At 44.3% G+C, this 126,993-nt stretch overlaps 6 protein-coding genes across 9 annotated transcripts; 5 read left to right on the forward strand and 1 right to left on the reverse strand.

Moving 5' to 3' along the window:
- Positions 1-357: 357 nt before the first annotated feature.
- Positions 358-9,546, forward strand: LOC116323244 (mitotic spindle positioning). 2 transcript variants are annotated; one of them, XM_039606852.1, is made up of 5 exons: positions 358-514; positions 2,909-4,874; positions 7,924-8,126; positions 9,000-9,038; positions 9,115-9,544. In XM_039606852.1, exons 1-5 carry the CDS (start codon positions 455-457, stop codon positions 9,202-9,204), a joined length of 2,358 nt encoding a protein of 785 aa, XP_039462786.1. In that variant the 5' UTR covers positions 358-454; the 3' UTR covers positions 9,205-9,544. The 2 variants fall into 2 exon arrangements, with proteins under 2 accessions (XP_039462786.1, XP_031599385.1); XM_031743525.2 differs by lacking the exon at positions 358-514 and adding an exon at positions 893-996 and having other exon boundaries at positions 9,115-9,546.
- A 1,593-nt stretch (positions 9,547-11,139) lies between these two features.
- med16 (mediator complex subunit 16) lies at positions 11,140-20,991 on the forward strand. Of its 3 annotated transcripts, XM_031743524.2 has the most exons (17): positions 11,765-12,132; positions 13,078-13,186; positions 13,258-13,442; positions 13,521-13,628; positions 13,846-14,015; positions 14,135-14,416; positions 14,544-14,693; positions 14,794-14,899; positions 15,060-15,215; positions 15,741-15,955; positions 16,296-16,502; positions 17,531-17,741; positions 17,811-17,944; positions 18,138-18,330; positions 19,434-19,650; positions 20,491-20,574; positions 20,645-20,991. In XM_031743524.2, the coding sequence occupies exons 3-17, from the start codon at positions 13,304-13,306 to the stop codon at positions 20,769-20,771; spliced, it is 2,499 nt and encodes an 832-aa protein (XP_031599384.1). In that variant the 5' UTR covers positions 11,765-12,132; positions 13,078-13,186; positions 13,258-13,303; the 3' UTR covers positions 20,772-20,991. The 3 variants fall into 3 exon arrangements, with proteins under 3 accessions (XP_039462785.1, XP_031599384.1, XP_031599383.1); XM_039606851.1 differs by lacking the exons at positions 11,765-12,132; positions 13,078-13,186 and adding an exon at positions 11,140-11,161; XM_031743523.2 differs by lacking the exon at positions 13,078-13,186.
- Positions 20,992-22,059: 1,068 nt separating this feature from the next.
- Positions 22,060-36,834, forward strand: plppr3b (phospholipid phosphatase related 3b). Its single transcript, XM_031743542.2, has 8 exons — positions 22,060-22,336; positions 28,901-29,009; positions 29,979-30,164; positions 30,684-30,810; positions 30,902-31,097; positions 31,186-31,243; positions 31,590-31,763; positions 32,344-36,834. The coding sequence occupies exons 2-8, from the start codon at positions 28,905-28,907 to the stop codon at positions 33,742-33,744; spliced, it is 2,247 nt and encodes a 748-aa protein (XP_031599402.2). The 5' UTR covers positions 22,060-22,336; positions 28,901-28,904; the 3' UTR covers positions 33,745-36,834.
- Positions 36,835-44,675: 7,841 nt separating this feature from the next.
- On the forward strand, positions 44,676-55,634 carry tmem259 (transmembrane protein 259). The gene is made up of 12 exons (XM_031743516.2): positions 44,676-45,137; positions 47,946-48,283; positions 49,132-49,440; positions 50,591-50,765; positions 50,935-51,045; positions 51,127-51,249; positions 51,385-51,485; positions 51,578-51,635; positions 51,715-51,798; positions 52,909-53,041; positions 53,210-53,309; positions 53,387-55,634. The coding sequence occupies exons 2-12, from the start codon at positions 48,065-48,067 to the stop codon at positions 54,041-54,043; spliced, it is 2,070 nt and encodes a 689-aa protein (XP_031599376.1). The 5' UTR covers positions 44,676-45,137; positions 47,946-48,064; the 3' UTR covers positions 54,044-55,634.
- A 4,075-nt stretch (positions 55,635-59,709) lies between these two features.
- LOC116323259 lies at positions 59,710-83,028 on the forward strand. The gene is made up of 10 exons (XM_031743546.2): positions 59,710-59,840; positions 76,118-76,790; positions 76,905-77,145; positions 77,244-77,317; positions 77,417-77,460; positions 80,156-80,364; positions 80,719-80,954; positions 81,113-81,235; positions 81,450-81,633; positions 82,659-83,028. The coding sequence occupies exons 2-10, from the start codon at positions 76,164-76,166 to the stop codon at positions 82,928-82,930; spliced, it is 2,010 nt and encodes a 669-aa protein (XP_031599406.1). The 5' UTR covers positions 59,710-59,840; positions 76,118-76,163; the 3' UTR covers positions 82,931-83,028.
- Positions 83,029-84,273: 1,245 nt separating this feature from the next.
- On the reverse strand, positions 84,274-103,723 carry grin3bb (glutamate receptor, ionotropic, N-methyl-D-aspartate 3Bb). The gene is made up of 8 exons (XM_039606849.1): positions 102,981-103,723; positions 94,375-95,467; positions 92,829-92,974; positions 90,443-90,558; positions 88,171-88,322; positions 87,408-87,572; positions 87,243-87,310; positions 84,274-86,997 (listed from the first exon to the last, which is right to left on the reverse strand). Exons 1-8 carry the CDS (start codon positions 103,601-103,603, stop codon positions 86,184-86,186), a joined length of 3,177 nt encoding a protein of 1,058 aa, XP_039462783.1. The 5' UTR covers positions 103,604-103,723; the 3' UTR covers positions 84,274-86,183.
- Between the last annotated feature and the right edge of the window lie 23,270 nt (positions 103,724-126,993).

A 126,993-nucleotide genomic window follows, 5' to 3' on the forward strand; every position in this document is an offset into this window, starting at 1 on the left:
AGGCAAAGACCCTCACACATTACCGCAAATATATGAATGATTATTCAGAACAGTCTGAACAAAGAAAAGAATAAAATCAGCCATAATTAGACCGATTAGGCTGGAGATGTAGTCATACGCTTATGGACAAGATAAAAAAAATCATAATTTAAAACCATATAAAATAACCTGGTATCTCAGCAGTTCGTACAGCAACATCTACAGATTTATCACCACAAAAAGAAATGGATGATCTGTTTGACGAATCTGTTTCTTATATTTTTATATTTTTGCAATTAAGAACATAAACAAATCCATAATTTTCTGATCACTTTATTTTGAAAAGGTACAGCTCCTTAGTAACTTCCTACCATTGCTTCAGGGCTGATGGTGATTGGTTCCTGCTGACCAGGAGAGTCTGACTAACATCATCATCCAAAACCAGAACTGGTCAGATCCAGTTCAGACCGGCAGGATGTTCAGGTACACGCCTCCCTGGCAGGTTCTGTGTCACAGTCTGGACCAGGAGACGAAGGTGAGACACGCACTTTCTGTCCCCAGGGTCAGAGGTCATTCTACTTCTTATTGTGTTACAGAAGCTGCAGTTCAGCTGAGGGGGGCAGCAGGGGGTGCTCTAACGAGCAGGAGTTAAGCCTTCAGTTTTATGATCCAGCGTCGATCATAAGCTGAGGCCACTCTCCTGTCCTTCAGCGTCTCTACGTCTTACCATAAAACACTCACAGGGTGCTACTGCTTGTTAGGAGTATCATTAAAGGCCGGCAGAAGAAGAAACAGCTTAGATGCTGAAGTGTTGTGAGGTGTTCTTGTTAGGTTTCCCCACAGGAACATCTGAGAGGATTCAGACAGGAAGCTGTGATCAAAAACACAAACATCACACTGGTCTCTGGGGGCGGGACATTGCTTTAGGGGCGGGGCCTGTGAGTGGGCATTCAGTGACCTTTAGCACATCAGTCAGTCACTCTTCAGGCTGTGCAGCAGGCAGAAAACTGATCAGAGGTAAGAAATCAGCTCAGATCTACCTTTACACGATCAATCGGACCTGTAATCAGTAACATCTGTAATCAATAACATCTGTAATTAATGATATTTATAATCATTGATTAGTGATGAGACTGGGAGAGCCACTTTTCTGAATCCAAGGTGTGAAGAAGAGTTTGTATTGAATACTGCTGCTAAATTATTATTAGTTATTGATCATCACATGACCAGGATTTGGTTACTTCATGAAAGCACCCGAAACGCAAAGTTTTACAGCCCTGCCCCCCGAGGATCAATTTCTGGGTCTCTGGGTGGTCTCCAAACTGTCGGACATGTTATCAGGTGACAGCAGCGGCTCGTCTGCAGGAGGAGCTGCTTATCAGGCGTTCTCAGACAGGAGGGTGCTCTGAGGCCGCTGCTGTCTGGAACACTCCAGGAATCAGTGGAGTGTCATCTGGGGCTCGTGTTTGGCTGGTGGAGTTCTGGACAAACAGGTGAAACAAGACTTAGACCAGGGAATAAAATAACAGGCCCGGGGCCCAGAAGAGGCCGTCTGAAAGGCTGGTCTGTTCCAGTGGCGTGACAGAGTAAAAGTTCGTAGATGCCCATATAACTGCCCACAGGGGTATCAGAGCAGCTGCTGTGTGCTGAAGTGATTTCTGAAGCTCCTTCAGGGGTGCTAAGGTGTGAGGAGGCGGGAGGATAAAGAGTTTCCTGATAGCAGGAAATGCTGTAATGGCAAAGAGGAAGAAGAAATGTTGTCTATGAGCACCTCACAGTGTTTCCAGCCTGCACAGACTGAAGATTATAGATGGCCGTCACTGCAGGTCTGAGTCCAGCTCAAACTCAGACTCAGCTCAAAGAAACAGAGGTCCATTTCTGTGACAGGTGAGGAGCACACCTGACCTGTTGTCCTGCAATCAGGTGTGTGTGTACCTGTAACCCTGGCATGCTCAGCTGATTGGTGGCGCCTCTGAGCCGCAGTTCTCCGTGCTAACTTTTACAACTTTGTCAGCTTTTGAACTTTGAACTGCTGCAGGTTTATGACCCTCTGACCTCCACCTTTATCCGAGCAGCTCTGATTTCTACACGCCAATGAACTTTATCTGTTTTATATCCCATGGTGGATTAATTATTAGAGTTCATGACCAAAGACGAGCTGCCTTCCCGTAAACGGTCACATGACTTCAGTCTGTCTTTTATGAGAGTCGCTGTAAACATTATCACTTACCCATCGTTCCTTGGATTCAGTTAAACTTCATCCATAAAAACTCAGCTGCTGATCCCAGTTCAGGTCAGACCTGCCGCAGTCAAACATGTGCCCCAGGGGCCTGAACCAGCCCCCCAGCTGGATAAATCCAGCAAACTTAGTGACTGTACAGAGAAAACTACAGGAAGTCATTAGTGGATCGGTTCTGCTTCTCCTCATTTCCTGTCTGTGTCTCGTGTTTAGTGACAGTGTTCATATAAAACACATTCCTAATTATGAGGTCAACGAGTCCTTGTCACCCGAAAGCTCAGAATTTGCTCTGAGGTTTATGGATTTGATAAACTTCTTTAAGTGGTCATAGCAGCTCCACCCAACTGCTCCATCAGGTTTGACATTTTCTATATCTCTTCTGTTCAAGAACATGTTCCAGTCTGAGTCCAGAGTTTCCGCTAAGCTAATGGTAACAGGTCTGCTGTGACCTCCTGTCTCAGCTTCCGGCTCCATGTTTGGTTGGATCTGAGTCTTTTCGACCCTTATGTTGACTGAGGAAACCATTGTTGTGATTTGGCACTATATAGATAAAACTGAGTTGAACTGGATGTTTCCAATGCAACCAATCAGCCCTCCATATTGATTCCTTTTACTAGAGAAACTGTCCTGTCCCTATTGCTGTCCTCTGTGGTTGCCACAGTAACCATTCTCTCCTCCCTGTTGTTTCAGAGACTTTCGGCGGGCAACAATCAGGATGTTTTGACTTTTCCAACATCTCAGTCATCGAGTTCTGTTCATCACCATCTGTCAGAACATCTGTCACATGCTGGCTCCGCCACACCACCTGCAGCCATGTACAGCACTCCAAAGAATTGGGTTTTAAAGCCTCTGTCCCCCACGCTCCAACCATCAGACCTACGCACCATTGCTGGACCAGCCTCAGGTCCAAATGACCTGGACGCCGCCTTTAGGAGCATCTCAGTTTCACACAGTCAGCCTTGCGTAATCGTCTCCTCCCAGCAGGACGACGAGTCTCAGGATGTTGTGGTTCAGGCCCGGCAGATTACCGTGTCGCCTGATGGGGGAAACTCCAGTGACGAGTGGCAACCCAGCAGTCCCAGCAGTCCTGGCAGCAGCTCAGGCTCTCATTGTGGGTTTTACTCCTTTGTGGAAGATCCAAGAAGCCCTGAAGCTGAGCAGAATGAAGCCTGGATGGTCTCACCCCAGCGCCAGGCTATGCTGGCCACCCTGAAGCAAGAGAAGGGCTTCAAACTACAGACCTACACAAGCAGCAAGAAGCCAGAGAGTCTATTCTCAGAGAGCAACGGAGACCTGCAGTACAAGGTTGATGCAAACAACGGAATCAGAGTGGTTGGTGAGGAAGAGGAGAAGGAGCTTCGCAAAGAGATCATTCGTACCCAAGCCCCCAAGAAGAGTGCTGGGTTTCAGGACCAGCTGAGCTCCCAGGAGGACCTGAACCTGTCTACAAACAAACTGATAGAAGGTTTCAGTTTAAGCTACAAGCCAGTCAGTTCCAGACCAGAACCCCCTCGTCCCACTGAGCCCGGAACCATCGACAAGGAGCAGATCAACTTCAACACAGTCCGACAACAGTTTCTGAAGTTGGAGCAGGACCGGCTGAAAGCTCCGTCCAGTCCTCTGAAGTCCCCAAGAACACACCTGAGGTCATATTTGTGGCAAGATCTTGATGTAACCACACCAAAGAAGGTGGAGACAAGTAACAATGCAACACAGTTTAAAGCACCTGAAGAAGACGAAGCATATCGGCAGAAGAAGGTGACAGTGTTCCACACTGAGGAACGTTTGAGCAGGCAAAGCAGCGTGTTTGATGACCTGGACTCTGGACTGGAGGAGCTATCAGGGGAGGTGGGTGTTGGCTACGTCAGCGATGATGGGGTGTTCAACGATAACGTACAGCAGCTAAACAGACCCATCAAGTCCACTAGTGCTTGTGAGACCCCAATTGAACGGGAGATTCGGTTAATCCAGGAACGTGAGGAGAACCTGCGCCGCTCTCGAGGCCTGAAGCTTAGTGACAGTTGGGGGCAGATGGTTGAGATCAAAACCAAACGCTTACAGCCACGACCAGCACCGATCAAAATCAAAGAGAAGACTCGAGTGAGCTTCATCGTCCAGGAAGAGGTCAAAAATGAGAACCAGAGTAAGCTTGATCCTTCTCAGGAGATCGAAGAGACTAGAAGTCAGTCAGAGCCAGGAAACAAGGACAGGTGGACAGAGGAGAGCAGCCAGCCTGAGTCTGAAACAGGCGAAGTCTTTCCATCTCCTTGCTGTCCTCATCGACACCCTGAAGAACAAAAACAGATGAGCCCGGTTCCCTCTTCCTTGATTGAGATAGACTCTGGGGTCCAGGACAGAAGACGTCTCGACCAGGATCAAGTGTTTTCCTTTTCCTCTACTTCCTCCCCAGCATTGACACCTCAAAGTGAAACAGCCCTTCAGCCCTGGAGGGAGAGCCTGAAGTCCACTGGCCTGCAGTATAGAGGAAGAGGAGCCCCAGACTTCATTGAGAAGGAAATTGAGGAGGCTCTGAGAAGGGAGCAGGAGCTGAGGGAGTCCAGGGAGGAAGCCAAACAGCAGCTGTTCTCTCCAGCTCCTCTGGTGGAACAAGCGACCCAGATGGCCGTCAGTCAGTTCTACCCGCCGATAAAAACAGGTACGTACTGTTGACCTGATCACAGCAAACTCAAAGTGCCCTATAACTCTCAATGTCAGTTTGTTCTGACAGTCCAATCACGTCTAAACGTTCTTTGATGTTTACAGACCTCATTAGATTTTAGTCCTTCGATATCTCAGGAAAGACTCCATATAAATTTCAGCTTAGGACCAAATATGATTTTTGAGGCTGTTTTCAGGTCAAAGTTCACCACTCCGGCAGGAACAGGGCTTAGCTGTTACTCAGTAATCTTTGAAGGAAAACTATTTTCACCTGTTTGTAACCAACCACATATCTTCTTCCTGTCATTCACTGTCGAAACAACCAATAGTATGTTAGCTAGGTTTAGAAGATGGAAGAGAAGCTTTGGGCCCATATTGCATAGTGAAAGAGTCCATGTTAACTCGACCCACACCAAACCACGACTGCTAAACAGAGCCTGCACTTTGGTTTGTGAGTTTATTGTCCAGTGGTGACACTATCACACCTCTCCGAGGCCCAATGTTCACCAAGTATCAGAAACAGGACTGAACCTACCCAATCACATCAGAGTGACTCATGGGAGAATTTGCTGACTCAGTGTTTCAGAGGTGTTTATGAGTCCGAACAGAGGCACCCCCCAGCAGGCCTGGACTCAAACCCGGTTCCTCCTCAGAGTCCACACCAGCACTCAGTCTGAAGGAAAAACTAATCACACTATGACATCATAAAAACTCTGACACGAGATGGTGGCCATGTTTGGTCAAACTCTAACCTTCACCGGCCTTATTAAACCCATGTAACACTGCTGTTGGTCCGATGGTGTCCGAGTGACACATCAGGTGTGTTTGACGCATCAGGTGCAGCAGTAAAACCTCCCAGGAGGCCCACATTGCACCCTGCTGTCCTTCACGTTCAACTCGAGACACTAAAATGTGCTTGGTTAGGTTTAGGAAAAGGTTTGGGTTGAAATATGCTGTTTCACAGTAACCCTGCTCTGTTGCATTAAATGATTATGTTTCGGGACGATGTGTGCAGCAGTCACAGTGACTGACTGAAGGTTAAACACATCTCATCACTGTTAGTTTAAATTAATCAGCAGGTTTAAAAGTCAAATATGTGGAAATGTCCACAAAGCCAAACAGTAACCCATAACCATATTTGCGCTTGGCTGTTTTTTTTACAAGTGTTGTATTTTGAGGAGAAATTTATTTTGACCAAAGAAAAGCTATATTTTGAGCGAACAAAATTCATTGCTGCGTGTAAATGTATTTCAGTGTTTGCTATTATCCATATAAACACACAGTAACAGCCCCTCTTGCTCAGTTTTTGCATTTGCTCTTGCTCAGATCTCTGCGGACCTGTTCACAGTGTGTCGCTTGCACTCTCAACATCTCTGCTCCCTGTGCGTTCAACTCTTTCTGTACACCGTTATATTTGTGCCACAAAACCAACGAATCACAGACTTGGATGCAAAACCTGATTGGCTGTTTTGGTCCCTCTTTAGTCTCTCTTTGCTCACTCAAATTTAGTTTTTCTTTGCTCAAAATAAATTTCTCCTCAAAATGCAACACTTGTACTTGCAAACTTTTTTTTTTACGTGTGCTCAGAATAGTGGGACAAAAATAACGCCATACTGCTGCTGTGATCAGATTTTCACAAGCAGGGTTTGTTTTTTTTGTTTATAAGCACCCAGTTTGTGATGTTCTGACTAACAACTAACAAGTGACTAACAACAGGTGATGCTGAGGGGGAAACCTTCAAAATAAAAGACCCAGAGATCAGAGCAGAGAGACAGAGTGCTGCTGCAGGTTTAAATGTCTGTGGAATCCACTGAAGGAGTGTGAAAATGATCTGCAGGAAGGAAGGTAAACTTGTTACATAAAAATCAGAGAATGAGTAACTCAACGAAAGAAACGATCAAAGTACAGCGGAGCACCGAGATCCACTTCAGTCAATCAGTAACAGCTGCTCCAAAGCCACACACACACTCGCTCATCAGAGCAGACGACCAATCAGCACATTCTGTTATCTAGAGAATCCATGCTGGGAAAACATTGCAGCAGTGCAATCTTAAGAATCCCTGTCTCACAGCAGACATTATGAGCAGATAAATATGTAGATAAAAGATGGACCCAACCTCTGTGATGTTAATCATTGGTTTATGAACCCCCGGTTTTAACAGTTTCCCTGCATGATCATCATCAGTGTGCATCCTCAGACTGTACAGGTGTATCACACAGACACAGATATCTGCTAACCAGTGCTCAGTAACATCCAGTTATAATCCTCAAATCTCACTGCACACCCAAACTGGAGCTTAGACCTGTTGGACTGTGTGTTGGTATAGTAACCTCTCAGCAGCCATACGATTGATCAGATGATGTCATTAAAAATGCTCCAAAATCTCCAACTGCACAAACACGGTGAAGCTAGTGTTACAGGTATCATGTGGCAGCACCTGTAGACAGCTATATATGTGTCCTGCAAGCAGGAAAGAAATGATTTGACAAGGAGACGTAGTTTGTCGTTATGTCTGCCATTATGAGAAAACAGTGCAGACTGCTAACAACAGGCCAAGCCATGGTCTCACACTGACACCTACTGGTACAAAAATTGAGCGGCAGCTACAAATATCCCGGACTAGTTCCCAGGTCTATAGTTAAAACTAGTTAATTTAGGGCATTTTCAAATGAAAATATCACTTACATTGAAAGTAAAATAGCTTAAATATAAATGAATTCACATAAATGTGATCACATGTTAGTGGGTATCACACTACCAGACAGCTAGTAGCTACAGACACATGGAAGTCTTTGAGGACTTACTCACTGCTCCCTCTGCTGGCCGTTAGAGGAACAACCACAGCTCCACCTTAAAACGATTCCACTGAATATAACTGAAAACCAAAAAGCTCCACCTTAAATGTGTTTCCTGTTTAAAGTTCTGTTTCCATTTAAATAATTAAAAAAAAAAACATGATTGGAGGAAACAGCTGCTGTTCAAACACTGATGACATCACAGCGTGTCACATATGACGTCATTCATGATTTCCTCCACGGTGTTTCAGAGAAACCAGCCAGCGTGTCTTCTTCTCGCCCCTCCCTCCGTCTGCCCTCCATCTCCTTCATCACGGCTCGGCCCTGGACCTCCTCCTCTCCCTCCTCCCCCGCGGTGCTCCGGTCGCCCTCACTGACGGTGCGAGGTCTGACGGAGACTCTGCTGCAGGACTTTGAGGAGTATCGAGCCAAACTGAAGCTGGAGGAGAGTGCAGTAAGTAGTTTTGCTCTTTCTGTTTTTTCAGCCTCTTCCTGCTTCAGGAGATGATGAAGATGATCATTTAGAAGTTGTCAATGAAATGATGCTGCACAAATAAAATGGAAGTGAATAAAATAAAAACCAAGGTCCAACAAAGCTGGGTCTGTGTGAACTATAAAACAACCCAGAATGCAACAATCTGTAAATCTATTAAACTAATATATTATTTACTACAGAAAACACAGAAAATGTTTAACCATGGTAAATGTTTGAATAAAAATATGAGCTCGTGTTGAATCTGATGGCAGCAACACATCTGGACAGGTCCATGTTTCCTCTTCCATAACATCAGTCTGTGAGCTGAGGCGAACAGCTGAAGATCACAGAAATCCAATACTGATTTACAGCCTCATCCCTGCGCTCAGATCCACTGAATATGCTGATGATGTCTTATTGTGTAGTTGATGATATGTTCACAGCAAGGACTGTGATTCTGAAACAGGTTGGTGAACCTCTGAGAAGCTCCGCCTCTCTGAGAGGATCTTTTTCCACCTGATCACGTGACCGACCTGCTGCCAGCTCACCTTTGATCTTTTCTTTTGCACTGCCGGACTTTGACACACTTTTACTGCTCCGTCGCAACTTTTAGGTCGAGTCGCTGCTGCCAAATTCCACATGAGCTCAGATTTGTCAGTAACATGTCTCATTTTGAGTATCTACTGTGTTTTTTGTGCTCTATTGTGGATAAAATATGAGTTTATGGGATTTGCAGATGATTGCATTCTGTTTTTATTTGCAGTTCAACCAGTGTCCTGACTGTTGGAACTGAGGTTTTAAAACTGCACAATAATAACAGAGTCTATTTTTTATTTGTCTGTTTCTTTACAGTACGCAGGAATCCAGCCAGTCGATGAGATCAACAACGAGGTATGGGCTTCTCCTGTAACATTAACCCCTTTACTCCTTGTCTCCTTAACTCCTTGTCGTCTTGGCCTGTTTTCAGGTTGTGGAGTCGACTCGAGTCAATCGACATAAGAACCAGGGAGCTCTGCTCTGGGAGGCCGGACGATTTGCCAACCAGGAGAACCAGTGAGTGTGCCTGACTCCGAAACAGGACTCGACCTCAAGCAGCAGGGCAGGAGATCCTGAAATACAGGACTGAGTTTCTCCTCAAGCTGGGATGCAGTGGTTTCTAAAGACTCTCCAACAGAAATGGCTGTTGCTGATTGGTCCTTGAAGATGACAGCAGTTCCCCTTGTCTAATCAGCAGTCCGTTGGTTAGAGCCTAAAACAGAGACAACGTGTCTGATTCATCTAGAGAAAAAAAAGAGTTCCAGTGTTTATCTGCAGACTTTTAATCTGACACAGCAGCACGGGAAGTTTCTGATTGTTTTCATGATGCATCAAAAATAAAGAATGATTTTTAGTCCTCAGACATTCAGATGGTTCACTGCAAGACACAAACATCTGCCAACAGCTGCAGTATTATAGCAGAATCACAGCGACAGGAAGCTCAGTTTTACCTGCTTTCTGAAAAACACTTGAACAGAGGGTTCTAACTTTCTCCAAAAGATCCAGAAACAGGAAGTGTAGCCAAACAGAGCACGCCAAACCCATCTCTGAAACAAAGGTTCACAATGTGTTTTTAGCAGCATTACCACTAAACCTTCCACACAAAATTAAACAATGATTCTCACTGCTTTAACCACCTAAGACCCGAACTGTTTCATGGCATGCATTTTTAATTTCTCTTTGCTATTTGGGCTGATTGTGACCTGATGAATGTAAAAACAAAGAATTACCAGATTTATTTATTATTTTTTTTACCTGATTTTTGTTTATGAGAAAAATGAGATCCACATATGAGGACATTCGTTTTAAATTTTGATAGAAGTGTGGCAATATAATGTCCCCGTAACTGGATATCAGGCCCCTGTAGAGCAAAAGTTTGTATTTTGGTCTAGACAACCCAAAATGTGATGTCCACATATGTGGTCACCGGGTCCTAGGAGGTTAAACTGACGTTTCATTCTAGTTTATTTGTAATTTACCTGCATTTCTGTTTTTTTGGTTTCGTGTTTTGATTTGATGTAAAGCACCTTTGTAGCACCTGTTGTATCCCGACATGTGCTACACAAATACATTTGCTTACTTAAATACACCGACACAGCACAAAACATAAACACAATAACCAAACACACTGTTTGGTTACACTCACCTCATCGTTATACAAACGACCAACAACATCAGAGGGTACCTGGTGACAGCAGAGAGGAAGAACTCTCTTTAATCGGGAAGAAAACCAGGATCAGGGAGGAGGAGACAGGAAAAGAGGAGGTGATTTTCTCAATAAAGTCTTTCTTTACTTCAGCCCACACAAAAACCAACCATATGGACAGCATCCTGCTCATGATACAACGCAGAAGGTGATCAAAAAACAGAGGATCGAACTCACTCACTCATACAGCAGATCATTGGATCAGACCATAATCTAGCTGTGCATAGGGATGGGTATCCGGTGCCATGTTCTGACATAAACGGTAGTAACCAGACCGAAAAGCGGCGCACATTTCGGTGCTTTTTTTTTCTTGAGATGTCATACACTTTGGATTCTAGCCAATCATTTTACCTTTCCAAGGATAGTAGGCAGGCCCAGGTACGTACGTTCTTTTAGAGCAGAGCTACAGATTAAAAATGCCCAAGGCAAAGCGGTCAAAAGTCTTGATGTACTTCACAGCAAAAGATGCAAACTCATCAGCCTGCAACAAGTGCTTTAAGGTGATACTGTGCAAAGGAGGTAACACCTCGAATCTGATGAAACACCTGGCGACGCATAGCGTTTTTTTAAAAGCCAAGAAATGCACTGTATTTGATAGCTTGCTGCAAGACCTCACACCGAGCACATCTACTGCGGGTGTGGTGCCTGTTATCGGACCCGGAGTTAGCAACATCCCCCAAGAACCCGAAGAGTAGCGTCCTGGCCCCTAGCCCTGCCAGTGTAGCAGAAATGATGACGGATGATGATGGCAACAGCAGCCGTTCTTCTCTGAGTGAGTAGCTTAATGTTGTTCGTGTGTAATTTACGTTGAGTAGGCTAACCACGTTATTAAATTAATGCAGGTAAGGTGAACTAGCAAACACTGTCATAGTTACATGAGGCTGTCTTCTTGTTTGATAGAGTGACACCATATATGCCCTATAGCTGCAGGAAAGGCTAACATTGTTATCTTTTTACCCCCCCCCCCCCCCCAGCTAAACATGAGAGGTTTTAGGACAAAGTTTGTGTTTTCCATTGTTTAAGCACCGGCACCGTTTCAAAAGTACCGGTTTGGCACCGGTATCGGATAAAACCTAAACGATACCCATCCCTAGCTGTGCACCCTGTCAGTGTGAACTCACAGCTAAAGAAAAAGTCACCTGACACCAGATTTAAAATACGTTTCTGGACAGATGAACAAGATGACAATGCATCGAGGTCGGATATTTTTTCAGCTTTAGTTTCCATTATTAAAAACAACTACTAGTAAAGGAAACCACAATAAACTAAAATCGATGCAGGTATCTTTTAATTTTTTTTCCGCCTAGAAGACTTCGCTGAGGGCAGAATGTTCCCGGGGATAGAGGAGGGTGTCCGCGGCGCCCGTCAGATAAACAGCCGGTTCGTCGCACAGAGCCGATATCAAACTGATCACAGAGGTTATATCAGTCATCTCACAGACAAACACGTTTATATGACACGTGGCTTAAACGTCTCGCCTTGACGCTGTTTGAGTAGAGCTTCGGGGTGCCGTCAGTGTTTTATAGTCAGGCAGCTGTAGAGGCAGCCGCGGGGTCCCCACATCCTTTTAACAGAGAGCGGTTTGTTTTTAACAGCAGCAAGCAAAAAGCGCTGAATTCAACTCAAGTCTGCTGTTTCGGTGTTTTAATGACCCTAAGTTAATTTTAAACAGCCTTAAAAACAGGAAAAGGAAAACAGCTAATTTTCATTCTCATCTGCGTGACAGGAGCGGAAAACCGTCAGGTGAGCTAACGCTAGCGGCTAGTGCAGCTGCTCATTCACTGTTGTGACTGAGTACTGTGACCATGGTGTTATTTGGCACGGCCTGGGTGAACAGTTTGATGCTCAGTTTGAAAAGGAAGCAGCTGAACTGCTTTAAGTTTGTAAAGACGTTTCATGCAACAGGCTTCTTCAGTTCTACAAATTAAAGTGGAGGGTCCCAGGTGTTTAATCCCCATTGGAGGTGATCCTGAGGGTCATTTACCCACTATTGATCATGTGAGTCAACATAAGAACCAAGGTATGAAAGAAGGTGGGGCTCTTTACCATCAATGGGGTTTAATGGTGAAACCACTGTGCGATGTTGCCCCAGCCCATCGTGTGACCTGTTGAGGACACCTGAGCCAAGGTATGGATCTGGGTGGAAATAGTCGGTTTTGTAAACCCCGCCCTCTGTTCAAAGATGTTCGTGCACAGTGGACATAGATGCTTCTTCCACTAACCATCAGTCCTCTCTGTCCGAAATGTGAACATTGGCATCCTCAAAAGAGTGACCTTTGACTTTTAGATGCAGATGTACAGCTGAGTCCCTCTTCTGTGTACAGGTTTGAGCTTTCCTTGCAGCACGGCACTGCACAGCATACACTGTTGTTTAGTTTGTGTCTGAGTGTGTGGCTGGGTCTGAAGTACACTGGGATGCTTCTATGATAAACCTGCTACATACGGGATTACAGTGTTGTTCCCCTTTGTCCTTCTTATTCTCCCTAGTTGGTGTCTGACCTTCTTTTCTGTGCATCTTTGCTGATTTGATGAAAGCCCAGTGGGGACAACCACATGTTTTAAGAGCTTTCTTCTTTACATGTGTGTTCCTTTTCTTTCTTTTGTCCTTCTACTTGTGCTTTGCTTTTTCACATATCTGTACCAGTGGCTAAGTGTCCCTTTTGAAAGCTTTACTTTCCACTACTTCAGGTAAAGGTGGCACTGGGGAGCCCGTGGCTCATGCATCTGTCTGACACATGTAGTGGTAAGGCAGAGGTCTGATCACTCATGTTCATCTCTGCTCTATCCACACAAACAGGTCAGTAATTGGTGTTTAAGTGATTAGAGCAGCTGACAAGATTAAATCCCTCTGACTGGTCTGTTTTTTAGGTGACGCATCCACCTGGGCTCTAGATTCTTCTTCTGTGGTGGAATCATGGAACTGGCCTATGTGTGTGAGTGGGAGAAGCGTCCGAAGAGCACGCACTGCCCTTCCATCCCGCTGGTCTGCTCCTGGTCCTGCAGGAACCTCGTGGCCTTCACCACAGACCTGAAGAGCGAGGACGACGACAAGAGTACACAAATACACACGCGCACACACACACACAGGCGAACACACAAACACACGCTGAACTTGATGTTCTGTTTTCCAGATGTGAGTCACATGATCCATATCATCGACACTGAGCACCCCTGGGATGTTTTCTCCATCAACTCTGGACACACTGAGGTCATTTCCTGTCTGGAGTGGGACCAATCAGGTGAGACTTCAGTTAAATGTTTTGGAGATGAGCTCAGCTGATTGATTGACTGTTATTGGTCTGGAATCGGATTGGAATCGGATATAAGCTGTTCAGACTGTGCAAGCAGGAGAATCTGCTTTTCTCTTGCTTTATGTACAGTACATGTTGCAGTGTCACGTTCTGCTGAGAGAGACAGGAAGTGACGTGTGTGTCTGTGTGTTTGCGCGTGCTGCAGGCTCACGGCTGCTGTCTGCAGACGGCGACGGGCAGATCAAATGCTGGTCGATGTCGGATCACCTGGTGAATAGCTGGGAGAGTGTCCTGTCGAGCTCGCTAGATGGAGACCCCATCATCGCTCTCAGCTGGCTGCACAATGGTGTCAAGCTGGCACTGCACGTGGAGATGGTAATAGCTGCCCACACATGTGCACACACCTGCTGGCTCGTTGCAGTGATAGCTCTGTGTCTTAATACTCACTGAGACCAGTTGAGTAAGCCCTGCCTCCTCTTCTCCTCTTGCTTCAGTCTGGCTCCACAAACTTCGGGGAGAAGTTCTCTCGGGTGAAATTTTCACCGTCCCTAACGCTGTTTGGCGGTAAGCCGATGGAGGGCTGGCTGGCGGTGACAGTGAGTGGTTTGGTGACAGTGTCGCTGCTGAAACCGGGTGGCGCTCTGCTGACGGCGAGCGAGAGCCTGTGCCGGCTGAGAGGGCGCGTGGCGTTGGCCGATATTGCCTTCACCGGAGGAGGGAACATTGTGGTGGCTGCCACAGATGGCAGCAGCTCCTCGCCTGTGCAGTTCTACAAGGTAAGGACCAAAGATGCTGGTGTTACCAAGGGGCTATCACCTCTGATGCTAACCTGACATTTGCTGGCGTCACCAAGGGGCTATCACCTCTGATGCTAACCTGACATTTTACCTTTGGTTGTTTCAGGTGGTGGTCAGCGTGGTGAGTGAGAAATGTCGCATTGACACTGAGCTGCTGCCGTCACTTTTCCTGCGTTGCACCACCGACCCGCTGAGGAGGGAGAAGTACCCCGCTGTCACCCACCTCAAGTTCCTGACCCGGGAGAACTCTGAGCAAGTAAGACCAGTGTGCACAGTCAGATCAATAAGACAAGTGTGGCCATTAAACCCGAGACCACCAGGACCTTCAGAACTCAGAGGAAGTGTGTACTTTTCAGGTTCTGCTGTGTGCGTCCAATCAGAACGGCAGCATCGTGGAGTGCTGGTCTCTGAGGAAGGAGGGACTTCCTGTCAATAATATCTTCCAGCACCGTTCGCCAGTGGGTAAGAAGACCCAGCACCAGCAGGAAGTGATGTAACAGCCAGCTAATGGTTGACATAGTAACAAGAGGCTTTAAGAATCAGACTGTGTGTGTGTGAGTTCATGACCACTGACCTTTTGTATTTAATGCCCTGACTTTCTTTATTTGACCTCTTCTGACAGTGGGAGAGAAGCAGCCGACCATCCTAAAATGGCGGATCCTGACGACCACCAGCGACCTGGAGCGTGTGTCGGCTGTCGCTCTGCCCAAGCTGCCAATCTCCATCTCCAACACTGACCTGAAGGTGGCGTCAGACACCAAGTTCTGCCCCGGACTCGGTGAGCCTCAGAGCTGGAAATGGCTGGTTGTTCTTCAGGGAGGTGTACACGCGTGCTGCGAAGAACCTTCCTCAAGCTCAGAGTTTCTGTGGTTGAGGTGATCGTTCTCGTGTTGATTTGAAAAAATGGCAGTAGAAGAAGAAATGTGTAGGAGGAAATCAGAGTACTAAATGGGCCAATTGCAGTCATTGTGGGCGGCGCCACTGTGACGTTACATTTTTGGAGGGACTTGTCAGGTTGGAACACACATCAGGCGTTGCATGGCATCAGTGTCTGCTACGGCATAGTGTTTGCTCACAGCATTGGTGGGAGGAGCCACAGACAGTGACCTCATTGTAATGTCACTGTGTTTAGTTTACCTGGTGAACTTTATTTTGGGGCATTACCAAATCTTAAACTGCAATGCTTGTTCTGGACCATCAGGTCTGACACCCTGCTGACCCCTGAAGTTAAAGGTTGGTCTGGCTTCCTTTAAAGATGGCGGCAGGACTTTGTTGTAACCGTCTCATGTCATTGTGGTTTCAGGTCTGGCTCTGGCATTTCATGATGGCAGCATCCACATCCTGCACCGCCTCTCCCTCCACACCATGGGCGTGTTCTACGGCGCCTCCTCGGCACAGCGCCCTGGAGATGAGTCGGCCATCAAGCGCCAGAGAACCGCCGGCCCCGCCGTCCACTTCAAGGCCCTGCAGTTCTCCTGGACCTCATTGGCTCTGGCTGGAGTTGACAACCATGGCAAGGTGAGGACACACAGCTGGGTTCTGGTTCAGCCCAGATCAATAAAACGCCACACGTTAACAATCAGAGATCAGATTGATCGGTTTGGTTTCTTATCGATCGATTAATTTAGCAGAGAAACGGTTTCCTCGGGAATCCTGACATCTCTGTAACCTACAAGACTTGTGTGTGAAGTAACTCACTCAGGTAGGTGAGAAATGTGAAATAAGAAATTTGAAAGCAAAACAACCAAATAAGGTCTCCAGAGAGTGAGCCGAGGACAAGTCGATTGACATCTGGACAGTTGCTGCTTTGAATTGTTCTGAAATCTAATTCTAATCTGTTTGTTTGTTCTCTCGTCAGCTCCACATGCTGCGTGTATCGCCCTCTATGGGCCAGGTGCTGGAGATGAACACGACGCTGCGTCACCTGCTGTTCCTGCTGGAGTACTGCATGGTGACGGGTTACGACTGGTGGGACGTGCTGCTGCACGTGCAGCCCAGCATGGTGCACAACCTGGTGGAGAAGCTGCACGAAGAGTACATGAGGCAGAACCAGGCGCTGCAGCAGGTCAGCAAAGCATGCTGGGAGAAAACCACAAGGCCAGTTCTTTAAGTGATGACATATTAACCCTGCTTCTGGGTCCAAACTACTCTCTGTTTATTAAGGCTGTTGTGTTTTTAACATGTTTTATTTCTATTTAATCTCAACAAGACCCTAAAAGCAGTCAGTGATCACTGTCGGCCTCTCTCGGTTTTTATTACTGCTATTCATTTTAAAGCTCAGTTTTTAAAACCTTACTATGTAACTACAGTCCAGCCCCTGCAGCAGTATGTTAATGACTAACCTCGTATTGTGGATGGATTATCTTAGTAGTTCTCCTGACTGAAGTTTGGTCTATTTACAGCATCTTTTTTTCTGCCATTCCAATACATTTGCCCCTAACCATTGGGAAGCTGCGGGTTAACTTTTATCAAGTGGAGAAAAAAAAGTTAGCATTCATCCTCCAGCTTCACTCTGCTAATTTGTTTATATTACGCTAACTGTAGCTATGTAGCACATCATTATATACCAGCTAGCCCAACCTCAGTAACCCTACAAACGTCGTTTCTGTCTTGTTCTTCATGTTCTGCTTCATGAATCAGGAAAATTCAGTGACTGAACGGGGCTGAAGCTGTTAGCACTCATCAGCTTTACAGGCAGAATCACAGTAGCAGGTTTTTATCAGACTACAAAAAGTAGTCCCTGTGGTTAGGACCAGGCGGCACATGTGTTTTTAAAAAAAAAAAAAAAAAAAAAAAAAAATTGTCTTAAATTTGGTCTGGACGAGCAGTGAAACGTTTGTAGATGGAGGAACATGAAGAGGAGGCAATTTGCGCTCACACTCTTTAGAAACCCAACCGTGCGTACTCTTCCTCTGCACCTGGACAGGGTGCTGTAAGAATGCTATCAGCGTTATTAAATAAAGTCCCAGTAATTATTTACCATTAATTTGAAAATGCAGGACAGGTGAGATGATCAAAGTCAGCAGAACGCAGGAAGGGGTGTTTCTGATGTTTCTGGCTCGAAGACTTCCCCTCTGCCATTCTCTGCTTCAGGTTCTGGCGACACGCATTGTGGCAGTGAAGGCATCTCTCTGTAAACTCTCCACGGCGACAGCGGCTCGAGCGTGTGACTTCCATGCCAAGCTGCTGCTTATCGCTATCAGCTCCACCCTCAAGTCTCTGCTGAGGCCTCATGTCCTCAACACGCCGGACAAGAGTCCTGGAGACCGACTGACAGAGATCTGCGCCAAAAACACAGACACAGGTGAGACCGCAGGTGGCGTGGGTGACCCGTCATGTGTGGGTGGTGGCTGATGGCTCCATGTCTCCTCAGATATCGATAAGGTGATGATCAACCTGAAGACGGAGGAGTTTGTACTGGATGGTCCTCCTCTGCAGTCTCTGCAGCAGCTCATCCAGTGGGTGGGAGACTTCGTCCTGTACCTGCTCGCCAACCTGCCCAACCAGGTAAGTGAAGTCGGGTGCCGATGCACACACCTTATTCCAGGTTAGGAGGAGTGACTCGGAACCATTCCAATGAAACAAAAGCTGTAAGCAGATGTAGATCACTCAGTTCGTCTCCAGGAAGCAGAACTCACTAGAATTCATCATGTTTGGCTGATGACCTCTGACCCCGCGTTTATGTATGCTGCTCTCATAGGGCTCTATGGTCCGGCCCGGGTTTGGCTTCATGCGGGACGGGGCGTCTCTGGGGATGCTGAGGGAGATGCTGGTGATGATCCGGATCTGGGGTCTGCTGAAGCCCGGCTGTCTGCCCACCTTCACCGCCACGTCGGACACCCAGGACAGCATGCTGCTGCTCTTCAGGCTGCTCACCAAGCTGTGGCTCTGCTGTAAGCAACACACTCTGGGTCAGGACCGGGCCGGTTTATCTGACCTCAGGTCCTCTCACGTTCAGTCAAAGGTTATCAGCTTTAATCTGAGGTTTTGGGTTAGTCTTCCCTCAATCATGGTTGTTTAAAGTGAATCAGCTCAAAGGTGTGCAGGTGATTCCAGGTGTTGTTGAAGGAGCCGTGAGTGAAATGGGAAGTCCTCGACTGCAAACACCATGCAGTTCCATCAGCAGTTTTGAGAGAAGGAAGCGTCCAGCAAAGAGAGGAAAACATCTAATCATCCATGTGTAGCGTAGAGAGAACTGGATGAAAGCCTCCATCAGCCTCAGAGCAGATCAGACTAGAATGGGACGGGCCATCACTCACCACCACGTGCAAATTGTTCTTAATTAATTTACTGTTTGTTTTTGTTGGGGGGGTTTTTCACATGGAAATAAACAGATCTGACCAATCTGATCAATGCGTTTGGCAACAGGTGTTCTGTAGGTAGAACTGACAGTGAGATGGAAACGGTAAATATTCCTGAGCTCAGACTCACAGCTAGCTGCTGCTACAGGTCAGTCGTCACTCTGGAAGGATTCCTCAGATTGCTCCACTGATTCCTGAAATATGAAATCCTCCCTGCTGCTCCTGAGACTTGGATGAACATCTGGACCATACAAGTGATGCACAGAGGAGAAGAAATAAAAACACCTACCTTGTGGGAAATTTAAAAAGGAAAAAAAAACAAAAAAAAAGGGGTCAACACTTCCAACCTGCTCCATAAAGCTGAAAGTAGCTTAGCCTTTTTTGTAAGTTTATAGATTTATGACTGCGTTGATCCAGTATTATTAAACAGTTTAAATCTCCCCAGGATCAATTTCTGTGATTTCAAATCTGAACTCAACAAGATTTTCTCTAAACTTATCATCCCAGTTTGAGGCATGACCAGAACCACAGACGTGTGGCGTGTGCTCTTCGTCACCATCAACTTCACCTGAGCCCTGAAAACAATTGTCCTGCTGAGCTCCGCATGAGAGAAGCATGAACTCAGGTCAAAGAGAGGCTGAAGCAGTTTTCAGCTGTCACCACTACTAAACAGTTTCCCATTTTCTGTCACTCAGCACGGGATGACGGCGCCCCCCAGGACCCCGACGACAGTCTGATTGACGAGTGCTGCCTGCTGCCGAGCCAGCTGCTGGTGCCCAGCATGGACTGGCTGCCCGTCAACGACGGCGTGATGGTGAAGCTCCAGGGCAAGCACCCACTCAGGCTGCAGTTTGGCAAGGCCTCGTCCCTGCCCAGCAACGCCCCGCCCACACCTCTGGAGGTGTTCAACAGGTAATGCACACCTGAGCCTGCAGCTTTCAATAACTGCAGTTTCCCTTCGAACCTACTCGTGTCGGCTCGGTTTTTACGATTTTCCATTAGGTGGTAGTACCTGGTACTAGGTACTAATTCAGTACCCACTGGTCAGGGTTCCAAGCGATCTCAGGTGTCAGCAGCCTGCATGCCACCAATTGGCTAGTCAGTGGGGTCACTCGATGAGTCATGAGAGTGTCTCCTTTATGAAAATCAAAACCGCCGTTGTTAAGAGGAAACTCAGGAGGCAAGAAAGACAGACTCAGACATGTAGATCTACATGGGCAATGTCTCCACAGAGACACGCGCCAAGACATCGGTTCTCTCTTTATTTATAGACAGCTCTTACGTAGCACATTTCAGGGCGCCACCCCTTGTGAGTACAAAACAACTCCTTCCAAGGTGATAAGCATAAAACATATATGTTCAAACTGTCACAACAGGAACTGGTCAAGCTTATCTCAGCAAACTCAGCAAGGGTGAGGTTTCCTGTGGCAGTTTCCTCATGCAAGCTTTTGTCAAAACACAATGTATGCAGGAGTTTTAAATGAAGCTAAACAACTAGGGATTTTTAACTACAATAGAGCAAAATACATATAAAAATCCTTTAACAGCCATTTTTGAAACCCGGCATTGAGGAACACGGCTGCACAAAGAACAACGCCACAGACCGAGCAGCAGATACACCATAGCCTCCACGTCTTCCTCTGTTCATGTCACATGCGAATGATGTCACAGGACTTTCAGCCGAGTTCCTATAACAACCCCACACACATTATATGTGTGTGTGTGTGTGTGTTTCTCTGTGTGTGCTCGCAGGACTCCTGGCTCCCAGAGAATGGATAACCTGCGTTGTGTTCACATGGGCGTCTGTCCTACCGAGGAGAGCAAAGCCTGCACAAGGTGAGTCCATGGGAAGTGATGTCACATATTCCACTTTTATGATGACACCACTAAGCTCCGCCTCTTTCAGGTGCGGCTGCGTGACCATGCTCCGTTCGCCCAACAAGACAAACGCCATGAAGCAATGGGAGCAGCGCTGGATTAAGAACTGTCTGTGTGGCGGTCTGTGGAGGAGGATCCCACCCACGTTCACCTGAAGTGGTGACACTTCACCACCAGTTGTTGTGGAGCTTATTCACATCCCAAACCTATTGACCAATCAGGTTCCTGAAAATGGTCTTTAATATCCAGCTCAGAACCGGCTTCATGAGACCAGGTTCTGTGTGAGGCACAGGGACTGAATCCAGTTCCGATTTATCGTCGGAGTTGCACTTTGTACATAAACAGCATTTTTCTAATAAAGCCAACCAAACTGAACGAGGTGTTTCTGTTTTTGTGTCCAAACACCTGAGAACGCTGGTTCGTCCATGTCACACCACACTGATGGAACAAATGGGTCATCAGGTGTTTCCATGGGAACAGAAGTGATGCTGCAGAAAGTGTCAGGTGGGTTCATCGTGTACATAATGTCTTTAAGGAAGAAATTACTTTACAGACATATGAGATCACGGCTTCTCTCAGCTGATCATAACCACCTGTCAGGTGACGCACTGAGCACCCGCGTCTGCCCATCACTCTGCTTGGTAGAGATGCATCAATCAGAGAGAAAGAGATTCTTTCAGTCATGTTTATCATCCAGCTCATTTCCAGCTGCAGGAAAAATAGGACAATACAGTTTAAAGTCTCTCTCTCACTCAACTCTCTCACACACATACACAGTGAAAGGTAATGCAAACATGTAGTCACCGCTCTGAGGACTCAAAGTTCAGTTTTCACATCATGACAGCAGATCTGAAACAGCACCCCCCTGTGGTGGACCTGCTCATCTGTTTAGGTTGAACCTGGAGCACAGACAACCTCCTTTCCTGAATACAAAACTACATAGAGCGCTTTGAGTACTCCAGGAGAGTAGAAAAGCGCTATATAAGAATCAGTCCATTTACCATTTACATATTTAGTTATGGTTTAATTCTGTGTGTGTGATCACATATAATGATGAAGAGAAGCCTGTCGGTGAACATTCTTACCTCTTTTCCATCCACATGGATGTTTGTAAGAAAATGTTCTCTGTTCAGGTCACAGTGTCTGAATTCAGGATTTAATGTTAATAAACTGGACATAATTCTGAATGAGCTAAAGAACACCAACCTTCAGAAGAACGTTCAGCCAGTAACACCTGCTGCAGGTGAGCTTCAGCCCTCCCAGGGTTCCCTGTCTGTGACTGTCTCAGGTTCCTCTGAAGAACAGCATGTTCCGCCCTCCTGTCCCAGCAGGGGGCGCCACAGCCTGCACTTAGCTGCTTTTTCAGGCGATTGGAAAAAAAAAAAGCAGAATCACGTGTTTTTGTCTCTGTGACGTTTCAGGTGCGTGAAGGGTTAAAAACAACGCCAAAGTTTAACCCTTCAGGGTCCGATCACCTGACAGCAAGACGCACGAGGAACGTTTCACAGCTCGCTCTGCCCCGCCCACCCTGAAATACACACACACACACCGCAGCAGCTTCCTCCAGCACACAGACGTCTCTGCGCTGTTCTGCAGGAAACGGAACCCACCGGAACCGGACTGAGACCGAGCCGCAGCAACCCGGCAGGTGTGTCCGCTGTGCGTCTGCGCGGAGGTTCCGGTTCTGCTGACGGGATCCAGAGCAGGTGGATGCTCAGAGGTGAGACTGTGTGTGTGTATGTGTTTTGCTGCAGAGGTGCAAAATCCGGACTGCTTTGTTCAGTTTCCGGTCCTGCTGCACCTCCACCTGTCTGTCTGTCCGCGCGGCTCCATCAGTGGGTGGAGGACTTCTGTGTACTGATTGGTCAGCTGTTAATTGGCATTAATGTGAAGTGTGTCACGGTGATGATGATGAAGAGCTTCCTCTGTGCAGCTGATTGTCTTCAGACTGATTTTCAGTGGAGTTCTCTGAAATGACTGAATACAGGTGTGAGGAGGAGGGTCCAAGCAGCAGGGGCGGATCTAGAGAAATTTTCTTAGGGTGGCAAGAGGGTGGCAAAGAAATCAAATGGGGTGGCAAAATCAAGGCTTTTTTTTTCACACACATATGCAGGTGGTTACATATGGTTAAAATGATTCAAATGCAGTAAGTATACGTTTTTCATATAAATATAGTCTATAACTTAATTATTGTCTGTAGCCCACATAATTACACACTTTAGTTACATAAAACATGTGAGTTTTGATGTTATGTACTGTATAGCCTGTATAATAAATAAATATGTAGCCCAATAAGTATAAAATCCAGAAAGCTACACAACATGGGGCGGTTCATTTACAAGTCTAACTTAAGTTTCACACTGTTTTTTGTTAGAAAACAATCACATTGTTACATGCTTAAATTACACAAAATGTCAGAAATCTGCACTGTCATGAACAAAAATTTTAACCTAATTTTTCATGATTTGTTGGATTAACCCACTGAGGTCTGAAATACAACCGGCCATTTTTGACTAATTTTGAGTTTACGTTTGTATTTCACCCTCAAATTGTTTCATTTTATTTTTTTCACCTTGCCTTGTTTGGTATCATTCTTTTTAGCTCAACTGAATTTAGTTGTTTTTTTCACTGACATACTGCATTAGTACTACTATTACTATTAATAGTACTATTACTGATCTGAAATCACACAAAGAACTTTAAACCCTAGTAGTATTTTTTACTGTAAAAAAAACAAAAAAATACAGACATGTTGAGTAAATTTTTATAACTTGAAATGCAAATATAAATTGTACATTTTGTAAACATGTACAACTATTTCTCTAAAAATGCAGCCAATACACCTGCCGTTTTTTCATTTTGTACAACCATTTAAAAATATTACTAAAACTAAAATGAGAGAACAATCAGGTGTCGCAATAAGATGCCCCACAAATGATGTGTGCCAGTAAAAAAAAAAAAAAAGTTTGTCCACCAGAAGACAGGAGAACAGGACAGGGACAAACCTGCAGGCCTGACAGCAGGAGGTGTATCACTCCGCTGGCTTTCTACTTAGTGACAGTGTTTACGTTGCAAATGTGCCTTAGTGACATTCATTAGTGCCCTCACTGACACACAAAACAAAATGACTACACAACAGAACAGCTACACAAGACAACACAATACACTAAGTATACACTCCACACTAAACGTCACAAATCTCCCACATCTAAAAACTCTCTCTCTCTCTCCCTCTCTCTCATTCGCTCGCTCTGTCTCGCTGCCGTTACCGTCACTCCCAAAACTTTTCCCTCTTCCTAAACAACAAAATCCCACATGTTGACTTTTTAAAAAAAATTGGTCGACATGGTACATTTTTCCACCGATAGGAAAGAGGTGGCTTTTTTTCCTTTCTTTACTGTTTTCGCGCTGTCCTTAGAAAACGCTTAAAACACACACACACAAAAACGTGACGACAGTATTTAGTAAAAAGCGTGGCTTATATATATATATATATATATTATCATAACTCTGGATTTACTGGCCTGTAATTAAAATTTAAAAACTTTGAAGTCCGAACTTTCAATGTGGGCTGAAATAGAGACTCAACATGGCTGCAGCTTGTTGCTATGTCAGCTTACATCAGTCATGTGATTTGGAGGTGCAGCGTGTCCGTGGACCACAGAGGGTTAATAACACTCACCTTCCTTCCATTTCCAGAGTGTAACATCCAACCACCTGTGTAAAATCTGAAATTCCCATGGTGTTGTTCAAAATGTGCTCTGGCACAATCATAAGCATTGCTTGCTACTGAAAACAAGAAAAAAGCCGGTCCCTGCTATGGGCTGAACCATTTGTTAATGGTGCAGGGGGGGAACACTATCCAATATCTTCAGTTTTAGCATTTATATTCACTGTTGACTGTAACTACGCTCAAACTGTTAATGCTATCTTATTTTAATCAACAACACTGTCATATGCAAAACTGGGGTGGCACTTGGGGTGACAAGGGATGATTTTAGGGTGGCACTTGCCACCCCATTCCACCCTTCTAGATCCGCCCCTGCCGAGCAGCAGGTGTCCAGCTGCTTCCTGTGGTCATGTGATCACGTAAACTCAGGTGTGTCAGAGTTCTGGCACCACGTGCTGAAGCGTTAACATTTCATTTTTTGAATGGTTCCCTGAGTGGGATTTTATCACTCCAACCTCTGAGGTGGAGGTGTAAAGGAGCCGCTAACCCCCGCCCCCATGCTACTAGGGGGCGACAGCAGTCAACTTCAGCTTCTTTTGAAGTTTGACTGCTGTGCTGTTGACTGCCAGCAGGGGGCAGTCAACAGCACAGGGGCAGAAACAGTCGCTTCTTTCATCAGAAGTTTGTATGGATAAGTTTCCTCCTCTCGTCCAGATCGCAGCTCTCCCGCTGGTCTGCGAGGTCACGTCCAAGACCTCACAACGACTTTAAACAGCGAGCAGATGAGAAAGACAGACGGTCAGCGTCTTTAAGCTGACTGGTCATTGTGTTGTTGTGTTTGAATCTTTAGCTCAGGATTGGTGGGTCAAATTCTTTAAAGGTCACGGGAACCACCGGGAACGTGGATGGCATCGGTTTAGAAACCAGTGGGCGACACCGTGATGTTGCCCACTACTTTCTAAAGTCCAGTTTCCACTGTTGCAGAAAAGTGGACATGGCAATGGGGTGGATCTGCTTGTCTAATGACTTGTGATTGAAAACTCGTGAGCCAATCAGTATGCAGCTTCCTACCACAGAAAATCCTCCATTTTGAAACAGTGTGACTGAAATTACCTGGCTCATTTCATTCAGGCGCAAACTTGGTGGGCAGGACGTCGTACGCCTATAGCAGGGGTCGGCAACATGCGGCTCTTTAGTCCTTATAGTGCGGCTCCGCGTGGTTTGGGAAAATAAATGAGAAGTATTTAGCTGAAGTGTATTTTGATTATGTTTGTTCTTTTTTTTTAACTTGTACTTCTAAATTGGAAGATTATTGTGATAAGCCCTAAATAAATATAAAAATAAAATTATATTCTATTATTTTTTTTCAACCCTCAAAATAAGCGCCACACTCGCAGAAGACGGTGTACCCGCAGAAACGCCGTGCATTTATCGAGACTTTCAACCCCAGGTAGGTCAATTATGGATCTTTGGAACCACATTATGTCAGCAGCTGTTCTCCACCGTGAACTATGTTAAAAACAAACACCGCTCACGCCTCACAGATGACAGCTTACAGTCCTGCGTAAAGATGAAAGTGACTTCGTACAGCCACGATTTGCAGACGCTGTGCGCAGAGGTTCGGGAGCAGAAGTCCCATTGTAAACATATCACGGCAGACCCGATGATGTTTCCATGGACATGCTTTTCAGCATCTCTTTATTGACCACTTTTCACACATGGTTGCTGTACACATACAGCCGGCTGTAGCTTTTCAGCTCACAGCCCGACAACACAACAGCATAGATAGCACAGACGTTAAGGCGGCGAGGCGTGATTGCGGGTGCCGCTCAGGTGCGTCCGCCTCCCCTGCAGTGGCGCTGCAGACCACGCCCCGCCACACACATTAACCTGGTAAAATACATATTTAGGCAGAATTTTGCAAATATCTATTTTTCATCTTTTAGGAGCATAGTGCTTTTTTCCAATTATTTTTTAAAAGTCAGGTCAAGGCTCCAACAGCCCAAAGGCGATATAAGGGTGGCGGCTCACAACAGTTTTTGTTTGCTACATGGATCATTTTAGTTCAGCTGGGTGTCTTTGCTTTGTTATATTTCTTTAAGAGTTCAAAATGTGTTAATTACATAAATAAAATGTAATTTTCTCTGCAGCACTTCATGGGTTTTTATAAGCAACACGCCTTAGTTGTTCACACAAAGCATAAAGGTAAAAAACAATATATACAGTGTTATCTTCATTTTAGATGTCAAAAAGTATTTGCGGCTCCCAGTGTTTTCTTTTGTGTGGAAACCGGGTCCCTCTGGCTCTTTGGGTGTTAAAGGTTGCTGACCCCTGGCCTATAGCTTGTCAGCCATATTGAAAGTAATAGAGCAGTGGTTGCTATGGAAACAAAAGAAAATCAGCTGCAAAGAAGCTGCAGAGTGACTGCATTGGTTGCCATGGTTACCTTTAGTTTTTCATGTTTGTTTGCTAACGACTTGCTGTGAAAACTGTGGGAAAAACAGAAAATGGATAGGGCTCACCTTCAAAATAAAAGCTGCACCTTGGCGCTGCTGCTAACATGTGTCAAACGCCAGCCGGGTCATCTCAATCCCTTTGTGATCCTGTGCCATCACATGTACAAAATGATGAACAAGCTAACATCACATGTCTATAAAACCTCAAAAGAAGCTGAAGTTGACAGTTGTTGCCCCCTATTGGCATCAAGACGGAATTCAGGTTTGAGGCTCTTCTTGTTTTAAAACGGTTCAGTGGAAGAAGAGATGGAGTACTGACCATCCACCATGGATACTGATCTAATGAGCTCCTCCAGTTTAGTATTTTTCATCTTATTTTAGCAGAATTCCCGATTACTGCTGTTAGTGCTTCCCAGAGAAGGGAAGGACGGATTTGATTTTTTTTTTTATTGAACTCTAAAATAAAAAAAATCATTAATTTTGAGGGATATCATTTCACAAAAGCCCCTACCAGCTCAAAGTTTTCTGTCTGGTTAGGTACCAAGGGACTGGTCAACAAAGAAACAGTTTATTCTGCCATATGATGAGGAGAAGAAATTAAAACACCTACCTTGTGGGAATAAAAAACGGGTCAACACTTCCAACCTGCTCCATAAAAGTTGAAAGTAGCTTAGCCTTTTTTGTTAGGTTTATAGATTTATGACTGGATTGATCCAGTATTATTACACAGTTTAAATCTCCCCCAGGATCAATTCCTGCAAGTTCAAATCTGGAATTAACAAGATTATTTTCTCTATAAACGTATCATCCCAGTTTGGGGCATGACCAGAACTGGGATGGTCATGTGTTGTGAAGGAGCCCGTCAATGATTACGAGACCTCCACGTGGGTCTGAGATGACAGTGGTCGCAGTAAACTTGATTTTTTTTTTTTTTTTATTATTCTGTCCCACATGTCTTAGAATTAAGATTGGAATGAAATATATTACCCTCCCATCCTTCTTTAAGTCTTGATGTTTATTCAGTTGGTGGGTTTCCTGAAGGAATGCCATCTCACATTTTAAGTATTTAAGGCGACTGAATAGTCTGGCTCTTTTATCAGGCCCATTTAAAACTAGCAGCCCTTTTAGCATCAATACCGTCCACCATGTTTAGCCATGACGAACTGAGTGAGAAAGTTACAAAAGGTGAAAGTATTAATAAGAACGATCATTGTGATAAAGCGTGAAACATCGTTCAGCTCTTCTGTAAACTAAATCTAAACTTGTCCCTGTCTTAGAGGCAAGCTGCAGGGTAAACATTATTTCCAGAAACCTCTGGTAAGACATTCTCTTAATACTTATGTCTGGAGAGGCTCCCATCAATCTGTGACAAGTTAGAAACTATTAACATGAAGATTGAAACTAAAATAAGATGGCTGAGCAATGCAATAGAACAGATGAGCATTTATGTCTATATATATATACACAAATTTGTATATGCTCTTGCACACACACGTCAAAGACAACAAAGGTGGGGATTTTCTGGTATGCGCCTGCATGTAGGATAATGTTGATTAATCCAACAATAAGGGGAGCATCTGTATCTTGAGTACAGCTGATTATCATGAACGATGGGAATGTGTGCGTACTTGTCTTACTCCTTACTGAACCTCTGATCACAAAATCTTCTGAGCTTTGTCAGGTGAGTGAAGGTGGATACATTTTTTTTGTATGTCACGTGCAACCGGGCCAGGTACAGCAGGTGAAACCTGACGTTTCTCTGATACAGGGCTCGTTTTAAACCGCTGAATGCAGCTCTTTTTTTTTTTTGAGCAAGCACAGCTCATACATTTTAAAAGATCCTTATAGTAGTCCCTTGGTATTTAAACTCATGGTTCCTGCCTGAGCGTAGTGGAGCTTCTTTCCATGGGAACCATAAGAAGAAGGAATGTGCGAGATGGTGACCTTTGGCCGGATCTGAAGGTCGAGGTTCAGCAGGCTCTCTCCAGTTAAGACTTAGGGGCCCGCTGGCTGCATCAATACCTCTGACATGTTTTTACTGTCTGTGGAACCGCCCCTCCTGCAGCTCTGTTGTGATTGGACAAGTTCAGCTTCAAATTTTTGTTTTTTAATAATCAGAAAATAATGCTTCTGTGTGTGTGTGCGCATCCGTGTATAGGTTGATGAGGATGATGATGATGATGATGACATCCTCCCCCTCAGAGAAGATGAAGAAGAAACCTCCAAAGGACAGTCTGACTCTGCTGCCATGTTTCTACTTCGTAGAGGTGAGAGCAACAAACAAACAAATGGTCGCATGACACCTACAGTCCGGTCCACCGTGCTGTTTTTCAAATCAAACAGCATGTGAATTTCCGACTTTCCACTTTAATTCAACTTATTTAATAAAAGTTCTGCATGAACTGTTTGGAAATTATTTTCATTTAGAGGATCAAAAAACCCCTGAACAAATTAACATAATTTTCAATATAATTCGAGTATTGGATGAAAATCCTCAGTGACCATCTGAAGAGCCCATGGACCACACCCTGATGCTTCAGATCCGCACAGTCTAGACCACAGATGTCGAACTCCAGGCCTTGAGGGCCAGTGTCCTGCAGGTTTTAGATGTCCTTGATCCAACACAGCTGATTTAAATGGCTAAATTACCTCCTCAACATGTCTTGAAGTTCTCCAGAAGCCTGGTAATGAACCAATCATTTGATTCAGGTGTGTTGACCCAGGGTGATATCAAAAACCTGCAGGACACCGGCCTTCGAGGCCTGGAGTGCGACACCCCTGGTCTGAACGTAGAGGTAGCTTCTGGGTCTGAATCGTGAAGCCAGAGGTCTCTTAAACTTGTATTCTTTTTACTGACCACCAGGGGGCAACAGCTGACCTCAGGTCCTGTAGAGGTGTATGGGGAGACGGTGTCTGCTGGGACCTCTGTAAAAAAACAAAACCAAAAAAACCCACTGACATCATGAGTTTATGGGCTCAGTCATGATTTTCAGATGTGAGTGTATTTGAAACTCGTGTGAAAATATAGTTATCTTTAATTGGCGGTGCGATCACACAGAGTGAACACTCACTAACAGAGGTCAGCTTATCTTACAGAGGCTAGAGTGATGAAAGGATTCTGCCTCCTGTTTACACTAACTGTAAACTCAGAGCTACATTTTGGTAGCACTTCCTGCCGTGTCGACAAGGATCAGATGATCCCACTAACAGATGTTCATCTGTTTGTCTGCATGCAGCTGCCCATTGTGGCTTCTTCTATGGTGTCGCTGTACTTCCTGGAGCTGACCGATGTGGTGAAGCCGGCTCAAGTGGGTTTCCGGTGCCACGACAGAGATTTGAGTATGCCGTATGTGGATGGAGGAGATGAGCTGATCCCACTGCTGATGCTCCTAAGCCTCGCCTTCGCTGGACCTGCTGCTTCGGTACCATAATTTATTAGAATTTATTGATTATGTAGGAATACGTTTTTAGTGATGACGCACTTGCCTAGTCGGATTGGAGGCTAAGAAGATAACTGGAGGTGATGGTTGTATATGTGATTGATGGGTGGGTGGTTTAGTTTTTGAGCGGCTGAATGAAGGGTTGGTCGATGGATGAGTGATTGGTGGATGGTTGGTTGTTTGGTTGGATAGGTGATTGGTGGTTGGTTAATGACTGTTGAGTGGTTGAATAGGTGTTTGTAAGTTGGTAAGTGATTAGTTGCTGGTGGATGGGTGGGTGTGTGGTTGGATGGTTGATGGTGTACCCTGACTCTCCATTCTGACCTCACGAACAATGAAAATACCTCAGACGTTTGGAAGTCTTTGGTGTCTTTGCTTTCCTCACCTGTACATCTCCACCTCTGCATAAACTAGTATTTGATGTTTGGTGGTTTGTAGAAAGTGGGCGGGGTCAGCCTGTCCTGCTTCAGGCTGCTGAGTTGGATTTGTTTTGTCCCTCAGATTATGCTGGTGGAAGGAGCAATCTACTGCCTGCAGTCCCGTCTGAAACTCCGCCGAGCTGAGGGAAGCATCAACGCCGGCGGCTGCAGTTTCAACTCCTTCCTGAGGAGAACGGTCCGTTTCGTAGGTATGACTGCATCTGCAGAACCTGCTGAACATTCACTTGTCTATACCGTGTGACCTGCCACCAGTCTTACATGTCAGAAGTGTTCCTGCAGGTGTGCACGTGTTCGGCCTGTGTGCGACTGCGCTGCTCACTGACATCATCCAGCTGTCCACGGGTTACCACGCACCATTCTTCCTCACTGTCTGCAAACCTAACTACACTCTGGCGGGTGTGTCATGTGAGAAGAATGCCTACATCACCACAGACATCTGCTCTGGGCAGGATGAGCACGCCATCATGGCTGCGAGGTGTTTGCTGTACTTCCTGTTTGTGTCGCTGTTTGAAGTTTTCAGACTGATCATTGAGGCATGTTTTTTTTTCTTCCTCTTCTTACAGAAAGACGTTTCCTTCCCAGCATGCAACTCTGTCAGCGTTCGCTGCTGTTTATGTTTCTGTAAGTGTGACAAAGTAAACCTTCCCACAGAAACACGCTCATGTGATTTTAGGTCCAGTGGTCAGAGTTGGGGTTCAGCCCAGAAACGCTGGGTCAGCCACGCTGCTTTTAACACATGTAAACTAAAAGCTGATTTTAGACTCGGATTAAAGTTCAATTTTCCATCCTAGAATAAATTCATTTTATACAAAAATAAATAAGAATAAACAATGTTCACATTTAAAAAATGTCTCTAGGAAATTGTGTCAGGTCTGCTTGTACTGCTCAGTTTTGTTTGTCTTGATAAACATGTGTTGAATTTGCTGTATTGTGGCATTCTATGATGTTAGCTTCTGTTTCCTGTCAGATGTACTTTAACTCGACCATCTCAGACAGCACCAAGCTGCTCAAACCCGTGCTGGTGTTTGCATTTGCCATTGCCGCGGCGCTGACTGGCCTGACTCAGATCACGCAGCATCGTAGCCACCCCATCGACGTCTATGTGGGCTTCCTCATCGGAGCCTTCATCGCCGCCTACCTGGTGAGATAAAGGACACACCTGGTGTGTATTTCTGTCTGATGGAGCTGCAGAGTCTGCAGCTGTTGTCATGGACATGGCTTTGTTGGTGTTGTCATGGCGACTGCATCAGCTTAAACTGGAGGCTGTTGGTAGATCAAAAACCAACAGCTCTGCAGCTCCAAGTGACTGAAATCTTTATTTACCCAATACGCTTCAGCCCAGGAGCTTCACAAAGAGATGATGGGCTGAATATCAAACTGAATATGAGAGAATATTAAACCTGCCAGCACACAGAAACATCTGAACAGCACCTAAAATACAGACAGAAGGTCACTGAGGCAGCTTTAATCATTCAGCCTGAAAAACACAACTAAGACTTTCAAATAATTTAAAGCCTGATTTAATAGAATATCATCCAAAGACACCGACTCAGTTGTTGAAACTGGGAGATTTGATTGTTTTTGAAGAGGTTGGAGGTAATGATGTAACAGATCTTGGTGCTGGTCTCTGAGGTTTGATCTCACGATTAGATCAGGTTTCAGAGTATTTTTGAGGTTTGTGACTCTCCAAAGACTCACGAGATTTTATTCTCCTCCGTCAGGCTCTTCACGCTGTTGCCAACTTCAAATCATCTGATGACATCACTCCACCCCCACCTCCTCCACCCCTAAAGGCGGACCCTCTCCGAGCACTGACTGAGCGGGGACACGAGTCAGTCTATAACAAAGGCCCTGCCTCTGCCTCAGAGAGTAACGATGAGATAGCGGCAGCTCCGGCTCCCATGGACCGGCTGGATGGCCTGGGGCCCCTGCAGAGGGAGAAGGGGTCCATGGGAAGTCTGAAGAGGGCCAGTGTGGATGTAGAGCTGCTGGCTCCCCGAAGCCCCATGGGAAAGGAGACCATGGTGACCTTCAGCAACACGCTGCCAAGAGCTAGCATGAATGTAAATGGTGTACTGGGGGCCAACGATGCCTCTGAGGAGCCGGTGCAGCCGGTCCAGCCGGTCCAGCCAGTGCAGCGCCGTCTGAAAGCTGTTCAGGTGCCCATGGACCCTATGCGGTCGCAGCAGCTGGTGTCGGAGTGGAAGCAGAAGTCGATGGAGATGCGAGGTATGAGTGTTCGGGACGAGGCAGAGCACGAAGTCAGTGAGGACGGCTCTGAGGTGGGCTCTGTGGGGACTGATGATGGCGGTTCTCAAGCCCCGATCTACCAGCCTGCAGTGCATGCCGGGAGGGCAAACGCAAGTCGCAACCCCACTCCACCTCCAGGGGGGGCCAAAGCTGTGGCAACACCCAGACCCCCACAGATCCCAGAAGCAGGACCCCCACCGGTTTCTCCAAAAAGTGCCCTAACCCGAGCCAAGTGGCTCGCCATCCGGGAGAAGACAACTGGGGAGGGGTCCGGGCGTGGTGCTGCCAACCAGCCACGACTGATGCAAGTCATTGCTATGTCCAAGCAGCAGGGCCTGCTGCCATCCTCGTCCTCTGGGGAGAAGTCCTCCGAAACCACATCCACCTGCTCTGCCATCTCCTCCACTGCCGACTCGCCACACTACCGCCACCCCTTTGAGCAACCACGGGAGGGGCCAGGTATCATCACAGTGGATGCCCATGCATCCCACTATCCTGTTGTCCAAGTCCCGCTTCCTCCCCAAGCCCATCCCCCATCAGGTAATGGTAACCCATGGGAGTGGGTGGGGGCACCCAATGGGGGAGACCCACGAGAAACCTACAGCCTCTCTAACCTGAATCGAGGAGATTCGGCCAGCCGCAGCAGCAGCAGCTTCCACCCACGCCGCTCTGCCTCACCATGCGCCACTGTTGACCCTACCATATCCTCAAGCCCACCTCACCAGCAGGTAGAGATGTCATCAGATGCTCAGCGCAGGGAGATGGCCATGAGGCGCAAGACAGCACTGGTTCTGTTGGATCGAGAGATCCGTAACCAGACTGAGCAGGAGAACTATTATAAGAGTCTGCAGGGACGGAGGTTCAAAGATTAGTCTGTTACTTTTCAAAATAAAAGCCTTACTCTGAAACTGGTCACTAACAGCACAAAACCTGGTTGGCAACAAGGAGCGTGATGCTATGCAAGCAAAAAGCTGTGAGAAGAGGTTTCCACCCAGGAGATGATGAGCTCAAGGTTTAGGAGCTCAACACTTGGATAGTTTCTCTCCACAAAAAGACATCTTACCTCTAAGAGAGTCTAGGAGGACATCAATGCTATTGCAACTATTTATTTTTCCAAGTGAACCCACCACAGAGCACCATGTTGTTATTATTATTATTATTATTATTATTATTATTAGTAGTAGTAGTAGTAGTAGTAGTAGTATCATTATTATAATTCTTGAGATAAGTTGCTATCCAAAGAAATCATCTCAAGAAGGATGGATTCAGTGGTTATAAACAGAGACAGAGGTGTTGTTCACATTTATCAGATGATCTCACTGTTTCTGGTCAGTGATGGTGCTGAGGTACCTCTGCTCTTCCACCCATTCAGTTTCCTGTTCAGTGACTTTAACTTTAGAAAGGATTCAGGCTGTGGCTAAAGGATAGTTTTAATCCCGAAGGAATCCAATCACAAACTTCTTTAGACTGACACAGACTGACCCGATTTTTCTGTGATCCAGAAAGGAACACCTCCATCTGTGCCGAAGAGATGCTGTCCACTGTGTTGAGCCTCTAAGAAGAAAGGAACTCATTCAATAAACAGCTCAAAGTCAAAGCACAGAGACAAACTCAAACACTAAATTTTTGAAACACCCGAACAAACCCTAACCCTGCAGCAAACAACATCCCTGCGACAAACAAGAACCCTCCAACAAACCTGCGACAAAGAACCCTGTGACAAACAAGGACCCTGTCACAAACAAGAACCCTCCAACAAACCCTGTGACAAACAAGGACCCTGTCACAAACAAGAACCCTCCAACAAACCCTAAACCTGCGACAAACAAGAACCCTGTGACAAACAAAGGACCGTGTGACAAACAAGAACCCTTTGATAAACAAGAACCCACCGACAAACCCTAACCCTCCAACAAACAAGAAACCTGCAACAAACCCTAAACCTGCGACAAACAAGAACCCTTTGATAAACAAGAACCCTCCGACAAACAAGAACCCTCCGACAAACAAAAATCCTCCAATAAACAAGAACTCTCCAACAAACCCTAACCTTCCAACAAACCGTAGCCCTGCGACAAACCATAGCCCTGCAACAAACCTTAACCCTGCGACAAACAAGAACCCTCCAACAAACAAACATCCTCCAATAAACAAGAGCTCTCCAACAAACCGTAGCCCTGCGGCAAACCGTACCCCGGCGACAAACAAGAACCCTGCAGCAGAACCCAACCCCTCCAGTTATGGATTCTGTGATGGCGGCCATGTTGGCAGTCTAAATCAGATTGTATATTTCTTGCCTCTCTGATGTGATGGTTCGGTTGCTATAGTGATTCTCAGCATGTTTGTTTGTTTGTGTGTGGTGCTGTCTGATTGGTGGAGGTTGTGAGTGTTTTGTTTTTGCGTGTGAATGATAGTACTTATTACTAATGGACCGACATGAGATTAAATCTCGTCACAGACGTTTAGGTTTAAAAATAAACTAGGTGATTTTGTTTCAGAGCTTTATAAGTGCGAAAGACGGCCGAAATTTTACGTGCGTGAATATTAATCAAATGTTTCTTCAAAGAATCGCAATGAAAAATGGTGTTAAAGCCATGGCTTCACAGTAAAGCTATTTATTTCTGTCTACAGAAAGTTTATGTTTCAGTTAAACAAGATTACTTATTTGATTGATTATGCATGTCCTGATTGTCCACAGAGATCAACATCTCTATGAAACATCTGAAACACCAATGATAATTAACGTAGCGTTGCTAAAAGGTTTTTTAGTGCAACGATATTGATTCAGAGCAACATTATGGACAACTTGTGGTGTTTTGACCAGCTAAACTGACATAAATAACAGTAAAGTTAATACCAGATCGAAGTTTCTATTTTGTTGGATAAACCTGCATATTCTGCCATCCAAACATTCATGTTCTTAGCTTCTTATCCGGCTTAGGGTCACCTTGTGATTCAAGTTGGTTTAACTCTGTGAGGTCATCATCTGTTATGACCTCAACCCTAACCATTTGTTTTAAGCCTCGTCCACAGATGAAATGATTCAATCTGTAGCAGATGGTTAACCTTAAAAAGACTTTTCAGTCTATATGAGGTAGAAAGATCTTTGTTGTTCCCTGATTGCTGAGATTTAAGAGAAATTTTTTAAAAATATTACATATTCTGACAGGACAGGATTAGGGTCATTGTGATCATTTTTTTGCTGTTAAAATCCACTGTTTGTAGCAGACATGGACGAATCAAGAAATACCTTAAAGAGAACATGAAGCGTTACACACATATAGGCTAATTCCCATCATGGAGACCTGCTCTCAAAAACTGACATAGATGTGACTCTGTCTGTAAAGCTGGATTTAAGAAATAAGTGATGAAATATAAAGTTTAAAAAATATGTTTAGCACCATCTTCTGTCAGTACGGAACAGCATGTCATGTGGTTGGTTGGTTTCAGGTAATAGACATTAGTTTAGGTTATGACAGAACTGATAACTCAGAGGAAAATAAGGAAACTAAAACTAAAAACTAATTGTTGTGTTGCAATGAGTTTATGTTAAACTGAGGATATACTGTCCACTTTCACTGTCTGTCTCTTTAGCAGTAAGTGGCTGTACGTTGTTTGGCTAGCTGCACTCAAATCGGAAAATCCAGCCATTAGCCATAATATTCGGGTTCGTAAAGCACTTTATAAATGAGACCTGTGTGGAGGAGAGCCTGTTTGAGCCACCAGAGTGACAAGCTGGAGTCTCACAATCCAGCTTTCCCTCATTAGGTTGGGTGTACCAAGCCATGCAATCAGCTGGCTACATTGTAGACACTGATGACATCAAATATATGAAGCAAGATATATGGTATTATGTAGCAAAAACAAAATTGATAAATAACTTTAAATGTTTTATATTTTAGATTCTCCAAAGAAGCCGCCCTTTACTTTGTTGACAGTGCTGCAAACCCTTGGCCTTCTCTCAATGACACCTGAAATGGTTTTTAATTCACAGGTAAATGGCCTGTATTTGTATAGCGCTTTACACGTTCAGTCATCCACCCATTCACACACAGGTCATACATTGTAGCCACAGCCGCCCTGGGGCGCACTGACAGAGGCGGGGCTGCCGGACACTGGCGCCACCGGGCCCTCTGACCACCACCAGTAAGTAACGGGTGAAGTGTCTTGCCCAAGGACACAACGACCAAGACTGTCCGTGCCGGGGCTCGAACCGGCAACCTTACAATTACAAGCCAAACGGCCAACTCTTGAGCCATGATCGCCCTTGTCAGGGTTCGATTGTGTCTCACCCTTCTTAATGGGTTTGGGACCATCAGTTGTGTTGTGTAGAAGTCAGGTTGGTATACAGCTGACAGCCCTCTTTGACAACTGTTAGAATTCATATTGTGGCAAGAACCAATCAGCTAAGTAAAGAGAAACAGTCCATCATTACTTTAAGAACTGAAGGTCAGTCAGTCCGGAAAATTGCTAAAACTTTGAGTGTGTCCCCAAGAGCAGTCACAAAAACCACCAAGCACTACAGTGAAACTGGCTCACATGAGGACCGCCCCAGGAAAGGAGGACAAAGAGTCATCTCTGCTGCTGAGGATAAATTCACCCGAGTCACCAGGCTCAGAAATCACAAGTTAACAGCACCTCAGATTAAAGCCCATATAAATCCCACACAGACACCACAGTCACCTGACCTAAACCCAGTGGAGGTGGTTTGGGATGAGATGCACCGCAGAGTAAAGGCAAAAGAACCAACAAGTGCTCAGCATCTCTGGGAACTCCTTCAAGACTGTTGGAAAACCATTTCAGGTGACTACCTCATGAAGATCATCGCGAGAATGCCAAGAGTGTGCAAAGCAGTAATCAAAGAAAAGGGGGCTATTACGAAGAATCTAAAATATAAAACATGTTTTGAGTTATTTCACGCTTTTTTGTTTACTACATAATTCCATATTTGTTTATTCATAGTTTTGATGCCTTAAGTGAGAATCCTACAGTGTAAACAATAATAAAAAATAAAGAAAACACATTAAATAAGAAGGTGTGGCCAAACGTTTAACTGGTAGTGTATTTGGGCTTCGCTAAATACACTAAAGTAGTCCAGTCAGTGAGATGATGTGAGGAAGAAACAAAGGGTCACCAAAAAAAGTGGCATCTCTTCCTCGGAGGCTCCACTTTCTTGGGTTTTTTTCACATCCACCTGTTTTCCCTGCAGACGTGCTGATGGTATTCCCAGTTGTGCTTCAGTAAGAAAAATAGTTACATTTGTGCTTTGTTGTGCATGTAGTGGGCTGTTATGTTGTAAACTGTCTGGATGTTTTTGGGAACAGAAATTATTTTGTTGCATAAATTAACGCTAATCGCGTCAACTGATTCTGCCGCTTGGTACACTTGGTCAGAGGAAGAAAAATCAGTTCATGTAGGTCAAGTAAACACCTAGCACCTGGCTCAAACAGGCTCTCCTCCACACAAACCCGAATATTACGGATAACGTTTGAGTGCAGCTAGCCAAACAGCAAAGAGCCGCTTACTGCTAAAGAGACAGACAATGAAAGTGGACAGTATATCCTCAGTTTAACATAAACTCCTTGTTGCAGCCAGGGGCAACACAAATGACAACCACATGACATCACTGACAGAAGATGGCTCTAAACAACTTTTAACTTTAAGCATTTATTTCTTAAATCCTGCTTCACAGACAGAGTTACATCTGTCAGTTTTTGAGAGCAGGGCTCAGTGGTGTAAATTATGCTTTATATGTGTAACGTTTCATGTCCTCTTTAAAGTTGCATTCTGCTTTTATGACCACCAGAGGGCAATACATTTGGTTTCAAAAAAAACTTTTGGTTTTATTCTGGATTCTTGTGTGATATCATGTGCACATTGCTCAAGACTTGGATGTGATACAACCACGTCACCACAGAGGGGTGTGGTTGTTTTTTCTCTCACATTTTAAAGTTTATCTCATCATTTAGCTGGTTCATCACCACAGGTGTAGTGCTGTTTAATGACCGCTGTGCACCCGATGCACACGTTTTCTGCTTCTATCGCTGTTTCAGCACGGAGGCTAACTGAACATGAAGTCTTCATCACTTCTTCCATGCTGCTCGCAGCTCTGTCCTCCCTGATGTCCACGTACCTGAGTTACATAGTAACCATGTTACGTCCATAAATGTTGGCTTTATGGCCTGTGATGCTGAGTATTTGTTAAACTCAAGATTCCATGGCTGTATGACTGCACTTGTGCTGAAACACTGCAGTTATGCATTGCTCTGCATGACAATTAGTTTGTAATTAAAACGTGTCTGCGTGACTTTTCTCAGCAGTGCGCACACAGAGAGAGCTTTTTTCTCTCCCAGGGCCATAAACACCGCACACGTCTGTGAAAATGCAGCTCTGACCGTGTTGATCAGATTAATGTCTGAATCCTAACATATGTAACATCAAATTTAATAACTGCCACTAGAAACAACTGAGCCCATATTTATGCTCATTTCACAGTAACAGCACCTACGTGAACTCGTGGATGTCCCTGGTCTGTCCATGTAAAGCCAGCTGTTTCCACCTGAGTCTCAGTCCACTCGATGGAGCACGCACTGTTCCTATCAGCAGAGTTCTCTCTGATGTCACAAACATTGATCCTCCTTCAACCTCCTCTCACTGATCTGAGCTCACAGTAAAACCTGAGCTTACGCTGGATTATTCTGTGACGACATCAGTCCACTTGATGGACACATGCTCGTGACATCATGCTTGTGATTGCTGCTTTTTCTTGATTTTTTGTTTTTGTGCAGACCAATTGAGCTACGATCACTCAGATCCATTTAAAGCCATGACTAAATGTCACCTAATTAAGCTAACAGTGAATATTTTATTTTGCATTTGGAAAAAAGTGATGGAGTGATCCTCTGGCAGCACTACACCTGTGTTCTTCCCGAGTTTCAGGCATGCCCAGACGGTGGCTTGCACGCCAATGTCGTGTGACTGAAAAGTCGTCTATAGGAAACACCCCCCTGCTGTGGGGGGTGTAATCAAAGAGCCGTGTGGTGCTTGATGACATCACGCATGCTGATTCATTCCATCATGTAAATGCTGGTTTGAGGACGATAGGATAACATGTTATAGAATAACATCCTGAAACAATCGGTCTGTAAATACGAGGCGGTCCGTCCTAATGTTCCCGTGTCCATGTGTTGTTGCATGTGATGTTTCTAAATCGGCGCGCTCTCATCTGAATGTAAAACCATGAAGCATCATATGAGTGTATAAAGTGCTGCTATAAAAAGAGCTGAAGAAGCTGTTTCAGGTGCATGCTCTGTGGTTCCAATTAAAGCTTGTTCTTCATCACTGTGTCTTCCTCTTTTCTTACAATGATGCCTTCTTGGCTCCCAGTAATAACTGTTAATCCCGGTTGTTTCCTGTTATGCAGAGGATGAAGCCGATTCTGTGTTGCACTAACTTTTCCACAGATGATGTGATGAAGACATCCCTCAGACTCTTCGTCAACTCGTTAATTTCCTCTTTCATCCTCTCTCAGTCTCTCCATCATTTGAGCTTCCTGGAGGTTTTGGTCCCATGGGGAGTTTGCTTAAACTGACCAATTATTGCTAAGAGACCAGCAAGGCATTTACAGGCCAGAGCACTGCCTTGAGACACTATTAAGAACCTCCAGTCCAACCAATCTCAGCTCAACTGGGTGGGACGTACAGCTCATTCAACATCTCACTATTATCAGAACATCTTCAGCATCAGCGTGAGGATGACGGTGGTTTTGGCGCTCCTGAGTTGTTCATCATAAATTATGATGGCGTGCTCAGAGCTGCCATCATGACTCGACCCTTCGAATTGTCACAGACTCTCAGCAGGACCTTCTTCATGTTTTCAAAGCCTAAACAAGAAAAGGATGCTCTCTCTGGTTCTCAGCCTTCATCACAGTGAAAGCACCTGACCAGCAAGTCCAGGACGATGGCGTTTTGTACCTCGGCTCATGCTATACTCAAACAAAAAAGCTGAAACTGATCTCAGAGGTCAGGAGAGCAGTCGCCCCCTGTGGGTGTTAGAGAGAATATGTCGATCTGCATCCGTCTTTATTTACAGTGTGGGGGAAAGAAAAGAGACATGAAACTGCATCATCACTGATCAGAGTATCAATCAGTTATTGATGATTATTAGTTAAAGTGCTGAGCTGAACCAGCTGGGCTTTTAAACATGTTTCAGCTCTTCTGAGGCAGATTGCTGATGGGGAGTCGTGGGTGTTCAACCTCCAGCAGGTACAGCTTTGTATGTGGCAGCTGTTTCCTGTCACCATAGTGCAGCGTCATGGCCAGCCTGGAAAACCTGGAATTTTCTTAAAACCCAACAGCTGTTGGTTTTTACAGAATTGCATGCAGTTACATTTGTGTGGCCGAATACCAGCATTGCCCCAGCCCATCATCATACGAGTCATTAAGATCACACAGGTTAGGGTGCAGATGGTGGTTAAGTTGCCCAGGGAGGGGCCTCAGGGTTACAGGGGGATTATAGGTGCTGTCAGTCCTCCACCTATCAACAGCTTCATTAGGACTGAGCAGGTTGGAGACACCGATGTCCAGCTCAGGTAAGTCAGGTGACCACATCTGTCTCACAGAGGTTCAAGGATCAATAGCAGAACCAATCACACACACAAACAAGCTGCCTAATGTCCTGCACCTTCAGCTCATTATGCAGTTTCCATGGCAACAGTGATGTTGAGATAAGATCCAACACACATCACTCCCTCCTTTAGCAGTCCCCACACTCGCCCATGCCTCCATCTCCTCCTGTCACATGGACCCTCTGCATGGCCTTCACTACATCCATGAACCTCTGAGCTCTTTCTCTTCTCCTCCTCCCTGAAGCTCCATCTTCATCTTTCACCCTCCTTCCTCTGCACATGCATGCCTCTCTCAGCCTTTCTGACTTTGAGCCGTCTGTCTGATGGACTCATTTCTGATCCTGTTCATCACAGCAGGTCTCACCGCCATCTTTAAACCTTCCCTTTCAGTCTTGCTGCTATCCTTCTATCATGAATCACCCTGACACTAATCTCCACTTGCTCAACCCTGCATGCATTTCCTCACCTCTCTGTGGATGGCTTAGGCGCCCCCTGCTGGATGCAGAAGTTCATCACAAATTTTGTCTTTGCAGGACCTCAGTTCAAAACCCCCGACTAGAATCAAACCAGGATGAACACACACACACACACACACACACACACACACACACACACACACACACACACACACACACACACACACCTCCCTCCCACTCATCTCGTCTCACTCTTCATTTCCTGGAGGCCATCCAGCAGCCAGGGTGTTACCAAGGCAACAGAGACTGGGAAAATGTGTGTGTGTGTCCTGATCAGGTTTTCTGCTGACAGATGGCGCCCCCTTCAGTCTGACAGTGGAAACACAGCTTCCGTCCAGGGAGGAATTGATCAATGATCAGTGATTCACTATGAGTTGAGTCTGATAAGAACACATGCTGTGATGTCATTCAATAAAACTTCATTTACACACCGTCAGCTCACAGCAGACCGTAAAGACTGTAAAGGACAAGGGGTGGAGTCAGAAACCACGAGGCCCACCTGCAGAAACGTACAGAGAGAATGAGTCTACAGCAGCATAAGTAGATCATGTTTGCTGATCAGGACTGACTGTGATGAGTGTGGAGACTGAAGCTTTCAGTTCCTGTGTCTTTTTGGCTCCTGGTAATCTCACCTGATTGTGACGCTTCATCTGAAATAATATAATTCACTTCAATAATATATCTCAATTACTGTATTTTTGACTGTTCACTGTCAATCTGCACACTGCTAATTTCTTTAGTTTTGTTCTTCTATTTGGTCAGGAATTGCACAGCAATAAGGATTTCACTTCATGTCGTACTGTGTATGATTGTGCATGTGAAAAATAAAATTTAAATTTGAATGAACTTTGATGTGAAACCTCAGAGTTTCTGACCTAGAATAAAGTTAAAAAAGAGTTTTCGTTCTGACAGTTAAACACCTGCCCTGTTTCTGATGTCTGAGGATGATGATGAAAGATGACGAGAGTAATGAATATCTCAGGTTTGAGGATTTCACATCTTCAGTCTATTTCAGGAAAAACTGATGAATCACTGGCCACATTATTAAGTATTATTAGTCCCTTATTTATCCAGGTAAAAAATCTCATTGAGATTAAAAATCTCATTTCCAAGAGACACTAACTTCACTCAGAGACGGAGAAAGATAAAAAAGACAGGACAGGAGAGGAGAGGAGAGGAAAAAAAAGAGGTTAGACTTAAAGATCTGCTCATATAAAGCTTACATGCAAGTCCTCGTGTTTAATCACATATTGTTTTTGATGTGTTTTTATAAATTATGTATTTTCATTTTGTGAAACTTCCTGTGAAACAAACTAAGTATACTAATTTTGTGTTATTCAAATGTTTTCTGACAATTCTGGGGAGTTTTGTGTAGGATAAACAGGTTACTTTGCAGTACAGTGGTGAATTCACAGTAAAGCACTTTGCTATGGTGCACTTTGCTATGGTGCTGTGGTGATCAGTGTTCAGCAGCATGCAGCAGAGATTAATTTACATGTAAGATGATGATGTTTAGATTTGTTCACTGAATTCAATTGGTATAGCGACTTTATACTGTCTGGTATAAAGATGGCATTCAGTATACTGTTAATGTAGAAATCAGCCGAGACAGCTGCAAAACATCTGCTCACATCTGGTTGAATTCAGGTGTGTAAATCCACAAAGAGCAGCCGGTCAGCTGATCACAGCCTGTACATAATTTTACGGATTTGTTGTTAGCGCTACTTTGTTGTACTTTGTCTGAAGGTGTGCTAAATTTATAGTTTTTTATTTATAATTTTTGTCTGACCTGTCAGGGACTACAGATGAAAAGTAGCCTTCTGGCTAAATCTGGCATATTTGCATTGATATATGTTCATTAATACACACTGTCCCTTTTAAATCAATAAATGTAAAACAATTCAAACACTAAGAAAATCTGCTGGAGCTGTCAATAGAAATGATTGTGAGCGGAGTATTTTCCCCACACAGATCTTAGGGTTCCTCCACCTGCTCAGTCAGCTGAACGATGTGAATGCATATCGTATGAAGTATGAAGATGTTTTATTGTTCTGCTTGATGGAGAGACCTCCATCCTCATGGGCAGAGTTCACCTTGTCAAAGTGGGTGGGAACAACCCAACACCTTTAGTTAATGAACGGTTAAATCTGATTAGATTGTAATATGCGTGAACCAGCTGATCACTTAGCTTCCAGTGACAGCATGGAGACACCTGTTAAGTAATGATGACGTGTGACATCAGCTTCGTCACGTCTTTATCTCGTCCCTGTGAAACATTCACATATAGAAACGTGTGACAGGAGCTGAAGCTGTGTAATGTTTAAGTGTGAGGTAATCAGTCAGCTCAGCAAATATGAGCAACACAAACTGTGTCTGTGCAGTTTATCAGGTCTGAGAGTCCAGCTGCTGTATTTACACACACTCAGGGTCTCTGAGAGGACGAGAAGCTCCCATGTGCTGTTCAGAGGTCTTAATCAGACATTAGATCTGTTATATGAAGAACACGCCGTACTGGCAGCTCAGTGCTGGTTAGTCTACAGTGATTGGCTGATGCAGAACAGCTGTTCAGTGTGACGTTTGTGAAACGTCTTCTCAGATCCACAGAGAACAGCAGGTCAGCTGATCACAGCCTCACATCATGTAACTTATTTCTGTGATTCTTCCCCCACCTTCTCACCCGAGGCTCCTCCATCAGCTCAATCCCAGTTTTTGGACTCGTGACACTCGTGGACCAGTGACGTATCAGCTGTTCACCGTTAATAAACGTGCAGAAGCTTCCTACCAGCACGAGGCGCCTGCCAGGCAGCGCTCAGGGACATAAGAACCCCAGCCAGAGTTCACTACTTCCGGTATTAGGACGTGTATTTCCGGTCTGAGTGACGCTCTGACAGTAGTCAGACTCTTATCCTCCGTTAGCTTGTGTTAGCCGCCGTTTAGCCACAGTTTCCGGGTTTTGACCTCACCTTGTGCTCCGGTTCCGTGTACCCGGACCCTCCGTCCTTTCAACCGTCAGCTGGGACCGAGACGGCTCCCGGTTCTGTCCGGTCCGGCTGCCTCCGGACTCCGCCTTTAGCCGCAGAGCTAACCCTGCTGCTAGCGCTGCTAACTGCTAACTGTGGCGTTCGTGGGTAAGCGAGAGAAACAACGAAGAGGCCGCGCACAGGTGAGTTAGCGTCACCTGCCGCTGGTGAGGGTGTCTATGGATTACACACGCGGGGCGGGGGGACAGCTGCTTGAAGCAGCCACCACACACCTGAGCCTGCCAATCAGGATCAGCTGATCAGAATACACACACACACACACCACATTTCCGGGCTGACGATCAGCTGATCACATCACCTGTCCTGAGGCGCAGCAAGTGGAGCAGTGAGAAACTTTATTTATTTTCGTTAAACTTTATTCAGACAGGAAGTTAGTGAGGATCAGACTGAGCTCAGAGGCTCCTCCCGCTCTCACAGGTAGCTGCATGTTCTTCAATGTCCAGGAGTCCCCTGCAATCCTGAGCTGGTCACGTGGTGAACGATCATGTCACAGCCTGAGACCCTCATAGTCTTGTTATGGTGACCCTATGGTCCCAATCCTGCTGTCTTTATGGCAAAAAGTCACTAAATGCCACTTCCTGTTTCACCTGAGACCTCACAGACTGTAAATAAAGATGGAGAGCTGCATGCTCTCTGATGTCCAGGAGGGGGGCGCCTGCTGAGGTTCCCACACTAAGAACAGCCTCTCACACCTGTCATTGAGAGCGGCCTCAGGTCTGTGGCTCACAGGTGAGATTAATGGAGACATGAGTCAGCTGACCCAATGCTGATGAACCACATGTCTCAGATGTTCTTCCTGAAGTCATCAGTATTTATGTGTACCTGTGGGGCGGTGGGGGGGGATAAGCTGGTCTGTGGTGTCTCACCTGGAGATCGTCAGGCTGCAGCTGGAGGATGCAGAAGATCCTGGTGATCTCAGTCTGTAGTTTTTGCAGACCTGCTGCCACAGCTTATCCATCATCATCATCATCAGTCTGAGCTCCAGGAGTTTCCTTCATGAAGGAATTTAAAAGTATTCCCTCAGAAAACATCGAAACCTCTAAAAACAGCTCCCTTTACCCGTGAAATCACGGTGGTAAGAAATGCTGGTCGGACTCAATGTGAAGCTTGGATTTTGGATGCTGGGAGGGGAGAAGATGAAATGAAGAAGCGATCCTGACGTGCACACTTAGGTGCAGTCCTGCTACTTCCTGTTTCCTACTTACCTGTTACTGTCATTTCACTGCTTGTGTTTTTAGGATGGGCTGATTCACTATTTACTGTTGCTGTTACTAGGGATGAACATTTATAAGAATTTAGCAATTCTGATTCCATTATTGATATCACTTATTGATTAGATTCCTTATTGATTCTTATTGGCTGTGCTTTGAGAGTCTCCACCATATCAAAGACATTAGCCATGCACATTAACTGCACGCTGTGGGTCACATGTTTGTCCATGTTGACGGTATTTCCTCTTTTTGTTATGATCAGTGCTGGAGTCATTACTCAAGAAAAGTAATCTATTACTCATATTACACAGAATGACTTAATTACTCTCTGGAGAAGGTCATTCACTACATTACTCATTACATTACTTTCATGTTACTCCTTAAAATGACCTGAAACACAATGTCTCATAATTACGATTTAACAATATAAACATGCTCATCAGTTTGTTACCTGCAGTTCAGGCTGTGGCTGCTGCGCTGAGGTCTGCATATATCACTCTGGGTTCCTGGCCTGCTTAGCGTTAGCATGCTGGCTGCACAGGTGCTTGTAAAGAGCCATTGTGTTAGAAGCATAATGCAGTTGTTTCTGTCCCGCACGCAGTCTCCACTTTACCATCTTGCTCTTGTCCTTTTGTGGAATAAAAAGAAAAGTATCCATGCTGTAGACTGAGCTGCTATTTTCCTCTGACACAAGAATTGAAATCAGCTGATCGTAGTGTGAGTACAAGAATCCGTAAGTGGAATCGATAGCTCCTGGAATTCTAAGGAATTGGACAACTGTGAACTGGTCCTTTTACAAGAATCTGTACAATTCTGATCCCTAGCTGTCATTAAATTGAGCCTGTCTGTTTCCTGCCTCACTCCCACTTTAATGTCAGCTGCTAGCTTTATGATAACAGTTAGGTTGGGGGAAGAGCTAATCCTAACACTAACCTGTCGCAGGCAGGTAAATGTTTAATAAAAAAGGAGCTTCTCTGAATTCATTAAATTCCTCCTAAAGATGGACTGACGGTCTCTAAGGTGCTTCTCCAGGTTTACTACTGTCCACCTGCTGCTAGTGATGGGAGGAGCTGTGTCAGCTTGAAAAGTTGAGGATGATGCTGCTGTTATTGATGCAGAGGAAAGTAATCGATAGTTTTTTGGTATCAGTTCTCTTTGCTAGCCTTGCTCGGTACACACTCTGCATTGCTGAGAAAAAATAAAGTACTGCCGTTGGGGGTGGGGGTTAAGTTCTTCAGCTCAGTCTTTCTCTGTAATAAAATCAGCCACTCTGCTGAGATCGCCCTCAACACTAAATGTGATTGGTCAGATGCTGACACCTTTGACTTCTGGTGTCAAGCAGGCTCAGGTCCTAAAGCACAGAGATTAGATCATCAGTGTCTCTGTTTCTCTGATCTGATTAAAAAAAAAATTACCTGCAGGTTATTGATCTCATGTCATCTGAGTGGATGAAAGGTTGGATCGGTTGTTGGTGATGCCTGCTGGTCCCGCTGAACTCTGGGTAAAAAGTCTGCAGGTGAACTACAGAGATGACTTTATTTAAACAAGCCATGTTAATCAATACTCGTGTTTAGTGTAAAGTTAATGATCAGAATAAAGGTGACTGATTGTTTGCAGCTCTGAGCTGACAACCTAAATCCCTTAATGATCTTTTTTCAGACGTGGTTGAGGCTCTGCCCCCTGACTGCAGTCATCAGTGAGTTCATCTGTGTGTTCCAGGTGCGGCACTCAGGTCTTGACCTTCGCTCTGAGGACGCAGTAGCAGCCATGTTGACCTAGAGTCGTCATTGGTGGTGGTGAGTTCTGAGCACGAGCAGAAACGACAGGCAATCGCAGCCATGTCGGAGAACCAGGCGAACAACAACAATGTCCCACTTAACAACAACAACAACAACATGGGACCCAACCGCCTCCGCAATCCCAACCTGAACCAGAACCCCCTCATCAACGTCCGCGACCGACTCTTCCATGCGCTCTTCTTCAAGATGGCCGTCACCTACGCACGCCTGTTCCCTCCATCCTTCAGGAGGGTCTTTGAGTTCTTCGTTCTGCTCAAGGTGGGGCACAGCTCACCTGTCAGCAGGATGTAATCACATTACTGATCAGTCAGACTGTTTCTGGATGGTGATCTCAGGAACATGTCACAGTATTGGTAATGGTCAGGTGTTTCAGGTGATCACAGATGTTTCAGGTGACTCCTCTCCACAAATAATTCAGTTAAACTTTATTTACATGCTTTTATTCTGTGACGTAAAGTCCGCAATACAGAAGAGGAAACCTAGACGATCAGATGACCCCGTCTGAGCAGCACGTGGTATAACAGCACAGTGGAGAGGAAGAACCTGTTAGAAGGAAGTTCTACCTACAACAAAGCCAGGCTCAGCAAGGGCAGTGGGTTGGGGGTGGCAGGGATGACAAAGTTTAGGGTGGCAGGAAGTGGAGAAGAAACCCTTAGCGTATTATGGGAAGTCTCCAGCAGCCTGAGCCTGTAGTAGCGTAAATGAGGTAGGGGACAGGGTCCTGATACAAGCTGGTTCCTCTTTGGAGTCGAAGTGTCCTTACAGAGGGTTGTCTCAGACATTTGAGCATGCTCAGTGGGCAGGTTTATGTTGCGAATGATGTAGGTGAAGCTGTGAGGAGCCAGCAGAACTGCTTTACACAGAGACCAGAAACGATTGCTAACCCACAGAGGAAGGGTCTTTGGTGACTCTGCAGAACAGGTGCCAGATGTTTACTTTGTTTGATCAGAGGACATTTATTGATTTTGATCTGTATATTTTATTGTTTTCATTTTATTGGTGACGTGTTTTATAAACTGTGGTTGCTGTGAGAGACTCACTGATGCAGAAATTAGATTATGGTGACACAACCAGCGCTTGCTGACATCTCTCTAACCCGTCCTCAGGCACTCTTCGTCCTCTTCATCCTTGCCTACATCCACATTGCCTTCTCTCGCTCACCCATCAACTGTCTAGAGGTGGTAAGGGAGCGCTGGCCCCGTGATGGCATCCTGCGGGTTGAGATCCAGAGAAACTCGAGCCGGGCACCCATCTTCCTTCAGCACTACGACTCGGCGAGCCTCCATGATGAGCTGGATGCTGAGGAGGAAGGAGGGGGGCTGGCGATGGGCGGGCTCAGCCTGGCGATGCTGCCCGACGAAGAAGTGGAAGAGGAGGAGATGACTGTGGAGATGTTTGACAACAGCTCAGTGCAGGTGATCTCTCGATCTCTCTCTCTCTCTCACACGTTGAACTTTGATAACGTTAGATGTGTTAGCTGTTGTTATTTGTTGTACTCTTTGTTTATTCGTTTTTGTATTTGAACTTTAAAATCTGTAATGAAAAAAATATATAAATTTATAAAACTAATAAAACCCCTAAAATTAACCTTTTTTCAAATTTTAGTTAAATTTAGAAGAAAATTAACAGCAACACAGAAATCACTGCTGTTGGTGATTCTAGTGTTAAACCACAGCATCAGACAGCCAGCTCACCTGCACAGGTGTGAACAAGCTTGACTTGGAGCAGGTGAGCTGAAAGGAAGTGACAGACCTTAACAGAGCGCTTCCTCTTTAGCATAAGGATTCTGAATCACGTTCACATCCTGGTCCTGCAGAACTGCAGCGAGTTCTAAATCCTCTGCTTATGTCACTTCTTGTTTTCCCTGTGAGTCAGGTAGGGGGGGTGTGTGGGTGTGGAGGTCTTCATAAAGTTTGAGAGTCACATAGATTTTGGGTTTCCAGTAGAAACAGAAAGTAGTAATAAGAGGGTGGTGGTAAAACACTTGTTGGCAGGTGCGCCCTCTGGTGGTGTGTGAGCTCAGAGTAGTTCTGTGTATCTGGGGACTTAAATACCCTGAACACCTGACTCAGGTGAACTTTAAACTGCTGTTGCCTACTTCAGGCCTTAAACTGCTGTTGCCTACTTCAGGCCTTGCGCACACGGGCCCCGAGTCGGGATCTTGCACTGATCCCGGTCGCTGGAAGAAACGCGCATTTCTCACCGTGCCAACATAGAGTCGCTCGGCAGGTGTTTGCAGACACGTCGGCATTATCCAATCATACTACAACCTCCCAGTGAATTTCGTCCTGTCTTCCTCCCATCACTGTGTTCTGTTGGAGGACAGCAATCAAAGGGATGTTTTTGGTGAATACATGTTTCCTTAGCAACAACAGGGTACCGGGGGCCTTTCATATGGAACCCATAGTTGGGGGTCGTGACGGTTTTAGCGTTGCTCAGTCTCCCATTGAGTGCACTCCCTCAGACCAGAGTAATGTGATGACTGCCAGTATTCATATTATTCTCTGGATACTCTCAGATTAAAAGCAGAAATGACCCTCAAAACCTTCTGCTGTCCTGCTGCAGTTTGAGTTGGACATCGAGCCCCGCCTGAAGCCATCTCTGATTGGTGCAGGAGGAGGAGGAGCTTCAGGAGGAGGAGGAGCCAACGACAGCCAGGACGTCTCGTTCAGCCAGACCACTAAAGGTATGCAGCCGCTGCAGGACTCAGTGTCTGAGCTGGAGATGATGACCCGAGCAGGTAAACCGTTCTCCACCCCACCCCTGCCACCTCACCTCCTCTAACTCCGCCTCCTTATTCAGTCCAGGAACACCTGCTGAGCTGTTTAATGTTTCATGATTTAAGATTGTATGTATTTATTTTTGTGTTTTTCTGATGTGGTTGTTTACTTTGTTGTTCATTGTCGCAGTGTGGCCTCAGGAGGAGTACATCGTGGAGTACTCGCTGGAGTATGGCTTCCTGCGCCTCTCTCAGAGCACCAGACAGAGACTCAACATCCCTGTCATGGTCGTCACACTTGGTCAGACTCTGAGCCGCCGTGTCACATGACCTCAGCGTTGGCCAACTTGGACTCCCTAACCGCGTCTGTGTCTGTTCGCAGATCCGATGAAGGACGAGTGTTTCGGAGATGGCTTCAGTCGCTTCCTGCTCGATGAGTTTTTGGGCTACGATGACATCCTGATGTCGAGCGTGAAGGCGCTCGCCGAGAATGAGGAGAACAAAGGTGGGGTGGGCGCTGTAAATGGAGGGTGGGCCAGGGCGCTTTGGTGTGATGCTACATTCACTGATTGGCTTCAGAGAGCAGGTGTTTACTTCCAGTCATGTGACACAGCTCAGGTGTTTGTGTGGTTCTCTGCAGGATTCCTGAGGAACGTGGTCTCCGGTGAGCATTACCGCTTTGTCAGCATGTGGATGGCCAGGACCTCCTACCTGGCTGCCTTTGTCATTATGGTCATATTTGTAAGTACAAATACAGTAAATGACCCACACTGATCGTTCAGGTTCGTTCAGTCGCATGATGTCACGACTGAGTCTCGCGGTCTCTGTTTCAGACTCTGTCAGTGTCCATGCTGCTCAGATACTCTCACCACCAGATCTTCGTCTTCATTGGTCAGTTCCTCATACCACTCAGTGTTGACCTTTGACCTCGAGCCTCAGGTCTGTTCTGACTCTCTCTCACCCCCTACAGTTGACCTCCTGCAGATGTTGGAGATGAACATGACCATTGCCTTCCCAGCAGCCCCTCTGCTCACTGTCATCCTGGCCCTCGTAGGTGAGTCCAGATCCCGTTCTGTTTGAGGATGCTTCTGAAGCTCTGTCACCTGGGCCCTGACGCGTGGCCAAGTTCTTTCCATTATCTGGCTTCTCTTACCCTAACACTGGCAGTCAGGATAAGCGGTCGCATGGGGCCTGTTATCAACCCAGGCCCACGTGCACCTTCACATCAAAGGGTGGCAGCATCTGACAAATCATAGAGGGGCATTTCATAGCTCATATGAATCCTCTACCAAAGAAAAGTGTTCGCCCTGCTCCAGAGATGTTATCAAAGGGTTATAAAAATCTTTAAAGATTATAAAATATCAGTATAATGAAACACTGTTGTGAAAATGATGTGATAAATTCCTCAGAAAAGTCTTAGGTTAGTCTGGACACAAACATTTTAATTCCAGTCAGTAGTTTTATGGCTGAGTAAATACTTTTTAGTTTTTATTCTCTCGCTGCTTTCTATGGTTTGATAGTAAAGATTAAAAATAACTGAATTTAAACAGGCTCAGGGCTACATAGAAATCTGATCTAAGGTGAGCAGGTACAGTGCAGGTTAAGGTTAGGGCCTGTATGTCTGCTGTGATGCTGTTTACAGTCAGTCCAAAACGCTGCAGCTAGCATGCTCACTTTACAAAAGAGAGGTCACATGACTCCAGTGTTAGCAGCCTTACAGTGGAGTCGTCTGACTGCATATTTTTTTTTTTTTTTTTTTTTTTTTAAGCTTTTATTGAGCTTGTTTGTGTAGCTGTGTCCGTCAATCACAGATTGCTCAGGTCTGATTGTCAGTCGGCTGATCTCAGAGCAGCTCGTGACTCTGCTGTACCGACACTCTGTAGTGACCTCCAGGTAACCTGATGTTTTGTTTTGGGGTTTTTTGCGGGGGGGGGGGATCCTGTGGTTTTTTTTTTTTTTTTTTTTTTTTTTTTTTTTTTGTTTGTTTGTTTTTTGTTTTTTCCAGTTTAAATAAAGATTAAAGTCCAAAGCACTGAAGGTTCCTGGCAATAAAAATAAGTGTCAAACTAAAAAATGTTTGTAAACAGACTGGATGGACGTTAACCTCGGTTGGGGGGTGCGGCTTACATTTAAAGCTGACCTGTGATGTCACTTCCTGTCTCAGGCATGGAGGCCATCATGTCAGAGTTCTTCAATGACACAACAACGGCGTTCTACATTATCCTCATCGTGTGGTTGGCAGATCAGTACGACGCCATCTGCTGCCACACAAACACCAGCAAACGCCACTGGCTCAGGTGAGGTCACTTCTTGTGTGTGAGGTCATTGTTACAGAATTAAGTTGAAGGTGTTCCTGGTCAGTTGATTAATAACCAGATCGATCGGGCTTTGCCATTTTTATTGTGAACATCTCTTGTCAGCCTGCAGACCTTCAAGACTGATCATGTGATCTGTTCTCCCTCCAGGTTCTTCTACCTTTACCATTTTGCCTTCTACGCTTACCACTACCGCTTCAATGGCCAGTACAGCAGCCTCGCCCTCGTCACTTCCTGGCTCTTCATCCAGGTAAGCTTCGTCATCCTCACGCCTGTGCTAAGACCCTCCCCTCAGACAGTAAATGTAACATTTTTGTCCTCTTGCAGCACTCCATGATCTACTTCTTCCATCACTACGAGCTTCCGGCCATCCTGCAGCAGATCCGGATCCAGGAGATGCTCCTGCAGAACCAGCAGGCTGGTCAGAACCAGACGGCTCTGCAGGATAACCTCAACAACAACATTGGCACTGCCGCCGCTGGAACGGGACCCGCCAACGCCGCCCAACCAGGGCCGACCAGTGGAGCCGAGCCGGCGCCTCAGACAGAATCCCTTCCGTCCCCTGCGGAAGGTGGAGCCTCAGGAAGCGGGGAGGTGAGGGCGGAGCTGAACTGGGTCGCTCACACGGCTGCCATCCTCACTGAAGCGCTGACGTCATCGGTGGATACGGGAGCCAGCAGCGGTCAGGGGCCAGCTGAGATCAATGTGGTGGCCGAGTTCTGGATGGGAGGGGGAGCAGTAGGAGGGAGGTCCTTAGGAGGGAGCGGAGCCTTTGGAGGTCAAGATCCAAACTCTATTTCTGTAGAATTTAAACCTGCACCAGCTCCTCCAATCACAGCGCAGCATGAGGCGGGGCCCTCAGAGGATGTGGGGCCCTCACAGGCAGAGGGAGCCTTGGAGGAGGCAGGGCCCTCAGAAGAGTGCCCCTCCCACACAGACTGTCCCCCCTCACAGAGCGCAGACTGCCGGCAGCGGCCATCCTGAGGCTGCTGACATCGCCTCACCTGTGAGACAGCTGATCGGCTCATTGATCGAATGAACAGGTTTTATTTGATTTTTAAACTCATTGATTAGCTTGAGGGTGGCGTCTCCCTGCAGGTCACGTGAACAGAGGGCGGGGATGCGATAATTTATTCTGCTGTTTTTTTTGTTTTGTTTCTTTGTTTTTGTTTTTTTTGTTGTTGTTGGGGGTTTTTTTCTTTTCTTTTTTTTTTCTTTGGAGTATGGATGTTTTTTCTTCAGACGGTTTCGGAGGTTGGAGGTCCATCACCATGGAAACCGAAAGCAACACCCTGAACGAATGAAGCTGGAAGCAGAAACTTTTTTTTTTAAACTTTTTTTTTTTTCCCCCCTCTAATCAATAAACCCTAGCGTCTCTTTCTCAAACATCAGCCTTTTCTTTGATTCTTCAAACGAAGCTGATCGATCAATTGGCTCATCAGAGCTCTGCTGTTACTGGAGGATTTTCAAAATAAAATGCATGGCGTTAACAGACGTTTTATTTATCTTGAAAACCCTTCTAACATGAACGTGTTGTTACGTGATGACTTTATTCAGACTTAATGTAAAAACTGAATCTGTTTGTCCATAGAGGAAAAAGCTTCACAATATAAGCCCTGACAGCAGGAAGCTGCTGCCACATGGTACACACCAGGCCTGAGTGGTTTCACTTCATTGATCAAATAATTAACTGATTATCAATAATATTCAATAAAGAAAAATCAGGTTTCTGCTGCTGGCTGAAAGGATGAAGCTAAGCAGTTCTGGTGTGCCTGGGGGCAGAGCCAGTGAGCTACAGACAGGAAGTCTGATGCAACCTTTCAGTTATTGATCAGTTATTGGTTCTGACAGACTGAAGCACAAACTCAACTTCAGTTGCTTTTTTTTTTTTTTTTTCTCATCTGCTTTTGTCTTGAAGGAAAGAATTGAACAGGAAGTTTGGAGCACTGTGGCCCCAGACTGATCATTCAGGACTTCCTATTGGAATGGATGCCTTATCAATAATCCTCAGACTGTTAGCAGCTGAGCGAGCTGATTGGTTGTGGAATATGACTGACTGTGTTGCACTCACGCTCTGGCTCCTGCATCAGTTCATCTATCAAAATGGTGAATGATGTGGTGGGTCTGATGGCAGTGTGTTGGCTCTGACTGCTCCCATCAGACATCTGCCAAACATCTTTTTGGGGGAAGGGGACATGTGAGATGCTCTGAACCAATCATGAAGCCTCATTTAAAAGCAGCATTTTGGTCAGTCCCTTCAACGGGGCAGTGGCAAGTTTTTGAAAGTGAACACCTGTTGGCGTTCTTTGGATAAATGATGGTCTACAAATCCGAAGGAGGGGAAAGGAACTGATCCCTCTCATCAGGTGAACTTCATCAGTTATTGATTGGTTATCAGAAACAATTGATCTCTGAGTGTCTGTTTTTGTTGCTGTGACGGAGCCTGAGCGTGACTCTGGCTAGGGGGGGGTGGGGGTTCTTCGTGCCTCTCTGCTGAGGACTGTAGCCTCATTATTGATCATCAAACTGTATTTACCTGTGAGACCAGTAAAACCAGTAAAAGCAGTGGTCGCCACCCGTTGTGTGAATGCCTCCCTTCTTTCACGCCATCCACACACAGGGATTTTATTCTGAAATGACATACACCAGCAGCAGGAAGTGAAATTTCTCATTACCTCTAAGACCTTTCAAGAAAAAAAGTCATTATACATGGAGACTTTTAAAATAGAAGCCAACTTGCCAAGATGGTGAATTGTTTTTGTCCAACAGGAGACTGGGCGAGCTGAGTGTCATGTTTCACCTGGACCACCTGGTGTTATTTTTGACAGCAGCTCACTTTCAGGGGTTTCCTGTTTTGATGACATCTAGTTGCAGCTTCGGTGGTTTTAATTGGACCAGAAACCCTGCAGGAAGTTCCCAAAATAAAAAACTGAGACATGCTTTTGGTTCTCTAAGTTTTTCAACAGCAGCTGAAACAGTTTAAGTGGCTTTATTTGATCAGACACGATAAAGTGACTTCAGAAAGTGCAGGTCGAATACACCATTGTTGCTTACTAAAATAAAGGGCCGTGCATTCGGCGTTTGTTCTGACTCCGAGGCGGGTCTCTGCTGTTTTTTCTGCGGTTGAAGCTAAACTTGATCTTCGGTTCAGTTCTTGAATTAGTGAATGGACTTTAATCTGAAGATGGACTTTAACGCTGTGAGTGCCACTCAGGACAGATGTTCTCAGGATTACCTCACAGATGTTTCCTCACATCTGTATGTTGATAACATCTGCAGGTTAAAGTGCCTTCTTGAAATAAAAGATTTTTTTTAAACCAAATGACCCGTTGTCTCCTCACACGCAATTTCACACCTAATTTTTTTTTCATTCTGTTGAGAAAAAAAACCCATGACTTTGTGGTGAAGAAGATGAGCGGCTTCCAAAGCATAACAGCAGGTCTCACTGCAAACCCACTCCATCCTGCCTGCTCTTTCTTCTTCACCTCTCTGTGGATGGTTGGCCACCATCCTCTCACATTCACATTTTCACCTACCTCCCTCCCTTGCATACACACATATTCTGTCATTCCTCTGCTCTCCAGAGCATACCTCCATCTCTGCTGTGATCTCTCCATGAAAGCTAATGCTGTAAAACCTTTATTTTAATCAGTTTCCAGTTCTTTGGAGTGTTATGACATCTTCATCAGAAAAAGGTTGTGAGGTTTGGAGGTGCATTCAGTCTCAGGTGTTTAAATCCACACTTCCTGTCACATGTCCTGATGTCAGGTCAGCAGAATCCCTTCAGCTGGTCTCTCTGATCCCAGACCAGCAGGTTTCAAATAGTGCCAGGGCACATGCGCACGCAGCGACCGGCAGTGAATTTTTTTGGTATGTATTTGGTTAATAAGTGATGGCTTTTACTAAGTGATACATGCTCCACTAACAGTGAGGCAACATCATGGAGTCTTTCATCTTCATTGCGGTTACTGTGCTGGCTTGTTTCCCATGATGAGTGCGAGGCCGCGAGTCAGCTGAGGATTGTTTACTCCCGCGAGGAGCTGCTACAGCTTAACTTCCCATATGATGGTAAGGACCTCACCTCATGTTAGCTGGATTTTATACCGAGACACACTAACAGAACAAGTGACAAGACGAAGAGGTGTCAAATTGCGTGAGAGGATACAACAGGTCATTTGGTTTCCCCTGCCCTCTGTTATCCTGGGAAATGTTCAGTCTCTTAGGAGCAAGCTGGATGAACTCCAGGGGAACGTCATATTCCAGAAAGACTTCAGGGACAGCTGTGTGATGGCCTTTTGAGACATGGCTGACAGAGCAGGACCAGGACGTTGATTTTTCAATAGATGGTTTTGGAGCTTCTTTTCACCGGGATCGGGACACACGGGTAACAGGGAAATCACAGTAAATGTTACTGTAGCACTGTGACTGTTAGAGAGTGTATTTGTACACCAGACTTTTTACCTCTCTCGTGAGTTTCAACAACTTTTTATTACCATAGTTTACATTCACCCGAGGGCTCACCCGATCTCCACCTGCAGCATCATCTCAGAGGTGCTGCAGAAACTGCAGGCACTCTCTCCTGACACTCCAAACTTTATGATGGGGGACTCTGGGGGAGCCTTATCTCCAAATGAACATCTCTAAAACAAAAGATATGGTTACTGATTTTAGGAAACAACAAAATGGGCATGGATTCACTTTAATTGAAGATCAGAAAATAGAGCAAGTGCAATCATATAAATATCTTGGGACCATAATCAATGAAAAACTGAACTTTGATGAGAATTCCAAATCAGTTTGTAAAAGGGGTCACCGGCACCTTTACTGCCTCAGAAGACTTGCTCATTTCCACACTGACTGGAAAATTTTAACTTTGTTTTATAGTTCTTTTATTGAGTCTGTTTTATCCTTTTGTATGGTGGCATGGTTCAGTCAGACCTCTGTCACAAAGAAAAACTCACTGAATCAGATAGTGAGATGGTCCAGTCATCTGATAGGTGAGTCTCAGTCCTGTTTAGCCTCCCTGTACTCTAAACAGGTACAACGAATGGCTTTATCAATTCTTAAAAACGGTTTCCATCCTCTACGGGGTGAATTTAAGCTTCTTTCCTCGGGACAGAGGTTTCTTGTTCCAAGATGCAGGACAAAGCGTTATAAAAACAGCTTTGTCCCTGTTTCTGTCACTGAACTCAATAAGAATTGTTTTGAATTGATTCATTTTCTTTAATTACAAAATATTTGTTTGTCAGGTTTCATTAGGTGTGTGTGTCTTTTGGGAAGAGATGCCAAATGCTATAATTTTTCTGTAAAGCAAATTTACCTATGGGTATAAATAAAGTAACCTTAACCTTCCGTCTGCCAGGCGTCACCGAGACGAGGGCCTCATCGCCTTAACTGTGACGATCCTCCAGCCTGACCTACCTGTTACACCTGAAACCTTACCTCAGCTTTATCACACACAGCAAACAGAGCTCTTGTTCAGTTCAGTGTTTTGCTCCAGTCTGTTTTCATCCCTGTGAGTCACTCAGAGCAGTGAAATGATTAAAAGGCCTTTATTGGCTCTGATTGATTAGACTCAGAGTTTAGATCTTTTTGGGGTTCCTGGGATTTTACTGACCGTCTTGAATTGAATTGAAAGCCTTTATTGTCATTATACATAATATAACGAGATTAGAAACAGCTCTATAAAAGTGCACATGTGCTTATAGCACATTATAAAAACTATACAATAATTTAACTATACACTTACTATAAATATAAATACACAGTACAGTACTGACAGAGACAGACAGAGAATTGATGATATTTCAGTGCAGATTACTTTTTGTACAAGTTTGAGTTGAGTATGGTGATGGCTTTGGGGAAGAAGCTATCCCTGAGTCTGTTTGTTCTGGCCCTTATGGATCTAAAGCACCTGCCAGAGGGCAGTAGGTTGAAAAGATGGTAGCCTGGCTTGGTAGTGTCCTTTAAAATGTTTCTGGCCCTACTAAGACAACAGGAGTTGTAGACGGCAGACAAGGAGGGCAGGGGGCAGCCAATGATTTTTTGTGCTGTGTTTACCACCCTCTGCAGTCTCTTCTTGTCTGCCTCCGTGCAGCTGGCGTGCCACACTGTCACTGCATAGGTAGGTCACCAGCAGCAGGGTGTTTAGTTGCTCCTTCCTGAGCACCCTTAGGAAGTGTAGCCGCTGCTGCGCTTTCTTGACTAGGGCTTGACTAGTGATGACAGGGGTTAGTGCAATTGGACGGAAGTCATTGAGACTGGTTATGGGTGACTTTTTGGGGATGGGGATGATTATGGTAGATTTCAGGCAGGGTGGAATGACGGCTTGTTCCAGAGACAGGTTGAAGATGTCAGTGAAGACCTGTGCTAGCTGCTCGGCACATGCTTTGAGGACCTTCCCAGGTACTCCATCGGGGCCTGCAGACTTCCTGGGGTTCGCTGCACAGAGTACACGCCTCACATCCTGTCTCTCAAGAGTGAGTGGGGGATTGCTAGAGGCTGGTGTGGGTTGTGGTGGTCTCTGACTTTTAGTTCAGGCCTCTTCCTGCTGACGGGGAGTTTTGGCCTGGTTTTTCACACTGACCTCATCTCTGTGGTTTTAAAGTGAGCATCTGCAGCTGAAACGATCAAACTTCCTGTTTTCGTGATGAAAACCGAGACTCTTCATCACTCAGACTGGCTGTAATCTTGTTTCTCAGAGTTCAAACCCATCACGCCGCACTGAGCTTGTTTTTTAAAAGCTCCTGTAAGAAAGTTTCACCTGAAGAGCTGCTCTCAGGTAAGAACAATTGCTTTACCTGCCGATCTGCTCGTGGCTGAACACGATTCAGAGGGTCTGTGACGGCTTAGTTTGATTTTTAAAGATTTATTCGTTCTGTTTCTGCTGCTGTCAAGAGAGCACTCTGAGATTAATTCTGTTAAGTTAAAGATTTTAATGCTGTTAGGGCTGAGCAGACACAGAGCCTCGACCTCAGCAGTCAGAATTCTGCACTCATAGCATCATTTTATCATTATCATTATTATTTAATTTTCTTTAGCAGGAGAAAGAACAGAGGCATGCACGTGTAGCTGTGACTTTATTAGCTGTGATCTTTTCTTCTTTTATCAAAGTCATAAGCGTGCTGCTTTAAGCAGAAATCCTTTCAGACACGCTGAAGCTGAATTCGCTGCTTCAGCCATATCCAACACGTTCTATCAGATCAGACGGAGCTCCGGCTCCACCTCAGCAGCTTCACTTAACCTCGCTCTCCTTTCTGTTTGTGTTTATTGTTAATGTTAGAGTGACTCTGATTATTGACGATTTTATCAAAGACAAATCCGGATACAGATAATATCACTGTAAACAAAGGCAAATCCTTCTTCTCACATAAAGTCCGGAATAATAATCTTAAATACCTCGTAGTACCTTTGTTACCCTAACAGAGCTGCTATACGCTCAGACTGTCCTCAATTTAAATGATTGTTGTTTAAAACAATGATTTCTCAAACCTGTCAGTCTCGTTTACTCATTCAAATTGACTGCCTTAAAAAAACAACAACAACAAGTGTTACAGTTCTCCTGAAACAGTCATATACAGATAATAACAATAAAACACAGTTCAAAGTGCAGTAATATTCATATTTTCTTTTTTTCTTTCTTAACACTGCTTATCTGAAAATGTAATTTACAGCAGTGGAGGTATCAGCTTGACCGAATTTGTAGAAAATATGTTTAATCTGCACGAACAGGCACAGTTTACATATAAAAGTCAAAAAGTGTGTGAGGGTTTAAAATCGTGTGAACGGACATTTATTGAGTTGTATTCAGACTGTAAAGGTTTGCCAATTCGGTGGAAGACTAGGGGAGACCGGGGATAGTTGTAACATTTTTGACATTTCTGTCTGTAAATTGGAGCTCTTTTAAGGTAGTGGATTCAAAATGTAATGCAAAGTATTTACATGTCTCGGCTATTAAATAGTGCAGCTATTTTCTCTGCAGCACAATTACCCATTGCACGGTATGGTCTCAAACACAAAGAGTGAAATGTTACAATTAACCCCATAGTCTGGGTTAGTTGTAACATATCCTGGGGTGAAATGTAACACAATGAAATAAGGGTACTGACAAAACATTAACATGTAATCTTTGTTTATTCAACACATGAATGCACTTAGAGCCATTTATGTAGCTATGTGTGTGTGTGTGACAGAATGCAGAAATCTAGCTTTTGAACATATTCCAACCCCCCAAAAAAGACAAATTATGGAATTTTCTGCAACTGAATATTTCATTAATTTTGGTTGGTCTTCCTTGAGTTTGGCCTCATTGGCTCAGTGGGCATTATAACCTACAACTCTTGCACCAATTTTGAACATAACAATGAAGCTAAAAAAATGTAGTTGTTCACCAGCATCGCAATTCCATTACTTTTTATCATGGCTTACCTTGGTGTGGTTTGCAAAGTGCTTCAGAAAGATGAGGAAATCTGTTTCTTGCACCCATCCTGATTTATTTCCACTACCAATACTTCCTACTGGTCCATCTCTGACACAGTGGTCTGCATAATGTATGTGTGGGAACACAAACAGTGGAGGAATTGTGTTGCCAATGGCATTAACCGCATATACAAAAGCGACCAGTGAACCTCTCTCTGCTGATGTCGTTGCCCCAACTTGTGTAATATAAGTTAAAGTAATAGTGTGGTAAGTTGTAACATCTGCATTATTGTTACAACTAACCCAGACTGTTGCTGTTACAACTGACCCAGACTCCTATAGCCATGAACTAGCTAACAATACAGCCAACGGCTAAAACATTAGCACTAAAGACCAACACAGAATATATCCCCATAGACATACAAATAACATAATTTAAGTTTGATGAGTTTAACTGCAAAGCACATAATGCTATTAGAAATTGAAATAAAGTAGAAAAACTTACTTTTTGGCATACAAATTACTTTTTTTCGTGTTAAATTGTCTGTGTTTGACAAAATGTGCTGATTTTTCACATGTGATAGCAGAACTGAATTGGGCATGCACAGGATGAGTCACATCATTTGAAACTTAGCCCTGATTGGAGAAATTGGAAGTGTTACAACTGACCCACGTTACAACTATCCCTGGTCTCCCCTACTTTTCTGCCCCAAGCCCAGCATCAGTCTACATACAGAGAAAAACCCAACAATCATATGACCCCCTATGAGCAAGCACTTGGCGACAGTGGGAAGGAAAAAACTCCCTTTTAACAGGAAGAAACCTCCGGCAGAACCAGGCTCAGGGAGGGGCGGCCATCTGCTGTGACCGGTTGGGGTGAGAGAAGGAGACAGGAAAAGGAGTTTCAAGTATTTTATTTGTCCAATACAGGTAACAATGGCACAGTATGACAATGAAATCCTTAGGCTCAGAGTTTCTGTCTTATTTTGTGCTCAGCTCAGATAAAATGTAGATGCTAAAAATGACAGCCTCAGAACTGGCTTCTCTCAAAATGTAAAAGAACCCACACACAACTTTAATCACACTCTGGATCTTGTTTTAACATATGGCATAGAAACAGAACATTTAACAGTGTTTCGTGAAAACCTTCTTTTGTCTGATCATTTCCTAATAACATTTAAATTTACAATAATTGATTACACAGCAGTGGGGAGTAGATTGCATCAGAGAAGATGTGTTTCTGAAAGTGCTGTAACTACGTTTAAGAATATAATCCACCCACTGTTATCATCTTCAATGCCCTGTACTAACACAGAGCAGAGCAGCTACCTAGACCAGGGGTCTGCAACCTTTTACACCCAAAGAGCCACTTGGACCCGGTTTCCACGCAAAAGAAAACACTGGGAGCCGCAAATACTTTTTGACATCTAAAATGAAGATAACACTGTATATATTGTTTTTTACCTTTGTGCTTTGTGTGAACAACTAAGGTGTATTGCTTATGAAATCCATGAAGTGCTACAGAGAAAATTACATTTTATTTACGTAATTAACACATTTTGAACTCTTAAAGAAATATAACAAAAGGAAAGACACCCAGCTGAACTAAAATGATCCATGTAGCAAACAAAAACTGTTGTCAGCCGCCACCCTTATATCGCCTTTGGGCTGTTGGAGCCTTGACCTGACTCTTAAAAATAATTGGAAAAAGCACTATGCTGCTGAAAAATGAAAAATAGATATTTGCAAAATTCTGCCTAAATATGTATTTTACCTGGTTAATGCGTGCGGCGGGGCGTGGTTTGCAGCGCCGCTGCAGGGGAGTGGGACGCACCTGGGCGACACCCGCAATCACGCCTCGCTGCCTTTACGTCTGCGCTATCTGTGCTGTGTTGTTGGTGGTGTATGTCGGGCTGTGAGCTGAAAAGCTACAGCTGGCTGTATGCGTACAGCAACCGTGTGTGAAAAGTGCTCAATAAAGAGATGCTCAAAAGCGTGTTCATGGAAACATCGTCGGGTCTGCTGTGATTTGTTTACAATGGGACTTTGCTCCTGAACCTCTGTGCACAGAGTCCGCAAATCGGGGATATACGAAGTCAGTTTACTCACGGTGTTTGTCTTTAACATAGTTCACGGTGGAGAACAGCTGCTGACATAATGTGGATCCGAAGATCCGTAGGGTTGAAAGTCTCGATAAATGCACGGCGTTTCGGCTTCCGCGAGTGTGACTCTTATTTTGAGCGATGAAAAAATAATAGAATATAATTTTATTTTTATATTTCAAAATCACAACAATCTTCCAATTTAGAACTACGAGTTAAAAAGAACTAACATAAATAAAATACACTTCAGCTAAATACTTCTAATTTATTTTCCCAAACCACGCGGAGCCGCGGTATAAGGACTAAAGAGCCGCATGCGGCTCCGGAGCCGCGGGTTGCCGACCCCTGACCTAGACGCTAGTCCAACAGAGGTCGATTATCTTCTTAATAATTTTACCTCCTCACTACGTATGACTGGATACTGTAGCTCCTGTGAAAAATAGAGCCTCAAATCAGATGTACTGGTATAATTCTCAAACACCTATATATTCAGATAATTAGTTATTCAAAGCGAGACATTTTAAGAAATGAATGATAGAAGAAAAAGCAGCTGTGCAGCGTAAAGACACAGAATAACTCCAGCTTTCTGTCTTTTTTTTATTCTAGCTGAAGTACGGGACAAACTGGGTTCCTTTTCGGCTCAATACGAAACATAATATTTTCTCTGAATACGAGATGATTCTGTTTTTTACGGGACAGTTGGCAACTCTACTAACTAACCTTATGAATAAAATAAAGTTCACTATCAGTAACATCATAGCGGTTCTGGGACCGCGGTCAAGTGAGCCGTCATTTGTGAGCCGCGGTCAAGTCAGCCGCTTCTTCTCCGCCGCATAAATTTCCTTGCGCTTTTACACCAGTCTTTACGGTAGCGCCTTTTCGCTTTATATCCCCATTGAAAGCCTAGACCCGCGCGCACGTGCACGCGCGCAGACAAATTGCAATGGAACAGCCCAATACAACCATCGTGACAGTCTGGTTGCATATTCAAAAATTCATTAAAAATCATTGTTAATAGTTGATGTCCAACTTTCAACACATCCCTCCTCTGGGACACCTACTGTATCTCTGGGCCAAGTTTCAGCCAGATTTACTGTAGAATTCCTCAGATATTAAAGCAAACTTGTATTCAATGCAATACAGTCAATACAATTATGTCAATTTCAAAAATTCATTAAAAATCATCCTTAGTAGTTGAGGTCCCACTTTCAACAGATCCCTCCTCTGGGACACCTACTGTACCTCTGTGCCAAGTTTCAGGCAGATTTACTGTAGAATTCCTCAGAAATTAAAGGACATTTATATTCAATTCAATACAGTCAATACACTACAATTATGTCATTTTCAAAAATTCATTAAAAATCATCCTGAATAGTTGATGTCCAACTGTCAACACATTCTTACTCTGGGATACCTACTGTACCTCTGTGCCAAATTTCATCCAGATTCACTGTAATATTCCTCAGAAATTACAGGAAACTTGTATCCAATGCAATACAGTCAATACAATAGGATTATGTCTATTTCAACAGTTCCTTAAAAATCATCCTGAATAGTTGAGGTCCAACTTTCAACAGATTCTTACTCTGGGACACCTACTGTACCTTTGTGCCAAGTTTCAGCCAGATTTACTGTAAAATTCCTCAGAAATTACAGGAAACTTGTATTCAATGTAATACAGCTTATAAACTATAATTGTGTCAATTTCAAAAATTCATTAAAAATCAGCCTGAATAGTTGAGGTCCAACTTTCAACACATTCTTCCTCTGGGACACCTACTGTACCTGTGGGCCAGGTTTCATCTCAATTCGCTGCATCATTAATTTTTTAATATTGATGGATCAAAAGTGTTGCTGAGAGAGTCATGACAGGGACTATAAAGAGACAGCATATTTCAGCCATATTTGCTTGTCTTCACTGACTCGCTTTGAAATCCAGATTTTAATTTTGGAATATTAGGTGTACTTGTGGTTCCTACAGAATTTTAAGGTTGAACGGGAATCAGAGTCTTCATCTCTCAGGCCTCTCTTCTGTGGATGCAGCTCACATCATTCTGTCCAATACGATAATTTTTAATTCTACAACTGTTTATAACCTGCATAGTTCACATTTCTGTATAGCTGTATATCTCATATTTCTGTATAGTTTTTTTTATTTCATATTCTGTATAGTTTTTCATATTTATACCCTGTTCATAGCCTGTACATAGCTTGTACTCACTACAGCCTGTACATACTTATAGTTATAGCATATTCATAACATACCTTCATACCGTGTACATTGTAACATACCATAATAGACCCATTTCTGTAATATACTTACATACCTATATTATTGCTAATATATATTGTAATATATCTATATCATGGCTAAAGCACTTCTGGATGGAGGCAAACTGCATTTCGTTGCCTTGTACCTGTGACATGTGCAATGACAATAAAGTTGAATTCTATTCTATTCTATTCTATTCTATATTAATTCAGAAGACAAACACCCATCTCTGCTTTTGAGATTAGCATTAAAACCTTCAGTTTTGACAAATAATACAGTTAGAGTGGATCAGGTAACCCTGAATCTTCCCTTATTTGTGCTGCAATAAGCCTAGGCTCTTGCGGGCTTCCCATGATGTATGAATTTTTTCCTTCTTTGCTCGTTCTGTGTTTATACACCTCTCTGCATTTAATCATTAGTTAGTATGGTCGTGTCCAAATTCATGGGCTGCATCCTCCTGAGGCCGCATTTGTAGACCGATTACGCAGCCGACAAATGCGTCCTCCTTTTCCCCGAATTTGAAGGAAGGGTCGGTTGTGTCCTTCGTGGCGGCGGCTACTAAGTTTTAAAATTACTCTTATTAATCTTTCTGGGTCACAAAATACACTTTTAACATATAATGACAGCAAGTGTCATTATTCTAAATAGAGAAACATGGCGGGCAGCAGAAAAAGGAAAAGAAATGGGCAAAAAAGGCAGGGGCGCCGGTTCTTTAAGCGCAGCCCAGCACCCCACCAGCTGCTGCCGAGGCACAGAGTGGTTTCGAACCAGCGACCTCAGCGTGTCACACACGAGCTAGTAGCCTTGGCAGTCTACTCCTGCGCTACCTGTCAAGGCCAAAAATTCTGGACATATTTGGTATATTTATCTTCTATAAACATGCCCCTAGGTGTCCTTCGTGGCCCACCATATCCCAGAATTCATAGCGCGGCCCAGCCAAACTCCAGTTTCCAACAATGGCGGCCGCTACTAAGTTTTAAAATTACTCTTATTAATCTTTCTGGGTCACAAAATACACTTTTAACATATTTTCAGGCGAGAAAGTAGCTGTGTAAACATCAAATATCTGCTCGGTTTATCAAGATATCGCATATTTGCAAAAGTGTGCCGACGTTTTCGGAGACGTCTGTTACCCACCAGCTCGATAGCTAGCCGGGAGCTCCAGGGCCACTGAAGCCGCCGAGAACGGCACAACTCCCGGCACATCATTTTCAGATCACCGCGGACTTTCGCTACTCTGGTTAAACGTAATATATAAGTCACTTAGACAACCTAGAAATGATATTGTTTGGCTTTTTTCAGTGTTTTACTTGTTCGTGAGTAAATCAGTTTGGCTGAGATTAAAGTTATTAGATTAGATTAGATAAAATAAAACTTTATTAATCCCCCGGGTGGGTTCCTGGTTGGTTTTCACACAGCTGACTAAACGTCAAACAGAAAACTGATTAAAAAGAAGTATGAGACGGTGGAGAATTTACGCCAGTGTCCTGTTATAATTTAGATAGCAAGGAGCAGGCGGCCGAGTTTATTCAACTCCACCGAGACAGCGGTGACGCTAACCAGAAGGCTAGACCGTCCAATTTCCCCAGCCATTTACTTCCGGCCTACCCGACCTTCTGAGGACCCGGCCCACGTAGACCGCTCAGGCCGGGTCCTCAGGAGGAGGATGCAGCCCATGAATTTGGACACGACCTATGTATTTCTTGCTCTCTTGCACAGTGTATATGTTGTCCTGTCTCCTTTTCATCAACCTCAGCCAGTCACAGTAGATAGCTGTCTCTCCTTGAGCCTGTTTCTGCCAGATGTTTCTATCTCTTCAAATGGAGTTTTTCCTTCCCACTCTCACTAAATGCTAGCTCATATTGGGTAATTAAATTGTTGTTGTTTTCTTTGTATTATTGTTGTGTTTTTACCCAGCAACATAAAGTGTCTTTAGGCGACTGCTTTTGTGATTTGGTGCTAAATACATAACATTTAACTGCTAACGCCGGAATTAATTAAATTGTATAAATTCAAATTATATATTCATTGTGACATACTCCTTGTCTTTTGAAATACTTTATTTTCTGTTTTTGGACACTTTTTAAAACAACATTCAATATTACAGGAACAGAAGCTCTTCTATTTCATGAACTACCAAACTTACTGGTAGTAACACACACTGCAACTTGGAAACACCAGGGAACACTTAATTAAGGCACAATACACAATATATAGGTGAATTGATTTTGCCTCTTCACCACATATGACACTGGATACTGTAGCTCCTGTGAAAAATAAGGCCTCAAATCAGAAGTACTTGACCCCGTGGTATAATTCTCAAACACGTAGCCTAAAGCAGATAACTCGTTTGTGTGTGTTTGATCAGTTGAAGTCTTTGTTGTGGTGCCTCCCTGCTGCTGCGGAGTCGGGGCGGTCTGCTTCTCCCCACCGCAGGGAAAAGGGTAACACCACCTGGGTCTGGGTGCAGTTTCCCCCTCCAGGGGCAAAGGTACCTAGACCCGGTTCTTAGAGTATGCTTGGGGAGTGTGATTGTGTGTACAGCATCTCTTTATGTCTGTCTCCACGTTGGTTGAGTGTGGAGTAATTGCTTATGAGAGCATGAGGGTGGGAATGGATGTTTGTATCTGTGTGTGCCTGTATGTCTGTGTCTATATGTCAGGTTGGGTATCAGACGCCACCTCTCTGGGGACATCTCAGGCCCTCCAACGTTTGGAGGCCTATCTCACCCCACCACCTTCCCTGCCGGTGGCGGATGCCCTCAGACATCGGTGCGTTGGTGGTTCTTTGTGTCCGGGGATGGGTGCCCAGGCACACACCGGCTCACTCCTTGGTGGCTGCTTATCGGGGCCTGGAGCCTGGGGCTCGCTCGGGCCACTTCGGGGGTGGGGTGCCCTCGGCCTCTCGGCCTGGGGCTCGGTCACTCGGGCACAGCTGGCTGCCGGCGGAGCTCACGGGCACGTCACTGCAACCCCCCCTGGCTTCTGCTCCGCGGCTGCTGAGTGACCCCTCATCTGGGACTCTCCTCAGCTCTTTTCGGGATAGTGGCGTGGCTGCCCCTCTGTTGGTCTTCCTTGGTCTCTTGTGTTCTGGGGGCCTCTGGATGTCTGGAGTTTTGATCTCCTCCATACCTGCTTCATGCCCTGGAGAACGGGGCAGTGGCCCCCCACACCCTCTAGCAGATCATTACATGAAGGAACCTTTTAAAAAACACGCACGTCCATGCTCACAGGTGTACACATGGGTGATCACACACACAAACTACACCCTTTTTGACTCCTACCTCAAAGCACACTGTGCGCTGTCGATCTTACGTGCTGCACAATAATGTTTAATATTTAGTATTTACTGTCATATTCCCATATATCATTGTGATGTTGTTTATTTTATTACTCTCGTTTTCTTCTGCTTGTTTTCTTTTTTCTTTCTCAACAGGTGATCCAGGTGATCGATATATGTATTTTTTGTCTGCTTATTCTGTTGGTTTTTGTTTTTTGCCCTTTTTCCCCGTCCCTCTTCTCAGCTGTTTTTCTTTCCCTCGTTCTTTCTCCCCTATCTTTCCTCCAGTCAAGTCTATCCCGTATTCAGCAAGTGAAAATAAAATAAACAATAAAAGGTAAAAAAAAAAAGAAAAAAGAAAAGAAAAAAAGAAGTAGTCTTTGTTGTGGAGTCTGACAGCAGTAGGGAGGAAAGACCTGCAAAATCTCTCTGTCCCACACCGTGGGTGCCGCAGCCTGCCACTGAAGGAGCTGTTCAGTGCTGTTAGAGTTTCCTGCATGGGGTGGGAGGGATGAAAGCTTAGCCACCATTCTCCTGTCACTCACCACCTCCACTGGGTCCAGAGGGCATCCTAGAACAGAGCTGGCCCTGCGGATCAGCCTGTTCAGTCTCTTCCTGTCCCCAGCAGAGATGCTGCCGCCCCAGCAGACCACACCATAAAAGATGGCTGCAAAACATGCTGTAGGTATTACAGGTACTGTGCTGCAGTGGTTTGTATCATATCTATCTAATAGACTCCAATTTGTTCATGTAAATGGAGAGTCTTCTTCACATGCTGAGGTTAATTATGGAGTTATACAGGGTTCAGTGCTAGGACCAATTCTATTTACATTATACATGCTTCCCCTAGGCAGTATCATTAGAAGACATAGCATAAATTTTCACTGCTATGCTGATGACACCCAGCTCTATCTGTCCATGAAGCCAGATAACAAACACCATTTAGTTAAACTGCAGGAATGTCTTACAGACATAAAGACCTGGATGGCCGCTAACTTTCTGCTTCTTAATTCAGATCAAACTGAGGTTATTGTACTCGGCCCTGAAAATCTTAGAAATATGGTATCTAACCAGATTCTTACTCTGGATGGCATTATCTTGGCCTCCAGTAACACTGTGAGGAACCTTGGAGTCATTTTTGACCAGGATATGTCCTTCAATGCACATATTAAACAAATATGTAGGACTGCTTTTTTCTATTTGTGCAACATCTCTTAAATTAGAAATATCCCGTCTCAGAGTGATGCTGAAAAACTAGTTCATGCATTCATTACTTCCAGGCTGGACTACTGTAATTCATTATTATCAGGAAGTCCTAAAAACTCCCTGAAAAGCCTTCAGTTAATCCAAAATGCTGCAGCAAGAGTACTGACAGGGACTGGAAAGAGAGAGCAGATTTCTCCTATACAGGGAGTGCAGAATTATTAGGCAAGTTGTATTTTTGAGGAACAATTTTATTATTGAACAACAACCATGTTCTCAATGAACCCAAAAAACTCATTAATATCAAAGCTGAATGTTTTTGGAAGTAGTTTTTAGTTTTAGCTATTTTAGGGGGATATCTGTGTGTGCAGGTGACTATTACTGTGCATAATTATTAGGCAATGTAGATCATTGGTTAAATGATCACCGAGCAATATTGGTTTATGCAGACCTGCCATAACTGTGGGGGACTAGTCCAACCGGAATAGTATGGTGGGGGGAGTTTTGTTCTTCCGGTACGGCCAGTGTGTGTTACCGTGTGCTGGTGTACGCATTAAAAAGTTTTATAGCGGCCTAACATCGGGAGTGATTATTGGCTCGTCGCATTACACGAGAGTGTTACAGGCAACTTAACAAAAAACAAATATATACCCATTTCAATTATTTATTTTTACCAGTGAAACCAATATAACATCTCCACATTCACAAATATACATTTCTGACATTCAAAAACAAATCAGCGACCAATATAGCCACCTTTCTTTGCAAGGACACTCAAAAGCCTGCCATCCATGGATTCTGTCAGTGTTTTGATCTGTTCACCATCAACATTGCGTGCAGCAGCAACCACAGCCTCCCAGACACTGTTCAGAGAGGTGTACTGTTTTCCCTCCTTGTAAATCTCACATTTGATGATGGACCACAGGTTCTCAATGGGGTTCAGATCAGGTGAACAAGGAGGCCATGTCATTAGTTTTTCTTCTTTTATACCCTTTCTTGCCAGCCACGCTGTGGAGTACTTGGATGCGTGTGATGGAGCATTGTCCTGCATGAAAATCATGTTTTTCTTGAAGGATGCAGACTTCTTCCTGTATCACTGCTTGAAGAAGGTGTCTTCCAGAAACTGGCAGTAGGACTGGGAGTTGAGCTTGATTCCATCCTCAACCCGAAAAGGCCCCACAAGCTCATCTTTGATGATACCAGCCCAAACCAGTACTCCACCTCCACCTTGCTGGCGTCTGAGTCGGACTGGAGCTCTCTGCCCTTTACCAATCCAGCCACGGGCCCATCCATCTGGCCCATCAAGACTCACTCTCATTTCATCAGTCCATAAAACCTTAGAAAAATCAGTCTTGAGATATTTCTTGGCCCAGTTTTGACGTTTCAGCTTGTGTGTCTTGTTCAGTGGTGGTCGTCTTTCAGCCTTTCTTACCTTGGCCATGTCTCTGAGTATTGCACATCTTGTGCTTTTGGGCACTCCAGTGATGTTGCAGCTCTGAAATATGGCCAAACTCGTTATTTATATATTTTCATTATTTTCTGTATTTCAAAGTGTAAATTAAGCTTGTTTGGTTATATTTTTTATTGCATTCTTGTAATTTTTCATGCTTGTACTTTTAATACACTTTTGATAACATGAAAATAAATTCTGAGAGATACCTGCATTTTTCAATACAAAATTCACAGATATTTTCAAAATTGATTCGGCATGCAGTGTTACATTGGTAAAGTATAATATATTGCATTAGAAACTTTCACAGGATCAGTACTGGACTATATCAAGTTCTGTATTGCAAATGTGACTGTGGACAAAAGCATTCGGGTTTTCTCAAACCAAAAACCCTAGATGACCAGCGAGGTCTGCACACTCCTCAAAGCCCACGATGCCAACTTTAGGTCTGTTGACAGAGCTCTGTACAGGTCTGCTCGAGCTGACCTGAAAAGGGGTCCCACCTGTCCAGCAACAACACACGAGAGGTGTGGCAGGGAATAATAAACATCATAAACCACAGAGGCAGAACTGTGAAAACAGAAAACCTGAGTGTGCAGCTAGCAGAGGAAATAAACAGCTTCTTCGCCCGCTTTGAAACACCACAAGAGCAGCATTCATCTGCCTCAACCCTGCTCCCATCCTCATCCTCACCTGGTTCCTGCACTGCTCCACTCACTGTAACGGAGCACGATATCAGATGTGTGTTCCTAGCAGTGAACCCCAGGAAGGCAGCCGGTCCAGACGGAATACGTGGTAAAGTGCTAAGAGCATGTGCCCACCAGCTCACCCTCATCTTCACCAGAATCTTCAACCTCTCACTGGATGAAGCAGCCATCCCATCCTGTCTAAAATCACCCACAATCATCCCAGTGCCAAAGAAGTCTCCCATCACCAGCCTGAACTATTATTGCCCTGTGGCCCTCACATCAGTAATCATGAAATGCTTTGAGAGACTAGTCCTTCAGCACACCAAGGATTACCTCCCCCCAGAATTCGACCCCCACCAGTTTGCATACCGCGCAAACAGATCCACAGAAGACGCCATCACCCTCCACTCGGTGCTGAGTCACCTAGAACAGCGGCAGAGCTACGTCAGAATGCTCTTCGTGGACTACAGCTCAGCCTTTAATGCAATCATCCCGGACATCCTCTGCTGACCTTCCACCACTCGCCCATTGAGAGCCTGTTAAGTTATTGCATCACAGTATGGTACGGCAGCTGCACTAAGGCGGATAGAGCCAGCCCCCCAGCATGTTTGCAATGAGTAGGAGATGCTCTGTATCTCACTGTACAAGTGTATAGTGACAAAGGTATTCGATTCTATTCTAAAAATTGCTATAAACAGAGGAACCCAAACTGATGAAAAATGGCGAATATTTTTTTTCAAATGACTATTTTTAGTGGATTTTTGATATAGAAGCAGAATGACAGAATGTTAAAAGAAGTTACTTTTAGTCACTCTAAGCTGGGCATTGCATTCTCTGGCTGTTCAAAGCCATGGAACTTTAGACTTTCCAAGCAAATAATGATGGCCATACTGATGTTCATTTCAGTACATTTTACTTTATGTTCATTTTCATTTTTATGATGTTTCTATTTTTACATAATTCCTCCCACATAGCAAAATTGGTATGGCCCGGATCTGTCCCACACAATGTGCTTACACATGGCCCGTGTACCGCAAAGAATGACGGCCCTTTGGTGGCCCAGATCTGGTTTACCAGAGGTGGCCCACACATGGGCCAGCACAAGGCCAGTTGCAGACACCCTGCTGGCCCTGTGCTGGCCCAGAACACTTTCAGCTCTGGCCCCAGATGTCAGCCTAATGTGTACCTTAATTAAGCCATGTAATAACAACATGTGCTGGAACATAATAGTGCAAAAGTAACATGACAAAACTCTGTTCAGACAGTGAATGGACTGATTCTTATATAGCGCTTTTTTTACACTCCCATATTACTCAAAGTGCTCTATACAACATGTCACATTCACACACTTTCTCTAAACTGAGTGTTTCCTAACTGCATTCACACTCTTGACACACAGACTGGAGAAGCCAGGGATCGAACCACCAACCTTCCGATCAGTAGGTAGGTGACCTGCCCTACCTCCTGAGCTACAGCTACCAGGTGGTAAACATGAGTAAACCCTCACTATGTTTTGGATAAAGTGTACACTCACAAACTTGACAAACCTGCATTTGAAACGTTGGCTACCATAGCAGTATAGTATTGCAACATGGCATTTGGATCTTCTAACTAAAACAGGAACATAAATAGTGCCATCATTGCCAGACCTGGCCCACATCTGGTTGACATACACCCTGCCATGGCACCAGTCAGTCAGAAGTGCCAGCTTGATGCCGGATCCGGGCCAGACCTGTTTTCTATGAGCCTGGGCCACATACAGCGAACCACAATCAGGCCAGATATAGCATGCCATCACATAAACAGTGTCATCTACGGCAAGCCTGGCCCATATCTGGATGACATACCACTTACCATGGCAGAAGTCAGCCAGCAGTGCCGGCTTGACACCAGATCCAGGCAAGACCCGTCTGCTATGTGGGATGACTTGTTCTTTTGGTGTTTTAGTTGTGGATTATGTTTGGGCTGTGTCTCTTGCCCTTTCAGTATAGTATTGTTTTCTTGTGCTTCTAAGTGTCCCTTTGTTTCCACTATGTTTCTTTTTAGGTTATGTAGTATGGGTTAGGGATATTTTGTATGTTGTTTTTGTTTAATAAAACCGCTTTTTGGATTATTCCCTGATGTGCCTGAGTTCTGTTATTTAGTGTCACTTTGAAAGGCACACAGCCAGCCTTGACAAATAATTGTTCTTTCAATTTTTGATAAAGATTACAGCGGATTGAGATGTAACTTGGCCCAGAGGTACAGTAGGTCGCCCAGAGGAAGACGGTGTTGAAAGCTGGATAGCAACTATTCAGGATGATTTTTAATGAATATTTGAAATAGACATAATTATAGTTTATTAACTGTATTAACTGTATTAACTGTACTTGTATTGGATATAGGTTTCCTGTAATTTCTGAGGAATATTACAGTGAATCTGGATTAAATTTGGCCCAGAAGTACCGTAGGTATCCCAGAGTAAGAATGTGTTGACAGTTGGACAACTATTCAGGATGATTTTTAATGAATTTTTAAAGTTGACATAATTGTAGTGTATTGACTGTATTGAATTGAATACAAGTTTCCTTTAATATCTGAGGAATTCTACAGTAAATCTGGCTGAAACTTGGAACACAGGTACAGTAGGTGTCCCAGATGAGGAATGTGTTGAAAGTGGGACCTCAACTACTAAGGATGATTTTTAATGAATTTTTGAAATTTACATAATTCTATTGTATTGACTGTATTGTATTGAATACAAGTGTCCTTTAATATCTGAGGAATTCTACAGTAAATCTGCCTGAAACTTGGCACAGAGGTACAGTAGGTGTCCCAGAGGAGGGGAGTGTTGAAAGTGGGACCTCAACTACTCAGGATGATTTTTAATGAATTTTTGAATATGCAACCAGACTGTCACTTTGGTTGTATTGGGCTGTTCCATTGCAATTTGTGTGCGCGCGTGCACGTGCGCGCGGGTCTAGGCTTTCAATCGGGAAAGCGAAAAGGTGCTACCGTAAAGACTGGTGTAAAAGCGCAAGGAAATTTATGCGGCGGATAAGAAGCGGCTCACTTGACCCCGGTCACACCCAGCTGTATGGAAACTCCGTCATGCTAGCTAACACGCAGTACGAGGTATTGTAACTGACTGTAAAAGGCTGGCACAACGAAAATAAACTACACCTAAACTTGGTTTATATCTGACCCAGATAAACTGCAGGTCATAACTTCTTACCTGAAGATCAGTTCACCTGACACTCAGCGACCGTCTCGGGTCTCTCCTCCTCCTGCCTCCCCTTTCCCTCATTCACCTGCTGGCCTCTGTGGAAACTCCGCCATAGCCACCACCAAACAACTGAGTTATTTTTACACATAGGCCAGCATCTGGCCAATCCACCACCTTTCATTGTTTATACCGTTACAAAAGAAAAAACAAAAAACAAAAAAATCATCGGCCCATAAAAACGAAAAATCACCATCGGCCCACCTGACAAATACCTGGTATGCCCGATGGCCAGTCCAGCTATGGCTCTGCACACCTGTTTACCTTACAATATAAATCCCCTCGAGGCAATTATTGTTGTTATTTGGCACTGTATAAATAAAATGAAACGGAATTGAACTGATTTGGAAGGGGTTTTTGTTGCCTCTTTGCTTGTCTTGCAGGAGTTCTCTTGGCATATCAGTCAAAGCTGAGGGCACATACTAAGTCATGGGTGACATGCTGGAGACAGTTCAGGTTTGGGACTCACCCAATACCCCAGTGGAGGAGGGTAAGGAGGATGTACTGCTGCGGGAGCTCTCGAAGCTACCAATTGTGGAGCTCTGGAGGATCCAGTGGGGTCTCAGTCAGTCAGCCCTGCTGCAGGACTTCCCCCCCATCCCCCCACGCTGGCTGCGGTCTGCTGATGCCTGCAGCACCGCCAAAACCATGATGAGGTGTTACCAGGAGGACAGAGCGCCAGCGGTGTTGGCCGCAGTCCAGACTCTAATCGGCGGAAATCATCAGGTTCGCCCTGTACGCTTCACCATGATCCCCCTAAGACCTGAATTAGATCTAAAACCTGTCCAGGGCTTTGTGAAGACTCAGCGGCGGAAGCTTATCAGCAGGATCCAGAGACCCGGCCCCATCCTGGAAGCCCTGCAATGCTGCAGGATCTTCAACACCTCAGAAAGGGAGGCCATCGCCATCTACGGAGCTTGCAAGGACAGGAACCGGGCTCTGGTAGACCTGCTCCTCAGGAAGGGGGAGGAAGCTCAGAAAGTGTTCTACCATGCCCTTGGTCAATCAGAACCCTTCTTACTGCAGGAGCTGGAAGAGGATCACATCAGGGGCAAGGTTTGTTTTTGTCACCTGTCAGTTTCAGCAAGGCTCAGAGGGAATGTCAGGTCTGAAGACCAGCAATTCACCTTGATCCGTGATGTCACCAGCTGTCCTATTTTTTTTCCCCAGAATGCCTCAGACTCAGTTGTCATCATGGAGATGTTGGAGTTTCTGGTCACAGATGAGCTCAAGTGTTTCCAGTGGTTGGTCAACAAATACATGACTGCAGAAAGTCACTCTCCTATTGGTGGAGAGCAGTTGGAACACGCAGACAGACGGACGACGTGGAGACTTCTAGAAAAACTCTTTGGATCCAATCGGGCAGAACGTGTTGCCATGGAGATCCTGATGAAGATCGTGCCAATGCTGTGTATTTATGCAAAATCTGTGCTAAGCTAAGCTACACTTGACTCGATATTTATCAGAAAGGATGTAATCATGTGATGTGATGATGTCATCTTTCTGCAGGTCTCTATTTTCAAGCAGAAGCAGTGACATCACTGACCTACTCTGACATCAGGTTGGAGACAAATACACCACAGGTAAGTTGTGTCACTATGATGTCACTGATGTGCTAATTGTTGATTTTTTCATCAGTCCAGTTTTTTAATCAACCTTTTTTTACCTGTTGGTCTGTGCAGGTTGAGATTACACCTGAGGTCAGCGAGGATGGGAGCATATTCAGGTAACACAGGGTTGTTGGCTGATGTGGTTTAATGGAGGGTTATGGCAGATCTGGTGCTATGCTGCTGTTGACCCCGCTCTTGATGTTGTGACCTCGAGTTACGTTTGTGGTGTTTGATGTGTTTTTATTTGTAAGTTCTTGTGAGGCAGTTTGTCAGACCCAACACATACTGACGTTATCACCAAATCACACGAGTTCATCAATACCACCTTACCCTAAAGTGGAAGTATTCACAGTGCGTCACTTGTTCCACACTGTCATGTTGTCTTGTCATGTTACAGCCTTATTCTAAAATGGATTAAATTCAGTTTTTCACCTCAAAATATTTCTCAGCAGCAGAAACAGGGTAACTAGTGACGGTCAAGGGAAAGATTAATGCAGCAATGTACAGAGACATCTTTGATGATAACCTGCTCCAGAGTGCTCTGGACCTTGGACTGGGGCGACGGTTCCAACAGGACAGTGACTCTAAGCACACAGCCAAGATAACAAAGGAGTGGCTGGGGACCACTCTGAAGTGACCCAGCAAGAGCCAAGACTTGAACCTGACTGAACATCTCTGGAGAGATCTGAAAATCGCCGAGTACCAACGGTCCCCATCAAACCTCTTGGAGCTTTTCACTTTGTCATTTTGAGGTATTCCCCAAGAGGTTAATTCTGTTCATCTGGACGTAGCGTTTTCAGTGAGAGAAATGTTTCATCACTTCTTTTTCTTCTTCTTCAAACTGAAAAAGTCACTTGGATGACTGACGAAACGTTTCTCCCACTGAAAACGCTATGTCCAAATGAACAGAATCAACCTTTTGAGATTTATTTACCTGGATGATTGAGCATGCATCAAGACATTATGGGGTATTCTCTGTAGAATTTTGAGGTGAAATGAATTTAATCCATTTTGGAATTAAATTAAATTAAATTCAGTTTCACTTGTACACCACCAAATCGCAACAACAGTTACCTCGAGGTGCTTTATTTTGTAAGGTAAAGGCCTTACAATAACACAGAGAAACCCCAACAACTATATGATCCCCTATGAGCAAGCACTTGGCGACAGTGGGAAGGAAAAACTCCCTTTTAACAGGAAGAAACCTCCAGCAGAACGAGGTTCAGGGAGGGGCCATCTGATGCGACCGGTTGGGGGTGAGGGGAGGAATACAGTACAAAACACACAGTGTGGAAGAGAGCCAGTCTTGTTGATGATCTCAATGAGTCTAGTCTCTGTCTAGTCTTCTAGTTTGCATCACATCCCTATAGGAGCATTCAGTTGAGCGATTTTATACTATGGTTTGTTCTTTCTACCTCGTTGCCTCGTTCTTTTGAGTCGGCTACGACATGTAGGGGATGAGCGATTGTGAAAAGAGCAGGCTGGTTTTCGGAGTGGCTGGTCATGTGTCAAGCAAATCTTCACCCTCCGCATGATTGTTGAACAAACATTGGAATACCAAAGGAAGATTTCTATCAATTTTATCGATTTCAAGAAGGCTTTTGACAGCGTCCACCGGCTGACTATGGGCTATCCTACATCACTATGGAGTCCCCCAGCAGTTTGCAGACGCCCTTCGTGGTCTGTACTCCAACTCCCACTGCTGTGTCCGGATGGTTGACGGCTGCATGGGTCGCGGGGGGCTCCAGCACCCCCCGTGACCCTGGTTCTTATCTATATATGATCCTGGGTCGCGGGGGGCTCCAGCACCCCCCGTGACCCTGGTTCTTATCTATATATGATCCCCCAGTTCTACAAGCTCTTTGTTCTCACCCTCCGTCTCCTTTTCAATTCTTTCACTTCTTCACTTCTATGTAGTACATAGGGATCTGCCAGGCCCGGGAGCCGCTGCAGGTTCCCTTTGAGGCCTTCCCCAAACTGCAGCTCAATTTATGTTTAAGCCATTCACCTCTATCTACTAAAATTCTGTCAAACCTAAAATGAGGACGTGGGCTTTAAAGCCTCCCAACAAATAATGACTGTGGTTTCATCCTTCTTTAGTTCTTTATGTATTAAGTATTTATCTATGCACCTTTCTACAAATTTTCTACAAATGCCATCACTGGGGCCATATATATTTATAAAATGTATTTTTTGTTATAGGATATCAACTTGAACCATATTGTACCTTCCCTATGGATCTTTGATGAGCTTTGGAGTTTGAAATAGTGACATGGCCATCTTGTAGTCAGCATTTTTTATGTCTGATGTGGTCGAATGTGTTTCTTGTATGAAGACAATCTTAGATTTATTTAGACTCACTAATGATTAAATGCAGAGTGGTGTATAAACACATAGTGAGCAAACCCCCAGATAGGTTGAACAGATTTAAGATTGAAGCATTAGTTAATGGCAGGACTTCATTGATGAGTCTTGTAGGAATGGGGTCTAAAAGACTCATTGATGGTTTGAAGGAAGTAATCACTGAAGTTAACTCAGAAAGATCAATTGGAGAAAATACTATAAACAAATATTTTTTGGCCATTTTCAACTTTATTAGAAAGCTCAGTGAAGAAACGACAGGAAAGCGTGGGCAGAGAGAGAAGGGGGAAGACATGCAGCAAAGGGCTGTATAATACAATTTAAGGCTGTAACATCACATCATGTGGAACAAGTGAAGTGGTGTGAACACTGTCTAGATGCTCTGAATATCACCTCACAGTTAAGAGCTAACAAATCAACAGTGATGCTTCCATGTTTCCATGTTGCCAGGTTGCGCTGCCAGCAGCCCGGTGTGTTCAGGTGCAGTCTGACAGGCCTGGTGTTGGAGGGATTTGGTGACGTGGTGTACGAGATGGTTCCCTGGGATGTGGACTTCCTGTCCTCTAAAGGGCTGCAGGTGGCAGGAGCTCTGTTCAGGTTCCACCTGCTGACTGGGAGCTTCCAGCGACTCCACCTGCCGCATTGCCAGCTACTCTCAGGTCACTAATTGTTTCTTTGACACGTTTACTGCCAGTTACATGTCACAGTCCCACCATGAGGTCAAACTTCACATTCACATCCACGTTTACTGGCCTTGCAGCAGATAATTAATGAGCGTACTCATGACTGCAAACAGAAACTGCAGAAGAAATCATCCTCGCCTGATGTTTTGGAGGAAAGAAAAGTACTTTCTGATCTTGTTTAATCCTCTGAGTCCGAGACTTTGGAGAGAAATTTAGATTTACATTTTGTGTTTGGCTCATTCCAGGGTTACCATGTCAGACACGTCTGAATTGCCATCGCTGGCTGACGTTTGTTGATGGTCTCTGGATGAATGTTTTTCTATCTTGCAGATGGTGGTCGGCACTTCCTATCTGTAGCTCATGTCACTGGGGACTGTGTGGATTTTATCACTCCAGGTCAGGTGACCGATAGTCATGTGACAGTTGATATCTCAGGCTTCTCGTGCTTTGGTCTGGTGACACCAGCGCCCAGTGACCAGATTGCTGGCCTGGTGTTGATCTTCTCTCAACCCACTAATTCCACACTGTTCATCCTGCTGCTGCCCAGGAATGTCTGCCTCACTCAGGTAAGCAGACCCTGCCTGAAGGGTCCTTACAATATCCATGAAAAGTGCAGTGTAAGGTTTGAATTTCAAATGATTTATGTTTGAAATGATATCCTCTGACACCTGTAACAAATACCTGAATTAGTCTTTGTGACTCTGACTGATCACCTGATGTGCAGGTGAGAAAGGAGTGGAAGCGACGGATTGGGGCTGAGTACATCGAAGCTATTCCTGACTGCGAACTGATCCCAAATCACACATACAAACTGATCGGAGAGCCCGTCACAGTCATCCAGCCAGAGGTGTGTCACGCTGCTACTGCTCTCACCTGTCAACACCTGATGATTTGCTTTCTCTTTGTTTACCATTGCCATGGTGAATCCTCGAATTGGAACTCCATCAGCTGTTCAGAAACAAAAAGCTGAGTTTTTTGAAGCTGCTTCCTGATCAGAGCCTTGATCTTAATTTTTACACACACACTCTCATGAAGCTCATTTGTTGTTTTTATCATTTCAGACATCAAAGTTCGTGAACTTCAGAGACTACAACAACTTCCTGCCGTCATTCCAGGTGCAGCTGAAGGCTGGAGCCACACAAGTGAGGCTGCAGCTCAGGAGTCATGTGGCTGGATCCCGTCTGATTGGCTGGCTGTTTGGCAACAAAGAGTGTGAGGTCTGGGCCCGAGTCATCCAGCTGAAAGGTAATTCACACTACATGTGACCTTCTTTTACCTGTGTGACTGTAGTTGATTCATAGTCAAACTGAAAACACATCATGGTTCTTGAAAATGTGAGACTTTATCATGGAGGCTCGTGAACCTGTAGCTTCTCTTTGTTTCAACCAGACATCTCCATTGAACGTTTGCCTGTTCTGACCAGTGTTTTTTTCCTGCCTCCCAGTTTGTGTTCATGCGTCTGAATCCTGTCCTTTAATTGGCTGGTGTCCAGCAGTTTCAGACTGCTGCACCCCGACATGCTTTTTGTCCTTTAGAGGCTTTAATCAAACCAAACTTACTGACTCTTTCATCAGCTAATCAGAAATCCAGCTGTTCCACCTGAGAAACGTTTATCAGGTACAGTGATAATATAAAATTTATTAATGAGTCCTTTAATTAATAACTGTAGTTTCAAACATTTCTGATGAATTAACCTGAATAGTCTGTTTAATCCAGAGTGACCTCAGATCTTTGAGTGTGTTCACATAGACAGATCTTACTACAGTATGAACGTCAGAATCAGAATCCTTTATTAATCCCTGAGGAAATTAAATAATACAATATATTACAAAGTTACAGAATATAAAAAATAGCATTAATATATACAAATAGCTCAATTATAAATATCCAGAATCTTACAAAGGTTAAAAGTATATGATTGACATTTTACCCTAAACTGTAAAATTTGGTTATTTGTTATTTTACTGTAGGGGATGTGCAAAATGGTGTACTGTGCATTAGTTGGATGTGATATCCACAGGGAGGAATGATTTCCTGTGTCATTCAATGGTGCATTATGGGTAATCTCAGTCTCTCACTAAGCGTGCTCCTGTGACTGGCCAGCACGTCATGAAGTGGGTGGGAGGTATTGTCCAGCATTGTCTTTATCTTGGCCTCTTCGACACCATCTTAAGGGAGTACAGCTCCATCACCACAACATTAACGGTCTTGCAGATCAGTTTATGTGTGTGGATCCGGTCTGATCTGTGTTCCGGTCTCTCCCATCTCAGTGAAGGTGCTGGACTTGCAGGAGGAAGATATGACCCTGCAGCTGCTGCAGATGCTGAACTGTCTCGGTTCAGAGGATCTGAAAACCTTCCAGCGCTTCCTGAGTCTCCGGACTGACCCGATCTCCGTCAGCCGACTAGAGGCCGCAGACAGAGCCAGAACTGTTGACCTCATGGTCCAGAAGTACCACGCTGAGGGAGCCAAGGAGGTAACCGAGGAGATCCTGAGTAAGATGAACTATAACCAGCTGGCAGCTGCTCTCAACAAGAGCTGATCAATCAGAAAACAGATGTTTAAAAAAAAAAAATATTTATATGATTATTAAATGTTTATAATTCTCTGTGTGAACAAGGTTTAGTGGTTTATTTTTACAACAAGCACCTGTTTCAATATTTGAGATGAAATCATCTAAAATATTTTTTCTTAAATAAAAAGAGAGAAACTCTTAAAGTGACAACAACCACATTTCTGTTTGAATTTCCAAAAATGTCACACGATCAAGAACAGGAACACTGATTGCATTACAACTCCCCAAAACTAACAGGTCCGCGAACACCTCATCAGGAAACGAGGTGTAAAATCTCACCTGTAGATGTCAGCAGATTGTGTTTTTTTTCTGATCACATTAAGTAACTATGACAGTATTGCAAATAACTTGGTTATGCACATTTTTGTGTGTTAGAGCCCCAACTTCATTTCAGGAGATGAGACTTGAGGTGAGGAGAAAGAGGATTAGGTTTTATTAAGATCGTGGTGGTATTGTCCCTTTCATGTTTTTGTTTCTATCTTCTTTAATGATAAAACATAGATTTGATCCTTCATATCTTGAGTTTGAAATGCAGATAGGAATTAAAATGCCCCTACACCGCATGCCAATGCCTACCATTTCTGTTCTCCTCCACCTCTGGTATGGGGCCAGCCTATAATCGCTGTTCTGATTAGGCAGAACAGCAATCACTGTATTCAAGATGGTTGGGCAACATGGCAGATGCTATCTATTTTTAATACATTAATGATAAGTTTATGAGGGTTCCTCAATTTTTGAAAGATGTAGTTACCCACAAATCAATGTATATTTATGAGTACAGTATTTTCTTCTATTACATAAGCAAAAAAATTGACTGAGTATACCCTTCATCACATCTGCAGATGACATTTTGTGTTAGTCTAGTGTAAATGCTAGAAAACAAAGGAAACTGTTAGCATAGGTGCATGCTTTCTACACGCATGCTCTTGTGGCTAAGACGACATATACTGGTTTAAGCCAAGGTGTATGGCACCTTTACGTCGCTGCAACACCTTTTGCAGAAGTAGGCTGTTTAGTGGTGGGAGTGAGTAGCCTGTTTTCTGTTGTTATTGTCATGACTGATGGATGCTCAGTGTACACTCAATAAAGCTGTGTTATAACAAATCACTGATCATTCTACACCTAGCTTTTTAACTTTGGATAAAACAGAGGGTTTAACAAATTTTAGACTGACACTGAGGTTTAACCTTTTAATAACTCCAGCCGTTTCCTCAGTTAAATCAGATCAACCAGTAAAATACAACGTCACAGACTTCATTAGAAAGTCGATTTTATTAATTATCATAAAAACACTTAAGAAGAATGACAGGATGAATAATGGATTTAACTCCGTAAAATATCTGAGAGTTAAAAGTCAGGCTCATCTCTCAGATTTAAGTTTAACTGATGAAAAACAAACTCCATGAATGAATAAAATATGAATTAATTTTTTTCTTTCTTTTTTATGAGAAACCTGTAAATGTACCAAACAGAGTGAAAACATCCTCAACTTTTCAGACCATTTGAAGGTTTTACAAAAGATTTCATGTTTTCTGGAGAATTTTAACATTTCTTCATCTTTATTTTGGAAAGTGACGCAGTTCAGCGTTTCTAAGAAACATATTTGAAGAAAGATAAATATTTGTTTAATGTAGATGCTGAAGAACGTATCCTGGTCAAAAACGACTCAGCGATTACTCACAGTGTTACTGGAGGCCAAGGTAATGCCATCCAGAGTAGCCATCCTGCCATCCTCATATTTCTAAGATTTTCAGGGCTTGACTGCAGATCATCATTCTCATAGCAATGTCCATCACCCTGACTTTAACTTTTGATGGAAACAAACTGGAAATGCCAGTGTCGACACAGCAGGGGGCACTGCTGCTGGGGTGGGGGGGTTAAAGTCACATTCGGGGGATGGGTTCAGGCTCTGTGGGAACATTTAAGGTTTCATGTCTGTAGTGAAGTGAATCTAATAAAAACCTTCAGCATACAGCTTACACTAACCATGTTCATGTGACATGAAGAGGAGTTGCGCCTGTGTGAAGAACAACTATGTTATTGCATGAACACCACCGTTTCTGCTCCCAACAGGAAACAGCTCTATTGTTCATGTTGTGTCTGGTGGTATGTGTACTTCTTGTAATTTTTTTAAAGAGTGGACATGCTTTTTGTGCACCACCAGAGTTTTAGAAAGTTCCAGAAATGCTCTTCAGTCTCTGTCACGGCGGCCGTTTTAACCAGTCAGAGGTGGAAACTGAACATCAGACTCTGATTTTATATAAAAATAAAGAATAAAATCTTTAGATTCACTGCAGCTATTTTAATTATATACAAACTTATTTGTTTTGTTACTAAATATGTAAAAATATGCAAAAATAAGTCTCTGGTTTTGTTTTAGGAATATGCACTTCTATAATACAACTGCTACATTATTCTGTATTTGGCTCAAACGAAGAACTCATTAAATTCTGTGTACCTCAGGCTCACGTCCTGGTTTTCTTCTCTTCCTCAGTTTACATAATTTATCTGACAGACTTTAAACTTCACAAGCTGTACTTGTGACTGAAAAACATTAAAAGATAATAATTTATTTTTTTATATTTGAGCACTTAATTGACAAAAAAACATATCACTCTTAAAGTGATAAATATATCATATTAAAATATTTTAAATAGATTGTCTTTGAGGTTTAGGAGTAAAAAACTCTGAAAAACAAACTGTACTCACAGTAATACTAATTCAATACTAATTACTAATATTACAAAATAATAAATTTAGTGTATAAAATAACTGGGTTTTGAGTGATTATTCAAACTTTGAAATGTGTGAAATAATAAAGGTTCAGGTTTGGGGGATGTTGCCTGATCTTCTGACTTTCATTTTAAGATTTATGGATTTAAATTAGCATATTTTCTCAACAGTAAATTTTTATTTTATAAAGTCATTGAAACAATTTCATTTTTTCTTTAATGTTTTCACAGGATTTCTAATTTTAGCTGGAAATATAAAGTGTTTGAACTCTAAGAGGTTCAATAATTTCATCCAGCCTAAAAATATTGATTAGGTAACCAATCATCTGATTAGCTTCAGGGCTCTTTGATGTTTTCTGTTTCTTTCATGTTTCTCAATCAACTTCTTTGAGAACTTGAGAAAGTAAAAAAAAATAATAAAAGGAACAAATTTTTTCCTCACTGCTGATTAGAATGGCCGCCGTGTCGTGTGACCTTTCCAGAGAACATCACCTCCTCTGACTGGCCAGTCTGCTGTGGAGGGGCCGGACTTTAGATAGGACTTTGTGAGGCGGGTCGGTCATGGTCGTTACGCATTTCATGTTGGAAGGAAGGGTTGTTACTGGGGTAATGGTGGGTATGGGAATGGGCGTGGCTCCTGTCGTTGTTGGGGTTGCCATAATAGTTGTCGTGGTAACGGATGATGGGGTGCTTGTCACTGTGACAGTGGGTTTGGTTAGAGTCGTCTGAATCTCAGCTCTCCTTGCCAGAGCTGTCCGTAACTTCTCCCTCATCTGTTCGATCTCCTCCTCCAGCTCCTCCAGCTCGCCAGGCCGGGGCGGAGCCACAGCAGCACGGGGTGGGGCATCTGAGGCAGGCGGGGCTATGGTAACGGGGGCAGGGGTGGAAGTAGCAGGCGGAGGAAGTGCCACAGCTGAGGGGGATGGTGCAGAAGCATTGGGTCTTGCAGAGGAGGATGAGGAGGGGAGCGTGAGCAGTAGGTTGGTGAACGAAGCCGCCGGTCCTCCATTCTCACACAGGCTGCTGTTTGGCCCCACCTTCGGCTTGGCCGGTCCCTCCCTCTCAGCCATGGCGCTGCCTCCCTTGGCTTCAGAGACTGCAAGACGAGCAAGCAGACGGCGGGTGTTGAGCGTCTCCAGGTTGAAGTGGACTCTTTTGAAGTCTCTGGCATCTTTGGCAGCAGCAGCAGCAGCAGCAGCAGCAGCGGCGGCAGCGGCGTCCTTGCTCGTTTCGTTGTTCCACTTGGCTGAAGCTCCCGGAGCTGGAGGGGCCGGAGAGGGCTGAGACTTGTGCAGGTTACAGCTGAACACAGACAAAGACCTTAGGCTCAGAATAATGCACATAAGTCAGTGAGAAACATGTGGATAAGAAATCTCTAAACTCCAAAGGAGACGTTTAGCATGAAGAACTAAAAAAAAAACATCATAAGGTCATGTGTTTCTAATTTAAAACCAAGATTTTGCTGGTTTTTTGCTGATCTCTGTTGACATCCTGCAACACCCATCAGAGTTAACTTAAACACTCTGAGCTCAGATGGTGAGACTGACCTCTTCTCTTTCTCAGCTCGCTGCCTCTTCACGTCCTCGTACGTCATGTTCAGAGCTCGGTGGATTTTCTGTCACACAGAGTGTTTAGTTTTCTCGTTTAGTTTTTCACAAACATAAATGAATTATATAAAAGCACTAGGCTGAGGTCATTCTTCTCTGACTTACCTGTGAGGTGTGCAGCCAGTACTTTAGGTTCTGACGGCGGCGGATGTGTGGCAGGATGAGTTGGTAAAAACCATGTTCGCCTGCCAGAGTCAGCAAAGCGCCGCTCACGCCGACGCATAGCAACACGAAGAGTCCGGAAAAGTGACTGATGCCCATCTGAAGAGTCTGAGAGAGAGAAGGGATCGGCGATTACTTATGTTTAAAATTGTAAAGGCATTGAAAAGAGCAAAATACAAAACTAAAATAAACCAAAACAAAAAACACCTGATGAGTGCAGGCCTGTGCAAACAAAGAGATTTTGAGTCTGTTTTTAAATGGACACACAGATGTAACTGATCTAAGGTCAGCAGGCAGCTTGTTTTAAAAGAGCAGGAAGATGTATTTGCCCAGGTCCTCTCTGTGCCTGCAGTGTGTCTGCAGCTGGTTTCTTGCTGTGTTGCTAACTGGTTTCCTGTTGCTTTGTTTTGTTGCCGACTGCAGTTTGTGTTATTTTTGTTTATCTGCCTTTATGAGGTTTGATGGCTGTGTCTCAGAGTGACCAGCAGGGGACAGCATCTGCCCACCTGAGCACAGTCAGAAAATATATCCAGTCCAGATCTGAAGTGTCTGGACGCCTCCTCATGTTGTTCTGTTGGCTTTGAGAAGGTTGAAATAAAATACACTTCATGAAAGCATCTCAGGTTTGATCTCTGAGCACCTCTACACCAGCAACAGGAAGGAACAGGTGGCCACGGCCACACAGGTGTGCTGCTGTCACACTGACCTCAGTAACGGCGAACACGCGGTTCCCACACGGAACCACTTTGTACCACTTGTCGTGCAGCAGGTCCATGTATCCATCGGATTTGTACCTGCTGATGAACTCGGAGACATTGGATGTCAGAGGAGAATTCTGAGGGAGGCCGATACCGTAACCTGGAAACAAATAAATAGTAAACAATAAAAACAACAAACAGCAGTACATCATTTGTTTCTCTATCTGTCCAGAAACTGCAGAGAGAAATCAGCCATTTGAGCAGACAGATGTTGTTGAGCATAAAAGTAAAAACAAAACAAAACACGACTAACAAACAACAAACAAACTGTCAACAGCAATCAATAACAGACGATCAGGCTCATATTACAGAAAGCTGAACCTCAGAGGCTCTGAGAGGAAGAAAAAACATTGGAAAGGTGAATAATACAAACAGCAACATCAGGCATTGTTCATGTCTGTTTGTGTGGAGTGAGCAGACGGATGTCTGAGCCAAGAACAGAAAGTCGAATAATTCAGGAGAGAAAACCACGGACCTGTTAATTAAGAGGTCTAAGCAGTAATTATTCTGGAGGACGACGCAAAGTCTAATTAAACTAAAAGAAAATCTTAATTATGGTTCATCTGAAGGTCAGAGCGGGAAACTTTTACTGCTCATATTCAAATTTAAACTTTATTCATGTTTCAATCCAATGTTTGACCTCATAGAGACGAGTCACTGTGCTGATCTACATCATTTCCTGTCAGCTTTGGTTTGTAGGCCTGCCTCTACACGGTTCATGATGTAAAACTTCAACAATCCACCATTGGTCTTCTTTTCCATCTAAATCTGAGAACTGATCTTCTGCTCCTACACTGTGATGGCATCAGCCACATATGGGTAAAACAATTCCATGCGTTCACTTTATTTATTTGGTTTGCAGCTGCTTCACTAATATAATTCATTAATCATTTTACTTAAACCTAACACTGGTATTATGAAGCATGCACATAATAGCATTATGTGGTTTTTCTAAAAATGTTTTCTGTTATATTAATTATGTTTTTCTTTCTTTGAGTTACCGGGTGTGGGGCGGTGGCTGTTTCCTGTCTGGGCAAAAGGCATGGCTGAGGACTTTGAAAACAAAATGCCACTTGTGTCCACTTTGTTTAAGTTTCTGGAAATTACTTTTTGTAGAGTTATATTTAGTTGCTTATGGTTCGAGCCCCGGCTCGGACAGTCTCGGTCGTTGTGTCCTTGGGTAAGACACTTCACCCGTTGCCTACTGGTGGTGGTCAGAGGGCTTGGTGGCGCCAGTGTCCGGCAGCCTCGCCTCTGTCAGTGTGCCTCAGGGTGGCTGTGGCTACAATGTAGCTTGCCATCACCAGTGTGTGAATGTGTGTGTGAATGGGTGAATGACTGAATGTAGTGTGAAGCGCTTTGGGGTCCTTAGGGACTAAGTAAAGCGCTATACAAGTACAGGCCATTTACCATTTAATTATATTTTTGAATTTTGTCTTTTTTAACCTTTTTTTGAGGGTTAAATAAAGAAAACCCATTTTGAAGATTTTCCTGTGTCCTCTATGCCTTGGCTGCTTGATCCCTCACATGCACCCACCCATCTTCGAAGAGTCTGAGTCCATGCCTTTTGTCAAATCTGCGGACTCAGTTTGTCCAAAACAGCTAAAATAAAGAGCAGTGACGCAGGATTGGCACAGACCCTCAGTAAATGTAAACCTGAAACCATGAAAGTGAGAAACAGATAAAACTAACAGCTGTGGACTCTTTATTTCCATTATTTATTAAAACTGTTTTTATTGTTGACGTCCTCAGAGTGTGTTGAGGGATCACGTAAACTTCAGCTTTACTCCATGGATGGAACGATTTAGTGTCACCTTTTTTCTGTTAGTCACCATTCTGACAATAGTGATGCTGCATCAGAGCACCAACAGTGAAGCATTCGTCTTTCTCTACAATGATTCGACGATTTGGCTTCAGACTCAGATCCGTTTTTCTGTTTCTTGTTATCTGAAGGTTCAGGTCACCTGACGAGTTTCATAGTGCTGGCTTGTTTTCTGAACTTCTGAACTATGTTGTTACACCCCTCAGTATGTCAAGGTTGTTTGACCGATTCACCAGCTGGTCTTTAAATCGTTAAACTATCACACAACTTTGCTCCTCTCCTCTGATTAGTCCAATTAAAAGAAAACACTGACAGGAAGTGACCTAAACAGAAACAGCACATGTGCACTTTGACCTGACCGAAACACAGACAGAACACCCGCAGTATTGCCCGCTTACCTTCGATGGCAAACGGTTTCCCGACTGTCGCCAGTTTGCAGTCAGCATCGATGGAGACTTCGTAATCCAACAGAGCTTTGTCCATGATGAATGCATCGAGCTGAGGAGGATCTGTCCTTCAACACAGAGCCACACTGTTACTACGGTGTGTGCTGCAGCTTAGAGGTGGGAAGTAACGAAGTACAAATACTTTGTTACTAAACTTAAGTAGAATTTTTAGGTGTCTGTACTTTACTCAGGTAGTTTTTTTCTGACTACTTTTTACTTATACTCCCTACATTTTTAAACAAATATCTGTACTTTCTACTCCTTACATTTTCAAAAAGGCTTCTTACTTTTGGTGTAACGCATTTGGGGAGAGTTATTAATTCACATCACTGTGAGCCTTCAAACATCAAACTGATTTGAGCCTAAATAAAAACACAAGAAAGTCCTGTTCATTTTTAAATCATCAGAGGATGTTCCATAAAAAGAGACGTTGTCTGCCTTTCAGAATCTTCCAGAATCGAGCTGCTCATTGGTTTCCATTTCAGAAATCACAACATTTTAAAGTTTAACTGCATGCATCTGTCAAAAAACCAAACCAAAACACAACAAAAACCCCTTGATTGTATTTACGTGCCATATTTATATATATATATATATAAATATATACATAATGTATATAAATGTTTACATTTATATACATATATACATAATCTGAAGTAGGGTCAAAGGTCAAAGTCAAGTAAAATAAGATATATATGCAATCTAAACTAAAAATGCCTTTACTTTGTGTTCTTGGAAGGTTTTCTGACATTTATAGGAGGCGAGGTTTTGTGCTGCTGAAAATAGATGTTATGATGGTATAGACATTAATTAATATTAATAATTCAGTGTCCTTCAGGTTATTGGCTAAGAGTTTTACTGGCCCATGTACATTTTAATTAGATTGTGAAAAAAGTTTTTATTTTTATATTTTTAAATATTAATGCAGTTTTTTAACACATTATTTCATATTATTTCACTCTTAATTTGAAAACAAAAGCCTTGATATTCATATGGTCTAGTACACCCCATACCCCCCTTTAGACTCACCCCTGAGGATGTGTCCACACACTTCAGCTCTGGACTGGATGCATTTTCTGCTCCAGCTTCCATGTAAAATAGGGATGGTGCCATCAGCCTTCATTAAGCTGTATAATTTAACCAGTCTGGTATCAGACTAAGTTAACAGTTCATCTGCATATTTTAATACAACTTCTGGAGACTTACTCCAGATTTTTCTCTGTGTAAAACAAACAGCGGTGGATGGAAACAAACTGTACCAGCGTCACTGCTGCTGTTGTGTTATCAGTGTTTCTGCTTAAAACTGGGGGCTGCATGGGTTTAATGTTGCCAGGCTTTATATTCATATGCTGCTTCAAAATACATTTGTATTTCAATTCTGTTTTCCAGTCACAAATGTGGGTGAAACACTTGCGTTTTCATTTGTTTAACACATTGGTGAGCTACAGAACCATGCATTAAATGAAGCATCAAAGCAAAGAATTCATGTCAAAAAATTTTTATAATCCAATTATTTGAATTACTTGATGAATTGCTGCAGTGGTTTGGATCATATCTATTGAATAGATCGATATGAACAGATAGCATTTGTTCATGTAAATGGAGAGTCCTCTTCACACACTAAGGTTAATTATGGAGTTCCACAGGGTTCAGTGCTAGGACCAATTCTGTTTACATTATACATGCTTCCCTTAGGCAGCATCACCAGAAGGCATAGCATACATTTTCACTGCTATGCAGATGACACCCAATTTTATCTATCCATGAAGCCAGATAGCACACACCAATTGGTTAAACTGCAGGAATGTCTTAAAGATATAAAGACTTAGATGACCTTTAATTTTCTGCTTCTAAATTCAAATAAAACTGAGGTTATTGTACTCGGCCCAGAAAATCTTAGAAATATGGTATCTAACCAGATGCTTACTCTGGCCTCCAGTAACTGGCCTCCAGTAACACTGTGAGGAACCTTGGAGTCATTTTTGACCAGGATATGTCTTTCAATCCCCATATGATGGGGATTCGCGCGATGCACTGAGTGTTTCTTCTTCACTCATTTTCATCACTCTCTATGAGTTCATACAACTCTCTGCATTACACCTCTATGCTTTCTGTCTCCCCTTGCTCTCTTCCATCTCCTCTCAACCCCTCCTTGATTCTGTCAGAGGTTTCTTCCAGTTAAAAGGGAGTTCTTCCTACCCACCGTCTTTAACTTACAACACCTTGAGATATTTGTGTTTGGCCATAAATAAAATGAGAAAAACTGAACTGAGTCTGGTTTCTCTGTTAGAACCAAGAGAATCAGAGCATAACCTGCAGCTGAATGCTGCTTTCTTACTTGAGGGTGGCAACTCCTTCAGGTGTGGTTGGCTCGTTGAAGCGTCTCATGTACTCATGCATTTCTGGAAAACTCTTCTTCATGTAATCCTCCGCACTGCTTTCCCTCACTGTCCCAAAACGAAAACCCTGTGACGGATGATGCAGCTGCGCACACCAACGAAGAGGAGGAAGAGGAGAAGAAGAATGAAGGACACACAAACAGAGGAAACAGCGGATGCTGCATATTCAGCTGAAACACCTGAAACATCTGTGAACACAGTTGACCTGAAACACCCCACAAAGCTGCACAGTACAGGGCCACTGTGGCCACTCACTCTCACATTCAGTTTCATGTTTCTTCTTAGTCATGCTTTATTTTATAGATTACATCCAGAAATTTCCTTCACAGCCTCTTGATACAGTGTGAGGACAGGCGGCACCCAGAAAGCTGCAGGGCTTCACATTTAAAATAAAAAGCTAATCACACACAGATGGACGTCCAATTAAAGCTCCCTGAGCTCCCAGCAGCCCCGGCTGTGCAAACACTGAGAGGCGTGCTTCATGCTTCAATCAGCCGCTGAATTAAAAGTGTAATTATGACAAGGCAGGTGATCCACAGAGCAAATTTAATCTGTAATTGTTTCAGGACGGAGAGCACAGAGTGAAAAGAGTCTGGAGAGAGTTCACAAACACAGATCTGACCTCGCCTGAACCAGCAGCACCACATTGCCTTTATCATGAGACTGAAAAATGTTTCACAGGAAAAACACTTCTCGTCGTCTCACTTCAAACTCACCGTGTGACCGCAAATTTTACCAGGAACCAGTTGCATAGAGTGTGAAACTGATGGCGTCAGACCGGGCATGGTTAGAGGTGAGAAATGGTCGAGTTTAGTCGGATGCTGTGTGAACCCCAGGCTCCAAGTAAGACTCTGACCTGGGCCTCTGTGTGAGATCTTATGCGGTGTAGCTGATATCCCCTGTTGGTGTTTTTCCTGCATTCCTATTATTGTTGTTCCAGGATCACCATTGCAAATGACCAGTTACATTGTGATGTCATAGCTTTGCAATGTGGGGGTAAAAGTCAAAAACCCCTTTGTTTATATAAAACTGTAAAAATGTGTTTTTTTAATTTTAGTTTTATTTTTAGTTTAAAAAAAATGTCCCATGTGCGGGACTAATGAAGCTTTATCTTATCTCAATTAATTCATACAATATAATAAATATATTGTCAAGTTAGGTTTCCTGTTCGCCAAATTTTGCTAGTGATAGTTTTTAAGAGCATTCGCTAACTTCCTTGCTAATGATAACTGAAGATTCAAGTTGAACTTGCCCAACTTGGCTGAAAATTTAATTGCTCCTTGACCAACATTATTATAATGATGCAGGATGCTAATCTCCAGTATGAGCCCTATATGCTGAACCAAAGGGATGCTTCAGAAATGTTTTAGTCTCCCAGGATGTCCTGTTTGCACTCTCCTTGCTCTACATGTGATTAGAGACCAGCTGAAGATCCTGACACTGACAGCAGAAACATGACAAAACAATCTAACCTTACGGTCTCACCTTGGCATCATGGATCCCTGAGACCTCCTCAAAGGTCTTCTCTCCCACCATGACAGCAGCAAGGTTAGCGGTGTAGCTGGACAGCACCAGCAGACAGAAGATGGCCCACAGGTTCATCAGGAAGCGGCCTGTCCAGCACTTTGGGGTCTTAGAGGAGACGGTGCGCCCGAACAGGATGGCGTAGCACAGGTTGAGAGCCGATGAGTAAGAGAATACCCTCACCCGGTTGCGCCCATGAGGTGTCATCCCATAAGGACTCTTCCACTCATAGAGCGTGAGGAAAAGTGCAGTGATGTGCAGCGCCAGGAAGATGCCCACCCACATGGACCAGTGCAGGGGCCACATGAAGGCCCCAATGGGGGCCGCCGTGTCCTTACTGCGCACCAGGATGCCCAGGCTGGTGGAGAAGAAGGGCGAAGTGAAGTCAATCACCCGGCTACGGGCAGAATTTATGCTAAATGAGGTGACAGCCATGTCTGCCAGACCATTCAGGAGATCTCCCACCAGCCCGGTCCAGCGGCCTCCCTTCCAAGCTCCATACTTTCCGTCTCCGACGATGTAAAGGTCAAACTCAAAGCCTAGGTCCTCAGCCAGCTTCTCCAGAAGGTCTATACAATATCCATAGCAGCACTTGGTGTAGTCTCTGGGCAGCGAGCTGCTGTTTCCACCTGCCACTTCCCTGAAGTATCTCTCCAGGGTCTCTGAGCTGTTAGCGGCAGCATCCAGGCAGAATTGACCGGCCGGGCAGCTGCCCTCGTCGTCCACGTCCCGCGTGAACACGAAGGGATGTTCCACCAGGGTTACCACCCGGACCCGACTCCCTGCCACCGGCAACCCTGCCCTCCACTGGCCCCTGGTCCTCCCACCCATCCCATCCATCCTGTGGTGAGGCTTGGGTCCCTGCCACACTTGCTGGTCCTCCACCTGCAGCGAGCCATCCTCCCAGCTGCCTACTGTCACCCAGGTGGGTTGACCCAGTGCGTCCCGCCGCAGACTCCAGATATGGAACCGCTGCAGAGTTATAACCTCAGACCAGTTCTGGTGGACCCGGATGGGACCGGTGAGTCCAGAGAAAGATGTGTTTGACAAAAACCTGCAGCAGAAAAAAAAGAGGGTCGCATGTGAGTGGGGGCGGGGCTTGTGAGCAGTGCTGTTGGATCATTGTCTACTGAATTATCAGTTTTTTAACTGAGAGCAGAAGAAAATGGATCACAAAATTATCAGTCAATATGCTAATAAATAAATATGATGTATACTTTTCAAACATGGTCTCTTAATAAAAAATTACTTTCCCACCGGGATCAACGCTTGACCCCCGTCAAACTTTAACCATAAAAACTAAATTTTTAATACATAGATGACCCTGATGTGTTTCCAGCTCTGATTGGTCAATATGATGGCAGACGCTATGTTTCCACTGATCATGAAGAAGTTTTTTGGTTCTACACACAATGTAACTGTCATGAATCGCTGTATGGTAGGCAGGAGATTGGACCCAAAATGCAGGACTCGGAGCACATGTGGGTGAACTCAAAATGCAGCTTTATTGCTGACTCAAGGGAAAATGATACAAAACTATACTGGGAAATGGTCTGTATTTGTATAGCACTTTACTTGGGGCCTGTTCTTCGTACCTCGCTTACTACATCCAAGATCAAATGACACATCCAAGATCAAATCATCGCGCTAACTTTGAGCTCGCTAATCCGGTTCTCCGAACACACCTGTTGTTGACGATTAGTATAGCTGGATGAAGTAATCTGAGATCACTGGGTGGCTTAAAAGGGGCTACGCATCGATAGTAGAAACATTGATCGGCAACCCTGTGATTGGTCGGCGAAGATGTCGAAGGAGTGCGCTCAGTATTTCACGGCAGCAGACCAAGAACTCTTGATTGAGGGATATCAGGAGTTTCAGAGTTTAATTAAAACGCAGGGGAACACTGCAAAGGCTGCAAAAGCAAGGAGAGAGGGCTGGCAGAAAGTTGCTGACAAATTAAACTCGTAAGTGATCCATGATATTACATTATATCATGTGATATTATTTTATTCCACATTATATTATATTACATCATATCCTCTTTCACATTAGAGCCACAACAGGACCCACTAGAACATGGGAAAAAGTAAAAGTGAAATATAAGAATATGCTACAGAATGGTAATATTTATCACTTATATTGCTTTTAGTCTATGACAAGAGACCCTGAAATAATCTGTTTGTTTGTTTATAACAGCAACCAAGAAAAGGGCAGAGCAAATAAAGACAGGTGGTGGTCCTGCACCCCTTGTCACACCCCTTTTGTACTGTGACATTTATTGACATTGTGGGTTTTTTTGTGTGTAGTTTGACATAACACTCCATCACTTTTACCTGTTCCCATGCAAGGGGTGACTGAAGCATGCACAGTAAGTCGGGAGTAAGTATATACAGTACAGTAAGTGTATATATATACATATATATATCTATATATATATAGATATATATATATATATATATATATATATATATATATATATATAGAGAGAGAGAGAGAGAGAGAGAGAGAGAGAGAGAGAGAGAGAGAGTAAAAATAATACCCTCACGGAGAATCGATATCTCTCTATGAGCACACCGTCACACCGAGCTAAAGGATCCCGCCTATCCCCGCAATATACGCTAAATTCTGTAAACTCTCCTTATCAATCTTGCACCTTCCTTGCTCGCGTACAAACGGACAGGACATGGCTGCGACAGACTTCCCAAATCCACCTTCGCTTTTTTAGCCGTGGTCTGTCATCTTGATTGCACGAAGTAATTTACTATTACTACTCTAAAATATGAATTACATCTGACATGATCTACTACATGTAATAGAATGATTAATAGTACATTTCCTTTTTTTTTCGGAAATGACCTGTATGTATCTGTATGAAATCAATAAAAGAATCAAATACATTATCTTTAGTTACATTGATAATATTTATTTATGGTAAAACAGTGGCGAAATATCGCTCTTGCTTTCATATAACTGCAGCGGACATACCTGAGAGGCCGCGATCTAATCCTGTTTACATAAAGTAAACCTGCTCCCGAGCAGGTTTACGCTTACGGATCTGTTGCTATGACAGCAAGTCCCAGATGAGCTTCGGAGAACCGAACGATCCAAGATCACGCGAAATCGTCAACATTCAAATCCGGCTAACTTACTTAGCGAGGTACGAAGAACAGGCCCTTGGTCCCTAAGGGCCCCAAAGCGCTTTACACATTCAGTCATGCACCCATTCACACACAGGTGATGGCAAGCTACACTGTAGCCACAGCCACAACTGATAGAGGCGAGGCTGCCGGACACTGGCGCCACCGGGCCCTCTGACCACCACCAGTAGGCAACGGGTGAAGTGTCTTGTCCAAGGACACAACGACCGGAGTGGGGGCTCGAACCGGCAACCTTCCGATTACAAGACGAACTGCCAACTCTTGAGCCACAATCGCCCCGATCAGAAAATATAAACTAAACGCACAGAGAGGCACACAAGGGAACACATAGCATGAGAGACGTTGTGACACGGAACTGAGGGAGACCCTGACATAAATACACAGAAAACTAACGAGGAACGTAGGAGCACACAGGGAACACAGCTGACACGAATCACGATAATAATGAGACAGGGGAAGAGCAAACACAACATGACGGACACAGACAGAAACTATCAAAGTAAAACAGGAAGTACACAGAGACGTAGACTGGAGAGGGAGAGAGAACATGAGGAGCATGAGGGAGAGAGGCAGGCATGACAGGCTGGGGAAAACATGATGGCACAAGAACTCACACAACCATATAAATTCAGACACCCAGGTGGAGACACAGAAGGCAACAACACAGGGGGGATACTGAACAGAATAATGCAGGAAAACTAGAATAATCCTTAAGATAATGCAAAAAATGACAAAAAGCACAGGAAACTTAAACCGCTGGGCCAAAATGACCCAGGACCATGACAATAATGTGATGTTTGTGTCAGAGCTGGTTTTTACTCTGTAAATCATCCTGTGTTTATTCTCATGTCTTTGGGGCATTTATAACCAGAAATAATACCATTGCTTAAGAGTTTCAGGTTTCAAAGTCAGGACCATCACTGTGAAGGCTGTAAAAGGTGAAGTAAATGTGGAGTTTCATTAACAGAGCTCTCTGTGACAGATGTGAGCAGATGTGGAATCTTGAAGTCTTTAACCTTAAACAACCTGAACAAAGTTTAAGTGTTCTTAGATCCTCATGTTTGATGATTCTAACATTAAATGTTTCACTTCACATTTTACCTTTTCTTCTCCTGCAGCAGATAATCTGTCTGCTCTGGTTTTATCTCAGTTGAGTGTAATTTAATTTACTGTGAATGTGTTTGATCTGCCTTTGTGAGGAATCCCGGCGCAGCAGCTAAACCTTTTATCCTTCTAAAACTTGCAGCTCTGTTTCATGTACACCAAAGTATTTGATGCAGCTCTCAGAGTTTCCTGCAGCTCGTGTGCAGTTGTTGGTTTTGGTATTTGACAAGTTTTCGCTTTCACACCTATGAGGAACTGATATTCTCATAGTAGAATCCTGCAGTCAGTGTCTGTTTTTACTTTTATTTGTTCTATAATTTAAAAAAGTATTCATTTCATTTTTCATTCTGATGATATGTTTAACATGTTAATCTGTTTTAATGCAGGATTTACTTAAAGAACTGAGTTCTCTGACTCAGTCAAATATGAGGAACCCAGTTTATCAGATTCTGCATCTAAACTTTGGACGTCTAAAGAAAGACTGAAGATCTCATATTCTCGTGTCCTGTGAAGAAGTAACAGATAAAGTTAACAGAAAACACATCTTTAAACATGTCCAGATGTTTAACATAAAAGCTAATCATTCACTTCTTGACCCCACAAACAGCTGCTTACATGATGCTGACAGAGGAGAAAGAGCAGACATAGTGAAATGATCAGACAACTGAACCCAGAGCTGCTTCTGCTGGCTTTGAATCCAGGAGGACACCATTAGATGATTGAATAAACATTAATGAAGCTCAGCTTTTAAATGAGAAAAAGATAACATAAAAGTGCCCAATCATCCAGGTAAGAAAATCCCAAAAACGTTGATGTTGTTCATCTAGACGTAGCGTTTTCAGTAGGAGAAACGATTCATCATCATCCAAGTGACTTCTTCAGTCTCAGCTGACTGCAGGTGTGCCCAACCTTATAAACAGTACATTTATATAATGACTGTAGCTAGCCCACTGAATGAACAGTTTCTTCATCATTAATATGCAAATTGTCATAACCATTGATCAGCAACCACTGATTAAAGACGTAGACAAGAGAAGTTCAAGAAAAGGAGAGTGGAAAACAAACAGAGGGGAAGAGGGACAATGAGGACATTAAAAAGTCCACTGAATCACCTGCTGGATGAAAAAAAAGAAAACGAGCAAAAAGAGAACAACACAGTAGGGAGACTACAGCAACAACCTAGATAAGATAAGTATAAGTAATAGTAAATAATAAATATTGAATGTTACTGAGCAGCACGCAAGACCGACAACGCACGGCATGCTTTGAGGCAGGAGCCAAGGAAGATATAGAGTGTGTCTGTGAACACCTGTGTGAACACCTGTGTGTACACCTGTGTGCGTGAGCACACTTGTATTCAAAGGGTTTCTCAATGTAACTATCTGATAGAAAGTGTGGTGAGTCATAGCCCTGCCCCCCAGGACATGAAGCAGGCATGGAGGAGATCCAGGCCCCAGACATCTAGAGGCCCCCCAGAGTGCAAGAGCCCAAGGAGGACCACCGGAGGGGCACCCGCGCCATTCTCCTGGAAAGAGCTGAGGAGAGCCCCATACAGGGGGTCACCCAGCAGCTGCAGTGCAGAAGCTACAGATGACTGCGGTGACGTGCCCATGGGCAGTTGTGCCAGAGTGGGCCGAGCCCCGGGCCCAGAGGCCCAAGGTCAGAGAGCCCCCCACCCTCCGGAAGGAGCCCGATCGAGTCACGTGCACCAGGGCCCGTCAAACAGCCACCAGGAGTGAGTCAGTGCATACCTGAGCACCCATAACCACCACCAAGAACCACCAATACACCGACGGCTGAAGGCATCAGCCACCAGCAGGGAGTGTGGGGGGAGATAGGCCCCCGCACCTGGGGGCCTGAGATGTTCCCAGAGAGGTGGAGTCTAAGACCCAACCTGACACATAGACCTAGACAAACAGGCACACACAAACATGCATTCTTGCCCTCATGCACACATATACCAATAGTCAGCACTCGCCCAACGTGGAGACAAACAGAAATGAACACTGTACACCTTGATTTACTCTTGATTAAACTTTGCAAAAGGAGTCTGATATGAGTCAGAAATGAACTTGTTTATCCACATTTTCATATGCAGCCCTGACTTCAGAGTCCTGACTTCATTTCAGGAGATGAAGCTTAATGTGAGGAGGAAGAGGATGAGATTTTACTAAGATGTCAGTAGTGTTGTCTCCAGTGTTGGTCAAGTTACTTGAAAAAATTAATTTGTAACTAATTAGTGATTAATTCACACCTTGGCGCATGTGATTAGGGGATCACCAGGGGGTCCTTTGTCCCTCATTGGGGGGATACTCCCACTGGGTTTAAATCTGGGACTCTCGGCCATTTGACCTTAGAACTGAAGAAGCTTCTCGGATGAGAGGTGAAACGTCTTCAAGCAACTTAAAGAAGTCCAGACGCCTTTCTTTGCAAACTCCTTTGACTACGATGACCTGGATGACTGAGAACCTTCACAGACAACTAATTAGTGATTAATTCTCCAAAAAAGTAATCCTGTTACTTTACTGATTCCTTATTTTCACAAGGAATTACGGGTTAACCCCTAACCCAGTTTTTTGGAAGTTACACTCTAATCTATTTAATAGAAAAAATACTTTACTCATAAATATACCTTAAAAAAATGACTGACTGCACCTTCAAAGTGTCTCAGAGTAATGAGAAATGCTGGCAGTAAGCAACACTTTGGATCTTATGTTCAGAAACACACCTTTGGTTAATGGCAGTAACTGGTTCAAATACATCAATGATCCTCATGAATGAAACATTCTGGTTTCCATCAACACATTATTCTTCTGAGGCTGCTGGAGGTCAGAGAGTGTGAACTGTAATAAACTTCCTCATAAATAACAGCTAGATCCAACATGTTTATTTCCAACACACGCACTGTATATATGAATATAAGGCAGTATTAATATTAACTCCTCCTGCCTGCAGGTGTGGATGGTGTAATCAAAGTTACCCGTTTTTTCCATCAAACAGTTGCTGGAGCTGAATCTCAGTGCTGAATCTCAGTGCTGATAGTAAAGCTGAAATAACTCATTAAATCTGCCATAAACATTAATTGCTGCACTACTTTCTAATTATGAGAAGAATTCATGTTTAATTCTGAGAACAGAGTGATGTACCCATTCCTTTCAGTCAGAGGAGCTTCAAACATGAGACAGACAGAAGAGTGATGCTGGTCTGTCGATGAGAGCTGTGTTTTACCTCAAACACTGAATCTGGGACGATCTTCGGCTGCATTCGAGCCTCTCTGTACAGTCTGCATATTGACGCCTACCTCTGCAGAGGCTTTAATCCTGTTACAGCTTCCTTCTTATCGGCTCTGCCTCCAAACGAGCTCAGCTGCTGTGTTTGTGACAGCCTCCTTTGTTTCAGCAGTGCCTGCTTCATAGTTCAGTCACGTTCCAGAAGGTTAGAGGTCATTTATCACCAATAATTGATAAATAGGGGTCCAGGAGTCCAAAAGGGCTTTTAATAAGATTGTAATTCCTCTGTAATTAATGGAATTTGAATGCATTTCAATGCAGTTGCATTGAAATTCCAATTAATTATATTTACCTACAAATACTTAAAAAAGGAACAATAGAATAAGGGGGTAACACGTTAGGTTTTTACAGGAAACAATGGAATATTTATACCATGAGTAAATTTAAGCATTACTTAAGTAATTTTGGGTAGTGCATTAGTAATTATACCTTCATATATTTTACAGTACAGTACAGGAGAGACAAACTATACTGTAGTTAATTTTAAGTACTGCATAATTTCTTGGTTATTTTGGAGAAAAACAATATTTCCCCATCTTGCATCTTAAGCACACTTTGCTTTTCAGGGATTGGGTCGTATTATAAAGTGTTACTCAGTGTTTTTTAATTTACTTGATAATTAAATAAAAGTATTTTGTCTCCATAAGGGAAACTTCTAAACCATCAGCATGGCAGACTGAGGCATAGACCGATGAAAAAGGATTTCTTCTGTGCTGATTTTGAAACCGATTTATATAAAACTGTATTAAGTATGAAGAGTCAAAGCTCTAAATGATCAGGCCTGCTCCATGTGACTACCTTACTGTAAGTCTTCAGCTTCAGGTGTGCTCTAAGATAAAGTCCACCTGGTCCTCCCTGTGAATCCACAGCTCTAAGAACACTGGGAGAGTAAAATCTTTTCTTTGGGTTGTGATGTTTTTTGTCTTTGCTTAAAAAGCTGTGAAAACATCACATCCAGAAAAGTGAAAAAATTCTGTGATGATATCTAAACTGAGAGACTAAAGTGTCCTCTTACCTGGACAGGTACTGTCCTGAGGTCAGCACCTCGTGCTTGTTGGGTTTGTCGTAGCAGTTCATCGTGTTCTGGATCAGAGCCAGGTCCGGCCTCACCGCAGTCGCCGCAGCAACAGCCCTGGTGATGAGCTGCAGGGCGTCTCTAACGTAGTAGTCAAGCGGTTTCCGTTCCACCTCACCGTAGGCCAGTAGGCCAAGCGGCAGCCCGATGGTGTGCAGCACGTCGGGGCTGAGCGGCTGACCCAGCACCCAGTGTACCATGGGTAACGTCAGCCCCAGGTCCTGGGCGCTGCGCAGCACAGCTGCCGCGCACTGCGGGTCGGCCCCGAACAGTAGCACTGAGGCTGGTGAGGCTTGGTTCTGTCGGAAGTGTCGAGACAGGAAGTCGTGGATCTGCGTGTCATCGTGAGCCGACTGCGTCAGGTTCAGCAAGGCTCGCAAGTGCCAGGTGACCCTCCTGCCGCCTTCCCACGATGCACTGCTGTGATGGTCTAGGAGCTGCAGAAGACCCCGAGCCTCCTCCCAGCCCCGACACAGCACGGCGGTCCCCTCCCGCCAACCGGACCGCTGCAGAACCGTCAGCAGCAGATCAGACAGACCCGACTCTGGAACACCCGTCGCCATCTGCAGGTGGAACCGGTTCTGGAGGAGAAGAGAGTTAGAAATGAGATTATCAATCAGATCAGTCAGTCCTGCTTGTGTCTGGAAGTTAAATCTGCTACTAAAGAGCAACGCTCCACAAACCCACACAAAACCACCAAGAAACAGCTTCCTGTTTCAAAACATTAGAGGAGAACATCAGAGAACAGACTCTGGTTTACATGTTCAGTTGGTCTTGGAAAAAAAAATCTGATATGCTTTTATTTCTGAAGTGTGAACAGATTGTTAGTGACAAGAAAACTGTGATTCCTACGAAGTTCTCACAAAAGTTTATACATGACACACAAAACATACAGCAGAACATACATTCATTTAAAACTGCTTCCAGTGGGTTGAAGCAGACTAACCTGTGCTGCTCATTTCCAGCTCCACCTTTGAATTCCTCTGTGGCCACTTCACATGTTTCCACAAAAGCCGAGTGTTACTTCAGTGTGTGCGTTTGTTTGTGTTGTTTACACCACATTGCCGGGTGTCCACACAGTAACATGAAGACCTCCCTGCAGGTGTGTTCAGGTATGATAATCAGTCCTGCCGTGACCTTTAAGCCAGGCACTCACCTCAAAGCTGCTGATGTCTCAGCTCAGGTGCGGCTGCAGGTGATCAGTTTATCACCTGCAGCCGCTGACGCTTGAAACCGTCAGACAGCCAGAGGCAGATCAAAGAGATGCTGCTCTCTCTGTTGCTACGGTGATGCAGGACACGTCCTCTGTCCGTCACTGTGACAACGCACTGACAGGCGGAGCTTTAAGGATTTGAAGTGTCAGACCTGCGAGAACAGAAACGTTGGATTGGCCATCAGGTCGACACCTCGCTTTACTGCAGTTCACCTCCGAATATGCAGCAGCACGAGGTCACCTAAAGTCACCTGATGTTACCTGAAGTCAGGACAATGTTTGGTTTTGAACAGATAAGGTTTCTGGGTACACTGTGATGTCATTTCCTGTTTTTACTCTCAGCGGTTTGAAAGGACCACGAAGAGTTCATTTTAAGAATGTTTAAGTTTGAGGACTGAGGCCACGCACGCAGTCACATGACCTCACAGAGCAGAGACGATCCTCGCTTCAGAGCCATGAGATCACAGCAGAATAATTGGGTTAAATCTGAGTTGAGACACCTGAAATCAAGAGGAGGATGAAGAGGAGAAGGAGACAAAAGCAGTTTGCTCAGGAAGATGATGATGATGAAGAGCCCAGTGAACATGCAAGTTCCTGAGCTCCAGAAAGTTTTGTGCGGACTGCAGCATGAAACGTTTCCTGAGGAGAAACAAAAAAGCAGCTGATTTTACTCATTTCACTCCCAGAATAAAAGCAGCCCTGCAGGGTCTACCTGTCCTAGGGCATCATGGGAAATGCAGGAAATCACCGATGGAGGCAAAAGGGCCGGGACACTTGAATTTTTAAAACATGAACTCATAATCCTCGGAGCAAAGGGTCATTTCCCGTTCCTGATGGGATCAAATTGTCAATCCTCTCAACTGCATCTGGAAACGTTTCTGTGTGTGTGTGTGGATTTGTGTGTGCGTAAAACACACTGTGTGTGTGTGTGTGTGGATTTGTGTGTGCGTAAAACACACTGTGTGTGTGTGTGTGGATTTGTGTGTGCGTGTGTGTGTGCGTGTGTGTGTGTGTGTGTGTGCGCGCGCGTGTGTGCGTGTGTGTGCGTAGTGTTTTTCGTGTTTGTGAGTCTGTGTGATGTTAATCGCAGCTGCACAGATTTAACCACTGGATCAGTGTGATGGAGGAACAATGAAACACACACACTGATCTGCAGTGTGCGCACAAACACTCGTCAGGCTGTGATTTAAACTTGGATCACTCTGAGCAGCATGCTACTCGCTTCTTCATTTCAGAGGTTGTCAGGATCTCAGATGTTCTTCCTTTCATTAACATTTTGTGATCTCAGTACAGAAACCATGATATGAGAAGGAACAGAAGGCTAATAAAAACACTAAATATAAATGCCATTGCCTGTAACTCGGAAATTTGTCCACGACATTCGCCTGGGATCAAACGTATTTGGGATAAACCTGGACCCGAGTTTTGATTTTCTGCTAAGCCTGCAGGCGCACCATGTAAAACTCAAGAGAAATCAACCACCAATGAGATCCTGACGCTGAGCTCCAGGTGCTAAATAAATGTATTCAAACACCTTTACACCGGCCGAGTGTGTCTCAGGCTATGTCTACACTAATCCAGATAAATTTCAAAACAACGTTTTCGTCTAAAAACGGTCCGCGTCCACACTATCGTTTTCCATCGTTTCCGAACAGTTGTTCATCCACACTGAAACTGTCATGAACCGCTGTGTGGCAGGCAGAAGTTGGACCCAAGATGCAGGCACTCAGACTCGAGGGATGAACTCAAAAAACTCAGCTTTATTTGCTGACAGGGGAAAAGCATACAAAACTAAACTACACTGGGAGAATATGAACTTACACTTTGCAGAGAGACACACGAGGAAACACACAGCTTGAGGGACGACACGACAGTGAGCACAGGAAAACACAGGGCTAAATACACAGAGGGAGTCATCAAGGAATTAGAGACAGAAGGGGAACACAGCTGGGAGGAATAAGACCTAACGAGACAGGGAGAGCAAGGCTGGAACACTGACATCAGACAGGGACATGAACCTTCAAAGTAAAACAGGAAACAGAACACACTTAAGACATGGACTAGACAGAGGCAGACTTGACGCTGCACCACACCGGCAATAATAACAAAATACAACCCGAACCTAAGTCATAATGCAGAAACATACCAGAATAACTGAAACACCGATCCATAATAAAAATCAACAAAGCACCAGAGAAAACATAACAATCATTCAAAACCAAAACATAAGGAACTCAAAATGCTGGGTCGAACCGACCCAGGACCATGACAGAAACGATGGAAAACGCTTACATTCCTGTATTGCGCATGCGTGAAACGTAAGACAATTCGACCTGCGTAATTTCTGTCTGCTGTTTATTTACTTTCCGCCTCTTGGAAACGTCGTGGCAAAATGTCGAGGAAAAGAACCGAGTTTTTTTTAAATGGACTGACAATGAGGTGGAGTTCTTGCTGCGAGTAACACAAAAGTACAAAGTTGCAAAAGTGAGTGAGAATTAAAGAATTTGAAGAAAAGCTATCTGGAGCACGTACAAACTGATATTAATCTTTAATAGGGCTGTCAAAATTGAGAGCAAACAAAACAACTGCTGTATAATGCCCTCTGCTATCTTAGTTTAATTGGTCACATGACTGCATCACATGACTAAAATGCGTCATCGTTTTCGAAAAGCTCCAGGTTCACAGTCCACACTGTGACGCAAAAAACAGCGTTTTCAAATGTATCTGCTTTGGAGAGGGTTTTCAAACACCTCCGTTTTCCTTGACCAAAAACTCCGTCTCAGTGTGGACGGAAGGCCAAAACTGAGAAAAAAAGATGCCTTTTCAAACGAAAACGTATTAGTGTGGACATGGTCTCAGTGTTTCTCACCTGGATACAGGTGGTATTTTTCAGCACGGAGCTGCAGCTCTCTGCATCTTCTCCACCTTTCCCAGGCAGTGCTCTGACTTGTGGATGCAGGTGAGGCTGAAGTGTGAACTCTGAGGTCTGTTTGTTATTTTGGAGCCGTCAGGCTTTCGGCTCCCTGCAGACTTAAATGACGCTCCGCACTCCGGGAACCATCCCGGTCTTTCTGACCAGCTGTTTGGATGATAACTTGTCATCCTACAGGAGAACTGTGAGAAGAACAAACCTACCCTCTCCGATTTATAGAGTGAAACCTGAGATCATCTCCCAACAGGAAACACAGGTGAGACCTTAAACATACCATCATCCATCCGTTTCAAAAGCTAAAGCTCACCGAAGAGCCGCTAAGACCAACGTGAATGTTTCATTATTCAACTGAGCGTTAACAGCAATGCGGAAGAAAAACTGTGACGTTTCAGGTGATGGAGGTGTGCAGCTGCTCAGAGTCTGAACAAAGTCAATCAATAAAACACAGAAATGAGATCAAAGCACACACGCTGGTCTGAATAAAAGATGAAAACGAGGAGATAAAACGACAGCAGAGATGAAAGATTCACAGCTGAAACACAAACTGAGTTCATTTACAGCCAAACATTAGAAACCTGCATCTGACTGAAGCTGAACATAACAGATTCAACAAGAAGCATCCACCTCAGCGACAAAACAGGAAGCAGGATGGGCCGCTTTACAGAGGAGTTGCTGAGAGAGTCTCAGATCATTCTGCGTTTCACCGAGGAAGGGGTTATTGATTGTCTGTGTTCACGCTCAGCAGAAAGAGGAGCATCATCAGCATAGAAATTAAACTTTGATGAGGAACACCCAGCCTGAACTCGGTCCTTTCGGAGAGGATGGAAAAAAAAAAATCTTTCTAGTATCTGAATTGACCCACTGTAACATCGAGAGCTGGTCAGAGGAGTGATGAAGCTCAGGACAGCCTTTTTTCCAGCCAGCCAAAGCAGAGTTTTAGCTTTGGAGGTTAAAAGACATGTTTTTACATGTCATAAATACATTTTCAAGTATTTTATATTGTGCTTACACCTAACCTATAATCACACAGTTTAAATCAGGGTAAAAATGATGTGGTGGACTTAAAAGATCAACACAAATCAGTAGAGTGTCACAGTGGGACACACCGCTAAGGAAAAACGAGGGAAAAACTCAGCTAAATCTACACTGGGAGCAGCTAAACGACTGTGACAATTAGAACATGAAATTGAACAGGAACATAAAGAAAACTAAACCTGACGTGAGCATGAACCTAAACCATGAACAAAAAGATTCCGTGACGTGACGTGACGTGACGACCCATCAAAGAACAGAAGGAGACAGAAGGCTTAAATACACGAGGGGTAATGAGGGAAGTGGAAACACCTGGGGAGACACAGCTGACACGAATGAACATGACGGCATAGGGGAAGTAAAACAAGACACACTGAACATGGAAACACCAGACTCTCAAAGTAAAACAGGAAATATGGAGAGATGTAGACATGACACACAAGCTTGACAACATGAAACATGCAGACAAGAAACACATGACAGGCTGACACAGAAGACAGGAAAAAACTCACAAACACAGGGACATAGATGAAATCTCAACTAGACTAAACACAACTAAACCCTAACTAAATAATAGCACAAGAACTTAATATATTTCCAAAATAACATAATCCAAAATACAGAATAAACTCAAACTGCTGGGTCTGCACAGACCTAACCCCTGACATAGAGACTAGTTTATCAGTTTATATTTGAAGGTGGTTAGCTCTATAGTGTCTAGTGGTTGGAAATCAGCCATGCAGGTTGTGAATTATCTGCTTAGATTTTGCTGAATTCACTTAGTCCAGAAAGCAGCAGCAGGTTCAGTTCACAGCCACACAGCTTTTTGTTCCTGCTGTTGTCAGCCTCATCACACACCTGATAGAGTACAGTTCATCTGGTTTGGTCTGTAAGTTACTGACAGAATCCAGAAAGCACAATCACAGGTTGACAGACGAGTCTCCCTGTAATCTGCAGACATTTGTCTCACTATGAGTCGATCGTAAGGTTTTGGTGGATGTGATGACTCTTCTTAGGGTAGCATGCTGGAGATGCCATGAGGCTGATATAAAAGATACCCAGGTATCAGCTCAGTCTCCTTCCATGTTCTCAGGCTCACATTGTGTTTAACTGAACATCAGAGTTTTGTGTGTTTCAGGCCCGTCTGAATGAAGCCATGGGAGGAGAACAGTTTGATCCCTCTGACCTCTGTCTCTCTGGGAAACTCCATTGGGCTTTCAACAGTTGGCTCTGATCCCTGTCCCCCCACCCGGATAAGACCAGGGCAGCAGCTTAGATTAAAACAAAGCTCGCTGTTTCCCCCGGGCTTCGTGCTCCGTTAAAGCATGTTTTATCAGCTACGCTCAGAGCTGCAGCAGCCTGTCTCTTTGTCCTGAGGAGCCTGAATGCATTGTGGTTCAACAACAGAAACACATCAGCACTGGGAGGAAAACATTGGCCGGCGGCCCCAGTCTGACCTTCAGAGAGATTACATGCGGTCGACAAACTTCTGCTGCACCCATTAAACAACGATTAGCAATAAGAGTGCACAACAGGTCCGGTTCATTTTATTGATTTCTGCAGCCACTGGACCGACTGCAGTCACACCGGAGAGGTCCAAAATACCACACACAGGCCTGTGAACCTGGCTCTGTGTGTGTGTGTGTGTGTGACACACAACAAATCCTAAAGAATCTGATTAAAAATTGTTTGTCACATCTCCTCCAGACACCATCGGCTTCCATCATTCAGGGAGGCCTCTAGCCTGGACCGAGGATGTGCCAAAGCAGCCCAGGCCATCTTAGACTCCATTTATGATCCAGTTCCAGGTGTGGTATGAAGGAGGTTTGGTTTTAAGTAGTTAGAGAGCCCTCATGGTTAACTGAGGCTGTTTTTAGTAGACTGAGTAGTGTCGTGAGTTAATTTTAATAATAATAATAATAATGATGATAATTAATTATTATTTCCTGGTGTGGATTCAGCAGCTCTCAGAGGAATGGAGCATAGCATAGCCATCTAACAGCCATAGCTGTTAGATGAGGTACCTTGATCATCACCTTCAGCTCAGAGGGTCCTTCTTCAGTTTGACCGACTGATCTGCACTGATGTGAGGGAAAGAGACTGGGCTTTTGACCTGTTTAAGTCTTTTATTTCTGCCTCATACGCTCCACCATCACTCACAGTCATTTCACATGTCATTCAAACTAAACGGCTTCTAACTCGACCCTTTCACACACGACAACATCACAAAGACAAGAAAAATCTGAGACAGTCGAGCAGGCAAGTGTAGCTATATGTACACTGGGAGAGTAATGACCTGATGGGAAACCAGAACAAAGACAGGAAGTAGAACTAGCAAAAATAAAACATCAAAAAATAAAAGCAAAAATAAAACAGGAAATGGTGAGTCTCTTCAGGTCATCTTTCAGGAGACACAGTTTATCAAGTTTATCTTCAGCATCACTTCTCCTTCTGATCTGAGACCTGATTATACAAAAAGTCAGCAGGTGAATGTTCTACACAGCAGCTCGAACTGAGACACTAATGAAGCTTCATGAAACAGTTCAGCTTCTGCAAGAACCATCGACAAGCTTTAACCACAGGGTTCCTCACAGAGAGGCATTCAGGAACATCAGTTCAGGAACTGTTCAGACAGCGGTGACTGTAAATAATGGCAGTTAAATAGAGCGACTGAGTAGATGACAGAGTTGTCGTCTTCTTCAGGCAGCAGCAGATCAGAGATGATTTTTCTGTTCTTTCTGGTGAAAGAAATGGAGCCAATCAGTCTAACGAGCTCTCTCTCTCTCTGTACTAATGTTGCTGGCTCGTCCATGACGACAGATTTATCACGTCACAAAATGCTGAGTCGACCAAGAGATGAACTCATTCTTCTGAATTACAGTGAGCTGAAAGGTGGATTGGTTTAAACTGTTTACAGCTTGATTTAATACATTTATCCGAGCGCCACTGCAGGAACCGTCGCAGGTTTTAGCTGGAGGAGCGGCGCTTGGCTCGGAGCTCTGTAGCATCGAGCCAAAAGTGTTAAAGACGGATTTGAGAGAAATTGTTCTGTATCAGTACACTGCAGTAAGAAGCCATGCTGGCTGTCAGTGAACGCCCCCTCGGTGACGTTAGATGTGTTCCTGTTGGTGCTGGTCTGAGTCCCTGAATCACACTGACTGCTGTGCAACACTCAGGCCAGAGATGAGCTGATGCAGTAACACCGAGGAGTATTTAGAGCTTTGCTGCAGTAAAAGTACAAATACAGCAGTACAGGTCACAGTCCTGGGTAGGAAAGTTCTGTCAGCGTTCAGTTTCGTGCTTTTCTAAGCGCTTAGTGTGCACTGATGGATTACAGAAAGTCAGGCTGTTTTCACTTTGTGAGGTTTCCAGCTCATCCAGAGATTTTTAAAAAGATTCGAGTGGAAAAAGGAGAAAGTGCACCTCACAAACAATGCTGGACTGGATTTAAGAGCACAGTGTTCACCTTTGACCTCTTTTCTGAGAGCAGGTTTGAACCAGATGCTGTGAGACTGCAGACCAGTAATGTCTGCTGAGGTTTTTACGCTATCACAGACTGTATATAAAAGATGGTACCACTGCGACATCTCCCGCTGTTCTCTCACATTGGGTGTTGATCCAAAACCTTTCCTGTATTCGCAGAACTAACACAAGCTGAAACTTGGCTTTAAGCTTTGTGTGAACACACCAGCAGAGAGAGAAATCCTAGAATTTCAATCAAAACTCGAACTCAGCTTTCTTGGATGGTCTGTTACTACAGTAACCTCACAGCAGCCATATTATTGGCCACATGATGTCATTAAAAATACTCCTAAAGGCTCAAACAGAACAAACACAGGCCAGAGGTCCAGTTCAGGTGAAGATAGCAGCCACCTGTGTCACCATCCACCTGTCAGTCAAACAGGCCACACCCCTTAATAAAGTTTATACGGGTGAGTTATGGAAACATTCTCTCCCTGTGCAGCTGTTTTGAAGGGGGAAGTTATCTATAGAGACCAAAGCTCCAGAAGCTCCAGACAAATGTAAAGTGAGATTATCCAACAGGAAGTATAGAATAGAATAGAATAGAATAGCCCTTTAATGTAATTACAACAAAATTATGTGTGCTCCATGTTATCTGTGCAGGAATAAAATATAAATAGTGGACAGCAGGCATACATAACAAACAGGACAAATATATACAATCAAGAGCAAAGGCATACAGTGGAAAGCAAAGTGCTCGGAAACAGTGCAAAGAAAAAGAGGACTGAATAGTCCGTGTGTGAGTGGCCTGAGTGATCGGGGTTACTCAGACCATGGACACCCCTGCCCCTAACCCTAACCCCAACCCTTAACAGTCTGAATGGCCCAGGGGAAGAAGCTGTTAGTAACTCTGGAGGTGTGGGATCTTACTAACCTAAATATTTTGTGTTATAGGGTCTACCTTACAATATAAAGTGCCTTGAGGCAACTGTTGTTGTGATTTTGCGCTGTATAAATAAAAACTGATTGGAAGTATGGAAGGAAATCAGCTGACCCATCAGCTGATGTGTGCAGCTCTGAGATCAGCCCCTCCTTTTACACTGTCATGGCTCTGCCCATCTCCACCTTTAACCCACAGTCTTCAGCTCCACTCCAGTCCTTACACTCTGCAGCGCTGAGCTCTGATCTATTCCAGGGTTTATTGGCGAGGCAGGGAAACTTCCTGTCTCATTCTGAGGCCTCATCTCACTAAAAGCTCAGCAGACCCGAATCCAGCGCCTGATTAAAGGGGACAGACGGATCAATGAGTCCCCCTGGCTCTCACCAAGTCCACATCCATCACGGAGCAGAGTACATCACGCCGTCGCTGTTTACATTCTACATTAGGTAATCACTGCCCCACCAATCACATGGGCCCACAGCCAGCTGGACATCGCTGGCTCCAGCTCATCAGGAACAGGTAACAGATCAGATCTGGGTCAGCAGCTCCAAGCAGGAGGAGGTGCTCCATGTGCTGCCACCTGCTGATGTCTGAGGCTGAGTGGAGGTCAATGGTCAGTTGATTTTTACCTGGAATTAAAGGGCTGTTGCATGCTGGGAAAATTTAGCAGCCAGGTAAGTCTCAGCAGACACACACACGCGTACACACACAGTGATTCTGCAGCATCTGATTGGATGAGCACAAATGAAAACACAAAGAAAGATGTAACTTATATAAACCTGAAGATGTGACAACACGACTAAGACAGAGGGTAGGATCCAACTAATTGGGAAGTGAGAAGTCAGAGACAAAATGAGCTCCTCTGACCAATCAGATTTCAGGAAACAGCGTCATCATTCCTCATACTCTGGGAGTCAGAGGATCTGAGGATCCTGATAATCATCAGGAGGAAACACAGAAACTTTATTTTTCTTGTGGCTACAAATTTAAATAAACTTTATTGTTCCAAGAACTTAAATATCTCACTGTGAACTCTGTCTTTGATAAATGTACCACACATGCTCACAGACTATTTAACTCTGGGATTACTTATTGACCTTCAAAACCTTCATGTGACCTGCCTCCTGCACGCTCTAACCAGGAGCTTCCACAAAACAAAACGAACCAGTCAGAGATGTCGTCCTAAAGTGTTCTACCTCTTAGAGAGCTCATGAAGGAGCACAGCCTGAAACAAAGAGCTGATTTAAATGAGCTTGCTGTTATCACTCTGTCAAAACTCCATCTCCTAACATGACTGACTGTCAGATACATTTTTAATCTGATCAGCTCAGGAACCTGACAGAAGGTAAAAAATGAAACATTAAAAAAGTTTCAGACTTCGACCTGCAGCTGTCTGTTTTTCTGGTAAAATAATTTCATTTGTACGTTGCTGTTATCACTCTGTGACCGCAGCTCACAGTGAAGATTTAAGCTCGTCTCCTGTTGCTGCCACTCTGCACTCCAGTTTCCTCTGTCCTCACTGTGTAACGCTTTCAGCTGCTTTTTGTTGTCACTCAGCTCAGATTGATCTGACTTCCTGTGAGTTTTCCTCTTTGATGCTGTCAAACTCTCATCCAGTCTGAATTATTGATGATGTGTGACGCCTCCTGGTGATTACGGTGCTCTTTAAAAAAGGCATCGGGCTTTGGGATGATGGTGAGTGGATAGTTGTAGTGTTTCTGGGTCTGCGAGCTGATGGCTGAGGTGAGAGGCAAGGTGAAATTTCAGCTGTACTGTGACAGATGCATTAACTGCTGCAGCATCACCTCATTTGACGAAGAGGAGGCAGATCAAAGAGGAAACATCTGCAGGCTGAGAGGATCCAGCAAAGAGTTTAACTCTGGGGATGAAACCACTGCTCTTCATCAGTTCTCAGAGCCAGCAACATGAAAAACTCCAGCAGAGATACCATCACGCCACAAAATGCAGCACACGCCAGAGATTCCCAACCAGGGTTTATTTCTGCAGACACCGAGGAATGTGTAAGGGGGAATTAATGATTCAGTGAATGTGAGCAAGAATAAATTCCAGATGAGACGCTGGTTTAAGGCTGATATTTGTAGATTTACAATAAGCAGAAAAATTCCTTTGCAGAGTCAGTTTGATGTGGCAGAAGAAAAGGGAAGCTGCCCCTTAAATATCTAAAAAACTCAGACAGCATTCCCTTGGATGTGAAGAGCTCCTCAATATCAGTTTATTGTCCTAGTTTGAAATTCTTTACATCCAGCTGAAACCTGCCTGCTCTCACCTCAGACTCAGACTAAAGGATCAAAGTGTAGAGGCAGCCGAGAGCAAACACAGCTAACTCTGCTGGACTGATACCCACTCATCCACTTCTAATCGATCAACCCATCTTTCACTTCTCCAATTCAACACTGTTGGTGGTGGTGCCTATCCCAGCTGTTGAGTCTCCAGTCTGTTGCAGGACTAACACACAGCGAGAGATGACCATTTTCTCTGATTAACTCCTATCACAGGTCAGAATCAGGTAACATGACCTGCTGTCTTTCAACTGTAGGAAGAAGCTGGAGAATTCGGAGAGAACCCATGGACAAACAAACAGAACTGGCTTGTGGAATCAAGACCAAACGCTTTCTGGTGTGAGGCCACCATGCTGACCACTGTGCCACCAAAACAAACAGTATTTATGACATCATGATAATAATGAATTACAGTAGTCTAGCCAAGAAGTAATAAATGCATGAACTAGTTGTTCAGCGTCACTCTGAGACAGGATATTTCTAAATTTACAGATATTGTGCAAACAGAAGAAAGCAGTCCAACATATTTGTTTAATATGTGCATTGAAGGACTGACTTCAGTCCTTCAGGACAGATAAATAAAGTTGGGTGTCATCTGCATAGCAGTGAAAATGTATGCTATGCCTTCTGATGATACTGCCTAAGGGAAGCATGTATAATGTAAACAGAATTGGTCCTAGCACTGAACCCTGTGAACCCTTGCAGTGCAATTCCTGTAATACCTACAGCATGCTCTAATTGCTCTAAAAGAATATTATGGACAGCAGTATCAAATGCTACACTGAGGTCTAGCAGGACAAGCACAGAGATGAGTCCACTGTCAGAGGCCATAAGAAGATCATTTATAACATTCATTAAAGCTGTTTCTGTGCTGTGATAAGCTCTGAAACCTGACTGAAACTCTTCAAATAAGCCATTCTTCTACTCTTTCAGTAATGTTTGAGATAAAAGGAAGGTTGGAGATTCGCTTATAATTAGCTAAGACCACTGGGTCTAGAGATGGCTTTTTAAGTAACGGTTTAGCCGATTATTACAGATAGGTTGATCATATTTAATATTAAAGCATTAATTAATGGCAGGACATCTTTGAGCAGTCTTGTACGAATGGGGTCTAAAACACATGTTGATGGTTTGGAGGAAGTAACTACTGAAGTTAACTCAGAAAGATCAGTTGGACATAATGTCCATAATGTTACATCTGTGAGATGCTTATGATGAATTTTTTCTCAAATTTTTTTTCTGTAATGGTTAAAATTTTATTTGTGAAGAAGTTCATGAAGTCATTACTAGTTAACACTAAAGGAATGGTTGGCTCAACAGTGCTCTTTTTGTCAGCCTGGCTTCAGTGCTGAAGAGAAACGTAGCGTTTCTCTGGGCTAAATGATAATCTTCCAAAAGAGTCAGACGCTGCTTTTACTCATGTTTAATTGTATCTTGTACTGTGTTGATGCTTTTTTTTTTTTGCATTGTAATTTTGTGCAGCGAGCTCATGGGGGAGTGCCAGGGTGGCTGGCAGGGCAGCTGCTGCCACTCAGTAATCATGTTCTCACCTTTTTCACTGACACTGGGAACAAAGCGGAGATGAGTGTGGAAGCAGCTGGAAAGCTGACTGCCCCAAAGTCAAAGCGACCAAAGAGAACATGTTGAGTAAATAAACATTGCAAAATTGTCACTTGAAGCTGCATAGGGTCCCAATCATTCAACAGTCAGTTTGTCATAATACAGATGGACAATGACCCAAAACATACAGCTAAAGCAACCCAGGAGTTTATTAAAGCAAAGAAGTGGAATATTCTGAATGGCCAAGTCAGTCACTTGATCTTTAGCCAATTGAGCATTTCACTCGTTGAAGACTAAACTTCGGGTAGAAAGTGTCATGGCTACTGGACGGACTCAAGTGCAGACAGAGTTCTTTGCACACAAACGAAGACAGTTTATTTACAATACGGAACACCTCAGTGCTATATATGTACAGTGAGTTGGGAGGGGGTCCAGGGCTCCAGGGAAAAGGGGGTAACCCACACACACGCTTCCACTTCAGCTCAGTCATCACCACAGCTCCTCCACGCACACTCACTCCTCTTCAGCCGCACTCGCTCCAAAACTCTACTCATGCCGCCACACACAGGAAAGGGATATTCAGGAGACTCAACGTTCCAGCGGCAAGCTGCTCTGTGCCACTGCCTTAAATAGTAGCTGGGGAATCAGCCAGATCAGCAGCAGGTGGTGACAATCACACAGGTGCGTGGGCCAAGAGCAAGAGCCCGTAACGAGCTCCGCCCAGGCAGAGAGGGGAGAGGGAGAGGGGAAGAAAGAAAAACAAAACCTGTAGCCAGTGTGAGCCAGCCAGAGAGACACGGGGACCATGACAGAAAGGCCCACAAACACACAGAGCATCTGGTGATGTCCATGAGTTCAAGACTTCAGGCTGTCATTGCCAGCAAAGGGTTTTCAACGAAGTATTAGAAATGAACATTTTATTTTCAGTTATTTAATTTGTCCAATTACTTTTGAGCCCCTGAAATGAAGGGACTGTGTTAAAAATGTTTTAGTTCCTCACATTTTTATGCAATCTTTTTCTAAAGCTGAAAGTCTGCACTTCATCTGCATCTGAGTTATTTCATATAAAATTTATTGTTGTGATGTAAAGAATATATACATATATATATATATATATATATATATATATATATATATATATATATATATATATATATATACATATATGTATGCGCATATGGATGCATGTGTGTGTTTGTGTGCCTCTAGTCTGTATGCCAAATATCCCCAACACACAGAGACACACACAGACAGACAGTTCAGGTCTGTGCTCAGACAGTTTGAGAATTGGTTCATTATTCTGTTCAGCTTTCAGATTGGCTGACACTATCAGACAGAAACCCCCACAAATCCCCTCACTCACACACACTGGTTTGCTATCCTCATGGGGACATCCCATTGACATAATGCTTTCCCTAGCCGCTTACCCTAACCATCAAAAATGAATGCCTAACCCTAACCCTTACCCTAAACCTAATCATAACCAATTGTAACTCTGACACTAAAACCACATTTTGAGTATGATAAATGCCTTCAACCCCATGGAGACCTGGATTTTGGTCCCCATGAGGGCTGTTGGTCCCCACTGAGATAGTAAGAACCCGTACACACACACACACACACACACACACACACACACACACACACACACACACACACACACACACTTCTTCTATTAAAGTCCAGCAGCAGCTGAAGAGGTCGATAATGAAATCTGTTCTGTTCTCTCTGCTCAACTTCTGATCAGCCTCCTCCTGCTCGCCCGTTACCCCTACCCCCCTTTCTTGCCCTCCTCTTCCTCACTCTTCATACCCTCCTTCCTCCCCCTCCTCCCCCTGTGAACTCTTTCTCTCTGTGTGGAAATATTAATCTTTTCATTAACAGAATTTAATTGCCAGCAGACAGACAAGCGAGTGCAGCAGCTTCAAAGCTCATCAATGGAAAATAAAAAGATTTTTCTCGTTTCTCTCTTTTAACTGTGCTCTCTGAGGTTTCCACAAAAATGCTATGCTACTGCAATCTCAGGGAGGATGTCTCTTCAAAGCTGAATAATCATCTGGATCCAGTGCTCCACAACAACCAGTCAGCTCTCAGCCAGGAAAACTCATCCAGAACAGCACCACTGATCCTGAACCGGGCCGGTGCTATTGAGACTGTAGGACCAGCCGCCGCTTTGTGACTGCCTTTGAACACACAGCCAGCACTGTGGTTAGTCTGCCCAATCAGAGCCTGAGGACGGACAGGAAGACGATATAGGAGAGGTTTGGGTCGGTGCTAGGGCTGCTGGGAAATTAGAGAAATCAGCAGATGCCATGCGGATGATCTGATATCGTCATGTTGGTGTTGTTCCCAGATCATCATGAAAATGTTGTTCCAGGTTCAACATTGCAAGTGACCAATCACATTGTTGTGATGTTATTCGTTTGCGCGCCATGCCATTTGTGCATTTATGAAATTCCAATGTTGCAAGGACAATATCAATTCTGCTTAGCGTTTATTAAAGGGTTAGGGTCAGGGTCCGTTGATCGGTGGACAGAGGCGGTTTCTCGCAGCTTAAGTACAGTTTTTTGTTTTACGGCGGTTTTTCCCGAAGTCGCAAAACTATGACGTCACAACATTCTGATTGGTCACTTGCAATGTTGATTCTGGAACAACATTTAGTATGATGATCTGGGAACAACACCAATACGACGATATCAGATCGTGCAGATGCATGCAGTGACGTGGCCTCCAGCTTAAACCAAACCAACTCCATGCAGCTGCCAAACCAAGTGCTCAGGTGATGGGAGAGGAAAGGAGGCAGAGCTATGATCCCAAAAATCTAAAGTGAAGCATCTGTTTGGAAAACGTCTTCGAGTACAATGACACATCCGTAATTCTCTCTTTTAATAAAATGACTTAATTTATTGTTGTTCCTAAGGGCACAGAAACCAAAGAAGTGTAAGACTTTCAGTTTAATCACTTTATTCACTTTAACACAGTCACAGGTAATCTCCATCTCAGTCACAGCAAAGGCTCAAAGGTAAAGGTAATTTTGACTCACAAGCAGTTTCATGGTCTGATTGCTCTATTTCATAATGAAAGATCTGTAGTGGATTCCAAGTGTTGAACTTGTGTTTGGCAGCTTCTTACTGAAACTCTCACCATGAGGTCCATAGAGATGCTGTTGAAGTCATCACTACGCTGGAAAAGCAAGATAGTCCAACAGAAGAGCAGAAACTTTAGGAGAGCCCAAGTCACCAAAAAGAATGAATACACTGAGCAGCTTAGCAACAGCAACAGACCTCAGAGCAACATATTCTGTTAAAGATAACAGAATAATTTCCATGATTAGAAAAACATCTCCACAACATCTAACCAAGTCAGGAAGTCAATCAGATTGAGGAGACAGATACTACTTTTAAGATTAGGCTTTAAACTTTCCTTTTGGATAAAGCATATAGTTAGGGCTGGATTAGGTGATCCTGAATCCTGCCTTAGCTATGCTGCAATAGGTGTAGGATGCTGGGGGATTCCCATGATGGTGTTTCTTCTTCACGTACTCTGTGTTTATACACCTCTCTGCATTTAACCATTAGTTCACTAGCTGGGACCATATCCTTAGTTACAATTGATGATGATGGATAAGGGAAAGTGAACTGTTGTTGTGATTTGGGGAAGGCCTTAGAGGGGACTGGCAGTGGCTCCTGGGCCGGGCGGATCCCCAAATAAGGCATCCTCTTGAAGAAGTGAAAATTGAGCATTCTGAAGGTCTTTGAAATTGCTACGAATGTATAATTGGTAGGTTTGTGATGACCAGCGGCACATGAGCTTGATTAAGTGGTCAGGGATTCCTTTGAGGGAAGCAGATGTTGCAGCACCAATGCAGAAGGACTGGCCAGAAAAAAGATTAGGAGAAATTCTGGACAATGAAAGAACTTGGAGAAAATGTGAAAGAAACCATGATGATGATGATGGTAGTGGTGTCGCCAGATTGGGTGATGAACAGAGGGTCTGAAGGTAAGGCGTGCTGGGATTTTCTAAGGTTGAGGTAAAGGTCAGCAGTGGGGCTCAGAGGTGAGTTTATTTTGAAGCAGAATATCAAAAGGGGGCTGTCCAATTGATTGATTTTACTTCATTTGAGTGTAAAGACAAGGCAATCTTCAGAGACTGGGTAAAGGTCACTTATGCAGGGATGAAGAATGGATGGAATATGAAGAAAGCGAGCAGGAACATTTATTCAAACGTGCGTGCCAGGAAGTAGTCACTACTTCTGCCGGAGCGTTAAAGATCCAAAGTTAGGAGTAAATGGCATGGGGTCAAAGGGGGTGCCTGACTGACTCCCGGATCGAGCGAGGGGCTGCTCGAGCCGGGAGCGGCGGAGGTGGTGGTGACGGAGGAGCTGTGCGATGGGCTGCTCCAGCCGGGAGTGGCGGCGGCGGTGATGGTGACGGAGGAGCCACGCGAGGAGACGGAGGTCCCCGTGCCAGGGGAGCCTGCTCGATTGGAGCTGGAGTGCGAGGCGTGCGCCAAGCTTAAGATCGGCGTGCTCGCCAGACCGGCCTCACCTCCACCAGAGGCCGGTGCAAGCCGGACATCTGCCCAGCCGCCTGTGAGCTGGGGCTCACGACTGTGCCAGCCGCGCTGCGTCCATCTGCCACGCGGCCGACCTCCGGACCAGCTTCGCCGGCGCCACTGAATTCGCGGCCGGCCACCTGAATTCACACCTCCCCGTCACTTGCGGTTGGCAGCTTGAGAGCTGCAGCTGCGTGTAATAAAATGGCTCAAAACTATGATCCCTGGACCCGACGTGTCTCATTCACGCCACAACGATTTGCTGAAATGTCCAAGTCTGAGGACCAATTCCAAAATAAAATTCATTCTGTTTAAATTCTTTGTGATGAGTTCTTCACAGTGTGTAAACTACTCAGAAGAAGACATCAAGCTCAGAGGCGGCAACGATGTCAGAAAGTAAAATGGCCCGGTTCTTGTACAGTGCTTTTCTACTTTACCTGAGCACTCAAAGCACTTTATACTACTTGCCTCATTCACATCAGTTCATACAAGCACCTTTTTCTGTGCTTTTTTCTGCATAAGTGCTTTCTAACAATCACAAACACTCTGGTGGATGCCTCAGCGAGTGACTCAGGGTTAGTGTCGTACCTGAGAACATTTGGCATGCCGTTCAAACACCGATCTTCTGACCTGCTCTACCTTCTGCCGCCTATACTTTCAGAAACAGTCATGTGACGGCCGTGGTTAGAGTTAGGGAAACTGTGGGTGGTAGTGGGCCCCCACATGGGATTTTGTCTGATCTGCAGACATCACACGTTTCAGACTGTAAAAACTGAGCATGCCCTTTCAGCTGCAGTGACAAATGGCTCAGCTCAGAGTCGAGCTCAGGCCATGTTGACTCTCAGTATATAGTGCTGTCGGTCAGCCGACTTCCCGCTGGAGGTCACACTGTTACCGTTGGCTGCAGCACGTTAGCGACTCAGACTCTCAGCAGGTGAAGGTGACACCTGACTCCGCACATCCAGCCAGATGATCAAGAAGCTTCCTGCCGCTGGGCTGGACAAATCTGATGATGGTGCAGATGAGATCCTTCTTGTCGTCACTTAGCTCGACAACAGCAGGAGGAAAACGAGCTGCAATCAACGAGTGACGAAAGCTCAGATTACTGCGGCGAGGAGAACAAAAGCACTTCCTCTTTTCCATCCAGAGTTTCAGAGAATAAGGCAGTCATAGTTTGACTCGCAGTTTCTCTGCTGAAAACATGACACACGGCAAACCTAATCAGGCAGTCTGCTCTCTGAATCAGCTTCACTCCAAATCTGCAGGAAACACGTCGGAGACTCGCGTTCAGTCATCACAGAAAGCTCAGACACCTGAACACTCACCTGAGAGTGACCTTCAGACACCTACAAACAACTGAAATCTGACAGAAACATTCATGTTTGACCTCTGACCCTCTGTGATGACCTCTCAGTATGGCGTCAGCCCTGTTAACCCCAGCGGTCTGGACCCGCAACACTCTCACACCAAACAAGGTTTCACTTCCTGGTCACATAACACTTTGGAAAAGTGTCAGTGCTTCTCTGAACGCAGTAACAAAGCTGGTGCTTCACAACTGGACTTCCTGTGTGGAGCCCACAAGCATGACTCAGAGCTACGTTCATCTCGCCATTCTGAAAGAATCTGTGATGTCGCCGCGTCTCGCCCCAGGATCAAAATTGAGTTTAGCCTCACATAACAGATGATTTCATGTTTAGTATGATGTACAATTTATTTGTTGTTGTTACGAAGTTTGTGCTCTGCTCTGCTACCATTAATTTCAGAGGTTTTCTTTAACGAGACGCCCGGCAGCACAAGATCTGCTTCAGCTGAAAGGAGGGAAAACCTTTGAAATCATGCTTGCTTATGAAAACGTCTGAATGATGTTAATGAGCAGACACGTTCCATCAGTGTGCAGCAGCAGCCTTCACCTGTTCACATTCACCTTCGTCAGCAGGAAGCGGGACCGGGGCGGGGGTGGACAGCTGGGAGAACAGCTGCTGCCATTCTCAGCTTTTTACTGAAAATTCAAGTTCAATCAGCTGATAGCAAGCAGCTGCTGTGTTACAGTGGAAGGTTTGATGGTGGGTTCAGCTTCAGTGTCCGTTACTTTCTGCACGCTCATCTGCTGTAAACGTCTTTATCGTAAAACAATTCAAATCACATGCCCGAGAAATGTTTCTGCTCATGCTCAGTATGTTTAAATAAAGTTTTTTTTATTATTATTATTGCAGCAGGTTGTTTAAATAAAGTTTTCCAGGGTTTAAAGTGAGAAGACCAGCTGCTCCTGGTTGAAGCCAGATGTTTCTGTTGTGGTAGATGTTTCAGTGGGCGATGGTCTGGACTGTTCAGGTCAGTTATGGAGTCATGCTGCTGAAGTCTGAGCTCATTGTATGAAATCAGAGAGATCATAAATTAATCATACGGGGCCTGGATGGTAGAATTTGCTCTTAAACCTGCAGATGTGCTTCAGCCTTATGGAGTCTTCACAGATGTCCAGTTACGCCTCCCATGTGCACTAATGCATGCTTTGAGCTATGAGCTTGATGGTCCCTCTCCTCTTTAGCCCGGAGGACGGCATCCACAAACAGTAACTCATCTTCTGATTGGTCAGAGAGAAGCTTCTTGTCTGTTTGGACCTTTTCTCCTTCTTCTTCTTTATCTCCTAGTGGGTTTTGTCTGGATGTTTTTGTGCTGTTGCTTTTTCTTGCTGTGAAACAAATCGCAGAGCAGCTCATTTCCATGCAATTCGTTCTGTTGTTTATCTTCATCTGTCCATCAGGGAGCAGAGGCTGGTGTAAAGCAGCAGCAGCTGATGTCAGCGTGCAGAACGTGGAGAAGTCAGAGAGCGACGGCAGACAGACGGCTGGATAATCCTCTCTGATCAAAGACTTTCTAAAGAGTAAAGAGATGTTTGTGTTTGTGGAGGTTTTCACTTCATCCGTGAACAGCAGCTCAAAGCCACACTGGATTTATTTCACACTGAGACACAACAACAGCAACACAAACCGAGTCACAGAGAGGAAACAAGCCATCAAAGTGCGGCAAGATTTCACTCTGCAGAGGAACAAGAGCAAGCTGCAGCGCTGCTCTGATGCAACGCAGAAGAAATGAAGAGTTCAGACAACCAGAAGCACAGTCAGGTGGACGGATACAGCACAAACACTGGCACAGGTTCAAGGTCACTCAGCAAAAGCTAGTTAGATGACCATCATGTTCACAGACAACAGAAACAAACCTGCACAAATGAGACACACAAGGAGGACGGAGGCAGAAATTACATCAAAATAATCAAGTCAGAGGGGATAAATCACCCCTACAGAGACATTTGGCCACAGAAACTGTACAATTAAAGCTCATCGTCCGTCTTTGATTGAACAGCAGGAGCTCATGTCAGTGCCTAAGTCTATTGCAGCATAACTAAGGTAGGATTCAGGATCACCTGATCCAGCTTTATCTATATGCTTTATCAAAAAGGAAAGTTTGAAGCCTCATCTTAAAAGCAGAGTCTGTCTCCTGAATCCAAACTGGAAGCTGGTTCCCGGGAAGAGGGGCCTGAAAGCTGAAGGCTTTCCCTCCCATTCTACTTTTAAATACTCTAGGAACAACAAGTAAGTCTGCAGTGTGAGAGCAAGGAGCTCCATATGATCACCTCCCGCTGAGCTCATCACTCCATCGCAGCATCTTCATCCCAGCCCCTGAGTTTTTCTCTTCCATCTAAATAACGCACTTTGAGGATCCCGTCATCATCACACCATCGATAGCAAATAAAATGACTTCATTTATGGCATGCTGCCACCAAAGTGCCACAACACAGTGCTCCTGTGGTATGACTGACTTCTCAAAGGTCAACAGTCCACACATATTTAAAAATTCAGAAAGAACTTCTTTCTGTGACCTTCAGCTTCTTATACCTTCCACCCACACAATCTCAGATTAACCCAGCACATCGTTGGCTGTGGTGACGGACTGGGTCGCCCACATGGTGCCTCGCGCTGTTTCCTCTTATTTCACAGACGTGTAGTTGATTTTACATGTGTGGACCCAGAGCAGAAAAAGTGCTGAGTCCTCAGCGATGCTGAGTGTGCAGCATCGCCAGTTTACATCACCAATGATATCACAAACACGCCGCGTGGTAAAGACATGATATGAAGGCTGCTCTGCAGACGGAGCGAGGACAGCGAGCGGATTAGCGGTCCAGTAATAAGACCGAGGACCTGCGAGGACCATTGGGGACCCAAAACACCACAACAAGACACTCAGAGCCCAGACCAGTGCGTGCGTGTGCACACACATACACACACACACACACACACACACACTCCCATTCCTCTGACTGGATTATTTGAATCTTTACTCGTTTCACCGTTTCTGTCTTCATGTTTCACACTCTGCTTCAGGAATTCAGCTTCAAGCTCCTGATAAATCTGGGACTCACTGAACTGAATTAAATGCTCGTTAGCAGCTACAGAACGAGGCGTTCGAGTGTCAGCAAGGTCATTAATAAATGTGAGTTAAGGTGTCAGCTTCACCTGCTCAGTGTTTGTATTTGTAACATCAACAAAGACGAAAAATCATCATAATCGTCTAATCGAGCAACGTGTAGGCTTCAGGCTGTTTCCTGTTTACACTTAATTAATGATCGCATAATGAAAACATAATTAAACTGAAACCAGGGGCCTAAAAACAACCCGTGGGGAGAAGGAAGTTGGCGTCTTCTGATTGCACCCTGTACACCTCCACGTCCTCTTCCAGGAAAGAAACGACCTTGAAATCAGATGAAAATGGAAAAGCATGAGCTCTGAGGGTGTGTTATGATTCAATTTGTGTGTGTGTGATCCTGTGGGAATTAATAAGTAAGTCTCATCTGTAACATACAGCCTCACACTGAATGTAGATATTTTTACTGTCTGTTATCTGTGGGAATGTTTCTCACCAATGTCTGAGAGCCTGAAGGCAGCTCAGGGCTCCGAGAGAGAGAGTGTGTGTGTGTGTGTGTGTGTGTGTGTGTGTGTGTGTGTGTGTGTGTGTGTGTGTGTGTACTGTAATCATCTCTGAATGAAGCAGAATCTAAACTGAATTTATTACAAACCAGTAGTTCCTGTTTGTCCCACAGGACCTGAATGCATCATCACTGCCGGTGGTGGTGGTCCAGAGTGTGTTTGTATGTCTGTGCCAGCTGGTCTAGGATCAGTCTGATATGTTATCAGCAGTCTGTTTATCAGCCTACAGAGTGCCACGCGTCAGCAGCTAATTATCAGCTCGTTAAGCCTCCTAACGAGGGAGCCCTAATGAGATTCTGGACTGCGTCCGGCAGCTCCGGCTGTCCCCGTCTGTCATATGTGAACATGTTTCTGCTTCGCTGATAATATTGTGCACTCTGTGACTGGCAGCACGAGGGACATTTATGTGTGACTTGGTAACACAAATACAACTGATGGCAGGTCAAAGGTCACAAAGAGCCCAGCAGGTTGATTTCAGAGAGTCACAGTCAGACTCTTCCCAGCATCCCCTTTTTTCCTGTCACTAATGAAAACATGTGACTGTGGCGGTCCCAGAGTAACCCTTCACTGTACCACTGATGTTTCCTACAAGGGGAGCTCAAAAAGACTTTTTACACAAAATAAAAGAATAAACTTTATTTGAAACTTTATTAATTCAGTCTGAAGACGTCACCTGGTATTTCCATTTAAAAAAGAAATAGCGTTTTTTCTATGCGAATAAAATATGAGTTTATGAGAGTTACAGATTACCTTGTTCTGTTTTCAATCACATTTTAAAGAAATTCAAAGCAAACTTCAGCCACAACTTTGCCTCCTTCAAAGGTTCAAGGAGAAGAGCACCAGCCTAATGAAGTTTAGGCTTCACTTCCTCTCCTGGACCCGAGTTTGTAGACCAAAGATTTGTGGCTGCACAATGTTTCCATACTGCTGTACTAAACCCAGTAATCAGATTATAGTTACTAATCCCAGTAAACAGGT

Source organism: Oreochromis aureus, linkage group 23 (assembly GCF_013358895.1).
Source record: "Oreochromis aureus strain Israel breed Guangdong linkage group 23, ZZ_aureus, whole genome shotgun sequence".
NCBI lineage: Eukaryota > Metazoa > Chordata > Actinopteri > Cichliformes > Cichlidae > Oreochromis > Oreochromis aureus.

What these genes read in the sequence shown, in the direction of transcription:
- LOC116323244 (XM_039606852.1), top strand. Translation starts at nt 455, where the DNA reads ATGTTCAGGTACACGCCTCCCTGGCAGGTTCTGTGTCACAGTCTGGAC. An exon ending in TGAAGCTGGAGGAGAGTGCA is followed by an intron (nt 8,127 to 8,999) that starts GTAAGTAGTTTT and finishes GTTTCTTTACAG; the next exon opens with TACGCAGGAATCCAGCCAGT. An exon ending in TCGATGAGATCAACAACGAG is followed by an intron (nt 9,039 to 9,114) that starts GTATGGGCTTCT and finishes GCCTGTTTTCAG; the next exon opens with GTTGTGGAGTCGACTCGAGT.
- med16 (XM_039606851.1), top strand. Translation starts at nt 13,304, where the DNA reads ATGGAACTGGCCTATGTGTGTGAGTGGGAGAAGCGTCCGAAGAGCACG. An exon ending in TCGCCAACCTGCCCAACCAG is followed by an intron (nt 17,945 to 18,137) that starts GTAAGTGAAGTC and finishes CTGCTCTCATAG; the next exon opens with GGCTCTATGGTCCGGCCCGG. An exon ending in CCTCTGGAGGTGTTCAACAG is followed by an intron (nt 19,651 to 20,490) that starts GTAATGCACACC and finishes GTGTGCTCGCAG; the next exon opens with GACTCCTGGCTCCCAGAGAA.
- plppr3b (XM_031743542.2), top strand. Translation starts at nt 28,905, where the DNA reads ATGAGGATGATGATGATGATGATGACATCCTCCCCCTCAGAGAAGATG. An exon ending in TCGCTGGACCTGCTGCTTCG is followed by an intron (nt 30,165 to 30,683) that starts GTACCATAATTT and finishes TTTGTCCCTCAG; the next exon opens with ATTATGCTGGTGGAAGGAGC. An exon ending in CACGCCATCATGGCTGCGAG is followed by an intron (nt 31,098 to 31,185) that starts GTGTTTGCTGTA and finishes CTCTTCTTACAG; the next exon opens with AAAGACGTTTCCTTCCCAGC.
- tmem259 (XM_031743516.2), top strand. Translation starts at nt 48,065, where the DNA reads ATGTCGGAGAACCAGGCGAACAACAACAATGTCCCACTTAACAACAAC. An exon ending in TGTCATCCTGGCCCTCGTAG is followed by an intron (nt 51,799 to 52,908) that starts GTGAGTCCAGAT and finishes TTCCTGTCTCAG; the next exon opens with GCATGGAGGCCATCATGTCA. An exon ending in CTTCCTGGCTCTTCATCCAG is followed by an intron (nt 53,310 to 53,386) that starts GTAAGCTTCGTC and finishes GTCCTCTTGCAG; the next exon opens with CACTCCATGATCTACTTCTT.
- LOC116323259 (XM_031743546.2), top strand. Translation starts at nt 76,164, where the DNA reads ATGGGTGACATGCTGGAGACAGTTCAGGTTTGGGACTCACCCAATACC. An exon ending in GAGGATGGGAGCATATTCAG is followed by an intron (nt 77,461 to 80,155) that starts GTAACACAGGGT and finishes CCATGTTGCCAG; the next exon opens with GTTGCGCTGCCAGCAGCCCG. An exon ending in CCGAGTCATCCAGCTGAAAG is followed by an intron (nt 81,634 to 82,658) that starts GTAATTCACACT and finishes CTCCCATCTCAG; the next exon opens with TGAAGGTGCTGGACTTGCAG.
- grin3bb (XM_039606849.1), bottom strand. Translation starts at nt 103,603, where the DNA reads ATGGCGACGGGTGTTCCAGAGTCGGGTCTGTCTGATCTGCTGCTGACG. An exon ending in CAGGGATCCATGATGCCAAG is followed by an intron (nt 92,975 to 94,374) that starts GTGAGACCGTAA and finishes TGGTGTGCGCAG; the next exon opens with CTGCATCATCCGTCACAGGG. An exon ending in GCGTGTTCGCCGTTACTGAG is followed by an intron (nt 87,573 to 88,170) that starts GTCAGTGTGACA and finishes TCTCTCTCTCAG; the next exon opens with ACTCTTCAGATGGGCATCAG.